Raw genomic sequence first — 144,179 nt, forward strand, 5'->3', positions numbered from 1 at the left:
ATAAAAAGGCATCGAAATAGCAGGGTTTAAGAGACAATGAAAGTTATGGAAAGTAAACTATGTAAGCACTACAAGATATTGGAGAAGCTAGACTTGGACACTAAGTGGACACTAGAATCCCTACATATAGGAAATACTGAAGTTGAAAAGGGCTGTAGAAGACTTGGAAGTTAAAACTGTGGATCTTGAAAAACAAGACCTGACGTTAAATACTGATGGAAACACTGGAAGACTTAGATTTTAATGACCCTGATATTAGAGAGATTAGAAAAAATAGACATTGGAGATGTTGCAGGCCAAAGACTGGAAGACATGGGTGTTGTAATATGAGAAAGATCTGGCAATTGCAAATGTTGTGAAGCTATGGAGTTTAGCAGACCTGCATTAGAGACAATGAAGAATGGAAAGGCCTAATCTGAGATATTTGAAGGCCATGCTTAGAGATACTGGCAATACTGAAAGACTTGCATACTAGGTCCTAGATCAGAAGACAGATATATCACAAGACTGCTCTTTATGACTTCCACTAAAAAGGAAAACACAGGGGAAGGACATTTTAGGATGGCAAAGAGGCCACATGGAAGTTCAAGTAAAAACAAGTAGTTGGAATAGGTTAAAATCTATCTTCACAGAACTTCAATGAACTGGTCTTCTGGGCTTTTATGAGTTGACAGGATGGACATGGGGAATTATCAAATGGTAAGTAATATCTAGGCTAGGGGAATTACTTGGCTCTAGATCAGGATTCTGCAAATATGTTCTGTAAAGGATCAGATTATAAATATTTTAGGTTTTGCAGGCTATATGATCTCTGTTGCAACAATTCAACTCTGCTATCATAATGCAACCATAGATAACAAGCAAATGAGTGGGGATGGCTGTGCTGCAGAAAACTTTATTTAAAAAAAATAATAGTTGGGTTGAATTTGGCCCAAAGGCTTTAGCTTGCCAAGCCCTGCTCTAGATGCTAAATCTAGGGTATAGTAAACTTAAGTACATCCTAAGCTAGAATTCACATGCAAGAGAACAGATAGAGAACTTTGAAGGCCAATGGTTAATAAAAATACCATGTGATATGATGATACTCAGGAGATGCTGTCACCAAGAATCTAAGAATGGAGATCTGGTATCTAGGCAATTGTTTTAGGTGCCTGAGTCTTAAATTCAGAGACAAAGTTAAATAAGTTGCATTCAGGGAACCACCAAGAGAGACAAGGATCAGAAAATTTTCAAAATTTATTAGACTAGAAGATTAAGAAGAAAATTAGAGATTAAACCTACACCTATAGATTGGGAGTATATAGAAAGTTGGACAAGAAAGAGATTATAGATTTGTAGACTTATCCCAGTCACCCTTGGCTTTAGATAATACATGGAAATTTCTGCTCTTACCCTCCGGAGTTTAAGTAACAAGCTTAAGGGTTCAGTTGAGCTACAGGCTGAAGGACCTTATTGCCTACATAAGGATGAGGAGGACAAGAGCTGTCTCATGTATTACATGAGGGGTAACACAGGCAGACAAAACTGGTACGGTATACTAGGATTGTCCCATGACTTAAAGATCAAGCAGTGGAACATATAGACAATAGTCAATCATTAACAATTATAAACAAGAAAGGATGTAGATCAGAACCACAATAAGGAATCACGCAGCAGGGTGCTAAATAGCAAAGGTTACTATATGTATATACTACAGTACCAAATACTACAAGTTAAAGCATTTAAAGAGTTAGGATGTGAGGCCACTGCAGTAATACTGGTAGGTGGCAGGAGGGGCTTGATTTAAGTCAGTGACAGTTCTATCACTCAGCACTCAACAACAGTCATGATAAATGCTTGGCATTCTAGATACCACTACTTTAAAATTCTTGAATGCTATCACCAAATTATGGAATCTGAAGAAATTGAAAAAACAGTTATGAGAATCCTCTCTAGCTAATAAGATTACTTCAATTTACATAATGTTCTCAAAGAAATTAAAATTGAGCTAAAAACTTGGTGGTCAAGCAAAATAGATTCTATATAGTTCTATCTTTACAGAGTGACTTTTAATTACCTTTAAAGTGGAACAATTATTTTCTAGAGACCATGAATAAATCCATGTCAAAAAAAGTCATTACAAAATAAATAAATATTGTTCAACTGTAATCACATTATAAATACAACATAAAGAATCACTGCAGGCCAAGGAATAACAGGAACAAATGAATTATTTTTTTAGGAGTTCCTCATTGGCAAATAAGAAAAAATGTTAAAATTCATTTCTTAATCCTTCTCTTAAAACCATTATGCATACTTAGTTTGAGGGAATGTGAAATTAAGATTTTGCCAAGACAGGAATAAATTATCATAATATAGTTACACAATGTTTATTTAGGTTGTAATAATAATAATAATAGCAATGATTTATTGAGTGCTTACTATGTGCCAGGCACTGTACTAAGCATCACATATAATCTCACATCCATCATATAGTACAGGTATTTTGCACCCCGTTTTACAGATTTGAAAATGAAGTGTGTGATGGTTAGTAAACATGTCCACAGTCACATGGCTAATTGGAAAGGCAAGATTTGAAAGCAGGTCTGCCTGATTCCAAAGCTTAGGATCCATGCTCACTTCTCACACTCCAATAATTATACTAACAGGACTAAGCACCACTCACCCAAAGAGAGAAAATTCTCAACCAAGAGCATACAAGAACTTAAAGTCAAGGCCCTCACTCCAAGACCTGTGTCCTTTTCATTGATACACATCATACTACTCCCCAGTGGTTGAAAGCCAATTCTAGAGGTTTGCAATTATGGGCTAATTAGCAATGCAAAATGCAGTGCAATATCTCAAATACATTAGATTCCTGTTTAATTTCTCGATATTTGCTATTCACACTACTGAAATGTATTATTTATTCTTTCATCTATTGTATTTGATTTTTATGGTTCCTCAAAATACATACATTCTGTTCACAGCATGTATTTGTTTCTAACACACTGGTATCAAAGACTATTGAAAGATAGTAATACTATGGAAAGTTCAGTGATCATATTATAAACATTGCTCACACAAGCTATACACACTACATACATTATTAAAACCCTTTATTAGCATTCAAGTGGCAGCAGCTGCGTGATCCAAATGTGTAATTTATAGAGCTTTCTCTGCATTTTGAGCTTAGATTTTAAACCAAAGGATCTTTTTGACTGTAATGCCAATTTTTTAATATATTAACATTTTACCATCCTGGGCTACCCTTTCTACTCATCACCTTCCCCTTTTTTTGGTTCTTTTTGTCACTGTGATCAAATATACCTATAAAGAAGGATCTTTCCATGCACTTCTTAATGTTGAACTTAAGAACTTACCCAAACCATTTGAAAACCGAAAGGTTTTCTCCACACAGAACTATGCATAAAACCTACTAAAAAAAAATTTCTGCTTTTCAATTTGGGGAACTTTTTTATAGACAGTACCTTGTTACAGAGAACATGATGACCCAGAACTCATTATGTAGCCCAGACTGGCCTTGAACTCACAATCCTCCAGAGTGCTCAGTCTCCTGAGTGCTAGGATTATAGGCATGTACCACTGTATCTAGCTTGGGGTACTATTCTTAGCTTAAAGACTAATAATACCTGCTTACATGCCAATGTTATTATTAAATTCTATTTCTACCATTTGACATCTACCAAATTTCACATCTTCCTTTGTGTTCTACTGACTTGTTAAACTCAACAACATTAAAATGTTATGTCATTTACCCTCATCACCCATACTTCTTAGATTATTTTAACTGGATATTGTCTTAAACAAGAATTAGGTTTATCCCAATATTTTATTTCAAATGACTTATGCCCTAGATAAATGTTTTCTTCTGTCAAACCAAAGTCTAGGCATTCCTCAGACAACAAAATCATAGAATGGTCAATTTCCCATTTTATTATTTTATATTAACAGTTCTGGGCAGAGGAAGTAGCCCAAGTGTTAGAGTACTTGCCTAGCAAGCATAAGATACTGAGTTCAAACCTCAGTACTGCAAAAATATTTCCTAGTTGATGCAATTTAATTTAAATTTGATTCTTCTAATTCTGATCAAATTAAGAGAAACAACACCCAAGCCAGTAATCTCAATGAATGAGAATCTTATCAGAAAAGTTCATTCTTTAAAGGCATATGGAACCACTGATAATACTGATAAAAATGATCAGAGACTTAAAAAATACTTACCTTTACACATGAATAAGCAAATTAACCATTGAACTTTAAAATATTAACCATATGGATTTCTCACTAGGTTTATGGAAATAGATATGTTAAAAATTTTACTTGTTAAACACTATATCTATGCATTACTTTCCCTAAACCCTATAATACAGATGGGGGGAATGGAAACAGCAATTGTAACAAAAAAAGAAACTCATGGGAGGTTCTTTCTTTTCAGAAAGTTGATGCTATGCTTGTTTTGTATTTTATGGCATCTATGTTTAACTTTCTTTTCTAGAAGGGACTAAAATGTGGTAAAACTTGAATCACAAGCACAATTTTTAAAACAAAGACATAATGTACTATTACTACTTGTCTTGGTCTCTATGAAAGGGGCTTACATAATCCCCAAATCAATGAGGTTGTTGCACCATTCTCTCAAGGTAACAATATCAGAAGCCAAATGATGCTATCCTTTTATTTAGGTAAGGAAAGAGGGAAGTGACTTGAATAAGACTATCTACTGAGCTAGTGGAAGAACAAGCATTTCAAATCAAGGTTTCCCAGTTCTTGGGACCCCTACCATTTGTCTTCTATTTTCTATCTTAATTTCATTTAGCCTTAGAGTAGTGGTTTGGGATCTTGAGTAACTTTGAAAATACACAGATGCTGGCCCTATGGGTGATTCAGCAAGTCTGGGGACAGGTACCAGAAATCCCTTATTTTTCAAAACTCCCCATCATGACTCTGATGTACACTCAGTGTTGAGATCAGCTATGGCTTAGAGCAAGAGCATAAGCTCACCTGACACTGTGTGTGGTGTCACTAGACTCACATCACCGTACAACAGGTTTTCAATCCTCATTTGCCTCCTTTGAGATTGAGTATCTGTCATTTTAGCCATAGCTACACAAGCCAGTCTTGTTAGCCTTTTTTCTCTTTTTTAGTTCAAACTCAGATATAAGCAGCTATCATTCAGACCTCCAGACTACAGAGAATTTACTGAATCTTAATGTCAATTCAAGTTGGTTTCTTGTATGTTTCCTGTAAGACCAAACTCATTTTACTCTGGGGTCATTTTTGGACACTGTTCCTCAAAGGCATCATTTATTTTACCACTGTACAAAAATTTCATTATTCCAGCTTGCCATTATGCTTTTTTCAAGCTATATAAAGTCTCTTTTGGCAACTTCATGACAGAGTTATCTTTCTTCTTCTCTCTATTCAGATTTTTTGGTGCATGATTATTAGATGCAATTATGGTGCCAGTGTTGCAATGCTTGCCCAAGTAGGAGTTAAGACAAAAGAAACAGCAATATTATTCAGACTTCCCATCTCTCTATTCCTCACAATAACTGTCTGAGTTCAAAATTGACATCAGGTGAGAATGTGGACAAGTAGCCAAGAAAACAGGCAGGTCCATCTTATTCTTAGAATAAGGTGGGGCTTCCTATCTCCAGCTATGTGTTTTTTCCCTTTGTTAAATCGGCATGTAAAATTCCAAACATGCAAAATTCAAACATTAATATTTGTAAACCAATTGAGTCAAATAAAGTAAATAAATGGAATTATGGAGGGAATAAAAAACTCAACCTGGAAATGAATTCTCCACCACTTTCAAGGAATAAGAAGCATCAACATCCCCTTTCTGGAGGATATTCCATTGTTCAAATCACTGAAAGGCCAGATATGAGAACACAGAGGAACCACAGAAAAGAGCCCTAATAGATCTTTCTCCTCAATTAGGTACCAACAAAACTTCAAGAATTCATCACAAATGTACTGCCTTTCAGGACTAGAAAACATAGAGTTGCTACAAAACAAATTAATTTATATCACATTAGTCCCTTCTGGTAAGATAGTAAGTTAGGCTTAATCAAAATTAAAATAAATTATAAGATTGGGAGGATAAAAATCAAGTCAAATCAATTACAGTAGTCCCCTCCCTAGGTTCTAGTGTTGAGTTTCTGAAACTGTCAAAGTATCCATGTTGGAAGAATTTAAGGCCTTGTAGGGAAAAACAGGGCAGAAAAGGGAATAGTGTGAAAGCCTAAGACAACTGACTTGTTCACTGAAATAAAACACAAAAGTGAATCTCAAAGATATTTTACAGCTTTTGCATTAGCAACAGAGGTTATTGGGCAATTAATTTCTGTTTCTCTCTGACCTCAAGGTGAAGATGACAATGCACCAATGAAAATGGTGGTCATGATAATGGTGATAGGGAAAGAACAGAGAAAATTGGATTGTGTCTACAGAGAAGTAAGCTCAGTCTTCTGCTCCACTTTCATCTCCCAGCACATGGATGACCACATGATCAGAACCATCAGTGTGTGGATTCCAAGATTCAACTATTTGTGTACGATTCTGTTTGCAGAACAGGTTTGAATGGTCCAGTGGATGGTCTCAGTTCCTCTCCTCTGTTAAGTAAGCAGAGAGAAAAGACTTATTGACCTTTATTTGAAGTGTTCTAATTAGTTCTTGATACCATTTTGTGTAATCATCTAAGCTTTGCCTAAAGATCAATATATATTCCATTGAAGGATCTCTTTTGAATCATCAGAACAATATGATTCTCAGAGTGGGAACTTCAACATTCTTTGGGTTCTGGATATTAACGTATGGTGGCCTCTTATCAGCATTTGATGTGACCACATCTCTGAAATATTTTTAACTGTCTTTTCAAGGTGAGAGTAACAGTTCAGCAATGTCACTTAATTCAATCTTTTCAAACCCTCCACTACCCAAATGTTCTAAAGATGTTACAGTTTCAATTTCTCACAGAAAGAAGACTTTCAGAATCAGTTACAACCCCATTCCAAAGTTTCTGTCAGGTTCTATTAAAAGTTGATTTTTTAATCTCTTTCACGTATTCTTCTACTATTGTTAAGCTGTTAAAAATGGAGAAATTTTGCCAGGCTACTTTCATGGAACTGAGTATAGCACATCATGAACATTCTTTTAGTATTCCCAGATGTGATGAGGGGTTGAAAACATGGACTTGTATTGGGAGGGGGGATGAGATGAACACAGGACCATCATTTACTATAGCACTTTTATCAGTGGGAGCAGTGTCCAGAATTGGCAGTACTTTGAAATCAAGACTGTTATTGTTTAAGTATCAGTCAACCTCAGGAACAAAACACTTCAAAAATAAGTTCAAAAGAGTTTCTTAGTGAATCATATTTTATGGTTTTCCTCCACGTAGACATAAAAATGTTTCTGGCATTCTAGGAAGGAAAGGATTTCAGAATTTATGAACTAACCTGGGATTAATAAGGAAGTCTCCAGAATCACTGGAACAAAGCAGAACTTTGACCTTGCCTTTTCTAGTATTGAAGCCTCTGGTCTTTTCTCATCCTTTGCAATAGAGGTGCAAATTGGCCTGTGCTTCCAGAGCAGGACTATTTCATTAGCATTGAAAACCTGTTCAAGCAATTAGCCATTTCCTCAATCAGCCTCTTCCCTTATTCAAGACACTGCAGCAGCTTCATGATCTGCTTCCTCTGCCAGCCACTTCTTTTCACACAGGCCATAATGCTTCTTAAGCCTATCCATCCTCCCATTACTTGCAATGAATGTTAAAAATTTTGGTCCAGACAGAAAGTTAAGCTTGTATTTTTATGACGTTCACTAGTGAATTATACATATGTAAAGGCTCCTATTCAGCCTTCTGTTTTAAAAACTACAAATACAATTCTATTTCCATTTTCTCTATTTTGGCATTTTGAGTTATGTATGATTTTCCCAGTGATTCTAGTGTATCCCTCAATGCACTACCCATAACAGCTTTCTCATGTTTTTGTGTACAAACTGGAGATTCATAAATGCCAAAAAATGCCCTGTAGAGTTCTTGCTTTCACCAAGCATTTCAAAACTCCCATTCTCTTTGTTCTTTACATTACCTTCCTTGCTCTCTTCACTCTTCTTGCATTTCTATCATTAATCTTCTTATTTTGCTTGAAGGCCATTATTACTGTAACTTATACAAATTTACAATGAGCGTACATTTTATATCACTGAGAAGTATACATTATGAATTTGTAATACTTAATAAGCAAATGATAAGATTCACAAGACAAATAAAAGGACTAAACAGTTTTGATATGACAACACATGTGTGTGATCAATGGCTACAGATTTTGTCACATGACAGAGTCATCAAGACAACAAGAGGGTGACTTTAACTTGCACATTTTTGCAAAGCTCCCAAAGGTGCAAACTAGGTAAACTCAAATGCTAAATAAGAAAGACTTGCAGTTGTGAAGGGACGACAGAACTGAGGAATCAAGGTCAGGCCATCAGGTTGAGGTAAGAATCACATATGCCACCATCTAGGAAAAAGCAGACAGAAAAATAGGAAATGAAGTCAGAAGAGAGCTAGTCTGTATAAGTAGCTCACAAGGGTAATGAGGAGGACAGACCCTTGGAGTAATAACACATGCCAAATTGACTTTACAAAGGTTTACCAACTTGTATGCTCACTACCAAAGGATGAGAGTGCTTTTTTCCTGTGTGCTCGCCAGTGTGACATATTATAATCTTTGTGATTTGTGCTAATCAGAAGGGGAGTAACCAGATATTTTATTTTTGTTTTGATTTTCATTTCTTTAATCATCTTTACATATGGTAATCTGTTCTTGTTACACTGAGTACTGCCTAAGTGATCTAGCTGAATTTCTACCCTGCCTTTATCTTGTTTATCTTTGAAGACAAGGTGCCTGAAGGCAAGAAGTCCCTCTTCAGATGGTCAAACCTAAAATGTTTGGATCTAAGAGGGCTGCAGAGTAAAACCCAGACAATCTCTAAGTTCATTACAATCTCATCTGCATGGTAAATAACATACACACACACACCCCAGCACCAAGACAGTAGACAACTGTCATGATGATGAGTGGAAAGAACCATAAAAGAAGTGAAAAGGGCTAGCACTGGAATTCCTTGGAAAATCTCCACCCATTCCCAGGAGAGTCAAGAATAATCCTCCTGCTTATTTGCTTCTCCCTCCCCCTCATTTCTTTTATCCTAACCTCCATTTGTTCACAAGCTCATTTGTGTACTCCATCTCCCTCCTTCTTCTATTCTTTGGCCAAGAATAAACCTTCCTTCACTGCTCAGTGGGTACTCAGTCTCATCCATTTGCTCTATGATTCCAAGAGGAAAAAAGGACACAGTTTTGAGTCAAAAAATTAGTAGCATTTCTATTCATATCCTTTACCCACTCTGTAAGTTCTGTGTTACTGATGTGTAGGTACTGTTTGCATTTAGTGTACTGTAATTCTACATGGCAAATATTTTCTCTAAGCTTCTCATTTACTTTTTAATTGTATTTCTGTTGTCTTTTATCATAAAAATATTTTAAATACTTATATAGTCAAATATTTCATTTCTTGTTTGAAAAGCTTTTCTTTCACTAAAATAATAAAAATATGGTCACTTATTTTCTGTTAGTATTTTTTATAACATTATCGCAGGCAAATAGGTAGGCATGACCAGGAATGGGAAATGCCCTGGGTTCCAAGATTCTATTCTTAATACCCCCAGATGGCCCACACCTTTGTCCAATGATTAAAATAATGGAGCCCACTCCCCACATCAAGGTTAAAGGAGAATGGGCAAAGAGAATCAAGTGGAAAAGGTAAAGAGGATCAGATGTGCAGGCAGGTATATGCCCTCCCACACCCAGGCAGCCTCTGCTCAATGACCAAACCATTTGGGGAGGGCCACAAGAGGAAGTCCCTCAGTTTTGTAACCACCTAGTAACCTTACCCTATTAAATAGGACCCTGAGCCCACCCTTACCTGAACTGCCCACCTCATGTCTTGACATGTACTTTTGCTTTCATAATAAATTATTCCTTATATCTTCCAACACTATGGTTCTTTTGCTGCACCTGGGGCAGCATCTTAATCTTAAACATTGTACCCAAGAATCAAGAAAATTCTATAACACTCCCACCACCAGTAACAATAATTTTCTGGTAGTAGTTCAAAGAGTTGAGGAAAGTATGGACTACTCAAAATTGGTGTTGGAATAAATAACTATCCATTCACAACTACCTAGGTCTCTGCTAATGGACTTCTTTGTCTACAAGAGAGCCAAGGGGGTTCTAATAGCATCAGAGCCTTAAGGTGGCCACATCAGAAGATCAAGATGATCCTAGCAGATCTTTCAGGTTCTTTGAGGGTTAGTGTGGCTTGGGTAAGGAAGTGTTTCCAAATGAATAATTGCCATACATTTTATTGGCTTAAATTTGGCTCTTTACTATCCAAACTCAAGTGAGTAACAGTATCAAGATTTCAGGTCTCTGATCTTTTGATAAAGGCCTCAGAAATAGTCAATAGATAGTCATGGTTTGGGGAGAGCTAGACACATCTGAATATGAGTTAGCTATCACACATCATTAGGTAGGGTTGGGGGTGTGACTCAAGTTGTAGAGTGTCAGTTTAGCAAGTGCAAGGCCCTGAGTTCAAACCCTAATACTGAAAGAAAAAAACCCAACACACATCATTACTGTTGACTCTATTGAGCACAGTTTTGAGACTGTAGTAATTATAAGCAAATGCCTATTGTTTGGGAGATCTGAAACAAATATATATATATATATATATTATGTTATCAATAATTTATTTTATGGAAAAAATATCAATTGTTAAATCCATGTGGTTAGTAGATGGGCATTTACTACAATAGTCTATTTCCTTGTAGATTTGAAAATTCTTATAAAAATGTGTGTGCTATAATAATTTCATGTTTCTGGGCTATATTCTTGTGCCAGTGGCATCTCAGGTTAAATGCAAGATGAAGGATTACAATTAAAGAACTGATCATTTGAGGGAAATCACTTTAAATGAAATATTTTCTTGACTGTTAGTAGTTAGATGACTAATGTTAACATACTTTGAAGCTTGAATTTCAATATTAATTTAAAAGTAAGAAGCTGGGGGCTGGTGAGATAGTTGAGTATTACTCACCTAGCATATACAATGCTCTGGGTTCCACTCCCAGCACCACAAAAATAAGTAAATAATAAAAATAAAAGTAAGAGAATCAATTTCCAATCCTTCTCTTTCTCTACTAATTTAAAAGATTTATAGCAATCTTACCAGAAACCAGATTATTTGAACATAGGGAGAGTTCAGCTTCATAACACTAATAGCAACTGTTTTCTGTGGCATACAACAGATGGAAATTTATAAAAAGAACAGTCTTAGGAGTGTAAAAGTTGATAATTCTGGTTAGGGAGAACGATTACTATATGTTAAACTAAATCATTGGCTAAGACTCCATTCAATTAGTTTGCAAATGATAGAGTACACCGCTACTCACAAGATTCACTTTGGGTCAGTTTCATCTTAGGTTCTCTGTCCTTGCTAAGGCTATGTCAACATGGCAAGATACTGGAGCTAAAGACTAAGACCCTAAATTTCTTGTTACTTTTCTGTTCTGCAAGTTATAAGGAGACTCAAAGTTGTTAGGGTGCTAATAAATAATGGTAAATCATATGCATTTGTTCTCAAGACAGATTCCAAAGCACATTGATCCACAGGAGAGAGCATCACACCATTCATTTTTCAGATCTTTGTGACTCCAGGAATCCTTGCTGTCCTCTGGAAGGATAAATAAAGGCTGACTGGTTGATCTCTCCAATCAAGACTTGGAGCTTTACTATTCAAGCACTCAGGAGAGTAGGTTTCTTTCTCTCACCGTTCCTTCCTTCCTTCTTTCCTTCCTTCCTTCTTTTCTGCCTTCCTTCTTTCCTTCCCTCCCCTCCCCTTTCTCCCTCCCTCTTTCCTTCCTTCCTTCCATTTTTTTTTGGTTTTAGGGCTTAATCTCAGGCCCTAACAAGCTGGGTTAATTGTAGCTTCTACTATGAAAAGACATTTATCTTAAGGGCTTTGCTTTTATACTGCTACTCAACTCTTATCTTCCCCTTTCAAAAACCTTAAAAGTAGTAGGCTTAAAAAGGATAGGTCTTCATAAATCATTTAACATTTTAAGTATAATACCCAGAAATGGTAACAGGAGTGAGGTTTCTATAAGGAATCTTACTCTTTTCGAAACTTATGAAGTGCCCACAGTGCATCTGCTAACATGAAAAAGAAGCCATTCAACTGACTTTTGAGACTTCTGATATTAGAAAAAATGGACAATACCTGTAACATAACAATGAGCAAAATCATATCAAAAACAGAACACCAAGGGTAACTAACAGGTTCTAATACAAAGTATGAGTCTGAGTCTCTCCAATCTGCATCTCCTTTGTGCTTCATATATTCTTTTCAAAACTGTAACAAGTAAATTAGTATTGATCCAATTGTTCTATTAAGTTTGCGCAAATATTAACCACTGTAAACAGATTTCAACCTTAATCCTGCTCAGAATCATACATATTCTTTGTTAGTTTACTTACAGATTTTTATGATAAGTCTTTTATATTTTTACTTCATAAGTGTCCAGTACACGTAGGGACATATTTTATTGGAGATGTCTATGTAGAAAACTCAATTGTAAATCATAAAAATACATGACTATTCATATCCCAGTTTTCATTCTTCCAAACGAGTAATAGAAATTCACATATTAACTTTTCAGATGGGTTAAATTCCTATTTATGTCCAGAACAACTTGCATGTATGATATTTATTATCAAATTGTTTGTTCTTGCTATTTTAATATTTGATAATAAAGACCGCTATGAAATATCTTCCCTTTCCTACTACGGTTCAATGGGCATTAACCCAATAGACATAGTTAACTTTTTAATAACAGTGACCTGGTTTTTGCATTTAATTTTCATGGTAAATCATTCATACATCTTAACAGAACTAAGTGTTTTTTTAAATCTCCGAAATTTTTCCCCTTTAAAAAAAGCAAAGATTCCATGTAGCAACAGTGCCCTCTGCTGGCCAAAATGTGGAACTGTCAGGACCAATAAGAAATGCAAAAGTCCTAAAAAAATGACCACAATATCTCCTCTTGGTCAACTTCTTCCCCTTTTATTTAGAATGTTGACTTAATAGCCTCTCAAGGGAAGCAAACTCTTTCTATCATTCCAATGATTTGGCAGGTATTCAAAAAAATTTCCTTTCTTTCCTTTTGGGGGACCCACCACACCTAAAGCATCCAAATATTTTTTTTTCTTTTTTTTTTCAAAGAAAAGGCACATAGACTTCCTGATACCCTCCTACATTTCCTCTTCTTCACTACTTCATTTTAAAGTTACTGCAAAAAGACAAAAGGAATAGGAAACCCATAGTGGCCTGAAATACCACCAGGCCATCTCCTAATATGTCACTTATCACCTCCCTTAACCACAAAAATAGCAAACAACCACAAAACTTGCATAAAATGGCTACAGAAGATAATAAAGACTGAAAGCCCGTTTTTATTGCCAGCACCTAGCATAGGGTCTGGTTAGCTCCTGATGGGGCAGAAGTACTGTAAACTAGCAAGTGTGATCCTCATTAATGGTGTTTATATCTTTACAAATTAAGACTGAATTAGAGCATCACCAAATGCTCCTGGTGTAAGGCCCCCCACCATGGGCAGAAGCACCCTTCTTTAGTAAAACAGAAAAGCAGAGCTTTGCAACGTGGGGTCTTTGCACATGTTCTCACCTTTAGGCTTCTCCAAATGCATTGTCTATTGTTGCCTGCCAGCCCTCAAGAAAACAAAACACTCCTTGAGGCACAAGGTCCAGGGAGCAAAATGCACCAGGAAACCCCAAAACTCCTTACAAAGAAAGGCCAAATGGCATGTGCTTGAGGTCCTAGAGGGGTCAACTTCAGAGTTGTTTCCCAGAGTATGGGATTAGGGTGTGACAAGCAACACCAAGTCATTCAAGTGTAGGGCCAGACCCTGTCTACAACATTTTAAAATTTTGTTCCTCCTGGAATTCATGGCTTTAGCTTTGAAATGTACAGGTATTGCATGAAAATCTATCTCAAGTACTGACTAGCTTGCTGCCGAGACAAGTGCTTCGCCCCATTTGCCCTAATTCCAGCCCCAGTGCTTTGAATGAGGGCCTAGGTGAGAGGCACAATTTTGTAGCTAGTGATGAGGAGCCAGTGCATGGGCCATTTCGGGATGGAGAGGCCAAGAGGCAGGCTCCGGCTGGCTGGGAGCCTATGGGGCTGCGTTGATCTGTGGAGGCGCCAAGGGAAAACACAATGATTAAAGCCGAATATCTGAAAGATGTGGATTTACGGGGATTAGGATGCTTTGGCCGGAATTTTCTTTCTTAACAGCCAGTGCATGATCTGCTCCCCTCGGGGAAGGATGCCTTTCATCTTTATAGTGTGCCCATTCTGATGCAGTTCTTTTCACTGCTGCCTTTATCAACAGGCCTCTTCTAGAAAGAACTGCCTCGATCCAATGAATGACAGCTCCAGCGTCTGCCCGCTAGCCTGTGGCTCACTAACCATTTGCACTGAGAGGGGCGGGCTCGACCCCGACAAGGATGGGAGAACTCTGTGCTGCCATTTCCGACTTAGTCACAGTGTGCCAGGATATTTCTTCAATTACACTACCACCGCCCCACTCTGTTCCTGAAAGAAGAAGCCAGAAACACACCCCAATGCTAAAAGAGATTAAACTCAGTAGCACCCGCCACCCCTCCACCCCGGGGGAACCACAGCAAAGTCTATTTTTCAATAGAGTAACAGTCTCAGATCAACGATACAGAAACTTCCTCAAATCTTAAAGCTGGAAGGAGTATCAAATTAGGGCAGGATTTATATTCACTGCCTTTCCTTAGCTCACCAAGTGAATTAAAATTAGCATTCAGTACTAGCAGTGAATCTTAACAGGTACACAAACACAGAAACCCTGGGAAAGCAGCCCTACTAGTCAGTGCCTTGAGCACAAGAGGTACAAAAAGGTTTTAGGGAAGGATGGTTTTCCAAATGTTTTAAGCAAGCCCAGTCCCAGCCAACACCAGCAGAGTTGGGGGGTGCAGGTAAGGCTGGGGTGGATTTGCTCTGCCCACTCAATCTCCTTATAAGACTTTGAATTTCTCTAAAGTTGTTTGCAACAGAAAAATAAATAGATAAATAAAATGAAAAGAGTAAATGTGTGTGCACAGGCTACTTCAGGATTCTTACAAAGCATTTCATAACACTGAGCTGGGCAGCTCAGAAAATGGGAATGAAGCAGCAACTTGGTCGACTTAATGTGTTCAAGTGCACTGAAAGTGCTGGGGTGCAGCTCCATAGAAGAGCTCTCACCTAGCATGTGGGAGGCCCTGAGTTCCATCACCAGCATTGGGGACAAAACAAAACCTGCACTGAGAGCAGCCAGGTCTTGCAGGGAAGATGCTTATTGCCTCCAGATCCTAAAGACATAGTTTGCTTCAAGAGTCCTGTCTTCAGACCTTTCATTATTTTTAAGGCTTTAATAAACGAGGACTGGGCAAAGCCTATAAGCACAAGAACAAATGTCAGATTTAGCAAATAAAATTCAGGTCACCCAGTAAAAATTGAATCTCAGATAAAAAGCAAATGCTTTTTTAAATACAGTATTCCTCCCTTATCTTCACATTTGCTTTCCACAGCTTCAGTTGCCTCCCAAAAAACTACAGACCCAAAGTACTAAATGGAAAATTCCAGAAATAAACAATCACAAATTTTAAATATTGCATCATTGGGAACAGCATGGTGAAATCTCATGCCTTCCTGCTTTATCCCACCCAGGACATGTAGGAATCATCCCTCAGTCAAGTCACTTAGTTACCACATTCTCCCAGTATCACCGTGCTTGTGTTCAGGTTAGCTTTATTTTATTTATTGATGGCCCCAGAGCATCAAAGAAAAGCCACAAAGTGCTTCCTTCAAGTGAAAAGGGCAAAGCTTTAAACTCAAAAAAGAAAAGAAAAACTGTACACTGAGGTTGCTAATATCTATAATAAGAAAAAGTCTATACATAGAAATTGTGAAGGCAAGAGAAATTCATGCTACATTTGCAGGAAATGGATGGAACTGAAAGTCAACATGTTAAGTAAAACACCACGTTTTCTCTCATATGTGGAATCCTGTCAGGATGTGGAGGGAGGGGGAGTCATGAAAGTAAAAGGGGACAATTAGGGAGCACAAAAAAAAGAGGATTTAAGAAAGTTTAATCCTACCTTCTTGGGAGGTGGAGATGGGCAGGATCCTGGTTCGAAGAAAGCCCTGGCAAAAATTGTGCAAGACCCCATCTCAACTCATAAAAGCTGGATGTGGTGGCCCACACCTGTCATCCCAGCTACTCAGGAAGTATAAATAGGAGGATTGCAGTCCAGGTCAGCTTGGGCATAAATAAGAAACTATCTTAAAAATAACTAAAAACAAAAAGGGCAGGAGGCATAGCTCAAATGGTACAATGGTTGCCTACCAAGAGCAAGGCCCTGAGTTCAAGCTCCAGTACTGCTAAAAAAAAGAAAGAAATGAAAGAATAATAAAGGGGGTAAATATTATCAAAGTATATTTTATGCCATGTATGGAAATGTTATAATGAAGCCCCTTACTTTGTACAATTGAAAAAATGTAAAAAAGAAATCCATGCTAATTTTGCTGTCACACCTCCAACTGAAAAGTTATAACCACAATGCATGACAAAAGCTTAGGTAAGATGGAAAAGTCATTAGATGTATGTATGTAAGTATAGGAAAAATAGTATATATAAGGTTCAGTACTATTCATGTTTCAGGCATCCAATGGGGGATCTTGAGGATAAGGAAAAACTACTGCATAAAGATGTCTTATATACCATTTGGATTACACCTATACTAAAAGTATTTCCTTATTGAACTGAAATTCAAATTAAACTAGGTGCTCTGTATTTTCTGACAACTCTATGAATAAGTGTAAAGATTACTTGAAATTTTGTCTATAGTCTTAAACTAAGGAATATAGAAGTAGGCAAAAATACATGGATTTTTAGTCACTTAAAACATAAATACCTATATGTAAAATATAAGTACACTGACATATTTATTATGAAAGTTGTAAATGTACACACACAATAATAATTGAGGAGACTGATAATCTGAGAGCTAAGATTCGTAATTCCTTAACATTTATCAAGAGCTCTGTAAAATATTGTCTTCCAGACAAATCAGGACTATGCATTGTTTTGGTATGATCTTTGAGCTAAGAATAGATCTTACATTTAAAAATTTTACATTTTAAATGGTTCAAAAATTCAAAAGAATATTTGTGACGAATGAAAGTTTCATAAATTTCAAAATTAGTGTACATAAATAAAAGTTTATAACTCGGCCATGCACTCATTTTTGTATTGTCTTGGCCTGTTTTGGTTCTGCAGAGGCAAAGGTGAATAGGTTCAACAGAGACTGTGTAACCTACAAAGTTGAAAATATTTACTATCTGGCCTTTCATAGAAGCAGTTTGTAAACCTGATATTGATTAAGTCATTACCTATAAAGTGGTGTTACAAATAATCTTTAAGTCTATTAGCTGTAACTCTGATTGGGCTAAACACTTTCCTTATCTGCAGAAAGTGTTTGCTTAGCTGTCCTTTAGTCATAGTCAAAATGACATGCTTTCATAGATGGAAAATTTTGGTAAACTGAAGACTGATGGTGTTCAAATGAGATCTGTTTTTTAACATTACAAGATGTCTCTGCTTTTCATGACTTCTACTTTTCCTTTTGCCCCTTGGTAGACTGCCTCACAAACCAGAGTATCAATGTGATTTTTACATCCTTAACCCACTCAGTATTTTATCAAGTGGCTCATCTGCCATCCAGTGGTGAAAGATGAAAGCGTATCATTTTATGTATTCTGTCAAACCTGACTAGCTAGCAATAAACTGTAGGACCTTGACCAGTGATCATAATAATATTAATTCCCTAAAATTTGAATAGCACTTTGAAATTTATAAATCACTTCCCAAAGTATCGTCCTTCACTATAATAATGTGATGTAAGCAGATCTTCTTTCCTATTTTTCAAATGAAGAAACTGAGTCTGAGTCTTGGCTTATTCAAAGTTTGGCTCTAACCCAACTGCCATGATCTGTTCACTGAATCTAATCCCTGTGAGTTTAGGTTCTCTTCATTTCTTCTTTTTTTTTTATTGGCAGTACTGTGGCTTGAACTCAAGGCCTTAACCTTGAGCCACTCCACCAGTCTTTTTTTGTAATGGGTATTTTAGAGACAGGGTCTCACAAACTATTTGCCAGGGCTGGCTTCAAACCACAATCTTCCTGATCTCTGCTTCCTGAGTAGCTAGGATTATAGGCATGAGCCACCGGCACCCGGCCAAATCTTTTTTTTTTTAATTACTATCTACAATAACAATTTTTCCAATGCACTATGATTTCCTACTGTTAGGTCTATCAAAAAAGTGTTTGAACAGAGCTTTGAGGGTAAGACACACAGGTCTGACAAAAAGATCCATGTTAATTGCTTGGTGTCTCAGAAACTTCTGGGGCTTATTGTGATTCTGCAAAGGGACCTCTGAGTAGGCTGTGCTAAAGCCTATTTGGTAAAGAAGATTTGTGAACTCTCCCAGTACTTACTAAGGTGACTCTGTCTTGGAACAGTAGCCTGTGTGATGTCCAAGAACCAGATTAAGCGAACCATAAGTGAGGACAATGCACAGAGGGATGTGTTTATGATGACACCCTTCTGCTGGCTTTGCAAAATACAGTTGTGCTTGAATGTCTCCAAAAATGCACAGGGGATCAACTCTTTCCAGAGCGTTGCAGATCATTATTCCCAGGCTAGTCCTGTTTGTTATGAATAAGGTTGCAGATAGCTACACTTTCACATTAAAATTTCAATTTGAAGTAGGGGTGTGAAAATCAAGGCAATGGGCTCATAGGAATAAAATGTCTTTATTGCTTAGATTTTATGCCTAGTCTTAGGTTTAAGCACAGGTGAACCCTACTATTTACAAATTCTGTTGGTGCAGTTTGCATCACGGATGGAGGACATCTCTGAATCTCTACCTTGAATGTAACCCTGGACCCATTTTATTGATTGCTCAAATCATCTTGTCTGTCAACATTCTAGCTGAGTCTTTTCTAGCTGTTGAGGTTTGCCTATTCATGTGGCTATTGTGTGGCTCAAGTGTACCTCAACAATTGTGCAGAGAGTAGTATATTTATAATTTTAATAGCTCCTGCTTTTCTCGGGCATGTCAGGTCATCCTAGCGATGTCCCTACAAGTTCACAGCACAGGAATTTCATAAAGTTGCTATAATTTATATAAAGACTATTACTGCTACTACTAATACTACTACTACTACTAACAACTGACACAGCATTCCATCTTGTTAGGCACTGTTCTAGGTGTTTCGTATATATAAACTAAGCTAATCTTCACTGATCCTTCCTGTAGGGTGCAATATTGTTGCCATCTTCATTTGACATATAGGCCAAGACTTGCTCAAGTTCACACTAGTGTGTGGTGGGACAATATATGAACCCATGTAATCTGATTCCAGAGCCCTTGATTCAATTACTATTCACTTGATCCCAAAGTACGGACATAAGAAGAGAAGACACACCACTTCCCACTACCTGCTCAATAAAGTCCAGTGATCCATCTTGGCACTCAGGACCTTCTGTGATTTGGGTATATCTTAGATTTTCCTCAGCCTGTGACACTGCTGGTCCTCAACAATTTAACAATTGTGCTGGAGTCCATTCTAGTCACTTCAAAACATTCACCAGTAACAGACCAGTCCTTTATTCATGCTCTTCCTTCTGTTTTACCTACTCCTTCATTCCCTTCCCTGTTAAACTTCTACTCATCCTGTAAGAATTTGATCTCTAGTAAATCCTTACCTGAGACCCCAGGTGGAAATAAACACACAGTCCTGAACTCTCCCTCATAGCACTTTGTCTGAATTTCTCTTAGGACCCTTAGCACTTTTATCTAGCATTGGAATTATTTATGTACATTATGGTCACATTCATTAGACTGTAAACTCACTAAGGAAATCCTTGTCAATCTCTGCTTCAATCATGACTGCTTTCTTAGTTTCCCCAAAGACAATAACCCTGATGCTCCCACATCACCTTGTCTTACCTCAGTTATTTACAATGCATAACCTTATAACAGAGTATGGTTAGTAGTCTGCAATCTGACTTCCCCTACGTAAACTCCCCGAGGACAGAAAATGTTGCTAATGTGATTGTTGAATGAGTTAAACAAATAAATGAAGTCTTTCCTTAATGACCCCAACTACAAGTAATATGTCCCTTCTCTGAACTCCAATAGCAATATGTTCATACTTGCAACACTTTTTTAAAATCAGACCTTATAGTTATCTGTAGACAGATCTTACCTCCCTTGGTAAGACTATTAGTACCTTAAGAAAGGTTGGAACTATGCCTTGGGCAGTTCCATGGTCTCCTCACCTACCAGAGTTCCTGATCCAGTAAATGGGCTCAATAAATATTTTCTGAATAAGAAATTCATCCCAACATATGCACTCCCTTGATGATGGGCTCATGGGTATTCCCAAAGAATAAATGAAAGAAGGCTGAGCTGGGTGAGAATCAGCCATCCAGGCTGAGGGGAGCTATGTGTTAAAGATGGGCTTTGAGCTGCAGGGCCTGTAATTCACACCTATACAGACAAGTAGCCATCATTATCACAGTCAGTAGTGATATTAGAGGTAGTTCATTATTCTTTGTTTGCCATTGTAGACATTACAACAAACATCAACAACTTCTATGAAAAGAGGACAGTGATAAAAACCTATAAAAATTATATTTTTGAAAGATACATTAGCTTTATATGGAAGCTTTATATGGAAGAAAAATAAACTGTGTTCATTTGCCAGTGCAGTTGTTTCCCAATCCCAGTATTCCTTTCACATCACATGTTTTAACTATTAAGCATAACTGTTTAGTTATTTTGGCACCTGGTTAAATAAGAAAAGCAATGAATTAAAATGCTTATAAAAGAATGATAGGTTTTTAAAGATCACAAAATATATTGGTCTAAAATCAACAAGTTATTCTGATGTCATCAATTGATAAGTAAAACAAAAAATTTCTTGGAAAGAAGTGATCTTCAAAACCAAGTTCTTTATAGAATCACACAAATGCAATATTTGTGAGAAGAAAGAAAAAAGATTTTCTGAATATCTACATGTGTCAAAAAGAGGCTGCACAATTAATAAGTATCTGGAACTTGATCCTACCACTTCTGTGTCCTGCCTTTATTCTGCCTGTTTTATTAAAATTTAAGTTTCATATATATCACTTACTGGAATTCCTCATCAGAACTATTCAACCTTATCCTTACTTATCCCAAATAGTGTTTAAATGTTTTCGGGGCCACTTGATTGAATTTCAAAGACTCATTCAATACATCTTCATCCAAGTGGCCCATATTTCTACCTTTCAGCTACGGCACTGTTGATGCTTATCATATATTTCACTTAAGTTTATAATTTAAGTCTGTTAAATTAAACAGATTATAGTCTTTGAATTTTTTTCATCTCCCCCAAATACAGTTTCAATAGCCTGATGATAGAAAAGCAATTGTGACAATCCAAAAGAGCTAGGTTCCAATCAATGAATAGCTCACTTGGCAGCCTGCTGCAAAGTGGCCATCAGAAAATATGGAGCTCAATTCTTCTCTTGTTCTCAGTGATTAATTGGCCCTGTCATTCATATTTTCAGAAACACTTTTCCTCAGCAGTGGTGACAGTCCCTTACAAGCAATCATAGGTTTGACACTGAGTATGCAGCCAGCATGTACACAGGGAGTCTCTACAAACATTCATAGACAGTTTCAGATTAGAGAAAACTTGTGAAAGTTTATGAAAATATTTAAGTAATATAGCATTCACTATCAGTTTTTAAAACACTAAGCACTTGTCAAAATGGCACAGTTAAATTCTTTTAGATTAAATGAAAATAAAGGAACAATAATTAAGCATATAATTATCCATAAAAATGTTTTTAAGATTTGTAAGTAGAGTTACTTGCTATAAAATATCATGTTGATTTGAAAAGCTTTTAACTAAGTTGAAAATAAAGCAATGACATTGTGAATGCATATTTCCTTATGCTAGCCAAGCACATGGGCTAGGGGAAAGCCCCAGCTGACCTAGTGACCCAGCTCACCATAGCACCTGCTGGGCTAGCTGTGCATCTAACCAACATCCCCTACTCTTGCTGCACCTGTTATTCTTTTTCATTTTGTCTCCACACATGTGAGAGGTGTGAGAAGTCCTATTATTCCCTGCTCCCTGTCTCCATTTCATAAAGTTCCTATGATGGAGATGCCTAAAGAAAATGATTCATGGGATTAAAAACAGTGAAAGGAAGCTGTGGAGGTGATCTGGCTTTCTAATTAAAATTCTACTGAATCATGTCAGGGTTGAATCACTCTACACTTGACCTAACTACAAAGCATGTCACTCTCATTTACCATAGGCACAACTACCTCTAAACACAAGAGGTTGCCCATTTTATTCTTTTCAAGGTTTCATTCAAATGTGGTACAGGTTATGACTATACTATGGCAATGGACTTTCAGAAAATCTGCTGTAAGTTAGAAAAGGAGATATTATCTTTTTAAACTTCACCCTACATAAAAAAAAATCAAAATCATGGTTCATATAATGTCTACTGTTGAATTAATGTTACCATCCTCTTACAACTGTTCTTAAAAAGAAAAGTCAGGTTGCTCATTCTCCATTCATTGTATTTAGCAGGGAGAGGCTACATAAGCCCTTCAAAGAATTCTACTTTTCTTCAAGCATTTAAATGTATATGTATCAATAATGTATAACTAGTTACTAATCTAACATCTAAAATGGATGTGCTTGTCCTTTTGATTAGTCCCTTATTTATCATTATTTGTTTATATTTCAATATAAATTCTCTGTCCTCCCATTTAAGGACAATCCAATCCTCTACAATATGTGTTCTGTGGCCAGTGTAAGACTCAAAGGCAAATGGGAGAAGATGTCTTTTCTATCCCTCCATCTATATCTAGCATATATTTCTGAAAATGCCAGGGAAATGGAGATACACTGAAAGTATCTGATAGAAAACTAATCAAGCTTTGGCAATTAGCTTCTAGACTAAATCCTGTTAGTTTCAGAGAGATCCAAAAAGAGGGCACCTCAGTAAGCATGTGCCTTCACAACAACATTAATGAATTCATTCATCTATTCATTTTTACATGTTTCCCCAGCTACAAATGTGGGCACCTCATAGCAAGGTGTGGGAAATACATAGAATAACTTATGAAATTCTCACAACAAGAAGTGGATAACATTGTGATTGCTATTTTACAAATAGGGATAAGAGAAGTAATTTAATCAAGGTCTCATACCTAGTAAGTGGTAGAGAAACTACCAAAATAACTCAGACAACATAGAAACCCTTCATATAATCTTTAATTCAGCAAAGTAGCATTTGATCAAACATCTTAGGCAAAGGGTAAGTCTCAGTGCACTGTGGACCCACAGATTATTTCCTAGAGCTTTTCCTAACTCTCCACTACTTTGACAAAATAATGCCACCACTGCAGATGACCATTAATGATCACAGTAACTCAGCACTTCTTTTCCTGGGACCTCCAGAGTCAGGAAATAATTTACCAGGATCCCAAGATAAAAATTCAGAGGAGTCTGTAAAGCCTAGAGTTTGGGTTATTATCAAAGTCTATCCTAAACTCATTATTAGGACTCCAATCTTAGTCATCCATAGAGTTTGGTAAGTACCTATAGCTTAGAACACCAAGAAAACTATCAGGAGAGAAAAGGAGCAGCTTCCCTCCTTGCTGATGGCCCATGCTAGGACCCAGCTTCAAGCAACTGAAAGCTAATGAGCACGTGGGGAAAGAGGACTCCAGAATTTGAGAGTGAGGCTAGAAAATACAACCTATGCATTGATGACCACTTGCTCCATTTTAGAAATCTGATCAGTTCCAAGCAAATTACACTATGTTCCCTTCCTTAGTTCCCCTATGGGTCCAAAAAAATCAGTCCACTTAAAATAGGCAATAACAAAAGTCTGGTGGAAGGCTAACTCCTTGAGCCTTATTTTCCTTTCTGAAAACAGACCAAATAATAATGAGGAACTCCCTGTGAGGCCTGAAAGAATGAAGTAAACTGATCTTCAGATAGTCAAACAAGAAGTGACAACTAAGATGGAATTACTTCATGTTACTGTCTCCTGTTGACTTATTCAGAAGCTGTCCAACTTAGGGCTACATGTATCTCTGACAATGATGTAATACAATGCCATTTCTTTATTATTTCATCACCTTTGGCCTTATGGTAAAAAGAGCCTAAAAAATGTCACCACGAGGGAGGCAGAATATAGGCACCAAAATACAATGCAAATAAGAGGAATGAATTTTAGTATTTTATAGCATAGTAAGGTGACTATAGCTTACAACAATTCATTATATTTTACAAATAACTAGAAGATTTCAGAGGTTCCTAACACAAGAAAGTGATAAATGTTTAAGAATATGTAATTGATATCACTGGAGGATTCCAAGATGGTGACTAGAGGGAGGAAGCAGAAAGCATGCTTCCTAAAATAAACCCTTGGAGAGACACTGGAGATACACCTGGCAGGAAAAACCACCAAGAAGAGGCAAAACTCCGACACCTCCACACCTCCAGCCCACACAATTATCCCCCCACCATGTTAAATGGAGAAACAAGGAGGGCTCCTGTGCCACCAGATGCCAACTCCTATCCTGCTTGGGAGACACCAGGTGAGCAAATAAGTGGCATGTGGTACTCCCTGGGACAAATCAGCATAACCCCCTGGACAGACTGACCCCCACCCAGGGAAAAAAGGGAAAAAAAAACCTGAATAATAAACAAGCAGCTGAAAAAAAAAGACACATGTAACAAAGAGGGCAGGATGCCCTGAGCTCCAGAGAGAGGGGGGGAGAGGCACTCCCTCAAGCGAAGTGTAAATAAACAAGCTGGCTGGAGAAGGCATGAGTTGCCGCCCCCACCCAGCAACCTTGGAGTGGGGAAAGCTTTTAACAGTGGCTGTTGTGAGGAAAGCTTCACCAGAGAGTGGGAGAGGGGCACACTCCCACGTGAACTGTAAATAAATAAGCTGGCTGGAGAAGGCAGGAGTGGCGCCACCTCCCCCAATGCACTTGGAGAGGGGAAGGCATCCAACAGCAGCTAAAGTGTGGCACACTTCACCAGAGAATGGGGGAGGGGCACATCCCCATGTGAACTCTAAATAAAAGAGGACTGCAATTGCAATAGGAGGATAGGGCTATACACTGGAGAAAACAAAAAGGGCATGCATCCAGGAGAACTCTAAATAAACAAAGCCTGCAGGGCTAGGTGAGTGTAAAGCTCATTCCTGAGATCTGCAATAAATAAAGCCTGCAGCAGCAGCTGACTGACAGTAGGTGGCAGGTGAGCTGCAGCCTCAGATAGACATTAACAAAGCTGTCTCCAGACTCCATTTTTTTTCCTTTGATGAGACTGAAACTGTATTGTGTTTGAACTTGGGATATTTTTTTCCCCTTTGATGAGACTACGACAGAACTACTACTCAGACACCAACACTGGGACTGGATGCTGAAGGACTAACACCAAATCTAGTAAGAATGAAAATTTACTGTATTTGAACTTGGGAAATTTTATTTATTTATTTTTTTATTTTTTTTATCCTCTCTCTGTCTTTCTAACACCTGTTTAGCTCACTGTTGATTAGTACACTATCTCTCCCTGTTTATTTCTTCTGCTCTGTTTTTTGTTTTGTTTTGTTTTGTTTTTTCCCCTTTTTCTTTACCATCTTTGCGTTCCCTCTCCATCACCCTTCCATTCTAGATATCATCATCATTACTATTATAAACTAGACAATGCTGAATTACACACAGTAAAGGAACAGTAACAGAATCAAGGGCAATGATGGGAACAGGGGAAAAGAGGGAAACCATTTCCCCCCAATAATAAATTGGTACAGGAACCAGAGGGAAATGAAGAAAACAGATGCCCAGATCCAGACTCCAACAAAATGAAGATAAACTATGCCAAAGAACCCAATGATGCCCATAAGAACAAACTGAAAGAAGAAATCCAGCAAGTAATCAAAGAGAATTTTATAGACATGATACTGGATATGGTCAACCAAAATGTACAGGAGACACTCAAGAAATTCCAACAAAAATAGAGAATTTGAGAAAGCACAGAACAAATAAAAGAAACTAAAGAAGCACTATATAAACACCAAAGTGAAACAAAGAACACGATAAATAAAAAGATAAATGAAATCAGGACAAAAACAGACAATATTTAAGAGGAAGAGACTCAGAATGTGGAAAACCTCTGAAAAAAGAACGAAACAGAAATGCAAAACAAAATGGAAGGCCAATCCAGCAGAATAGAACAAGCAGAAGACAAAATCTCAGAACTTGAAGATGAAATGGTAATTAAAGGAAAAACTGAAGAACTATTAGTTAAACAACTCGAGACCTGTGAAAAGAAAGTGCAAGAACTCACCGACTCCATCAAAAGATCAAACCTGAGAATCATGGGCATTGAAGAAGGAGAAGAGGTGCAAGCAAAAGGAATGTGTAATATATTCAACAAAATAATAGCAGAAAATTTCCCAAATCTAAAGAAAACTATGCCCATACAGGTACAGGAAGCCTCCAGAACACCAAACAGAACTGACCAAAACAGAACTACCCCACAAGATATTATCATTAAAACAACAAGTACAGAGACTAGAAAAAGAATATTGAAGGCTGTAAGAGAGAAAAAACAAATAACTTACAAAGGTAAACCCATCAAAATCACAGCAGACTTCTCAACAGAAACATTAAAAGCAAGAAGAGCTTGGGGTGAGGTCTTCCGGGCACTGAATGAAAATAACTTCAACCCTAGGATACTCTACCTAGCAAAACTATCATTAAAAATAGATGGAGCAATAAAAGTTTTCCACAGTAAGCAGAAACTAAAACAATATGTGACCACAAAGACACCACTGCAAAAGATTCTTCAAGGGATTCTGCACACAGAAAGTGAAAGCCAACATAACCATGAAAGGGCAGGTAGCACCAAACTACAGGAAAAGAAAAAGGAAGAAAGTAGAGAGTAACATCAATTTAGCTACACACAATCAAAACCTCAAACAACTAAGACAACTAAATGACAGAAATCACCACATACCTATCAGTACTAACACTTAATGTTAATGGACTTAACTCCCCCATCAAAAGGCACTGTTTGACAAACAGGATTAAAAAGGAACATCCAACAATTTGTTGCTTACAGGAGACCAATCTCACCAATAGAAATAAGCATAGGCTTAAGATGAAACGTTAGAAGAAGATTTACCAAGCCAAAGACCCCTGAAAACAGGCAGGAGTAGCAATACTTATCTCGGACAAAGTAGACTTCAAACCTACATTCATCAAATGAGATAAAGAAGGATAGTCCATACTAATAAAAGGGGAAATCGACCAAAAGGAAATAACAATTATCAACCCATATGCACCCAATGTCAATGCACCCAGTTTCATCAAACATACCCTGAAGGACCTAAAAGCATATATTAACTCCAACACAGTGGTTGTGGGAGACTTTAACACCCCATTATCATCAATAAATAGGTTATCCAAACAAAAAATCAATAAAAAAATCCTAGATCTAAACTATACCATAGATCAAATGGACCTAGTTGATGTCTACAGAACATTTCATCCAACTTCTACACAATATACATTCTTCTCAGCAACCCACAGAACCTTCTCCAAAATAGATCATACCCTAGGGCACAAAGCAAGCCTCAGCAAATACAAGAAAATAGAAATTATACTATGCATTCCATCTGATCACAATGCATTAAAACTAGAACTCAACAATGAAAATAAAGACAAAAAACATGCAAACAGCTGGAAACTAAACAATTCATTGCTTAATGAACAATGGGTCATTGATGAAATAAAAGAGGAAATTAAAAGGTTCCTGGAAGTCAATGAAAATGAAAATACAACCTACCAGAACCTATGGGACACAGCAAAGGCAGTCCTGTGAGGAAAGTTTATAGCCATGAGTGCATATTAAAAAGACTGAAAGATCTCAAATCAATGACCTAATGCTACATCTCAAACTCCTAGAAAAACAAGAACAAGCAAAACCCAAAACAAGCAGAAGGAGAGAAATAATAATAAAAGCAAGGGATGAAATTAATGAAATAGAAACAAAAAAAAACCATACAAAGAATAAATGAAACAAAAATCTGTGCAGAGAAACTAAAGCAGATACTTTAAAGCAACTGAGGCCAACAGGAGAAGAGGACCAGGAACTAGAGAAAAGGTTAGTTCAAGAAGAATTAACTTAGAAGGTAACACACATGTACAGGAAAGCAATGCGAGTCAACTCCCTGTATAGCTATCCTTATCTCAACTAGCAAAAACCCTTGGTCCTTCCTATTATTGCTTATACTCTCTCTTCAATAAAATTAGAGATAAGGACAAAATAGTTTCTGCCGGGTAGTGAGGGGTAAGGGGGGGTAAGGCAGGGAACAGGAGGGTAAGGTATGGGGTGGGGGGAAAGGGGGAGAAATGACCCAAACATTGTATGCACATATGAATAAAATAAAAATTAAAAAAATAAATAAAATTTAAAAAAAAAGGAAAGCAAGAGAGTATCATGGTGCCTGAACAGAGCCCAGTTAATTTGACGTGTTTGTGTATCATATTAAGATAACAAGCAACCAATCTTTTGGTATAGACAAAGTGGAGGACTGTGGATGTTAGGGACAGAGAATCTTTTTCCCAATAAGAAAGTCTATGGGCTTCAGTTCTTCCACCTCCTCCCTCTTGACCTTAGAACTGAGAGGATTTTGATGTGTTTCTACTAACTATGCAGAGTTGGGAATAGCAGAAATCACTGAAGACTGTTTCTTGCTTGTGGTGCAAGGAATGATAGGATGATAGGAATACATTTTGAAGGAGAGGACAAGTTTTGAATAGCTGAACTGATGAAAAGGAACACAGTAAGTAAAGACATCAGTATGCAAAAGGAGAGTGAGAGAAAAGCCGACAGAACTGAGAGGAATCAGAACAAGGGGCTCCCACACTTCCAGATCAGAAGCCTGGCAAGTATGCTAGAGAGGCTGAGCCAAAGTTCTCTTTTGGAGATAACTTTAATGCCCTGTCCCTAAAAAAATCATCAGCAAGACATCCAGGAAGGGGATGGGAGGATAATGTGACAAAGGTAAAGGAACTATTGCAAACAATCTCCCTTTTAGCCAGTTCCTTCCCAAAGTAGTTTGAGTGCCCCTATCTTTCTGAATCCCCCATGTAATAAGGATGATGTATGTGCACAGTGCTTTCTGAGTTCCTGTAGAAAACCCAATAATGGGGTTTTGCAAACAAGGCACTTTATAAGTCCTACTCTCAAGAAGTTTAACAATATTCATAAACACACATTTCAATGAAAAATTTGAAAAGCAAAAAATGCCTGCTACATTAATAAAAACATTAATGGGCTATAATAAGGTTTTGGTTTAATCTCTTTAGGAAGCCCTTAATAATCTGCATCAAATACACAGCTAATCTTGTTTCCTCTGAAATTCTACCTTAGCAAATTGTTCACCTAGACATGGGAAAGACACCTGAGCCTCTTCAAAATGTATTCTTCTTATTGGCAAACCAGTTGAGGCTTTCAGGTCTTATTTTATATCAAAGCCATATCACCCTGAACTCACAGTGGTTTTTTCTCAGATTAAACAGTCTTCTATTGATGGTCATTTCAATTAACTGTTATAATAGACTGAGTATTTTCTTTATTCATCATGTACAACTGTTGTTTTGAAATACATATACTTTGCAGAATGGCTAAATCAAGTTAATTAATGTAGCCATAATCTCACATACCTATCACTTTTCTTGGTAAGAACAATTGAAAATGTACTCTCTTAACAACTTTTAAATATACACTATATCATTATCAAATTTAGTTACCAAGTTGTAAAACAGATCCTAAAAACTTAACTGGAACTTTGTACCTTTTGAGCAATATCACTCTATTCCCCTTACCCTTCAGCCTCTGCCTTCATCCCATACACTTTGCTCAATCAGCATCCTTAACCTCTGTCTCCAGTCCTGCTCTAGGCTGTTACTCATTCTCTCCAAGCCAAGTTACTAGGCAGCTGGAAGTCTCTGATCTGTGCCAGAGACGAGACCATAGTTGCTAATGATTTATCCCATCTGCAGCTACAGTGTGAAGCTAGTGAACAAACTCAGGAGCAAAACAACTAAAATGATTCAAGTACACACCAACTACTTCATCTCCTGCATTCTTACACGAAACAGCAAGGCTCCTTCCCTTTTTGCAGCTGAGATATGCAAGCAAGTGCCCTGTATCATCTTAGACAGGAATGAAACAGCCTTCTCATGGATGGTAACTCCTAAAAAGCTGCATCCCCTTTCTTTCTGCCAAAAATGAGAAACAAGACTTCAGCAGTCTTCAATATTTTCAGCTCTGCCTAGTCAGTGGCAACACTTCAACATTCTATCAACTCCATGGAGGTACAAAGAGAATGATGCTCCTAGACTTTCCTGTAGAAAAAGGCTTCTCTGTCCCAAACATCAATAATCCTTTACTTTGTCTATTGATCCAAATGCAAGGTACAATATTTGGTTGTCAGCTTTACAATATGGTGAGTGAATACTACCAGATTCACTGGGCTCTGTGCAAGCTCCATGATAAAAATTCTCTTGCTTCTTTTGTGCAAATATTTAAATATTTTGTAATTGTCTCATAGACTTGGGCAGTTGTCTTTTACTCTTCTTTAAAAATTCACTCACAGCTCATACTGAGTAATGTCCAGTTGGACAAGCAAAATGCATTAATTCTGGGTAAATAAGGATTTTGTCATCATGGTGAAATTAAAGCAGAATAAAGAGAAAAGCACCCTTCTTTTTGTAGAAGCTGATAAGATTGCAGCTTTCATCTTTAAGCCATGATCTCAAGTGTACCAGAGCTGTCTCTGTTTCCTCTATAATCTATTTGTCCCTTTCTTACAAACAACTTGTCAAAATGATCTTTCACCTTCTACTGTAAGGACCAAGAACTGTCCTTTCAGATATTCACTGAAGGCTTTGTCAGCTCAAAGTCACACTAACTGCTTTCCATGTGAGTATTTTGGAGGGCTAAGTAGTTGTGCAGGAATTTTTTGCCTACATGCATATAAACAAATATCAGGATACAGATCCACTGCCTGAATGCACCCTCTGACTATGTAGGATTGGGAGAGTTCATCTATTTCTTTGCTTGGAAAAGAAGCCCATGTTTCAATAGGGGTGGAAATAGTACAGAAAAAGAAGGTTAAGAAGTTATCTATTTGGGTCTACCAAGTGGGATACAGGAAGAAGAAAAGTTTTTCTTTCTTGTGTTTTAGTACCCTGGATTTAAAATACAATTGAAGAGCACATCTCAAATGACTGAATTAATTATTCTCAATTTGTCGACAGGAAATGCATTGGCTTCCTCTCTCACAGAAATCCCACAAATACACCCTATACTAATCAAGCTAAGTGCCCTACATAGTAAAAATAAATATTGTATAATTGTTGGTTTTTCAACATATTCAACACAGATCCTTTTAATAAGCTCTGCTAAATAATTTAAATCATAATATGATATACTCAAAATTTTCCAATATATTTTATAAAGCACAGCTCCCAAAAAAAGCTTTCTTTATGTAAAATGCAACCTATAGATTCAGCTTACTTACTACAAAACAGATTGGAGTTCCCTACTGAAATAAGTGTATAGTGAGGTTAAATTAAGTTGATTCCCTGGGCCTGATCAGAGCTGAAGAACAGAGAGGGACACACTGAGCATTTTGTCAGCAATGCAGAAGGGACAATGTAAAATACAGTAAATGGTTGATTACAATCTCCCATCAGGAACAGAGAACATCGCCAAGATTATTTAGAAATCATCTTACCAATGGCATCTTTGGCTTCATTTGAAATGTTATTTTCACCTCTCTATTGCATTTTATGGCAAAACTCTGCAGCTGTTTAAATAAGACCACTAGGATGTACCAGGGAAGGCATCTATAGGCATTCTTGGATACTTTAAAGACATTTAGTATTTCCTGACTTTCTCAATGTGTGTTTTTTCCCTTTACATCCAGGAAAATGAGCTCCTTCACTGTCTGAGGCAAAATTTCCTTTTCTTAGATAACTCTGAACACAATTCCTTTGGGACAATAAGAAAACTTCAAGGACAGTGTGAAGCAATGGCACTCTTGGCCATTCCTTTATCAACCCTGGTGCCCCAAAGTGCTTGTGACTATATCCCAGGGGTTCACATATCTTTCCAGGTTGCACTCTTTCTCTCTTCCCAGACTTCTTAACTCTGTCTGCACTGCTGTCCTTTCTATCTAGGTACCTGGATTCAGACCTTCTGAGACCAGTCAGATGCCCTTCTAGGGCTTTTGAGATTTCAGAGGAAATTATTTTCTAGCTCTTGAATCTTTTGCAATACTTGTTCTGCAGTCATGGGCCAGAGAAGCCTCACTCTCAAACCCAATGAGGCCTGCAGGACCCCAGGAAGGTGATTGTCACCCAGACTACACACTGTGGAAAGGGAATCAATAATCTTCTACATCTATTTCAACCTTTACAGATTTCAAAGTACTTCCACAGGAATTTCAATTTGATCATAACCTCATTTGGGGTTAAAGAGGGCAAACATTACGCCACTAACATTTTATAAATGATAAAATAGAGACACAGAAGACATCCCAGGTTATGCCATGACCAGATGGAGAGTAAATATGAAGTACTGCCGAGTAATACTACTACTCCCTTTACTAATTTTGTAGCTATTATTCCTAACTATGGCAAACAACAGCGATAGAGGCTTATGAATACTATTTATGAATAGGCAGCAAGAATTTGGTGTAAACATTAGAAAGACAATGCTTCGAATTTAATTTTGCAGCTTCAGTTAATTATTCAAAGAAAATAACTTTGTTCTGAACAGCATCAGCTACATCATTTGTGGGGCCTAATGCAATATGCAAATGTGGATATCTTTTATCAAAACTTATTAAGAATTTCAAGACAGTGACAGCAGAATGCTAAGCCAAACATGGAGCCCATCTCAACCCAAGGCCTCATATGAAAGCACAGGTCATAAGCCCATAAAGTTGGCCCCGCTTATGAATCTTCAAGAGAGCCCTAAGTTTCAGTGCAATGGTTAATTGTAGGCACAAGGTGGAAATGTGTCATCAGTTTTCTTACTCATCTCACTTCATGAAAAGTTTAGTTTTGTCACCTCTTATAAATCTCTTATACTAGAATCAGAGTTGTGTCACCATCCTGGATGACAAATCTGGCTTTTACTTCATTGATTCTTGAGATAATAAAAAGACCCCCCTCCATAGAATTCTGATACATTTTGCTGACACTCTCAAATACTACACAAAACAAAACTAGGAAAAGCAGCTCAAATCTCTATTCCTTCCCCTCTTACGCTTTTTTGTGAAGAAAAGATACATTGATGATGCTAAAACTAAATTAAGTCATAACAAGAAAAAACGCTCCCTCTGTCAGCCTAGTTAATGAAGAACAAACGCAGCTCCTGAAGACATAGTCTCACACAAGACTGTGATAAGTGGTTCTCACCACAGAGATGCTAGACATTTTCAATCTAGAGAGAACCAGTCTGTCTCCAGCCATGGCTTCACCCATTCCCACTTTTCCTGAGCCTTCCCAATTCCAAGCCAGGAAACCAATAACAGAATGCTAAGAAAACATCAAACAATGAAATGTACAACGTAATCTTACTTAAGAGGTCTATGATGACATTTTAAATAAGGACATGTTTTGTTTTTCCTAATTGCAAAACAGAGAAAAGGTACTTTCACTGATGTCTGCTGATGTCAAACTCTTATGCTAGGCAGGCGCTCTACCGCTTGAGCCATACCTCCAGCCCACCAAAGTCCTATGCTGATAGGTCTCGGAGTTTGGCTTTCTGTTCTGCATGATCCTTTTATCTTGATAAATGACTTACTGTATTTAATTAACTCTAAGATCCATATTTTTTCATGTTTTCATATTTCTGAAATTGGTGTGCACCTTATAATCAACAGCATTTTTCAGTCAGTGTGGGCCAGAAAACAGCTGAATGGGAGTTATTACTTTCTGCACATGCTCAAACTCGATCATGGCTATCGATATATCATGATATACAATAAAAATATATGTCTAAGGACTGTAAAATAGATATAGTGGGGGTACTTGTTGGAGGGGTAGGGTGAATGAAGGAGATGAAGGTAGGAAAATGTGGTTCATGAACTTGGTATACATATACAAGATAGAACAATGAAACCTCTTGCAAGTGCTTTAAGTGAGTCAGGGAAGGAGTCGGGGGGCTGGGGAGATGGTGGGGTGATCTAAACAATGTACAATGTAAGCCTATTTGGAAGTTTGAGGAACCTCACATACAACCACCAAGAAGCCTTTCAAAGTTTATACTTGGAAAATTTCTAGGTATTAATAAAAGATGTTTTTCCAATATCCTTAATGGAATGTTGGGCTTTTTTTTTTCATTTTTTCCTGCTTGCAACTAGAAATTCCCCAACATAGATACTAGAAACACTATAAAAATGTACTGGTTACATTAGAATACCAATATAATGGACTAGATTAGTGAACAAAATAATTTTTCTACAGTCATGGTTTTAGAGGAAGTTAGACTTTTCCAATTGATTCTCTAGACCAGCATTATTATATGGTACACATAATGTGAGCCACACATGCCATTTTACATTTTCATGTTGCTACATTTTAAAAATCAGATGAAATTAATTTTAATTTCATTTATCATTTAGCTCAATATATAAGAAATATTATCATTACAACAAGTAACCAATACATTTATTTTATGCATTTTTGTACTAGCTATGTTTCAAATGCTCAATACCCAGATGTGACTTGGGGTTTCCATACTGGACAATGTAGGTGTAGTCAATATATGTATTTGTCAACAAAAACAAACTAATCTCTTCCAGAAAGTTTTGCTGAAACACCATCAGTCATTGAAGAATTTGTCCAAAATTCAAAAGTGGCAGTTACTCCTACTATAACCTTATAATTGTGATCTGCAATAATTTATTCCAACAATGACAACAATAGATCACTCTGAAGAAAACTTGCTGGAGACAGTCTAACATAGTAGTCTTCACACTAGGCTACTGACACACAAGTCCTTTGCAAGGAATACATGAGTAGGGATAGTATCAGGGAATCCATGTTCAGATTCTCAACTTTCATGTGTATTCTCTCTTAAAGTTGATCTGCTTAAGCACATTCCCCCCCCCACACACACACATACACAGTTTAAATTAAGCTTTATTTTTCAGACATTATCAATACTAATCATTAAAATGTATTTTCAACTGGGAAGAAAAGCACCTCCTAAGTAATAGCAATATATATTACTTATGCTGATTCTTCTAATTATAACTGGATTGTTTTCCAGCACTAAAAATGTTTACATTGGTAAAACTTCTGCATAGAAGTGTGTGATTTCCTTAGATAGGGTACATCATTCAATTAAACTAGTTAAACCTTTTTTCTCAGATTGTATCTTGAAACATGTTTTCCAATTAAAATCAATTTTCATTTCATGTTATAAATAGCTTATGTTTTCTACCTTGTTTGTATTACCAAAAATAAAATAATACGCTAGCTGTAAGACCAATTATTTTAGCAATATATACCTTGTATACCAGAAACAAAATATTAACTTCTTAATTTGCTTTAAAGTGGATAAAAATATCATTATTATTTTAACCTTACATTTACTTTGTTAATTATCTATTTAACAAGAGGTAGTCTTTAATTGATTTCTCTGTGGTTTCAATAAAATGAAAGCATGACACTTCTAAAAGTAAATCTGATTTGGCTAATTATTTTGACATGAACATTGTCTTTGCTAATTCAGTTATATTATGAATATTTTCTATGAAATTGTTGACTCAAATATGCAGCTTCAAGTTTTTATACTTAAAGGATATAATAAATTAAAAGCATTTTATCAGATTATAATATTGGCAAAATCAAACTTAGTATTTTGCTATTTCCAACCTTTTGTTGTAAGTATAATAGGTTAAATAATGCCTCAAGATGAAAGTACAACAGATCTAATAGTCATTTGATCAATATTGGCAAATACATTCTGGTACATTACTGGAAATTGTAAAAGTAAGTTGCTCAATAACAAGTAAATCAGATGGTTTCTTTGCTTTCAAGGAATTAAAGATAGACTTAACCATCTATTTAAAATTTTTAAATTTTACTTAAAAGTCATTTTAAAATTTTTTGACAGGCTGGAGGTGTGGCTCAAGTGGCAGAGTGCCTGCCTAGCAAAAGCAAGACCTTGAGTTCAAACCCCAGTACATTCAAAAAAATTATTTTTTTTGAGACAGTCTCATATGTAGCTCAGACTAGCCTCAGACTCATCCTCTTGTCTCAGCCTCTTGAGTGCTAGGATTAACAGGTGTGTACCACTGTACTTGGCTAAAACTTGATGGTAGGTCACTGTGTTTTTTGACCTATGACTTGGACACGCATTCCATTCTTTTCTACTTATGGAAACAAAGTTACCTGAGTTCTTATACCTAAAATATGGAAAACAAGAAGAAAGCTTATACTGTATTAAGTCTCCTTAGAAATCACTAATATTCTCAGAGTCATGAACCAATTTGGGGAAAAATAAAGTCATATTCACTTAAGAGATGTATTTCCAACCAATGCTTCCTTTCATTTTTATGAATTGCTTACCAAAATGTGCAATGTTTTACACTATTTGGATGAAATGTATACTACTAGTAATTTAATAGCAAAATTTTTAATAAAGTCAGAAGTTATTTCAATCTCTAATACTTTCTGAAGAGATATACCAGGTGATAATAAAAAGCCTTTAAATGTTAAAAATTTATTACATTAGAAAAAATTATGGCAAGGAAGTTGAACAGAAGGGTTATTTCAAAGAAACAGAAAAATTATGTAAAATTTCTGACTGCTAAAGAATATCTTGTTCATTGTTTTTCTTCTACATCAATAATGCAGAGTATCAAGTTAGTATGATAGTTTTATTTCATTAAATAATGCAAAATGTGATGAAATCATTTGATTTAAAAATGTATATATTTGCAACATGTTGGAATTATAACTTTAAAATGTTTAAGCTCCTAATAAATTTCAGAGTTTAACTTCAATACAAGTGTGTGGTGGGGTGCATTTTTTAAAAATTATTTTAGGTGGCAAATAATTAGAAAATGTGAAAAACACTACGAGAAAACACACTCTCAGTGAAGTCCAGAGATAAACTGGGGAAGGATGAAATCTGAAAAGTTTCATTTTATTTTATTACTATTTCTTATTTGAAAATATAGCAGAAACCACTAATATGTGATGTAGTCTACCTTACTAACCAGGATGGTCAAGTTTGGGGGATAGTCCAGAGCAAAGGACAAATACTGTACTTACTCATCATGGGCACTATGTAGCCAATGCACAGTGGACATAAGGCCCTCTCTCTCTTCCATTCAGCTCTCAATCTTCTAGCTCTTCCTCTAAAAGGAAAAGAATGCCAATGACAGTGATAACAACAATAGCAGCAGGAGACATTTTTTGGGTCTTTCCATTTGTCAGGGACAACAATAAACCGTTATCATCTCTAAGAATTTCAGAAATGACCTTGTTTGTAAACACAATCTATTCTTTATTAATATATTAATAAATGAGTCTTTATTGATACATTTACAAATAAAGTTAACTAATATATCTCTATGATACGACCATGCAGTTTGAGGTAAAAAACAAAACCTACATAGCTAAAAAGTTTGGCTACAGCAAAACCACAAATAGCAGCAGTTACACCAACATGTAATACGGTAAGTCCTTCAGTTCATTGAATCTTCAAACAACTCTAAAAGATAAGTGCTAAGATTACCATAATGTTACAGGAGAGAAAGCAAGAAAATAACACCAAATCATTAAGCTAGCAAGTGATAGACCTGAGATGTTGTTTTGTATTTAACTTTGACAGCTATGCATTTAAATATTAAACTGTGTGTTCATGGGTGTGTTTATCTGTCTATATATTTTTCTGTATTTGGTTATGCACATGTTTTTATTTCTGTGCTTCCATATGATCTCATTCTCTGATTTGGGGAATGTGGAAGTATGTGCATATTTGTGTGTATACATACATGCACAATCAATATCTGTTAGAAAACTTTCTGGTAATTTCCACATCTACATTTATACAGCATAGTCAACTGAGAGGGATTAAAATGTTCATTCTTGAACAGTCTTTAAAAACTGTGTGGACTGGAGGTGTGGCTCAAGTGATAAGAGCACCTACCTAGCAAGTTCAAAGCCCTGAGTTCCTAATGCCAAAAGAAAAGTGTTTATGTGACAGAAAAGCCCAGAACAGGACAGATTCACTGCTGAATTCTAACAGACCTTTAAGGAAGAATTAACACCAATGCTCCTCAAAAATACTTCAAAAATAGAAAAAGACAGAACACTACCAAACTTATTCCATGAAGTCAGTTTTATGCCGATACCGAAACTGGGTAAGGATGAGGAAGAAAGAAGAAAGAAGAAAAAGAAGAAGAAGAAGAAGGAAGAAGGAAGGAGGAAGGAGGAAGGAGAAAGGAGGAAGGAGGAAGGAGAAGAAGAAAATTACAAATCAATTTTCTTGCTGAACACAGATGTAAACATTCTCAATAAAATACTTGTAAACTGAATTCAACAACACATTTAAAAGATCATCCACCACAGTCAAGTTGGTTTCATTCCAAGAATGCAAGGATGATTCAACAAATGAAAATCAATAAACATAATGCAGCACATACATAGAATAAAGAACAAAAACACATGATCATCTCAATAGATGCCGAGAAAGCCTTTGACAAAATTAAATGTTTTTTCATGATAAAAAAAAAAAAGTCCTGCAGAAACTAGGAATGGAAGGAACATACCTTAACATAACAAAAGCTACATACTATAAGCCTATAGCCAACACCATCCTAAATGGGGGAAACTGAAGGTATTTCCTCTAAAGTCAGGAATGAGACAAGGGTGTCCACTCTCCCCACTCATATTCAATACAGTGTTAGAATTCTTAGCCAGAGCAATAAGGCAACAGAAAGAAATAAACAGGATACAAATAAGAAAGGATGAAGTCAAATTATCCCTATTCATAGATGACATGATTCTATATTTAAAAGATGGTAAAGACTCCACAAGAAGACTCTCAGATCTGACAAATACTTTTGCAAAATAGCAAGATACAAAGTCAACATAAAAATTAGTAGCTTTTCTATATACTAACAATGAACATGCTGAGAAAGAAATCAGGAAAACAATCCCATTCACCATACTCTCAAAAAATTAAATACATAGGAATAAATGTAACTAAGGAGGTGAAAGACCTTTATAATTAAAACTACAAAATACTGAAGAAAGAAATTGAAGAAGACACTAGAAGATTGAAAACCCTCCTATCTTCAGGAATTGGCAGAATTAATATTATGAAAATGGCTGTATTACTTAAAGCAATCTACAGGTTCAATGCAATCCTCATCAAAATTCCATTTCATACAAGTAGAAAAATCAATCCTAATCTTTATTTGAAAGCACAAAAGACCACAAATAACCAAAGCAATACTGGGCAAAAAGAGCAATGCTGGAGTATCACACCACATGATTTCAAATTATACTACAGAGTCATAGCTATATAAATAGCATGGTACTGAGACAAAAACAGACACACAGATCAATGGAATAGAATGAATAACCCAGAAATAGGCCCATCATGGAGATACAGCCATCTGATTTTTGACAAAGGTACCAAAAACCTACATTGGAGAATAGACAGTTTCTTCATCAAATGGTGTTTGGAAAACTAGATATCCATATGTAAAAGACTGAAATTAGATTCTTATCTATCCGTCTGTAGAAAATTAATTCAAAATGGATCAAAGATCTTAATATAAGACTTGAAACTACTAAAGGAAAACATAGTGAAAACCCTTCAAGATATAAGCATAGGTAATGCTTCTCTGAATTAGGATCCCAATAGCTCAGAAAACAAGAGGAAGAATTGGCAAATTGGACTGTATCAAATTAATAAGCTTCTGCACAGCAAAGGAAGCAATTACCAGAATCAAGGGACATCTAAAGAATGGGAGAAAATCTTTGCCAGCTGTTCACTGGATAAAGGATTAATATCCAGAATATACAAAGAGCTCCAAAATTTGAACACTAAAAGAACAAACCCTCCAATTACAAAATGAGCAAGTGAAAAGACAGTTCTCAAAAGAAAAAGTACAAATGGCTATTTAACAGTTGAAGAAATGTTCATCATCCTTAGCCATAAAGGAAATGCACATCAAAATGATGAGAGCCCACCTTACCCCAGTCAAAATGGCAATCATCAAGAAAACAAACAATAACAAATGCTGCTGAGAATGCAAGTAAAAGGGACCTTTATATGCTTTTATTGAGAATGTAAATTACTGCAGCCACTGTGGAAATCAGTGTGGAGGTTCCTCACTTTTCCTCACAAAATAAAAATAGAACTACCATGATTGTGCTATACCAATCCTGGGTACATATCTGAAGGAATGTAAACCAATATGCAATGGTCATACCTGTACACCCATGTACAGCAGCACTATTCACAATAGCCAAAGTATGGAATCAGCCCTGGTACCCACAAACCAATGAATGGATAAAGAAAATATGATTTACATACACAATAAAGTATTATTCAGCCATAAAGAAAGAAATTATGTCATTTGCAGGAAAATAAATGGAACTAAAGACCATGATATTAAGTGAAATAACACAGACTGAGAAAGACAAATATTACATGTTTGCTCTCATGAAGAATCCAAACCTTTAAAAATGACATAAGTTTAAAATGGGGATTGTTTGGTGGTGGAAACCAGTGGAAGTAGGGAGAGTAAAAGGAGAGGGTGGGGGTGAATATGATCAAAGTACTGTATACACATGTATGAAAAGAAAATAATGAAACCTGTTAGGATTTTTTTTAAGTGGGGGAAGGAATGAGAAAGAGTAATGGAGGTGGTGAATTTGATCAAAGTTCAATATATGCATGTACAGAAATATCATAATAAAACCCCTTTGTACAATTACTATATGTTAATAAAAGGATATATACATATATTCCAGAAATTGAAAAAAATTGAAGAGGAAGAAAAAAGTCTTTGTATGACCCTTTATATGAAATTGGATGTTTGTGTTTTCATATGTATATCTGCATGTGTCTCTGTGCATATAAGTCTTTGTTCCTGTTTCTAGCAAGATTAAGTCATGTATGCATCTATACACCTATGTTGGCACATGTATATCTATGTGTTCATTCATCTATTTGAGGTGCATTCAGAACTTGCGCATCATTGTGTGCATATGTTAACATGTGAGGGTGGATGCCTGCTGGTGTGCATTTGGGTGTCTGTGGATATGTGCATGTGTATGTTTTTTAATGTGTTCAGGTGTGTATTACATAAAGGATGTGTATATGGTGTATATGTCTTTTATATGCTTAGGATGTGGTCTGCCTTGGTATTTCTGTGTGAGAATACATGGCATCTAAGTGTACATCTGCATGCATATTCTTGTTTCTTCATATGCAAGTGCAATTGTAGAGCTCTGTGTGTGTTGCGTCACTGTTTAAATGGGCAAATACATATAAAGGCCTATAGGATTGTATCTTCACTCCTGTAATTATTTCTGTGTAAGTCCATGTATTTAAGGCAGAATCTGTGTCTGTGTGGACATGTTTGATCCTCATGTTTAATGCCTGCCAATGTTCATCATCTATGTGAGCCTGTGCATGCTTATGTATCTGTGTGTACACAATATATGTATGTGTGACTGGGTGTGGGTCTATGTGTCTTTACTTTTATGTTCTTGCCTGTAATTCTCTTCATCTGTGTTTGGAAGCTACCATATTCACATGTGTATGTTTCAGTGTTTATCTATTTGTTCATCCACCTATGTTTGCATGTTTACAGCTGTATGACCAACTGCATATATATGGAGGCATGTGTGTATGTCTGACTACAAATCTGTCTACATGCAAATTAATGTGAGTCTTTCCATGTGTCCACATGTAGATGTTTTTCTCACTGGGCATGTGAGGACCCACTATGCATGGGAATTGTAGGTACCTGTGGTACATGTATTGTGTTCCTTGGGTTTTTGTGCATGCCTCTGTGGTATGTACATACATACATGTATGTTTGCATGTATGTATTTGACTGGGCATAAAAGTGTTTTACTGGGTGTATATCTGGGAATGCATACTGAGGGCACACATTTCTACATCTGTGAGCACAGGCATGCATGCTTCTGTGTGTATCTGTGTTTGTGCAGGGAACCAATGTGTATTTTTACATCCATGTGTTGTCTGAATGTTTATAAAGCTGTATAAACATTTTTGCATCTGTGCAAGATTCTGTATCCATCTCAGTGTGAGCATACATAGCTATGAATGTATGTACTTCTTCATCTTTGTGCCCATCCCTGTGTCTCTGTGACTCTATGTTTCTGGACACCCATGTATCTTAGCATGGTCCTCTTGCTTATCTGAGTGAATTCCTGTGAGAATATAGATATGTTTGTCCATGTATATCTTTGTCTTGGTCTTTTGGTATGTGTCTATATGTCCATATGTGTACTTGTATGCTCCTGTGAATGTGTATGCATTTTGCTTAATGTTTCTGTCTCCATACATATATCTTCCCAAATGTACACTATGTGTGCAGAGAATTTTTCATGAGTCAATTTCTATTTTGGCTATGTGCATGCATATGTCATGTACAAGTGCATATATGTGTGCACATCTGTGTGTATATCTCCATAGTGCACTCACATCACATGCATGTGCACTATCTTGTGTATTTCTGTACATGTTTACATGTTTTAATGAAGAACATGAGCACTTACATTGCATATGTGGGCAGTAATGTTTATGCATGTGCATTTTAACCATAGCTATGTCTTTAGATATCTATGTGGATCTTTGAGCATATAAATGCCAGTGTACATAAAAGAAGCAAAACAAAGTGCATTGGGAATTCAGTGTAACAGACTGTTTTGCCTCATGAAGAAACTCTGAATGTTCTTGAGTGGGCATACATATCATGGTGCTTTTCTAGGCATTAAAGGTCTCTGAGTATTGTGAAACCAGTCTGAGTATTATGAAGTATAGTTGTAAAATGTGGGGCAAGTCTATGGATATATGCATTGTGGATGACATCTTCCTGTGTATAGTTCTTCTCTGCATCATGGTGTCTAGCTATGAAGTTATAAAGACCACAGGGCTGGTCTGCATGTTCTGGGTAAGACTGTTTCATGGGTTGATTTCAAAGATTCTACATCAAATGTCTGTGAGATAGGGCCAATCTTTTCACTTTAGTGTGTGTGTGTGTGTGTGTGTGTGTGTGTGTGTGCGTGTGTGTGTGTGTGTGTACATGCTTTATGGGATATATATGGAGTTTATTAGGGGTGAAGTCCCTCAGGTGTGGGTTCTATCAGCCCATAGTATGACATTTCTAGAGTCTGTGGTCCAATTCTGTGCATCATGGGCTAAGTCTATAAGACAAAAGTGATTCTAGAAGTGCATGGGGTATGTCTTAGTGTTTTAAAGAGAGTTTGGGTGATTAGGTACAAATCTGGGGAATGTCAGAGCCTGTGCTTGTGCTATGGGACCATTCTGTGCTCAAGTATGATTTGCATTAAGATGCAATTCTGGGCCAGGCACCCATGGCTCACGCCTGTAATCCTAGCTACTCAGGAGGCAGGGAGCAGAAGAATCATGGTTTGAAGCCAGACCAGGCAAAAACCATTCACAAAACTACAGCTGGTGGAGTGGCTCAAGATGAAGGCCCCGAGTTCAAGCCTAGTCTCACAAAAAAAAAAAAAAAACATTCAATTCTGTGCATTGTGGAGTATGCCATTGTGTAATTGAGTGTGTCTTGAGTTGTGGGTTTTTGTGTTGGGTGATGGTTTGTTTTGTGGGTAAGTTTGTGTGGTAAGGTACATCTGACCATCATAGGGTATGTCTCTCAGCGTTTTGGGGCTTGTGTATTATTTTCTTGTACACTTTTGTGTATTGTTATTTATTGATGTTGTGATGATATTCTGTGTGTTGTAGGACTCTGAGTGTTGTAGGGCATATTAGTGCATTGTGGGGATAATCTAATATGGGTGAATCTGTATGTTGTCTCTGTATATTGTATCAGATTTGATTCTAGGGGTTTTAAAGTAAGTGTGCATTTAGGGAAAAGTCTGAAAATGTAGCAATTCTGGCACTTCAGGGCATGTCTGCGAATTTCCAAGGTATTTATTTGAAAATTGTAAGATCCATCTTTTCATTGGAGAGTTTGCCAAGGTGTTATTGGGGTAAGTGTGTACACTGCAGCTTGTATCTAAGGGGTGAGTCAAAGATTCCTTGTGGGTGAGATTAGATTATAAAAGGCATGGCTAGTGAGGAGCATTATCTGTACAATGTGGGGTAGACAAATGGGTCAAGTCTGTGGGGGAGACACATGTTTTCTCTATGAAGTACTGATATTGAAGAGTGATTTGTGCATTCTGGGGTGAATCTGCATCAGAATGCAATTTTGTATTTGTGGGAAAATCTTTGTCATAGGTTACATCTATTCCTTGTAGGCTGTATCTATGTATTGTGTAGCTAGTTTGTGCATTTCAGACTTGCCTTAGTGCTGTGTGGCAAGACAATTTAGGATAAAGACAGATGTTGCAAAGTGAGTCATAGAGAGTTGTTTACATTGTATAACTTACATGTGGGTTAAATGCCATGTCTTGGTATTGGGGAGGAGGTTGGGCATCAAGGGGCAAGTCTTTTTACTGTTGGTTTGTAGGTTTTGTGAAGCATTTTTCTAGTTCTTTGGAGGCAAGATTGCCTTTTGAGGCAAATCTATGTGTTAAGATAATATTAGATGCGTTCTGGGTCAAGTCTTGACTTTCTGTGAATTTTAGCATTGTGAGGTAGAGTTGTGCCTTGTGATGGGATTCTATGGGGCTGTGCTGGGATTTTTATGTCATAAAGCACGTGTAACATAGTAAGTTGGTTTAGGAATTGAGTGGTTAGTGTGAAAGTAATTAGAAAGTCCCAGCATTGCAGGACTCATATGGGTATTTTGGAGTGTTTATTGGTGTTGTGGTGAATGTCTGTGTTTAGGGTTATATCTGGTAGTTCTAGTACACTATGAAGCAATTCCTTGCTTTGGGGGAAGTCCCTGCATTATAAAATAACACTATGAATAGGGGTGAAAATCTATGCATTACAAGATAAATGCGGAAGTTAAGTTAATTCCATGCATTGTGGGAAAGTCCATTTTGTGCGGCATATCTTGGAACTACTGGACAAGACTATAGTGGGGGAAGGGAGGCAAATCTATGTGTTCGAGAATGTAACTGCATGTAGTGTGTCCATTCATTATAAAGTGTGTGTTTTGAGAAATGTCTGTAAGTTGCTATGCAATCTTATCTGTTTCCAAGGAGTATCTTATGAGGCATATTTGTGCATTGTAAGACATAGAAAGAAGTTGTAAGAGATATTGTATATTTTGGGTTGTGTGTTTGATGCAATTTGGAGTGCTGTGAGGTGTTTCTAGACATTGTAGGGAGAGCTACATTGTAGGGAGGTTATGCTGTGTTTGTCCTGGGGTGAGTTTATATATTTTGAACTCAGTACAAAAATATGGGAATTGTATGGTAAGCATAAATGAGGGGGTGACTCTGTTTAATAGGGTAGATCTGTGACCTGTTGATTGTGACTGTAAATTGTGAAGTGATTTTGTGAAGTCAGCTTATATTCTATAGAATGTGTGTATACTGTGGGTATGTCAAGTGTTATGGAGCATGGGTATGTTTGTAAGTCAGGTTAGGTATTTCAGGTTAAGTGTGCGTGATAGCAGGCAAATGCAGATGCAATGTGGCAAGTCTAGGTGCTGTGGGGGTACATCTGTGTGCTTTTTATTTGACTGTTTTATCTTGAGTTTCTTTTCATTGTGAGACAAGTGTTGGTGTTGTGGAAATTCTGTGAATTGTGCAGGATGCCCCTGTATTGTAGAACATGTCTATGAGATGTTGGTGATGTTTGTGTATTTTAGGTTGTGTTTGTATGTAGTAATCAGTGCTATTGAGTGAGTCTGAGTGTGGGTATTGTATGAGAAGTCAGGGTGTCATGAGCATATCTCTGTGTTATGTGACTTGTGTGTGTTATCCATTCTCTCTGTGTTCTACAAGGTAAGCCTTGGTTTAATGAAGGTAAGGAGTTGTTTTGTATGGCATGTCTGGTGGAGGGTATGTCTGTCAGGGGTATATCTGAGTGCTGCTAAATTAGTCTGTGTGATTCAGGTAAGTATAGGTTCATGGACTGAGTCTATATATCATGGGGAAAGTTGAATATTTTGCAACAGTCTTCAAATAGTGGAGCATATCTGGACAGTGAAGGATTTGTTTGTGTGGTTCAGCATTTGTGTGAGCTATGAGTCAAATTTGGGTATTGTAGAGGTCCAAAACTATTTTGTTGGGTCAACATATGTATTATGGAGAGAGCCTGTGTCTTGGGGACACATTCATCCATGGTGGAAAGTGCCTGTTTTTTTTTAGGAGTGATAAGAATTTCTCTGTGTGAGTTTCTGTAATATGAAGTGGATATGGGTGTCTATCTGCACATTGTAATAGTCTTCAAATTGTTTTCAATCCTTTCTGTGTGTTGTGAGGCAAGCCTTTGTGTTAAAGTATCAAGAAGTTGTTTTGTCTGGCAAATTTCTGTGTTTCAGAGACAGTATGCTGGATATGGGGCATTCTCATGAGTCATGGGGTTGGTTTGCCTTGCAAAGTATGTGTGGTTGTTATGACACAAGGTATGTCTGGGGCCAATATGGATTTCATGGGATTAGTTAGAAAACCTCTGGGTTTTAGAGGTGAGTCTGAGTGCTATGGGGCAAGTCTGGATGTCATGGGGATAAATGTGAGTATCATTGTATGAGACTGACCATTATAGAGGGAATGTACATGTTGTATGTATGTATGTATGTGCAGCTTCTGGAGTTATCTGTATGTTGTCCATGATTTCTGTGAGATTAGAAGAAAATACTTGTGTTACAAAAGCAAGACCTTTGGGAAGCTGCTCTGTATGTGGGAAGAGTATACTATAGAACATGTAATTATGCTGATGCCAATCTGAATCGTCTAGGCCTTGTGAGATGGAAAAGCCTAGATGATCTGTGGTAAGTCAGGATGCTGTGCACTGAAACATGGCCAATATTCATGTATGTTAAGAGCATTCAGTGTTGTCCAGCACTTCAGACCTGTGCTGTAAAACAAGTTTTGGCATTGTAGGTGCAAGAAGTTATTTTCTGGAGATAGTCTGGTGTTATAGGGTAGATCTGTCTGTGGTGGGGTAAGTCCAGTTGTTATATAAAAAATCTGTCTGCATTATTTTTAAATTACAATTAATTTTTAAATTAATTGTGGGATTATTTCATAGATATGGAAGTATGTCTATTTATTATGGGTATTATGTTTGTGTCATTGGCCAAGCCTTTACAGAGTGAGTCTGGATATTGTGGGGTGAGAGAGGGGGGTATTATGAGCCACACCAGTGCATTGTAGAGTTTTCTGTATTGTGTCCAGTTTCTATGTGCAATTCTTGATGTTTTGAAGGCAGAAAGATGGGATTTTTTGTGTGCAGCTTGTAGATTGTGAGGAATATTTCAGTTGTGGGCCATTACTATATATTATGCAGCAAGTATGAGTTGCTAGACAAGTCTGGCTATTGGGATAGTTTTGAATAATATATGGTGTTTCTAGTTTTGTGGACATGTCTGGCTGTTGCAGAGTAGGTCTGGATCTCATGAGCATCTTAGGGTGAGCCTCTGAGTCAGTGTGCTGCAGTGAGACTGTTATAATGTGACTTTAGGTATTGTAAGGCATGTCTATGCATCATGGAGTTTTCTAAGTATTTTGCTAAGAATTTCTATGTGCTCAAGCTACATCCTATTGATGTGGAATCAAAAATCTATTTTTAAAGGACTTATCTATGTTGTCTGGAGATTATGCGTATTATGGGGCATGTTCATGTATTTTGTGGAAGGTTTGGGTGCCATGGGGCAAGTTCAGTTCTCTTGGGGAGATTGTGTTTGGCTAGTGGCATGTATGTTATAGCACACTGTGAAGTATATATGTAGTTCTAGTAAGTGTATTGTCCACAATTTATAGATACTTGGAGGTAAGTGTTGGTATTATGGAAAAAGATGTTTTCTGAGATCAGTCATTATTTTGTAGGAATAATTTGAAGGTATTTTGTATATTGCTCCTGTTTGTGTGTTCTATGACTAGTTTGGGTGATGGTGGGTCATGCTGGGTACAGCAGAATTTATCTCTGTGTTTCAGATGAGTCTAGATGTTACAGGGGCAAGGTCCATTGATGTGGGGTATGTCTGCACCTTTTTGATTTTGTGTATTCTTCAGCATTTCTTCTGATGCTAGTCTAGGTTATAGAGCCAATCTGTGTGTTGATGGTGCAGGCTGTGCATTTCCATGTATTGTGAGACTTATCTGTGCGGGTTTTACCCATGTATTGTGGAACACAAACATTGACTGACAGGCTAGACTGATGTTTGGGGTGCAAGTCTGTAAAATGTGGAGATTTTCTCAGTCCAGGGCAAGTCTTGGTGTTGTGCAATAAGCCTCTGTGCTGCAGAGCACATCTGTGGCATTGTGCATTTCTCTGTGTGAGCCATCCTTTTGTGGGATGTGAAGGAAGTTGTGGTAGGAAGAAGTTAGTTAGTCTGTTTGTGATAGGGAAAGACTATTGATTATAGGGTATTGCTATGTGTTATGGGGTAAGTCTCACAGTTGTGAGTCAAGTTTGAGTGATATGAGGTGTAAGTGTGGATGTAGTAGAGCAAGTCTATGTGTATAAGGCATATATGTGCACTGTGAGATATTTAATATATATTGTTAAACCACTATGTATGTAATGGGGAGAATCTGTGGATTGTGGGACAGATCTTGGTTCCTTATGTTGTTAATCATTCACTTTTTTCTGGTACTGATATTGAACTAAGGGCTTCCCACTTGTTATGTAAGTGCTCTCCCACTTGAGGCACCTCAAGTCCTGGTTTCTTGTGTTGTGGAGCTAGTTTGTTCATTACAGCCATTGTAACTAGTTTGTTCATTATATAAGTTTATGTGGCATGATAGAATTCTGTATTTTGGATTCTGTATGTTATGGATTGTTTCTTGGGATTTTGAAGTAAGTTCTTTGTGTTGTGGAGCCAATATGGTGTTCTGGATAAGCATATGTACTATGGTGCATATATGTATATGATAGGGAACATTTAGTTGAGCTAGGACAAGTTTATACATGGATGGATTTCTGTATTATGTCAATATTTTGTACACTGTAGTGTGTGTCTAGGAGTTGTGTGATGAATCTAGATGTTATGCAGATACTGTTACAGATGCTTCTAGGTGGTATGGGCTAATTGTAGTCAATACTGTTGTTGTAAGGAAAAAGTGGTAAGAGTATGAGTTCTGATGTGATTCTCGGGTCTATTGGGAGGATACTCTAAATGTGGTGGGTTGTTTCTAGTTGTTTTAGGTGGTTTCTTACCATTATGGTCCAGTTCCGTCTGTAGTAACAACAGTAACAGTGAGATCAGCTAATATCAGTAACACTAATTCTTTACCAAGTACTTTCCTACATTTTGTAGGCATTAATTCATCTATTCCTTCTAATATCTGTTTGACATAGGGGCCATCATTATTCTTAATTTACAGATGACAAAAGTAAGGCACGGCAGTCAAGAAACCTTTCCAAGAACACATCAGTAATGATGCACATGGGTTTGGAACCCAGGCAGTTGAAGGTCTTAATATAACCTTTCCACTGCAGAGTCTAGATGTTGTAAGCCAAGCTTTGTGCTATGTAGGTTGAATCTAGGTGAACTGAGGCTAACCTTTGCCCTTTGGACACTGTGTCGTGGGTTCTTGCATTGTGAGCCTGGCTTTGCTTTGTGTGAGTCTGAGAATTTAAATGCAAGTTTGAACATTGTGGGATGAGTTCCTGTGTATGTTTTCATGTGTTTCTGTACATTTAGGAAGGGTCTGTGTTTAGGAGGGTACCTGCATGATGGTACTTATCTAGGTAACTCTAATACCTAAGTTATGAATCTAGGCATTAGAGATACTTAGATAATCTGTATGATGTGGAGGATGTGGTCGTATGTGTGGTAGTGTTTCAAGGTAACTCAGATTTATGGGCAATTTAGGAGATGTGGGACATATAGTTCTTGAAGGGTGAAGCCACGAGATAAGAGTAAGTAAATTGTGGGAAGGGGGCTCTACATTATAATGTGATGCTATAAATTTAGGAGGAGGATTGTGATTAGTAGGGGAATCTACATGCTAGGGAATAAAAATCTGTAAGTAGTGGGATGTGTTTTTATGGTACAAGGCATACCTATGAGTTAAGAGTGTGTTGCGGGTCTTTGCCTTGTGGAGTGAGGCCGAGTGTTGTGTGTCAAGTTTGTATGTTATGAGATGGGTTTGTGTATTATGGGGAGAGCCTGTGCATTGTCGGAAAAAATTTCTTAACTTCAATGTAATTCTCTATGTTGTGAATGGTATCTGGTTTAAGGTTCTGTCCATATTCTGTAAGGTGTATGGGTTTTATAGTGGCATATGTGTGTGCTGTAAAGTGTTTCTAGGTCTTCTGGAACTACTCTATGTATTATATGGTGAATAAGTGTTGTCAGATAATTGTAAGTATTTGTGGTAGGCCCTTTTTACTTTAGTTTTAATTGTGGTAGTAGAAGGGGGTAATTGTAATATAAATTAACAATTTAAATATTTCCTATGTTGCAGACATTGTATAAGCACTTAATATATCTTTTTCTTTTCTTGTCTTGTCTTTTTTTGGTGGTACTGGAGTTTGAACTCAGGGATTCACACTTGCTAGGCAGCTGCTCTACCACTTTAGCCACTATACCAGCCCTTTTTGTGTTGTGCATTTTTGAGATAAGGTATCACTTTTTGCCTGGACTGGCCTGAAAACACGATCCTCCTTATCTCTGCAGCTCTGGTAGCTAGGATTATAGGTGTGAGCTACCAGCACCGAGCAGCACTTGATATATCATAATTCATTCATCAGTTATAAGAAACATTTTTTGAGTGCTGAGAATCAAACCCAAGGTGTTGTGCATGCTAGGCAAGTGCTCTACCACTGTGCTACATTCCCAATCCTTGGATTTGCTGAGACAGGGACTCATTATGTAGCTTAGCCTGACCTTAAACTCCCTATGTAGTCCAAGCTGGCCTCAAACACAAGACCCTCCTGTCTATGCCTCTCAAGTGCTAAGATTATAGGAGTACATCACCACACCTATTATAATACACCTGAAAAGTTGGTATTACTGATATCTTTGCTTCACAGATAAGCAAACTAAACAAACAAACAAAGAAATATACTTACCCATGGTGATACAGTTAACAAGGTATAGGATCTGGATTCAAACCCTCTGGGTTCAGAGGCCTTCCTCTTAAACATTACACAGGCTGTACCTGTATTATAGGCCAGTTGTAGTTCAATAGTAAAGCAAAGCATATCTGTTCACTAGGATAGAAATCTTTGTAAAGTAGGGGTGATATCTATATTATATGTCTACACAGTGGAAAATTGTTATATGCATTGTAGACTTTGCATTGTAGAGTAAATCTGTGTTATGATGCAATTCTGTGCATTGTGGAAAAAATCTATGTGTTACTGGCATGCCTATGGATTTTAATGCATGTCTATGTGTTGTGGGTATGACTGAGTATGTTATGAAGTTAGTCTGTGTCCTGAGAGGATTGTCTGTGCATTTAGGGTGAGTGTCAGTGTTCAGAAGTTTGTGTGAGTCATGAGGCAAGTGTGTATATTAATGAGAGAATTTGTGTGTTTTGGTGGAGTTTTTGCATAATTGGGCATAGGCAGCTGTGTGAGCAGTGAAAGCAGTCTGTGTGCTTTGTGGTAAATCTGACTCATCTGACAAATGGTTCCATGTGTTTTAGAGCACACTGGGGCACATTTTAACACCGTGCAACACTACAAGAACTGTGGGGTTTGTGAAATGAAGCTGTATGGGAAATGTGTGCCATGAAATAAATCTGAGCATTGTGGGGGTGGAGTGTTGTGCTGTAGTATGTGTTTCATGTTGTAGTTCGCATCTGTGTTGTGGGATGAATGAAGGTACTGTGAATCACATCTGTGAAAGTACACCAAAGGGGGTTCTGAATATTGCAGATAAAGATGAGTATGTCTGTTGTGAAACATATCTGTCTGTTATAGTGCCAATTTTCATGCTGTGATACCATGCTGTGCACTGTGATATGTCTATTTATCACAGAGTGTATCTGAGGAATTTCTGGTGTGTTTTAGTAATATAGGACCATAGTATGTATAATAACTGTGAATTTGGAGAGAGATCAAATGTGATAGGGCAAATGAGTGCCTTTAGGGAAGGGTTTGCATTATATAGTTAATATGTTTGTTGTGAGGTGAATTGGTGCATTGAAGGGTAAGTTTATGTGTTGTCATACAATCCTACACATCAAGGCATGATTTACATGCTGCTGAGTGTACTGTGCATATCTGTGTGGTGGGGTGAGTTTGTCTGAGTGCTGTGGGGAGTGTCTCTGTACTATGGGTTTAGTCTGTATTTCATGGGGTAAGTACACATGATCTGGGGAATGTCTGTGTAGTGTGAGATAAGTCTGTGACCTGTTGAGCTGCCTGGATTCTGTGGTACTTATCCGTGTGTCATGGTGTGAGTCTGTCTGTTTGTGAGGTTTCTGTGTTATAGGGTAAGACTTCAAGCTGTGTCATGAGTGTGTTCTGGGGGGAAAGTTTGTTCTGTGGACAGATTCTGTGTGTTCTAGAGGGACTCTATGTGCTATGGACAGAGATCATGTTCTGTGTGAGAGTTTCTATAATGTGGGGAGAGTGTGTGTGCTGTGTGGCAAGACTATATGATAAGTGGAGTCTGTGTGCACAGGAAGTGTATAAGCTAAGGGTTTACTCTGTGGGGCATAGATGGGATAATCATGTATCATTAAGAAAGTCTGTGTGTTGTAGGGAAGTCTGTGTTCCATGAGGAGAATCTGTGCATTGTGGAGTGTCTATGAGCAGTATCTGCATGCTATGGGGAGCATCTGTGTTGTGCAGGGTGAATCTGTGTTGTACGAGTTGAGCCTGCATGCTCTGTTTGTCCTGGGAAAGGTCTGTGTGATGAGGAAATGGTGGTGCTGGAATTGTCTGTGTATCATAGGTAGAGTTTATGGTGGGGAAAGGTTCTGTCAAGTGGGGCAGGTCAGTGTCCTTTACATGAGCTTCTGTGCTGAGAAGAATCTGTGTGCTTCAGGAAGAGTCTGGTGATGTGGGAAGTGTCCCCATGCCATGGGGCAGATCTTTTTTGCTGTAGTGCTTACTGATGTGGGTTGGGGTGTGTCTGTGTGCTGCAGGGCAAGGTTATGTGCTATGGGAAGAGGCTGCACGTTGTAGGGTAAATGTGTGTTTGTGTTATTTGACCAGTGTGGGCAATTGAAAATGAGTCGTACACTGCAGGAACAGGTCTGCTTCCATGCAAGTCTCCCTTAACATCTACAAATAGCAACATAACACTTTTTAATGGTTACTGTGTATCACTCTTCTAAAGATGCTATCATCCTCATTTTACATCTGGGGAAAGTGAGGCACAGAGAGTTTTTTTTTAAAGTAATTGTCCATGATCATACAACCAGCAAGTGGTGGAGGTTTGAAACCAGGCAGTCTGTTCCTTGTGCCCACATTATAAGGATCCCCTGAGGTCCTGAGGGAATCTGGGGTCTCAAACATTGGAAAGACTTCCAAGTTACTGGTGAAAACACTGAGCACAGTTAATTTGAGAGGAAGAGAAAGGTCGAAAGGCTCAGAGCCTTCAGAGAATTAAAAAATGCAATGCTCTGTTTGCAATAATGACAGTAATTTAGCACAGAAAAACTGACGTCATGTCTGCAGAACAACTACTTCAGCCATTGCGGGCCCCCAAGACCCCTCCCCTGGCCCCACAGCCGCATTGTTACTGCAGAAGAGCCAATGCACATGCTCTGGTGATCTCCTGTTGCCTAGGAAACCAGATTCCAGTCATAAACAAATCAGAGACTAATACCGGCAAGTTGGAAAATGACTGGAGCTGTATCTATGAGCCAAGAGTCCCTCGCAATAACAGCAGACAAGGCAGCCTCCCACTCTCCCCCTTTTTCCTTCCAGAATCAGTAAAGGGTAAAGGCTAGAGTCAGAAGTCCAAAGAAAAAGGGGTTCAACAGAAGGTACCAGGTGATTTTTTAGTTCTTAAATATTTCTGTGAGCAATATTTAACTCACCTCTTACTTAAAGACTCCATGTTTTGTGTCTTGAACCTTCCACCTGCAATGAAAATATGTGGACCATTGGGATATTTCCCTATCTTGAAGAGATGTGAACAGAGGTAGCATGGGTTATGACTCACCCTCCATCCCTTAAATCCCTAGCTCATACTACTGCCAGCAGCAGGCTGACAAATATTATTGTTTCTGTTCCTCTTACATTTTCCTCTTATGCCATTCTAGAAAATTCCAGGAACTGAATCCAGACAGCTTTAACTCTCTGAGTACCTGAGGAGTAGAAAAAGAAGAACTTTAGGATTAGCACTAACCCCTGGGGTATTTCTTTTTAAACACACAATTAGGATGTCAGGTAAGTCCATGAGGACTAGCACATCTGGAACAGTGTTTTTATATAGTTGGATTCCTCAATTTTAATTTGTAAAAAGTATGACAAAATAATATTCTTAAATATTTAAAAAGTCTTGTTTCAAAAACCACTGTCCTAGGTTGCATGTGCTCAGGATTCTGGAAATGCAGATGCACCAACATTTTGCTTTAGCAATCTGACAGATGTTGCAAGAAGGTAGGAGTACTATTGTGGAATGTAACCATCTTGTGTAGAAAGAAAATGGCTGACCTGTTAAAAGCTACACCCTATCTAATGGGAGAATAGCTGCTGACATTTCAAATCAGTGGAAGAAGGTTGGATTATTCAATGAGTAATGCTGAAACAATTGGCGACCTATTTGGAAAAAACACAAAATTAGATCCTACTTTATACCTTATATCAAAATGAATGCTAGATGGATTAGTGAATTATAAAAATGAAGGAATTAAGTTACCAGGGAAAATACAGGTGAATACGTATATAGGTAAATACTTCAAAGGACGGAAACAAAAAACTAAAACAATCAACAATTGACAAATGTAGATATCTAAAATTATAAGGCTTCGAAATGCCAAAAATATCACCACCCACAATAAATGATAAAAACCAATAGGCAAACAATGTTTTTCACCACATACGATAAATAAATTAAGTGATATGCCTTGGGACAGGGGGAGACACCTTAAGCTAGTTCATACCATTTGATCCAGGAATTCCACATCTACGAATTTCTCCTAGAAGAAAAACCAGAAAAGCATACAGAGATTTGTATGGAAATAATCCTTCAATCATGTATAATAGCAAAAAATGTATATATACATAATCAATAATTGGCCATTCAGTGAGATTCCCATGCAATTAAAAATTATGCATCCAAAAAGCACATTCTTGTAAGATATTTTAAAATATGAGGAATTTTCCCCCAATATGTATAATGAATAAAGCAGAGTAAAAAGTGTGTATATATGATTTTCATTTTTGTATAAAATATACATTTCTATGCTATATATTTGCATATATTCAGAAAAGAGATTGATGGTTATATGCTAATACTAATTATGTGTGAGTTTAGGGTTATGGTTAATTTTTCTAGTCATCTTTAAATTTTTCCAAATTTTCTAAAAATGTATTTATTTTTACAACAAAGGAGAAAACAGCATTTTTTAAGAAGATATTCTACTAAGCATATAAAAACACTGCAGTGCAGAGAAGAAGGTCTAGGAACAAAGACAATAAAAAGCAAAGATTAAATGCCAATGTAAGCCAGAGAAAGATTATGCAAGATAACTCATCTACCACAGCATGATCGCAGCATTATTTGCATGTTAGTATGTATAGAATTTCCTGTACAAGATGGAGTCCTGGAAATTTTTCTTCACTACACCAGAGAATGGTCACATGTCCCTGGATGCGTCAGTCACTCTGTTTGCCGCAGTGCTCTGCTGACGCCCCCTCCCTCTGCCTTCAACATATTCTCTTCCTTTCCCCTGAAAAACATGCTACCAGCAGACATGTTCAACTTGGGAAATGACCCATCTTGTGCACTTTCTAATAAGCTTTTATCATTCTTAGTTTTCCTCTCTGATTTCTGTTTTGTCATCTAAATCAAAAAACAATTTGTCTTTTTTTTCTCCTTCCTTCCTGCTCAAGTGTCAAAACAATCTGAATTCCAAAGGAATTTTTAAAACACCACTTTACTCTTTTTTGTTTTCCTGCAGAAACTGCCTACAGAAGCACACACGATTTCGAGCATGTTTCAGAAACAAACATAAAAGCTGTATCCATAGGAATCTCTGCCACATTCTCACATCCCTTCCAAATAAGAACCACCAATAACATTGTCTTTACAAAATGATGTCCAAACACACAAGTGAATTTTTCATGAAAGCACAGTCGTAATATTTGTCATTTCTTTTTATATTTTTGCATCCTAGCACCAAATTTTAATCTTTCCCATTCAGTAAACGTTCATCCTCTCACATGAAACCATTGATTTAATGTTATTACAGCTGCCCTCTTCCTCAGGCATTTCTGCACACCATTTCCTTAATTAAAAAAATAGTGGAGCACAGTATCCTTTCCTCCATTGCAAAACAGTATTTTTCTTACGCTGTACACTCACTGAGAAAAGAAACCAGATAAGAGAATATCTTGAATAGTAACTGCCTCTTCATTATGTCTAATGCAAACATCATGAAGCTGATATCATTTTAGTAACATCTTCATTACATCTTGTTTTGGGAAGGTTATTATCAGAATCACAAGGAGGAAGGTTCTGTATTTCTCTCTAGCAATTTATACACCATTTAAGAGCAAGCCCTAAAGTAGAAAAGTGACCGCGCATTATTTACAATTTAATCCATTTTCCTAGCGCCACTGACTAGAGAAATTCCTCCACAGTACTGTAATGTACTATTCCATCAAAACATGTCACTTGCTTTAAAAGCAGAGCCTCGACAACTATTTTACGGAAGCATTCTCAGCTACTTACCAGTTGCGTGCTCTCTGCCTCTTCACTGCTCTGAGACTGTCGCACTGAAGGAGTGGGAGGAGAAAGCAGCAGACCAACAGCCACTTGAAAATGAGCTGTGCTCTGAAGAAGGGATTAGCCCGGGGGAAGGAAATGAAATACCTGGAGATTAACCTCAAAAATCCTCCCAAACCATAAAAATCATACTAAACAACATATTCTAAAATGCGCATGCTCATCAAAGGGTAGCGTTTAATGGTTAAACCTCTAATTCAAAAGATTCTTAAATTGCCTTCATTTCCAGTGGAACCCCTACAAGACCATGGGCTTTTGGCTCTCCCGTCTCCTAGCAACATTCTCATTAATGTACTTTTTTTCTGCAGTAGACCTACTAGGCATCAAAGAACACTAGCAACGTCGAGTATAGGATGAGGAACATTACCATTTTTTTTCAATATATATTTTCCCTGGGGAAGTAGTAAGGAAAGTCAAAAATTCAATAGCAAACTAGTCAGAGGAAATTTTTTATTTCAAATGACATTCCACAGTGAAAAGCAGAGAGTGTTCTTGTCCTCTCTGGTAGTGTACTGGTGGCAGTAAACCCCTGCTGTGATGTGAAGGTGCTTAATACCCTTCAACTGTTCACTTAAAAGGATAAATTTATGTTATGCATATCTTACTATAGTAAAAAAGAGAATAACTTATTCACCCTACAAGTATGTGTTGAGTTCCATGACATTGAAAACACTGTGCTGGGACAGACATTAGAAAAGTAAATAAAACACAGTCCACCCCCATTCTAAAAGTTCATAATCTAACAATTCACACACGTTGCAAAGTAGAGGTACTTTATTTTTTTCTTTCATTAACTTTGGGTAGCATTTATAACTAAAAAATTGTGATATGAATGGCCAGTAGTTGAAGGAAGTAAGGAAATACATATTTAATTTTTTAAATGTAAATATATATTTATTTGTACATCTCAATTAATAATGTGCACTTACCTTTAATGTAGCTTTTATGTTTTTACTTTTATTTTCACAAGTTCACTCCAGAATGATTGTCTTAGTACAACATTATATAAACTTTTTAAATTAATTTAAATTTTACAAGATAGGAAATACCTGACAACACCTTATACTAAAAGAAAGAAAGAAAAAAATCAATTCCATTTCCTGTGCATTTATCATAGGAGCTTTTCTAAGTACCAGATGATGAATTACGTATTGTTACCACCATTGCATTGATGAAGAAATACCAGAAGCTCAGTAGCAGAACAAGGACATCAACCTTCCTTACTTAAAGCACATGCTTTTCGTCACTACATCACCAAATATCAACATTCTTCAGAATCACCTAGAGTGCTAATTTTTTAAAGAGGATTATAGGAACCTATTCCCGAGTATTCTTTTATCAGTAGTCTTGAAGGCCAGATATCTGCATTTTAAACAAACACCATCATTTAGTTCTGACCAAAAAACTTGATTATTGGTAATGCTACCTGAGAAGAAAATTCTAAAACCATGTACCATGAGTCAGGAGTGGTAGTACATACCTGTAGTCCCACACCTATGTGGGAGGCAGACATTGAGAGCATTGCAGTTCAAGGCCAGCATTAAAAAAAAATGTTAGCAAGACCATTTTTTTAATAGTAGTTTTTAGTTGAATTTTCCTGATAGCTAAAAATATTGAGCATTTTTTCATCTTTTTTTTGGTCATTTGTGTTTCTTCTTCTTCATCATGTGTGTGTGTGTGTGCACATCACACTCATGTGCACCCTGCAGACTGAACCCAGCATAAACTTCATACATGCTAGGTAAGTACTTTAGCACAGAGCTGCATCCCCAGCCCTATATTTCTTCTTTTGAGAAGTGTCTATTAGTCTTTTGACCATCTTTTATTAGATTACTTGTTTTTATATTTGAGTTTTATATTTTGAGTTTTTATATTTTATAAATATATGTGTATATTCTGTCAGATGAATAGCTGGAAAAGGTTTTTTTCCATTTTGTAGGCTATATCTTCACCCTGTTAATTATTTCTTTTGCTGTACAGAAGGTTTTTATTTTGATGCAATCCCATATATCAAGTTTTGCTATTACTTCCTGAACTGTTAGTGTACTAATCAGGAAACCTGTGTCTATGCCTATTCCTTGAAGTGTTTCTCCTATGTTTTCCCCTAGTATTTTCAAAGTTTCAGATCTTACACTAAGGTCTTTCATCCATTTTTAGTTTATTTTTCTGTAGAGTAAGAGATAAGAATCTAATTTTATTCTTCTATGTACGGATATCTAGTTTCCCAACACCCCTATTGAAGAGGCTGTTTTTTCATCTAATGTGTGTTTTGGTCATTTTGGTTGAGAATCAGCTGGCCATACATGTATGAGTTTAGTTCTGGGTCCTCTATTCTGTATATTGGTCTATGTGTCTGTTTTTATGCCATACCAAGCTGTTTTATTATTAGGGTATTATGATATATTTTTTATGGTTTATTCATTTATTTATATGTGTATACACTGTTTGGGCCATCTCTCCCCCTACCTCTCACCCCCCTCCTCCTCCACCCCCACCCTCTTCGCTATTGCAGTACCTCTAGTATTGCTCTTTTTGCTCAAGAGTGCTTTGGTTATTTGGAGTATTTTGTGCTGCCATATGAATTTTAGGATTTTTTTTTCTAGTTCTGTAAAGAATGCCAAAACCATCTTGAACAAAAACAGCAATACTGGAGACATCACAATATCACAGAGCCATTACAGAGTTCTAGTAACAAAACAGCTTGGTATTGGCATAAAAACAGACACATAAGCCAGATATGGTAGCACATACCTATAATTCTAACACTTGAGAGGGTGAGAAAGGAAACTCACAAGGTATAGGCCAAGCTGGGCTACATACCAAAACATTGCCCCTGAAAAACAAAACAAAGAAATCAAAAACAAAAACAGACTAGAACACCAAAGAAACAGAAGACTCAGAGATAAATCCATGCATTTTTAGTGAACTGATTCTCAACAAAAATGTCAAGAACATTGTAGAAAAAGACAGACTCTTCAAGAAATGGACTTGGAAAACTGAATATCCACATGTATAATACTGAAACTCTACTCCTATCTCACTCTGTACAAAAATAAGCTAAATTTAGATCAAATACCTTAATGTTATACATGAAACTGAGAAATACTAGAGGAAAACAAAGGAAAAAATGCTTCAAGTTATTGGTATAGGCAGCAATTTCCTAGATAAGATTCCAAAGCACAGGAAACGAAAGCAGTATTCAGAGCAAACTAAAACGCTTCTGCATGGCAAAGGAAACTATCACAGAGTAAAAAGAAAATGTATGGAATGGGTGAAAATCTTTGGCAGCTATTCATCTGACAGAGGATTCATACACAGAATTAATAAAGAACTCAAAAACCTTAATGACAAAAGAGTAGTTCAATGCAAGTGATTTGATTAGACAGTTCTCAAAAGAGGAAATGTAAATGGCCAATAAACACATGAAAAAACAGTTAATGTGTTTAGCCATAACCAAGATGTCAATCAAAACCACAATGAGATTCCATCTTACCCAAGTTAGAATGGTTATTATGAAAAAAAAACCATAAAATTCTGGAGAAGTGGAGAAAAAGGAACAGTTCATAAAAATTGTTGCATTAGTACAGTTTCTATGGAAATAGAAATACTGTATGATGCTTCCATATCAGTCCTGGGTGTATATCCAAAGGAAATGAAGTCAGCATACAATAGAGATATCTGCACACCCATGTTTATTGTGGCACTATTCACAATAGCTAAAATACTGAATCAGCATAAGTGTCCATCAACAGATAAATAGATAAAGAAAATGTGGTGTATACATACAGAATGAAGTATTAATCAGCCATAAAAAATGAAATTCTGTCTTCTGTGAGAAAATGGATGGAACTTGAGGACATCATGTTAAACAAGTCAGGCACAAGCCAGGCACCAGTGGTGCACGTCTGTAATCCTAATTACCCAGAAGGCAGACATCGGGAGGGTCATGGTTCAAAGCCAGCCCAGGCAAATAGTTAGAGCGACCTTATCTCAAAAATGCCCAACACTAAAATAGGGCTGGTGGAGTGACTCAAGTGGCAGAGCATAGTGTAGCAAGTATAAGGTCCTGAGTTCAAACCCCAGTACTGCCAATATATAGATAAATAAATAAATAAAGTCAGACACAGAAAGACTAATATTGCATGCTTTATCTCACATGTAGAAATTTTGAGAAGGAAGGCCCAAAATTCAAAGAGGGAATATTAGGGAGTGGGAAGGGTATCAAGGGGACTGAGCAAAAGGTAGAATAAGGGAGCATGAGCATGATCAATGTGTGACATATTCATAAATGGAAATATCTATCACAATAAATCTCATTAATTTATATAAGCAATAAACATTAATAACTGTAATAAAAATGTGGCACATATACACAATGTAATATTATTCAGCCATAAAGAAGAATGAAACCCTACAATGTGCAATAAAATGCATGTAAGTGAAGAATACAGAACACTATGTTAAATGAAATGTGCCCAGACATTGAAGGATAAGTACCACGTTTTCTCTCATATATGGAAGCTAAAACAAATTAAACTGAATGTAGAATAGTGATTAATATAAATTGGGAAGGGTGTGGGGCAAGGGGGAGGGTGAATAAAGAGAGGTTGGGTTTGATCAGGGCATGCTGCATGCACACATGGAAATATAATGCTGAACCTCATTAATATATATTAATAAAAGACAAAAATGAAATGTTAAAATAAATCTTAATGATATGGTAACCTTGGGAAGGAGGGAGGAAGGGAATAGTTCATTTTTATCCTGTGGGACTAGGGATGTGGGACTAGGGACTCTTGATTCAACCTGCCTTCACGGCCACCTATTGGAAACTTCCATTTCACTCAGGAGCCAACAATGAAGGGACTCCTAATGAGCTTTGAAAAGAGTAAGCATTTGAACTTGTGATATTTGTCTTTCTCAGTTTGGTTTATTTGGTTTAACATAATGGTCTCTAGCTCCATCCATTTTTCTGCAAATGGTATAATTTCATTCTTCTTTATAGCTGAATAATACTCCATTGTATATATAGTACCATGTTTTCATTAGCTGATAGGTATCTAGGATGATTCCATATTTTCATTATGTGAATAATGCTGCCATAAACATGGGCATTTTGCCCTTAAAAATGAATGACAGGAATATAAAAGAAGTTCTGTTTGGGGAAGGGAAACAACAGGAGGGGACAGGCAAAAGGAGAGGGTGAAGGGTTGGTGAATATGGTCAAAGTACACATGTATGAAAATAGATCAATGAAACTTGTTGAAATTGTTTTAAGAAGGGGAGAAGCAGAACAAGGAGGAGTACTAGAGGAGATAAATTTGATCAGGGTACACTGTATGCATGCATGGAAATATCACTATAAAACCCCTTTGTACAACTATGCTAATAAAAATGTTCAAAAAAGAATATTGACTTCAGAGATATCAATGCACCAAATATATAAATATCGGAATTAACACATCCTACCCCAAATCATTGGTTACTAGTAGTAGTTGCTAGGATAACAACCCCTTATTCTGAAAATTGATAAGTACAGGGAAATAATCAAACATTTACCTTATCTCTCCTGTACTGATTATATGCAAACATAATCAAGTAACTGATGAGGAGAAGATCTTTTAAGAAAAATTACAGCTAATAAATGCAGAAGGAATGAGAGAGTTCAAAAAAAGAAATCACCATTTTACAACCCCTCAGGAAAACAACAATAATCTATACAACAATCTTCAGTAGCTGCTAGAACCATTTAATGAATGATTAGTGAAGAATTTCATTTTAAACAACAAAAAATAGCTTTCCAGGCCCAACTTCCCCAGTGTCTTTTCAAATGTCAGTATAATTGTGACATTATCTCTGAGAAAGGATAGCAGAAAAAGGTAAAATTACAGATCTATCTTGTGTTCTAAAGCACTACCTCTTCCAAAGAAAATATAAATATTTTCACTGGAGAGTTCTGGTAATTATAGTTATACCAAAGGAGTGACTCTATTCTTGGCCTATACCAACTTATTCCTGGATTAAAATGCAACACATTTTAAATGAAATATTTGAAACTGAGTTAACTGTCTAGGAAGGGTCTTTAAAAATAGTCATCTGGGACTCTGAACTGGTAAGATTATCTATGGTATTGTTTGTATGGTACCTCTAGGCCTCTGACTCTTGGATCCCCATTTGGGGATCCAGAACAGCACTGCTGACCACAGCAAGCACAATAACAGATTCAACACCAGAGCACTGCTCCCTACTTCTACAGCAATATAAGATACTCAAGATCTAGTTCATGGGAAAAACAGTAAACAGTCTCTAGAGAAGAAACTTCAGAGTAAGTCCAATCAACAAAACTGAGTTAACATCACGTTCCAGTGAGATTGCATCCTGAATTGTTGATGTTCCCATACTTAGTGTTGCTAGAAAAAAATAGCTCTAGTTCAAATCAGATGATTAAAAAAAGGAGTTTAGGTGTATATAGCCTAATGCTTAGGAAATCTGAGACTATAATGCATTTACACACTTTACATAAAAAAGAGTCCACTGAACATTCCAAGTCATTCGCAACAATCAGAACATAGCCTCTGAGTGGCATTGTACCAGTGCCAATAGAGCATAAATAAAATCACAGAGGTTCACCTAGGAAGTTCAACTTTCTGCCAAGGATTTGGAGGAAAATCTAATTTCCATGTGAATTCAAAGTCTTTCATTATGAGGAGTAAAGAAGCCAGGTGCAGTGATGCATGCTTGTAATCTGAGCACTTAGGGAGGCTGAGGCAGGCAATTTGAAATCTGGAGGTCAGCCTGCACTATATAGCCAAGCTCCAGGCCATCTTGAGCTACATAGTGAGACCCTGCCATGGAAAGGCAAAATAATAAATAAACTAAGGAGAAAAGAAGGCTCATAATTGGGACATATCCTGAACCCAACTAGAAGCATTAATAGCTAAAAATTAGGGAGAGAGCACAAATGAACAAAAGAGTAATGAAATATGACCAGCCTGAGATATTTACATCTTTAGTCTGTCCTTTTCCAAATTAAACATCTAAATTTCATAACCTATTCCTCATACGATGTGTTTCAGTTTTCCTCCACTCTGAATATCCTCTTCTGAAATTTCCTATTGTGTCTTTCAAAGAACAGTTGTGTTAGTCAGTTTTCTGTCACTTTAACAAAGTACCTGAGAAAATCAACTTAAAGGAGGAAAGATTTATTTTAGCTCATGGTTTCATAGGTTTCAGTCCATGGTTGGCTGGCTACATTGCTTTGGACTAGAGGCAATAGAGAATATCATTGCAGCAGGAACATGGTAGATAGAGCCAAGCAATCACTTCATGGCAGAGAGGAGAAAGAGTGTGTGACAGGATAAGATACATCCTTCAAAAAGTCACACCCCTGATAACCTACTTCCCCCATCCAAGCCCCACCTTCTACAGTTTCACAATAATCTCTTCAAATATTGAATCCAACAATGGGTTAAACTATTAATGAAGGCAAAGCCCTCATGACCAAATCACTTCTCAAAAGCCCCATTTCTTGAACACTGCTTGCATTAGGGACCAAACCTTCAATACATGAGCACTTCATATCCAAACCATAACAATGGTGCTAAAAATTCTTCAAAATAGTCCAAGTTTCTGCTGAAGAACACAAAAGTGACTAGTGTTGTTACTTCTGATGATGAAAAATTGTTGTGGACACTATACAGGAATCCCTGGTGGTAGTGAAGGAAAGCCAGGCATTGCACGAGGTGTTGAGATACAAAACCAAGTAAGATAGACTAGTTTCATGCCTTCAAAGAGCTTATGAATTCAATGGAGGAGACAGACCAATAACAAAAAGTAAAACAAATAGTATCAATGGATGTAACTGGAGATCATTATAAGTGAATTAAGCCAGACTCACGAAGACAAATACCATGTTTTCTCTTGTATGCAGAATCTAGATTTTAAAAAAGACATGAAGCTGGATATGGTGGTGCATGCCTATAATCTCAGGTACTCTGGAGAATCACAAGTTTGAGACCAGCCAGGGAAAAGTTAGGAAGACTTGATCTCATAAACAAAATAAAAACAAGAAGGTTGGGGGTATTGCTCAAGAGGTACAACACTTACCCACCATGTGCAAGGCTCTGAGTTCAATCCCCAGTACCAGGAATAAAAAAATATGAAAGAAGAAGAGGGACTATATTTGGGAAGAGGAAGGTTTGGAACCAGTGGGAGGTGGTAAGGGAGACAAGAAAGGGTAATTGGGGGATGTATGAATATGATGAAAATATACCATGTACATGTATAAAATGTCACAATAAAACTAATTAAAATGTTATTTCATAAAAGAGAGAAGAATTTCCTGGGGTGAAGGAACAATGAATACACAGGTCCTGAGTCTAAATGAAGTTGACATGTCCAGTGACCAAAAGACAGAAAGTAGTGGATGTTAAGGCCAAAGAAGGTGAACAAGGGCCAGATCATGCAAGTCCCTGTTGACAATGGAAATGACGTTGGATATCTAATTGTAATGCAAAGCTACTGCAGGATCTTTAGCAAGGGAATGACATGACATGACTTATGTGTTTAAATTACACCTTTAGCTTCTGTGTTGAGAATGGACTGTAATCTGACAAGTGTGGAAACAGGGAAAGCTGTAAAAACATAGGAGCCTAAGCAAAAGGTGTTGATGACTTGATTCAGGGAGAAACAGAATAGGTCAAGAAAAGGGTTTAAATTCAGGACATAATTTAGAGGGAGAATCAACAGGGTATTATTGCTACCTAGAATAACTGTTAGTTTATGGATGTAAACAACTAGATGGATGGTAGTGTCCAGTAATTGATGAGGAAACAGGAGGAGGAAGAGATTTGGGGGAGAAAATTATGAACCAGAAGTTTTGTTTGGAAATATTGAATTTGAGATTCTATTGGAGATGTTGTATCAGAGGTTAAATACAGTTTTATAGGAGAGGACTAACCTAGAGATAGAAACTGGAAGTGATAAATGATATTTACAGCAGTGAGAGTAGTTGAGGATATCATGGAGTTGAGTGCATAATATTATGCAAGTCAGTGTGCTGCATTGAATAGTAATATCTTTATCTATAAAATGGAGATGATACTCATTAATGTTTATGTCATATTGAGTTGTTGCAAGGTTGTAGCCTAAAATTGTTTAAACTATTTTCAATAGTTGTGCTAAATTGCTGGTTTGTGTTTAACTCAAACTTCAAGATCTTTTCACCTTTCACTCTTCCTTTCAAACAGATGTCCTCCTCCATTTGTACTAGTGAAATAGATTTCTTTCATTAAAATGCATCTCTTCCCTCTCCAACCTCAATCTTAGGACAGATCTTCCATGCCCCCTTCCAACAAGCTGCATGCTGCCAAGAATGCACACTATTATGCCTCTTGTCTATGACTTCCCTACTCAGACTACAGAATGGACCAGATTTCAAAGAAACAACTGGACTACAGTAAGCTCGGTTATTGCTCAGCAAAGAGCTTCGATGATCGATGAGCTGGGTAAAAATCTAAACAATTTGAGACAACAATGCTTATTTAATCCTCTCATAGCAACTCAGCTAAACGCAGGAATTAATCAGCATTATCCTCCAATACAACATAAGGGGTAAGGATCACAGAAGAAAAGTAAGGCTATCAGTGACTAAAAGAGGGTGAAAGCCAGACTACAGAGACTTAAAGAGTAGGGAAATAAGGAAATAGACAATAAGGCTAAGGAGAAAATAGTGATTAGATTCGGCCATATGAAGTTTGATTCATTGACAGGATTTTAGTCAAAGAAAGAAGTTTTAGGAATAATGCAGAACACTAGTGAACCAAGGCAAAGGATTCTGTTGGTATAAGGAGTGAGGTAAGAGCTCAATTAAAAGAATTAGAATTTATAGTCAAAAGCAGTATTGTCAGAAATCTAGCAGTACTGAATATGGGTACGTTACCCTCTCTGGAGGCCAGACTGGTCCCAGGTTCTGAAGTGGAGCTGATCCTATTTGTGGAAGGATATAGCCCAATTGGAGAGATTAGGAGAATGGAAAATGCATAATTAATCTTATGACAGAAAATCAGCCCTAAAGAGGACCCTTTATTAGAAATAAGGGAAACATTTTTTGTGGTACTGAGGATCAAACCCAGGGCCTTGAGTTGATGATTTACTATGAGTGTAGGTATTATCATTTATTTCATATATAGGTGTACTTTTTACATATTTAATATACATTTGAGATATATAATCATATCTAATAGCTAACATTTGTCTGGGGCCAGACTATGCCTGATAAGCACCAATTATTTTATTAAACCATCACAATAACCTTATGAAAAAAGGTAGAATTTATTACTTTCATTTTACAGATGAGGAAATTGACATTCAGAGAGCAAGGAAATTGCTCAAAATTAGTAAATAAGTAAAGGTTCAAGATTGAGATACAGGTATTTTGACCAAAGAATTCCTTTTCTTTACATTGCACTGCTTCCACTATTTGCTGTTTCACTTTTATTTGTTTGTTTGTTTGTTTGTTTGGGTGTTTTTGTTCTTTGGTGCTAGGGATTGAATCCAGGGCCTTGCACATGCTCTACCATGTGCTACACACCCAGCTCTGGACTCTCTATTTGCTTCTTGTGAAGTATGTATCCTGAGTTAGAGTCTGCCTTCTATTACTGAACCACAGCCTCCCTGAGGACAAAGGTCTGTATCATTCTTCTCTGAATTTGCAAGCCCAGCAACATTCCTAATCAACCCCCTGGACCTGCTCCTCATACTCTCAGTCAGTATTAGTAGTTCTACCTCAGAATATTAAGAAGACAAAGGGCAGACAACTGGACAGTACATAGTCAAACCTTTCCTTCTAGCCACATGGCAAAGGACATAAAACATACTTAAATGAACAAAATTCCCAAGTTCTTACTTTCTAATTTTTGTGGTTTTAGTGAAATGCCAACCTCATTTACACATGACATATTCAGATAGGTGAAAATTAACAGGACAACTAACAGGCTTAATTAGTAACATTTACCATTAAAGAAGTACAAATTGCTTCTGGAAGTAATTATATTTTATCACTAAAAGTTCTCGAGACAATAAATTCTCAGAAACATTTTATAGCACCCACAAAATTCAATGGATCATCATCCAGATAAAATGATGAAAACAGAACACATCAAGATAATGAATATTTGCCATTGTTTAGATAGGAAATGTCCCCACAAAAGGCTAATGTGGTAGAGAGACTGTGTGACGCCCTGAGTTCAAACCCCACCCGCAAAAAAAAAAAAGAAAAAAAACTATTGTATTGAAGGCTTGGGTTTGCAGCGCAATTAAAAGGTGATTAGATCAATGGATTTTTCCATTGATGAATTCATAACTGAGTGGGCCATTCATAAGTTGAGTTGAAACTCAATGGTAGATTGCTTGCCTAGCATGCATGAGGTCCTGTACTCCATCTCAAGCACTCCAAAAAATATGCATATGCATTAAATATGCATACACATACATAAAATACAATAATTAGATGAGCATTTGCTAAGAAATTAAATACTATAATTTTTGGTGTGTCTAAGCTGGTCATTAAGAGAGTGGGATTGCTGTTTTTCTCTTTCATTTGTTTTTAGTTAACTTAAAAACCTCAATTCCAGCCAGATGATATGAACAGGACTGTATGACTTCAAGTGCAATTTGATGCACATGTTTTTTTGTACAGAATATTAGTGCAGACTAGACAATTTTCAAGTGTACAGCTTTTTTGTGGTACTGGGGTTTGAACTCAGGGCCTCGAGCTTGCTAGTCAAGCAGTCTATCACTTGAGGCACACTCCCAACCTCAGCTTTCTTTAAAGTTGTCTTATGTTTGGACTCGCTTTTTTGTTTGAATGCTAGAAGAAATTTCTGCATCTCAAAAGACTATCTTTAAAGTCATGTAGTAAATTTTCGTTGGAGATATATTTTATGTAAAATAATTCAATGTATTAAAAGGAAATTGAAATCTACACAATGTAACATTTAATTTGTGTTACTCTTGGTCTCTGCCTGACTGGCATTGGCTTTCTGACCTTCTAACAGAAATACAAGCTTCCCTTCAGGTCCTCAACTTAGAAAAAGGCTTCCCAAATGCATACTAAATCAGAGTAGAACAGAAACCAAATGGAATCAATTACTAATTATATCAATCATAATATGGTAAAATTATGAGGGACTATTCACATTAAATGTTTTTATTTGAACACTGGAATACAATAATTTTACTAACATTTAACATTTTACAGATATGAACAGTACATTTTGGGTCAGTTGCAATGGCTCATGACTGTAATCCCAGCTACTAAGAAGGTAGAGATTGGGAGGATCATGATTAGAGGCCAGTCCAGGCAAAAAGTTAGCAAGATCATATCTCAATCAATAAGCCAAGGGGGGAGCAAACTGTGATCCCAGCTGCACAGAAGCTTTAAGTAGAAGGATCACAGTCTGAGGCCAGCCCCCTACAAAAACATGAGACAATTCCTAAAAAACAGCTAAAGTTTTTAAAAAAGGACTGGCAGTGTGGCTAAAGTGGTAGTGCACTTTACTAAGCACTGAGTACTACCAAAAAAAGTGCCACAAAACTACAGTTTAGGTTTCTTGTATAAGACCATAACATTTCCTTATTTACCTAAATCTATCTTTAACAGGTCTCCACCCTGTGGTCTTCCTCCACAGCCTTCTACCTGGGATCCTTACCTCAGCCTTTCCATACAATTCCTGGAAAATTACATTATGTCAAAGACCTTTGGAGGAGCAAGGAGAGGGGAACCCACAATCATTGCCAGGGGCATTGTGCCACATGGCTCCAGAAGGCACCACTATCCCACCAGCACTAACCTTTGTGCAAATTAAAGAAAGGTGCCCCATCTGGACTGATGGACTGGAAAAAGATACTTCTTTGGGTTAACAAATTAGCAAAGTACCCCCTCCTGTGGGACACATTACAAATGAGAATTCTCAGTGGGCTTACATAGCTCTGTGAACTCATGGTATAGCAAAGAGAATGCAGGCTGAATTTCAAACCCTGCTGACCACTCTTACCCACCATGTCCCTTTGTATTGCACAAAAATTGTACATATGCAGCAGTCCTAAGCTGAGTGTAGTGGTCCTCATATATAATTCCAGCACTTGGGAGGCTGAGGCCAGAGGATCATAAGTTCCAGGCCACCTGAATTACATAGTGACACTGTCTCAAAAGCACGTAAAAGGAGGGATAAAGGGTCCAAGAGACAAAGAGAAAATGAATGTTTACTGAAATAGCCCTTCTCATACCCTGAAATATAATTCTAGCATAGGTTAAAAAATTGACCTATCTTAACAAATGTTATAGAAAGTGACAAATGAACTTTAAATTTCAATTTTCAACATCTCTCTTAAACACTTAGAAAATATCATTCCCTCAAAACTCCACTGTTCACACTTTTATCTTTCCCTACTTTTTTCTTACCCATTTTTACTTCTCAGCAATTAGTAGCAGCTCAATAACATTTTCTGCAAATGATATTATGAATTGTTAAGGAAAGTTATGAAATGTTAAGAAATGTTAATTATGAAATAAAACCAGTATTGAAGAGATTAAGTGAAAATTAATAGTTGCAAAAGCTATTAAAGAAAGGAACATAAAGAATACTTGTGGTAGCCATGAAATCTCTTCTTTTCTGTGAACTACAAGCAATATGTTCCACTGACTTAGCTTGTATTCTCTGCACGCTGTGCTATATCTGCATTGAAGCCATGTTTTTCATGAGCTGCTTTTGGGCAGTAACTGAAACAGACAAGGATATTATTGAAGGTCCATTCTGAGAGATACAGGACTCCTCCAATGGCCATCTTTGGCCTCTTTGCCTTGCCAAACTTCTTAAGAACCAAAATGAATCTGAGATTCTATTTAATCTTTCCTTCTCTCTCTCCTTTATAGTGATCAGTATGTATCATGATCTTTCAGGTCTACCTGACTCCTCTGACAACCCACACTTTTTCTCTTATAAGAACTCTCCCTAATAACTCTCTTGCATGTCTAATCCCATTTTGGCACCTGCCTCTTGGAGACATGAGCTAGCACAAATTTTTGCAAGAGTGGCTGAAGAAAACAGGTAGTAAGATAAGAACTTTGGACTGGCTCACTCATTACCCAAAGGGAGAAAACGACACCATCCTTTTCTCTGGCATAAGGCAGTGGCTCAGTTGCTAAGGATTTCCCCAGTGCTAACCTGGGAAATATCCCAGGGAGGGTAATGTTGCTATAGGTATGATTACTCAAGCATTTGTGAGACATAGCTGTGATAATCCCTATAGAAACAAAAGTGTTGACTGGTTATTGATGTTATTTTGACACCCTCAAGAGGGATAATGAGAGACTGTAGACCTCTAACAAGCAGTTAATGGCTAAGTGTGAGAACAAGTAAGTGGCAGTTCACAAGAGACCCTTGTCTCCTGTAGTGAAGAGCAAACACAACTAAAGACCTGTTAAAGTTGCAGAGTCATAGATACTTGAATGTTCAGTCAAGGCAAGATCAGCCATGTGAAGTTAGGACCTTTGTGGGGGAAACCTAGGACACTGAACTATGCACTGGGAGCACTGAAATGGAAGTCCCAGAAGCTGTTGGCTCTGTAGCCATCCCCTAACTTCAAATACTCTGGGAATGCAGAGGTGGCCCACCCTTCTCTAGTAATGGAAGCATTTGTGCTATGCTTAGAATATGCTGAAGAGGCACTTCTCTTGCAAGAAAACAGATGCCTCACTAAAGAGTTGCCTTCACTTTCTCTCCTGAATACCAGACCAATAACTAAGGCTGAATCCCAACTTATACCTGATAAGTGGAAAAAGCGACTATTCACTACACTTTGCAAAAAATCAGCCTGCCTGTATTAGCAGAATCCAAAGGATCCATGAGAATATAACTGGGATTTGGGTAGAAACTGTTTGTCACGGGACATAGAATATAAGACCACTAATCAAGAATTCACTGGCCATGAACTGGGACATAGATGAAGTGGTACAACACCTACTGTCAACTATGAGTCCCGTAATTCAAACCTGAGTACCACCAAAACAAAAAAGAAAGAAACCTGGAAAAAAACTTTATTTGGACTGATCATGTGGCTCAATGAGAGTGCTTCATGAGGCCCTAGGTATGCTCCCCAGAACTGCAGAAATGAAACAAACAACAACAAAAAAAAAACAAATTCTTTGACTAGTAACTGATCTTAAGACACAAGATTTAACACTTTAGCAGGTACAAATACTACTGGGGATATCTTAGAAATCTGACAAAAGCAACCACCAATATTTAATAAGGAAGAAAAATTGAGTTTTTCTAGTAGATAGTGGAGGAAGGAATAAAGGGACTCTGGGAGGGAGCAGGAAGGTGGGAATGATAAAGAGAGGAGCTCAGCAAATCCTCTTCCAAAAGGCGACAATAAAGTGGACTACTGTCAAAAGAACTGTATTGGGATTCTGTCAATTGACAAGAGGTATACCACAGGTCCGAAAGCATTTATATAAGAAAAAGTACTGAACTTTGGTGAGAACAGAGTCTTTGGAGTTGATGTCTTACTCCCTCCTATTGCCATCAAAATAATTCTACAGGGCAAGCTGTGAAAACCAGCATCTCTGCTGCCAGAGAGTACAGACTTGATTTGGAGTGGACTGAGAAAAGGCCCACGCCCAGAAACAATCTCAAAAATAACAGTTCTTGGTGTCAAACAATCATGGAAGACCAACATCACAGCTACTTTAGACTACAACATGTATAGGGCTAGCAACACACCAGCCGAAATTAAACAGGGAAACAAGACAGTCATAGTGGGCCTTGAAAAGTTATCAGATATATCTGATGTTCTAGAAGGCTGTGCACATGTGCACGGATTCTTGCACTCATAAGACAGTGGAGATGATCCCAGAGATCTACTGGTAAGTCTGATTACATATAAGAAATATGATTACATATTAGAAATATGCAGAGAAAACAGGAAAAAAATCTACCAGAAAGTAAAATCTGGATAAACTCATAACCTATCTGAAATTTCAAAGAAATCCCCATAGATCCATTTGCACAGATGTAAGTTTTGCTAGCTAAAGCTGTTTAAGCAAAATCTCTGAATACTCACTGGCATGGCACAATGCTTATTAATCCAGACATAGCTTCTAGGTAGACATGTTTAAAAATAAAATAAAAGAAGCCGAGGGGTGGGGTGCACAGTCAACCAATGTAGGGTGGGAGAACAAGGATGGCAGCAGCTGAGGAAGAACCAAAGCCCAAAAAGCTGAAGGTACAGACTCTGTTAGGGCTGAATGAAAACATCCTCTTTGGGATGGGAACTCCTCTTCTTGACATCTCTGCTACAGTGGACAAAGATTTCCTTGATAAGTATTCTCTGAAACCAAATGACTAAATCTTGGCTGAAGTTACAATAAGCAGAAGGAACAGTTTGATGAACTAGTAAAAAAAAATTCAAAGTTCAGTATCATGCTGGAGACTCTACCCAGAATTCTATTAAAGTGCCTCACTGGATGATTCTGCAGCCACACAAAGTAGTAAAAAGTTTTGGATGCATTCATTGGGGTAGACAAAGTTGAGGGGATCCTGAAGAGTAAAGCTGCTGAAGCCCATGTGGATGCTCATTATTATGAGCAGAGTAAGCAACCAACAGGAGCTTGTGCTGCATGCATTACTTGTGCAACAGGTCCCTTATAGCTAATCTTGGTGCTGTTAATAATTTTTTTTCTTTTATTTTATCATTTTTGCATTTACTTACATGTGTACACATTGTTTGTGCCACCTCCCCCTCCTCCCTCCTTTCCCCTCTCCCTCCCGCCTTCCTTCCAGGCAGAACCTCTTCCTTCTTCTTCTCCAATTTTGTTGAAGAGAAAAAATAAGAGATAATAAGAAAGAGTTTGAGATAAAGATAGCTATACAGAGAGATTCCTAGCACTGCTTCCATGCACATGTGTATTGCAACCCACATTGGTTCATCTCTACCAGACCTCTTCATTACTTCCTGGTCACCTTCCCATAGTGACCTCTGCCAATTTAAGATTACTTTATTCACTTATCTACAGTGAGCCCTTCAACCACATTCAAGTTTTAGGTTTCCTTCCCTTTCGCTAGTCCTCCTGTACATGTTCTCCCCTTAGTGTGTGACCCATGTCCAATAATATTATCGCATTTGTTTTGGGTTTATAATCCACATATGAGGGAGAATATGCAATTTTTGGCCTCCTGAGCCTGGCTAACTTCGCTTAAGATGATGTTCTCTAATTCCATCCATTTACTTACTAATGACAAAATTTCATTCTTCTTAGTGGTGGAATAAAATTCCATTGTGTATAAGTACCACATTTTGTTGATCCATATGTCGGTAGTAGGGCATCTTGGCTGTTTCCATAACTTAGCTATTATGAATAGCGCTGCAATAAACATGGGTGTGCAGGTGCCTTTGTAATCATTTGAATCACATTCCTTTGGGTATATCCCTAGGGGTGGTATTGTTGGATCATATGACAGATCTATGTTTAGTTTTTTAAGGGGTCTCCATATTGTGTTCCAAAGTGTTTGTACTAGCTTACATTCTCACCAGCAGTGTATGAGGGTTCCTTATTCTCCGCATCTTCACCAACATTTGTTGTTGGTATTCTAACAGGAGCGAGGTGGAATCTTAGTGTAGTGTTGATTTGCATTTCCTTTATGGCCAGGAATGGTGAGCATTTTTTCATGTATTTTTGGCTATTTGGATTTCTTCCTTTGAAAGAGTTTAGTTCAGTTTCCCACTTCTTTATTGGGTTATTAATTTGGGGGTAGTTTTACCTTTATGAACACCCTGTATATTCTGGTTATGAATCCCTGCCTGATGTATAGCTAGCAACAATTTTTCCCACTCTGTGGGTGGTCCCTTCAATTTAGAGACCATTTTTTTGTAGTTGTGCAGAAGCTTTTTAATTTCATATAGTTCCATTTGTCCATCCTTTCTCTTACTTGCTGGGCCACTTGAGTTCTACTGAGGAAGTCTTACTTATACTTATTGTTTCCACGGTATTCCCTGCTCTTTCTTGTAATAACTATATGGTTTCAGGTCTGATAAAAGGTCCTTAATCCACTTTCAGTTGATATTAGTACAGGGTGACAGGCGTGGAACAGCTTTCAGTTTTCTGCAGGCAGACAGCCACTTTTCCCAGCAACATTTGTTGAAGAAGCAATCTTTTCTCCATTATATGTCTTTGGAGCCTTTGTCAAAAATAAGGTGGGCATAGCTGTGTGGATTCATATCTGGGTCCTCTATTCTGTTCCACTGGTCTTCACATCTGTTTTTGTGCCAGTACCATGCTGTTTTTATTGCTATGGCTCTGTAGTATAGTTTGAAGTCGGGTATTGTCATACCTCCAGCATTGCTCTTTTAGCTCACTATTGCCTTGGCTATTTGTGGTCTTTTGTGTTTCCAAGTGAACGTTAGGGTAGATTTTTCAATCTCTGTCATGAATGTCATTGGGATTTTGATAGGAATTGTAATGAACATGTAGATTGCTTTTGATAGTATAGCTATTTTTACTGTGTTGATTCTGCCAATTAATGAGTATGGGAGACCTTTCCAACTTGTGTAGTCTTCCTAAATCTCTTTGTTCAGTGGTTGGTAGTTCTCCTTATAAAGTCATTTACATCCTTCTTAAAGTTTACTCTTAGGTATTTGATTTTTTTGAGGCTATTGTAAATGGAATTGTTTTCCTATATTCTTTCTCAATTTGTGCACTGTTGGTGTATAGAAAGGCTACTGATTTTTGTAAGTTGATTTTGTATCCTGCCACCTTGCTGAAGCTGTTTATGGTGTCTAGGAGTTTTTGGGTGGAGTTCTTTGGGTCTTTAAGGTATAGGATCATATCATCTGCAAATAGGGATATTTTTACATTTTCTTTAGCTATTTGTATTCCTTTCATTTCTTCTTCTTGCCTTGTTGTTCTGGCTAGGAATTCCAGTACTATGTTGAATAGGAGTGGGGATAGTGGGCACCCTTGTCTCATTCCTGATTATATGGGAAATGGTTTCAGTTTTTCACCATTAAGTATGATGTTGGCTGTAAGTTTGTCATATATAGCCTTTACAATGTTGAGGTACTTTCCTTCTATTCTTAGTTTTCTTAGAGCTTTTATCATGAAATGGTGTTGGCTCTTATCAAAGGCTTTTTCTGCATCTATTGAGATGATCAAGTGGTTTTTGTCTTCACTTCTATTAATGTACTGTATTACATTTATAGATTTGCGTATGTTGAACCACCCCTGCATTCCTAGAATGAAGCCGACTTGGTCGTAGTGAATGATCTTTCTGATATGTTGTTGGATTCAGGTTGCCATTATGTTATTGAGGATTTTTGCATACATGTTTATTTAGGAGATTGGCCGATAGTTTTCCTTTTTGGATGTGTCCTTGTTGGGTTTGGGGATGAGTGTAATGCTGGCTTCATAGAATGAGTTAGGCAGTGTTCCTTCCCTTTCTATTTTGTGGAAAAGTTTAAGGAGTGCTGGTATTAGTTCTTCTTTGAAAGTGTGATAGAATTCAGCAGAGAATCCATCAGGTCCTGGACTTTTCTTTTTTGGGAGACTATTTATTGCTGCTTCAATTTCATTACATGTTATAGATCAGTTTAGGTGGTTACTATCCTCTTGGTTCAGTTTTGAATGGTCATAAGTATCTAGAAATTTGTCAATTTCTTCAAGATTTTCCAATTTATTAGAATATAGGTTCTCAAAGTAGTCTCTGATGATTCCCTGGATTTCCTTGGTGTTTATTGTTATTGTCCCCTTTTGCATTTCTGATTTTACTGATTGGGACTTTTCCCTCCAAATTTAGTCAGATTTGCCAGGGGTCTGTCAATCTTGTTTACTTTTCAAAGAACCAGCTTTTTTTTGTTGTTGTTGTTTCTTTGTGTGGTTTTTTAATGTTGTTGTTGTTCCTATTTCATTAATTTCAGACCTTATTTTTATTATTTCTCTCCTGCTTGTTTTGGGTTTTGCTTGTTCTTATTTTTCTAGGAGTTTGAAATGTAGCATTAGGTCATTGATTTGAGATCTTTCTGTCCTTTTAACACATGCACTCATGGCTATAAACTTTCCTCTTAGGACTGCCTTTGCTGTGTCCCATAGGTTCTGGTAGGTCATGTTTTCATTTTCATTAACTTCCAGGAACCTTCTGATTTCCTCTTTTATTTCTACGATGACCAACTGATCATTGAGCAATGTGTGGTTCAGCCTCCAATTGTTTGCATGTTTTCTACTGTTGTTTTGGTTGTTGAGTTCTAGTTTTAATGCATTGTGATCAGATAGAATGCATGGGATTATTTCTATTTTCTTATATTTGCTGAGACTTGCTTTGTGCCTTAAGATATGATCAATTTTGGAGAAAGTTCCATGGGCTGCTGAGAAGAATGTATATTGTGCAGAAGTTGGATGAAATATTTTGTAGACATCAGCTAGGTCCATTTCATCTATGGTGTGATTTAGTCCTAAATTTCTTTATTGATTTTTTTGTTTGGATGACCTATCTATTAATGATAGGGGGTATTAAAGTCTCCCACTACCACTGTGTTGGAGTCTATATATGCTTTTAGGTCCTTCAGAGTATGTTTGATGAAATTGGGTGCATATACATTGATAATTGTTATTTCCTTTTGGTGTATTTCCCCTTTTATTAGTATGCAGTGTCCTTCTTTATCTTGTTTGATCAATGTAAGTTTGCAGTCTACTTTGTCCGAGATAAGTATTGCTACTTCTGCCTGTTTACAGGGACCATTTGCTTGGTAAGTCTTCTTCCAGCCTTTCACCCTAAGTCAGTGTTTGTTTCTGTCCATGAGATGGCTCTCCTGTAAACAACAGATTTTTGGATCTTCCTTTTTAATCCAGTTTACCAAATGGTGTCTTTTGATAGGGGAGTTGAGTACATTGACATTCAGCGTTTATATTGATAGATATGTGATGATTGCTGTCATTTAGTTGTTTTTGTTGTTTAAGGCTTTTATTATGTGCGGCTGACTCAATGTTACTCTCTGATTCCTTGTCTTTTCTTCTCCTGTGGTTTGATACTGCCTGTCCTCTCATGGTTTTGTTTGCTTTTATTTTCTGTGTGCAGAATTCCTTGGAGAATCTTTTGTAGTGGTGGTTTGGTGGTCATATGTTCTTTTACTCTCTGCTTATCAATGGAAGATAAGGTTTTGGAATCACAAAGCTCCGGCTATCTGCTTCTGTACCCTAGTTGCCATCTTCATTTTCTTTCTTTTGAAAAATCAGAGAAAAGGAGGATGGAACAGTTCCTGCCTGGGGAGAGTGTGGGACGCTAATACCAGTAGAAGGAGGGATGAGGTGGGGAATGGGTGTAAGAGGGTGAATACATTGTAAACACAGTGTACACATGAATGTAAACAGAAAAAAGATATCTGTTGAAACTATTCCAGGAATGGGAATGGGAAGTGGGATAAAGGAGAATGGTGGAGAGGGTGAATTCAAGTGTGCTATATATGATACATTGTAAGAATTTTGTGAATGCCACAATATTCTGCCACCCAGTACAAAAGTAAAATTTAAAAAAAGAAAAAAAATGAACAGCTAACAAAGAACCATGTATGCATATATGGAATTATCACAATTAAACCACCTTCTTAAATATGCTAATAAATCATTGTTTTCAAAATAAAAATTAAAAAAAAGAATGAATCCTAGTCTGTAATTATGTCATGAAGTTTAGAAAAATATCTGTGCCCTAGAAAACTAAGAGAAATTCCAGCATAAGTCAGTCATATGTATTTTATGTTAAAGTGAATCCTAAGTAGAACCTATGATTAACTGTGAACCTTAAAAATTAAGACAGAAAAGTTATGTCAACATTTTTATGAATCTCCCAACACATCGTTTAAAATACATGGATTCCATAGTAAAAGGAGTTGTCACCTTTAAATCAATACTATTTTGTCAGTGAGTAACTTCAGCAAGGTGGCCACAGGTTTCACTATCCCTTACAAAAAGTCCAACTAGCCACCATCGACAGATAAGCATACCTGGTGAAAATCAAAATGTTTGTAAAGTATATTGAGACACCAATAACAGCTACAAAAATGAAAACAAATAAACAAACAAAAACCCCACAAGCACACTAGATGATCTCACTTTACCATGTTCCCTAACATATATATGAAAAAATGTTTACTATTACTAACCATTGTGGAAATGCAAAACAAACCAACAATAAATAATGATATGCAATGGCTACTACCAAAGAAAATGTTCTTTTATGATTAAAAAAAACTATTCATCCACTAAAAAGAAGGAAACTTTGTCATTGTTAACAAGATGTATGAAGCTGGAAGCCATTATACTAAGTGAAATAAGCCAGGCACAGAAAAGACAAATACAATATCATCTCACTTACATGTGGAACCTGAAACAACTGAACTTATAAGCAAAGTAGAGATAACTGTATTTAAAGCATATCATATTCTCTGTTTACCAGAGCGGAGGCTGGGGGAACAAGAGGATATTTGTCAAAGGGTACAAAATTTCACTTAGATAAGAGGAATAAGGTTTTTTGAGATCTACTGAATAGTAGGGATTAGAGTCAATAATGAGTTAAACGTTTCAAAGTTGCCAAGAGGAAATTTCAACTATTCTTACCACAAAAGTAATATTTTGTTAACTATTACAAGGAACAGTAAAGATGCTGCATAATACAACAGGATTTTATGCTTCTTTTCTAAGATAATGAATATAAATAATCTGATGTTCAAATGCAGTTAATTTGATCATTAAATAGACATCTCAATTTTTAAGTACTTTCTTTTTATTATTTACACCACGTGTTAATGACCAATAAGAATTTTGGATATAGCCTAGGTGACAAAGCTTGCCTAGATGATAATTAATTATGAATAATCAGATTATGGAATTAATATTTGCATTGGAACAAAGTTGTTCCCTTTGCAAGGATTCATTTTATTTTAAAAACTGGGATTCGATAACCATTTGATTCCCTAATATTACTAGCAATTATAATAATGACAGCTAAATGTTGTGAAATTCTTTTTTTATTTTTATTTTATTCATATGTGCATACAATGTTTGAGTCATTTATCCCCCCTTCCCCCAGCTCCCTCCCTTCCCTCCCCACTCCCTCCCTTACCCCCCCTTACCCCTCGCTACCTGGCAGAAACTATTTTGCCCTTATCTCTAATTTTGTTGAAGAGAGAGTATAAGCAATAATAGGAAGGACCAAGGGTTTTTGCTAGTTGAGATAAGGATAGCTATACAGGGAGTTGACTCACATTGATTTCCTGTGCATGAGAAATACTTATTATACTACATTTGATCTTAGCCAAAAGGCCAAGCAGAGATAAAATGCTTATTACAGTTAAAAAAAAAAAACCTCATGCTAAATGTTCCATATGTATGATCATACTTACTCTTCACTTTAACTATGTGAGGCAAACATGTTTGCCTGTCCCCATTTTGCAAAAGGAAAAATTGAAGTTAAATATTTCATGCAAGATCATATACATCTACAGTGCAACTTGATCCCAACTGTCTAACGCTAAGATTTAAACGCCAAACTAGCCGACTTAGTGCCTTTTATGAACGGACAATGTGCTTTTGCTGCAGAAGAGACTGAAATGACCCTGCACGTCTCTTCAAGAACCCTGATTTTGGTAAGCTATAAGACACCCTGAATCAGTATTTCTGACTCAGAGCAGGATGTAGTATTTTAATTGCAGGAAATGGTTTTCACTTTCCTGTTCTCATAAAATAAAAATGAGTATTCAAAATAAAAAACCAGATTAAGTTGAACATATTATTTTTGACTTGGGATGACAGGAAAACTTATGGAATAAGCTACATTTGATGTAGGTTTTCAAGAATGGAAATGACACCAGCAGAGAACCATGAGCTGAAAAATGACAGAAAGGGAACAACTACAAATAAGATATGGAAATAAGAGTACAGAAAACACTCATCCAACAGACACTTATATTCAGAGCATACTATATACCAGTCACTTCTCTAGGCCTGAAACACAGCTGCAAACAAAATCTCCAAACATCTCACCTCTTGCAGTTGTACATTCTAACCAAAGGAGATGTTCACAAAAAAATTAAGAAACAAAAACTAGTATAAATACAGAAACTAGAAATAAATGAAGATAAATAAAGTATTGCTACCTACAGAGATGAACGAAGCACTATTTACATTAGGTGGTTACAGAAAGCCTCTCTGAAGGCACTGATAAGGTAAAAGTTTTCTTCTTCTTGCATCTAGTGAAACACTATTTTATGTGGTTGGTCTTGGAAATTATTAAGCATACAGTAAATGAGATAGATCCGTGACCTTGGGGATTCTCTAAAACAAATGTGTGATGCTTGGGAGGGGTGCTGATGAAACCCGTGAAGTGTCTTTAAAGAGCTACTTTTATGCTGGCCATATGAGCCAAGTACATAAGATCACAATGACACCACAACTCATAGCTAAAGGCTGGGTTTCCTGTCTGCACAGGAAGTCACACTCCACACTCAATTGCCTCTCTCCTGGCTTCTAACCGTCAACTTGTTCTTGTGATAATGCCTTTGCCTCACTCTTCAACTGTACTAGACCTCTTTTGCTTGCTTTTGATCTGCGCTTTCCTTGTGCGCTTCTCCCTACCATAGTCAAATACCTTATCTAGGCTGTGAGCATCAGATTTGATACATTGCCACATGCTGACCTGGTGGGGAGCATTTTCAACAGGCCTGTCTCAGCCATGCAGGAAACTCAGAGAATAATAATAGTTTAGCTAGTGACATTGGCTTGCGGAGGATTTACTGTGTACCACTCTTCTCAAACAGCCCATAACAGAGATGTTTTTGTTATTCCATTTTATAGGTGAGAAAATAAGTCTCAGAGGAATCTGTTCAAAGATCACAGAAATTGTTAGATGACAGAAATTGACTTGAGACACAAATGAGTCTGAATTCAAAACTTGAGCTCTGTGTAATATAAGAATGATTTTTATTTGAGATGAATCAAAGTGTACACACAAAGTTAACAACCCATTGGGTGCTGGGTGTTGGGTGTCTTAAAAACTCAGCACACAGCCAAAAGACTTGCCAGTTGCCTTTTGTTATTCAATCAAATATAAAATCAGCTTTCTATATATATGTATGTATGAATATGGAACATTGAAACCTGCTGAAGTTATTTTAAGAAGGGGAGTGGGGTAAGAAGGAGAACAATGGAGAGGATGAGTCAAACAGGGGTATAATATACATATATAGGGAAATGTCACCACAAAACCCCCTGTATAACTACCATATACTAGTAAAAATATTTTAAAAAAGAAAATGTAACTATTGGTATTCTTAAAAAAATCAACAGTAAAATCACATATCTATGTGCAAGTGTGCATGTATGCACAGACACACACACACACACACACACACACACATACATCTACCAGCTGATAGATGTTGAAGTTCAAATCTGTAACATGATAGTTAGGAGGAGACACCTCTGGTAGGGGATTAAGTTTTAAGGGAAGAGCCTTAGGAATAGCCTTAGTGTCCTTAAAAAAGAGACCTGGAGAGCTAGCTCTGCTACCCCTTCTTCCACGTGAGGACACAGTGAGAAATGGCCATCAATGAAACAAGAAATGGGCACTCAACAGACATTGAATCTACCTGCACTTTGATGTTACAAGTGATGAATTTCTGTTATCTATAAACTATCCAATCTATCCTGTTGTTTGATAGTGGTCCAATTAGACTAACAGACACATACACACACACACACACACACACACACACACACACTTTCTTTATTGTGAATACCAAACATACAACTCTGGTGCTTTAAAAGGAGACATTTTCCAGAAATCAAGAGAAAACTAATAGTTTCTCCTTTTGATTGACACTGACCTTTAAACAGTTGATTTCAAATTATGCTACAGAGAGATAATAACAAACACAGTATGGTATTGGCACAAAAACAAACACGTAAACTAATGGAACAGAATAGAAGATCTAGAAATAATCTCACATAGCTGCAGTCATCTGATTTTTAACAAAGGAGCCAAAAACATATGTTGAGGGAAAAGACAGCCTCTTCAACAAATGGTGCTGGAAAAATTTAATACTGTGTGTAAAAGACTGAAAATGGGCTCTTATCTGTTACCCAGTACAGAAGTCAATTCAAATAGATCAAAAACCTTAACATAATAGCTGACACTGAAATTACTACAGGAAAGTGTAGGGAAACCACTTAAAGATACAGGCATATAAGCAGTGGCTTTCAGACGAGGACTCCAATAGCTAAAGAAACAGAAACAGGAATTGACAAATGGAATTGCATTAAATTAAAAAGGTTTTTGCAGGCCAGGCTTGCTGCTCATGCCTGTAATCTCAGCAACTAGGGAGGTAGAGACAGGACAATCTCAGTTCAAGGCCAAAAAGTTATCAAAATGTTAGAAATATCCCATCTCAACCAAATAAGTCTGGTATGGTGGTACATGCCTCTTATCCCAGATATGAGGGAGTTATAGGTAGGGGGATCATAGTCCACTGCCAGCCCTAGGCAAACAGCAAGACCTTATTTGAAAAATAACCTAAATCACAAAGGGATTGAAGAGTGGCTCAGGTAGCAGAGTGCCTGTCTAACAAGGGCAAAGCCCTGAATTCAAACCCCAGTACTGCCAAAAAAATAAATAAAGCTTCTGCACATCACAAAAAACAATTAACAGAATGAAAAGACAGTTTACAGAATGAGAGAAAATCTTTGTCAACTATTCATCAGACAAGAGATTAATATTGAGAATATAAAAAGAGCTGAAATTTGAACATCAAAAGAACAAATAATGCAATTAACTAGTAGGCAAACAAGTTGAACAGACAGCTCTCCAAAAATGTCCAAGTGGCCAAAAAATACATGAAGAAATGTCAGCATCTTTAGCCATATAGGAAATGCAAATCAAAACTGGGCTGAGATTCCACCTCACCCCAGTCGGCATGACCATTACCAAGAAAACAAACAACAAATGCTGACCTCATACACTGTTGGCGGGAATGTAAATCAGTGAAGCCACTATGGAAATCAGTACGGAATTTCTCCAAAAATATTATAATTAGAATCACCATGTGATGTATATCCTGCTATACCACTCCTGGGAATATATCCAAAGGAATATGAGTCAGCATACCATTCACATACCTGCCCAACCATTCGCGGCACTATTCATAATAGCCAAACTACTGAATCAGCCCAGGTGCCCATCAACAGATGAATGGATAAAGAAAATGTGGTATATATACCCAGTGCAGCATTATTTAGCCATAAAGAACAATGAAACTGTCATTTGCAGGAAAGTGGACGGAAGTGGAAATCACCATGTGAAACAAAGCAAGTCAGACTCCAAAAGACAAATATTGCATATTTTCCCTCATATGCTATATCTAGATCTAAAAAAAAATGACACAAACCAGTCACGGTGGCTCACACCTGTAGCCCCAGCTACTTGAAAGGTAGTGATCAAGAGGATCACAATTTGAGGCTAGACTGCACAAAAAGTTAGCAAGACCTCATCTCAATCAGTAAACTGGGCATGGTGGTGCATATCTGTCATCTCAGCTATGAAGGAGCTATAAACAGGAGGATTGTGGTTCAGGCTGGCCTAGGAAAAAACCCTTGACCCTATCCAGAAAGTAACTAAAACAAAAAGGGTTGGGTGTATGGCTCCAGTGGCAGAGCACTGGCCTAGCATGCCTGAGGCCTTGAGTTCAAACCCCACTGTCATTTTAAAAGATAAAATCCTAGACAGGTTTGGAAGCACATACTTGTTGTCCCATCATTCTGCAGTCTGAGGCAGAAAGATCACAAGTTCAAGGTCAGCCTAGGCTGCCCAGAGAGACCCTGTCTCAAAAAAAATAAAGAAGACATGAATGTAAAATGTGGACTGGAATGGGGGAGGGTGAAAGGAGAGGGTGATGGGGGGCGAATATTATCAAACATTGAAAATACTGAAACCTTATTTATTTTAGAAAATAAAAAGAAGTGACGATAAGAAAGATGAACAGAGTGAGTTAATGTGGTCAAAGTACATTATACATGTGTATGGAAATATCACAAAGAAACCCTTTTGTACACTTAATATATGCTAATAAATAACAAAAATAAATAAAGATATTATGAAAAACAGAACTACCATATGATCCAGCACTCAAATGCAAACTCTAATTCAACTTGTTTATTTTTGCTTTTATTCACTGTGCTTCTGATGCAATATCCAAAAAATCAACGCCTACACAAATGTCTTCAAGTTCTTCCTCTATGTTTCTTTACTAGGAACTAGGTGTCATGACTCAAACAGTAGAACAACTACTTAGCAAGCACAAGGCCCTGAGTTCAAACCAGTAAGGCCAAAAAAAAATGAGAGAGAGAATATATTTACTAATTCCATAATTCTAGGAGCTTCATAATTCCAGGTCTTGTATTTAAATTTTTAGTTCGCTTGAGTTGATTTTTGGGTATGGTTTGTCATAAAGATCTTATTTAATTTTTTGCATAGATACCTGTTTTCTCAACATGATTTATTGAAGAGACTATCCATTCCTCATTATACCATCTTGTTGCCTTTTTCAAAGTTTAGATGACCGTATGTGCATGGGTGTATTTCTTGGATTTATATTCTATTTCATTGATCTGTGTGTCTGGTTTTCAGCAAGAGCTACATTGCTTTGATTACTAGTTTTGAAATATAGTGTGAAATCAGGAAGTGTTTTACTTCCAGAATTGTCCTTCTTTCTCAAGATTTCTTTAGCTAGTCAGGTCCTTTGTGGTTTCACACAAAATTTAATATTGCGTTTTCTATTTCTGCGAACAATCCCATTGGAATTTTGATAGAGATTACACTACATTGACTGTTTTGCTTTGGATAGCATGCACTTTTAAATAGTATTAATTTCCCAATCCAAGAGCATGGAACACTTTTATATTTATTTATGTCTTTTTAAATTTTTTATCCATGTTTTATACCTTTCAGTGAATGTAAATCTTCACTTTTTTGATTAAATATACTCCTAAGCATTATTTTTGATGCTATTGTAAGATCATTGTTTTTCTTTTTTGAGCATTTTCTGCTATTATGTAAAACTGCAACTGATTTTAGCATGTGGATTTAATCACCTATTACTTTACTAAATTAGTTTAATTCTAGCAATGTTTTTTTTTCATTTCTAAGCTTTAGAGTTTCCTACATATAAGATCATGTCATATTCAAACAGAGACAACTGCACTTTTTTCTTTCTGACGCGTATGCCTTTTATTTCTTTGCACTGTATAATTGCTCTACCAAGTATATCCAGTACTACATTGATGGGCAAACATCCCTTGATCCTGGTCTTGGGACAAAAGCTTTCAACTTTTCACAATTGAGAATAATATATATGGGTATATGTTGTATGACATTTATTGTGTTGAGGTATATTCTTTCTATATCTAATTTCTTTTAATTTTTATTTTATTCATATGTGCATACAATATTAGGGTCATTTCTTCCCCCTTTCCCCTCGCCCCCTCCCTTCCCCCCCTCCCTCCCTTACCCCCTTTACCCCTCACTACCAGGCAGAAACTATTCTGCCCTTATCTCTAATTTTGTTGAAGAGAGGGTATGAGCAATAATAGGAAGGACCAAGGGTTTTTGCTAGTTGAGATATGGATAGTTATACAGGGAGTTGACATGCATTGATTTCCTGTACATGTGTGTTACCTTCTAAGTTAATTCTTCTCGAACTAACCTTTTCTCTAGTTCCTGGTCCCCTTCTCCTATTGGAGAAGTATCTGCTTTAAAGTATCTGCTTTAGTTTCTCTGCATTGAGGGCAACAAATGCTGTCTAGTTTTTTGGGTGTCTTACCTATCCTCATACCTCCCTTGTGTGCTCTCGCTTTTATCATCTGATCAAAGTCCAATCCCCTTGATGTGTTTGCCCTTGATCTAATGTCCGTATATGAGGGAGAACATACAATTTTTGGTCTTTTGGGCCAGGCTAACCTCACTCAGAATGATGTTCTCCAATTCCATCCATTTACTAGCCTCCAAATTATTTCCCAGAGTGGTTGTACTAGTTTACATTCCCACCAACAGTGTAAGAGGGTTCCTTTTTCCCCGCATCCTCGCCAACACCTGTTGGTGGTGGTGTTGCTAATGATGGCTATTCCATTAGGGGTGAGGTGGAATCTTAGTGTGGTTTTAATTTGCATTTCCTTTATTTCTACAGATGGTGAGCATTTTTTCATGTGTTTTTTGGCCATTTGAATTTCTTCTTTTGAGAAAGTTCTATTTAGTTCACTTGCCCATTTCTTTATTGGTTCATTAATTTTGGGAGAATTTAGTTTTTTTAGTTCCCTATATATTCTGGTAATCAGTCCTTTGTCTTTAGCTAGTCAGGTCCTTTGTGGTTTCACACAAAATTTAATATTGTGTTTTCTATTTCTGTGAACAATGCCATTGGAATTTTGATAGAGATTATACTACATTGACTGTTTTGCTTTGGATAGCATTAACTTTTAAACAGTATTAGTTTCCCAATCCATGAGCATGGAATACTTTTATATTTATTTATGTCTTTTTGTATTTTTTATCCATGTTTTATACCTTTCAGTGTGTAGATTTTCACTTCTTTCATTAAATATACTCCTAAGCATTATTTTTTATGCTATTGTGAGTTCACTGTCTTTCTTTTCTGAGCATTTGCTGCTATTATGTAAAACTGCAACTGATTTTAGCATGTGGATTTAGTCACCTATTACTTGACTAAATTAGTTTAATGCTAGCAATATTTTTTTCCTTTCTAATCTTTAGAGTTTGCTACATATAAGATCATGTCATATTCAAACAGAGACAAATGTACTTTTTTCTTTCTGACATGTATGCCTTTTATTTCTTTGCATTGTATAATTGCTCTACCAAGTATATCCAGTACTACATTGATGGGAAAACATCCCTTGATCCTGGTCTTGGGACAAAAGCTTTCAACTTGTCACCATTGTGTATAATATATATGGGCATGTGTTATATGACATTTATTGTGTTGAGGTATATTCTTTCTATATCTAATTTGCTGAAAGTTTTTTTCATGAAAAGCTGTTGAATTTTTTCTCTGCAAATTAGGAACACAAATAAATTTCCTTAACCTGATAAAACACACCTAAAATAAATGCACAACTAATAAACTTATTGGTGAATGAATAATATTCTTCTAAGATGAAGAACAATTAAAGGATGTCTGTTGTCACCACTCACTAATCATAAACCACTCGTATTCAACACTTTGTCTAGCAAAGGCAAGAAAAAAGACTAATGTCTAGAGATTTTGAAAAGATAAAATAGAATAATCTTTATTCACAGATGAATAAAGATGTAAAAAATCTCAAAGAATACTCCAAAATGCCACTGGAACTCATAATTGAGTTTATTGAAGGTACAAGGTGCAAAAAAATGTAAAATAGCTTTATTTCTGAGGCTAAAATAGAAGCAAATTACAGCTATTTATAACAGCTTCAAAATCTAAACACATAAGGAATAAATCTTGTAAAACTCTGTAGGATTTGTATACGGAAACTAAAACTGGGATTAAAAAAATCAGACAACCTTAAATTGATGGATAGACATAACATGTTCATGAGCTTAAAGAATTAACATTATTTGGATTTCAATTCTCCTCAAAATTATATACAGATTAAATGTAATTCTTATCAAAATCTCACTAATTTTTTTGTAGAAACTGCCAAACTCATTCCAAAATTTATTTGGTAAAGCAAAGGAATTTTAATAGGCAAAACAACTATGAAATGAACAACAAATTTAGAGAAATCAAACTACCACATTTCAAAACTTATATCAAGCTGCACACATGAAGACAGTGTGTAATGGTTGCATAAATATAGAGAAATAGACATATAAATAAATCAATGCAACAGAACAGAGTGCAGAAGCAAAGTCACACAATTATAGTCAACAGTATATTCAATATATTGAACCTTTGCTTAACAAAGGTTCAAAAGCATTGGAGAATGGGTCGTATTTTTAGGAAGTGGTACAGAATCTATTGGATATAAATACGGAAATAAAGAATCTCAGTATTCACACTCTGTGTCATATATAAATTCCCTAAAATTAAGCACATACCTAAATATAAAACCTGAAACTATGAATACTTCAAAAAAACATGGGTGGGGACCAGGCATGGTGGCTTGAAACTGCAATCCATGCTGCTTGGGAGGCAGAGATAGGGAGAATCACAGTTCAAGAGCAGCCCAGGCAAAAAACTAGCAAGACCTCATAGCAACTAACAAGCTAGGCATGATGGTCCCTGCCTGTCATTCAGCTACATGGAAGGCCACAGGTAGGATGATAACAGTCCAGGCAAATCCTAGGCAAAAGACACCCTATCTGAAAATTAGCTAAAACAAAAAAGGGCTGGAGGCATTGCCTCAAGTGGTAGACTGCCTGCCTAGCAAGTACAAGGCTCTGAATTCAAACTCTAGTACCAGATTAAAAAAAAAAAAGAGGAGAAAAACACAGGAGGGTATTTTGTGGTCTCGGATTAAATAGAGATTTCTTACATGTCACACACCTAAAAAGAAAATTGATATATATAATTTAATCGAATTTAAGTCTCCTTTTCTTCAAAAGACACTCTAAATAGAATCAAAAGATAAGATATAAACTGAGATTGTAAGACACAGATTTTTTAGTATCTGATAAATACCTTTTGTTCAGAACATATTAACTCTCACAAGGACTCAAAAAGAGTGAATAAAATAATCTTAAACCAGCACAGGCCACTATAGGAAAGGGACCAGGAAGCAGCAAAAGGTCTGGTAGAACCAATGTGGGTTGCAATACACAAGTGCATGGAAGCAATGCTAGGAATCTCTCTGTATAGCTATCTTTATCTCAAACTAGCAAAAGTGTTATGTCTTTCTTATTGTCTCTTTTCTCTTCAACAAAATTGGAGAACAAGAGGGCAGAACAGGTTCTACCTGGAAGGAGGGGGTGGTGGTGAGGAGGCACAAACAATGCAAACACATGTAAGTAAATGTAAAAACAATAAATAAAAGGAGAAAAACCCCTCAATAATAAGAAAATAACACAATTTTAAATGGGCAAAATATTTGAAAAAAAACACTTCAACAAAGAAGATATGGCAGTCTCCCATTCACTGTGTTGGAGTTTATATATGCTTTTAGGTCCTTTAGAGTATGTTTGATGAAACTGGGTGCATTGACATTGGGTGCATATAGGTTGATAATTGTTATTTCCTTTGGTGTATTTCCCCTTTTATTAGTATGGAGTGTCCTTCTTTATCTCATCTGATTGATGTAAGTTTGAAGTCTAATTTGTCTGAGATAAGTATTGCTACTCCTGCCTGGTTTCAGGGGCCATGGGCTTGGTAAATCTTCTTCCAGCCTTTCACCCTCAGCCAGTGCTTATTTCTTTCAATGAGATGGGTCTCCTGTAAACAAAAGATTATTAAATCTTCCTTTTTAATCCAGTTTGCCAAGTGGTGTGTTTTGATGGGGGAGTTGAGTCCATTGACATTCAGTGCTAATACTGATAGGTAGGTGGTGATTCCTGCCATTTAGTTGTTTTTGTTGATTAAGGGTTTGATTGTATGCAGCTGAATCAATGTTACTCTCTGATTCCTTGTCTTTTCTTCTCCTGTGATTTGATATTGCCTATCCTCTCATGGTTTTGTTTGCTTTCATTTTCAGCGTGCAGAATTCCTTGGAGAATCTTTTGTAGTGGTGGCTTGGTGGTCATACATTGTTTTAGTTTCTGCTTATCTTGGAAGATTTTTATTGCTCCCTCTATTTTGAATGATAGTTTTGCTGAGTAGAGTATCCTAGGGTTGAAGTTATTTTCATTCAGTGCCTAAAATATCTCACTCCATGCCCTTCTTGCTTTTAAGGTTTCTGTTGAGAAATCTATGATTTTGATGGGTTTACCTTTATATGTTGTTTTCTCTCTCTTACAGTCTTCAATATTCTTTCTCTGTTCTCTGTGCTTGTGGTTTAAATGATAATATGCCATGGGGAGGTTCTATTTTGGTCAAGTCTGCTTCGTGTTGTGAAGGCTTCCTCTACCTGAATGGCAAAACTTTCTCAAGACTTGGGAAATTTCCTGTTATTATTTTATTAAATATGTTACATATCCCCTTGGCTTGCACCTCTTTTCCTTCTTCAATGCCCATGATTCTCAGGTTTGCTCTTTTGAAGGAGTTGCTGAGTTCTGCATATTCCTTTCAAAGCTTTTGAGTTGTTTGACTAAGATTTCTTCCATTTTTTTCTTTAATTTCTACTTTATCTTCAAGCTCTGAGATTCTGTCTTCCACTTGTTCTAGTCTGCTGGAGTGGTTGTCCACTGTGTTTTTTATTTGACTATAGGGACTTTTTATTTCCAAGATTTCTGTTGGATTCTTTCTTCTGATGTTTTCCATATCTTTGTTCAACTCCTCTTTTATAATTTGTATTGTCCATTTTAATTCATGTATCTCTCCTTTTATAGTGTCCTTCCTTTCACTTTGATGTTTGTTGAAGTCACTTCTGAATTCCATTATTTGTTTCTGTGTCTTCTCATGTTCTTTATTTTTGGTGTCTTGAAATTTCTTGAGTGCATTTTGTACTTCTGCTTAACCATGTTTAGTATCTTCTCCATGAATTTCTCAGGGATTTCTTCCAAGATTTCCTCTTTGAGCATTTTTTGTGGGCATCAGTAGGCTTCTTAGTGACATTTATCATTGCTTTTTTGGGGCAAGGAACTGGGTATCCATTTTCTTCATTTCCCATTGAATCTTGTATTGAATTATTGTTTTGAGAAGAGTGGTTTCCATTCCTTCTTCTTCTTCCCATTACTCTACTTGGTGCTGTGAAACTATGTTTTTAGCGGCTAGTTGGTGTATTTGATTGCCTGGTTTCTTTCCCTAATTTAATTTTCATGTTGTGAGTGACTTCGTTGTTAGCTAGTTTGATGTGGTCTTTCTGTCCCTGGCCTGGAGTTTTAATTCAGCAATAATAAATTCACAGATTCAATGCCAGACCAGTTGTTTACATATAAAAAACCCTTGATGATTATATCTATAAAAAGTTGGAGTTGGGGGAGGTAAGGATTATTAGGATAGAAAGAGAAATTTGGGTAATTGGTAACTAAAAAGGTGGGGTGGGAAAGAGGGTAGGTGGGTGGCTGGGGAAAGAGGTATAAGGGCTTCTGGGCTTTGTTGCCTTGTGTGTGTTTGGGTGTATTTCTGTTGTTGTAGTGGAGGGTGTTTGTGTCAGGGATTGCAGGGGGCTAAAGGTTTTATACAGTTGAAAAAGTAGGCTAGTCATCAGGTGGTGAGTGTGTAGTAGAGAGGGGTAATATGGTGACAGGTTGGGGGAGGATAGGAGGAGGAAGTGAAGACAGGGGAAAGAGTGGATGAGAAGGGGCAGAATGAGTAGTTGGGAGAGAGAACAATGGATTGTAGTACAGGAGAAGGAGGGAAAGTGCAGATGGTAAGAATAGGGATAAGAGAATAGTGATGATGAAGTTAGTAATACAGGAAAAATAAAGAAAAAGAAACACAATAAAACACACCAGGTTCAGGAACCACATAAAGTTTAGTCTATTGGTAAAAGTTCTGGAGTTGTTCCTTAGGTGTCCAATCTGTTATTGGCACACAAGTGGAAGCTCTGATGTGGTCTCACCAGGTGATTGGCTTGTGAGTAGTATTTGGTCCTTCTGTCCACAAGTTTAATTGGAATTGTGAGGTGAGGTAAGACTGCCAGCTCGTGCAAGGTGGTCAGAGCTATTGCTTTCACCAGGTGGCAGCTGTATTGCCCTTCAGCTGCAGTTCTGTTTGGTCAGCTCCTCCCCCAGCAAGGTGGCGCAATTCAGTCTTGAATGCTGCCCTCTGACCCAGAGATCAGCTACAGGATCCATCCCTTACCCTGCTTTGGGAGGTTGGCCTGTCACATCACCCTCACTCTCAGCCTCTGCTCTTTTTCTGATCTCTGCTGAGTGCTGGCAGCTCCTCTGGGAGGTTGGTTTGTCACCCCACACTCTCTCTCAGCCTTTATGGCTCTCCTGATCTCTTCTGGATGCTGGTGGCTCCTCTGGGAGGTTGGCTTGCAAACCTGCTCTATCTTTCAGCTTTGCTGCTTTATGCATGCATCACAGTGATTTTGGCACTGAGAGTTTGGCTCTTTGTCCCACACCCATTCTCCAGGGCAGGTTCAGTGTTACACCCCCACATCCACTGTCAGTGTTAGATTACAGTTAGCTGTTTTTGTTTTTCAGTTTTGCTGCAGGGGTGGTTCAGGCTGCTTAGGGGCTGGACTGGATTATTTTCCCAGGGGGGATGGGTAGGGGAGTCATGCATGGTGTGTGATGTTCATCTGTTCCTTCTGCAGTTTCACACAGGCAGCTTTAGAGCCAGCTGGTGGAGAGAAATGGCCTTGCATTTTTCAGTGTGGTGCAGCATAGAGAAGATTTCCATGAGTTAGGGGTTCAGGATGTTGCAGAGTTTGATTCTGATTGATGTTCTGTCTTCTGCTTATTAGGAGAAGAATAAAAAGAGAGAGAAAGAGAAGCAGCCAGGGTTTTTTTCTCAGGGCAGGGTGCCAGACACACCTTGCTGGCCATGCCAGGTGGGATTCTCATGGCTGATAGATGCAAGTAAAGGCTGATGTAAGGGTCAGTCATTGAATTTTATTTTTGATGGTGGTTATTATTTTGACTAGGAGCAATCAGAATTACCCAAAGGTAGCTCCAACGTCTCAAGTAGGTTTCTGGTGTCATGGAGCTGAGAAGTTCTGACTTCTACCTTAGCCACCATTTTGGATCTCTCCCTGTTAATTGTTATAAAAAGGGGAAACAACATCTTGATATGGAGAAAAACTGGATGTTGACAGAAAAAGCAAGAGCTTGCTACATTGCTGAGAGAATTCATCATCACCAAAGCAGCCCTATAAGAAATATTTAAGGGGTCCTATACTATAAACAAAAGGATAGCTACCATCATTAAAACACATGAATATACAACATTCACTTAGAAGAACAGACACATTAAATAGAAAATAAAGAGAATTAATTAGCATGTCAGAAAACTACCAAATCACAAAAATAAAGAGGTGTAAGCAAAAAATGTACAAAGCAAGCAGAATACAATTCCAGTATGACAGGAAGAAGTTCATATTTGTAATAACCTTTTATATAAATGTATTACATACACCAATCAAAAGGCACAAACTACCTGAAAAGTTGAAAGGAAAGACCTTGCAATATGCTGTTACAAGAAACTCAAATCACTGTTAAAGGTGCACATAGACTAAAAATGAAGATTGGAAAGATATATATCACACAAATGGCAATAAAAATGAGAAGGGATAACTATACTTATATCAGACAAAGCAGATTTTAAGTTGAAAATGGTAATAAGACACATACTAGATTATTGTATATTTATAGGAGGATCAGTTCAACAAGAAGAGATAATAATTATAAACATATATATCTAACACATGACCACCCAAATGCATAAAGCTGATATTAAATCCAGATGGAGGGATAAACCCTTACTACAGTTAACAGTGGACAGATCATCCAGACAGAAAATCAACAAAGAAACATGTTAGTTAAACAAATGGACATAACTGGTACTTAGAAAGTATTTCATCCAACAACAGCAGAAAACACATTCTTGTCATCAGCTCATGGAGCATTCTCCAAGATACAGCATGCATTAAGTTACAAATCAAGTCTCAATAATTTTTTTCAAAAGTTGAAATCATATCATGTATTTTCTCAGACCACAATGGATTAAAATTACAAATCAATAACATGAAAAATGGAAAGTATGAAAACACATGGAATAACACACTCTTAAATGATCAATGGGTAATGGAAGAAATTAATTAAGAAATCAAAAAAATTCTAGAAGTTAATGAAAATCATAACACAGTATTCCAAAATCTGTAATACAGCAAAAGCAGTACTGAAAAGGAAGATTATAGCAAAAAATGCATACATACAAAATTGAAAGATCTCACATGAACATCTTAACAATGCACCTCAAAGATTTTAAAAGTCCATAGAAAGTTTCTCCATGCCACCTTACACTGAGAAAACAGGAGGGCTCCCCCTGCCGCCAGACATTGGTTCCAAACCTGCTTGGGAGACATTCTGAAGACCAAACAGGTGAGCACCAAGTGTCACATGGTATTCCCCCAGCCACCCTTAAGATAAACCAGCATAGCCCCCTGGGCAGACCGACCTCCCCCAACCTGGCAAAAAAAAATATACTGAACAATAAACAAGGAACTGAAAACTAACACACAACAGAAGGGGCAGGATGCTGAAAGCACACCAGAGAAGGAGGGAAGAGCAAGGAGCTGATCTCCACGTGAACTTTCAGAAAACAAAGACTGGAAAGGCGGGAGGGCTGACAGCAGGCCAGTGATAAGACGCTGCCTGAAATAGGGCAGATAGCAATCCACAAAGCTCATCTTCTGAGCCAGTGAGCAACATCCAAAGTCAAATAACACTGCAAACTTGAAAAACAATAAGCAAACCATCATAACATGCTGACAGCAAGGGGCCGGCTGACAGACCACTGACCTTACTTGAGAGAAAAGGGGTAAGACAAAGAAACAAGCCCCAAATAAATGCAGAGCAAAAATGCATCTCTAAAACAGGACAGCCGGTGAGCTACAGAGCTGATCTCTGGAATGTGAGGACAACATACAAACTTAAACAGCCACACCTCACTGAGGAAGGAGCTGACTAAGCAGCTGCCGCTGAAAGACAAAAAAAAAAAACACTACCCAGCCACCTGGCAAGATTACGACAGAGCTTCTGCTTACATACCAACATGAAGACTGGATGCTGGAGGAGTAACACCAGAACTTAAACTAAGACTGATATTCTATTCTTCCTGAACCTGGAGATTTGTGTGTGTGTGTTTGTTTGTTTTGTTTCTTGTTTCTTTGTGTTTGTTTGTTCATCTCTCCCTGTTGATTACTTTGGGTTTTTTGTTTTGTTTTGTTTTGTTAGTTTTAATATTGTGGTTAGCTAATACTAAATTACAACCAGACCAAGGACAGAAACAGCACACACACACTAAGCTAAAAACCCAGTGCAGCCAAAAACTAAAATTGAACCAAGGGAAATAAAACAGGTGACTGAAACCACCAAGTAGCCTATCAAGAACATAGTTGCACAGTACCAACTGGAGCACTAGGAAGAAGAAAAAGGGATGGAAACCATTCTCCCCCAAAAAATAATTTAATACAAGATTCAGAGGGAAATGAAGAAAATGGATACCCAGTTCTGGGCTCCAAAAAACAAAGATAAATGACAGCAAGAAACCCAATGATCCAATGATGCCCACAAGAACGTTCTCAAAGAAGAAATCCTGCAAGTAATCACTGAGAATTTCATGGAGATGTGTTACTAGACATGGTTAATTAAAACATATACGAGGCATTCAAGAAATTTCAAGACACCAAAAACAAAGAATACAAGAAGACACAGAAACAAATAAGCAAACTCATAGGAGCCCTAAATAAACACCAAAGTGAAACAGATAAATCTATAAATAGAGGTAAATGAATTAAATACAAAAGTTGACAATATTACAGAGCAAGTGACCCATGATATAGAAAACCTCAGAAAAAAGAATGAAACAGAAACACGAAACACAATGGAAGACCACTCCAGCAGACTAGAACAAATGGAAGACAGAATCTCAGAACTTGAAGATAAAATCGAAATTAAAGGAAAAACTGAAGAACTGTTAGTCAAACAACTCAAGACCTGCAAAAAGAATATGCAATAACTAACTGACTCCATCAAAAGACCAAACCTTAGAATCATGGGCTTTGAAGAAGGAGAAGAGCTGCAAGCAAAAGGGATTCATAATACATTAAACAAAATAATAACAGAAAATTTCCCAAATCTAGAGAAAGCTATGCCCATTCAGGTACAGGAAGCCTCCAGGACACCAAACAGACTTGACCAAAATAGAACTACCCCACAACATTATCATTAAAACAACAAGCACAGAGAATACAGAAAGAATAGTGAAGGCTGAAAGAGAGAAAAAACAAATAACGTACAAAGGTAAACCCATCAAAATTACAGCAGATTTCTCAACAGAAAACATAAAAGCAAGAAGGGCATAGAGTGAGGTATTCCAGGAACTGAATGAAATTAACTTGAACCCTAGGATGCTCTACCCAGCAAAACTATCACTCAAAATAGATGGAGAAATAAAAGTCTTCCACAATAAGAAGACACTAAAACAATATATGATGACCAAGCCACCAATAGAAAAGGTTCTTCAAGGAATTCTGTACACAGAAAATGAAAGCAAACAAAAACCATGAGAAGACAGGCAGTATCAAACTACAAGAAAAGACAAGGCATCAGAGAGTAACAATGATTCAGCTGCACACAATGAAATCCTTAACCCATAAAAACAACTAAATGACAGGAATCACCACATACCTATCAATATTAACACAGAATGTTGATGGACTAAACTCCCTCATCAAAAGACACCATTTGGCAAACTGGATTAAAAAGGAATATCCAACAATCTGTTGTTTACAGGAGACCCATCTCATGGACAGAAACAAACACTGGCTTAGGGTGAAAGACTAGAAGAAGACTTACCAAGTGAATGGTCCCTGAAAACAGGCAGGAAGAGCAATACTTATGTTGGACAAAGTAGACTTCAAACTTACATTGATCAAACAAGATAAAGAAGTACACGTTATACTAATAAAAGGAGAAATACACCAAAAGGAAATAATAATCAATCTATATGCACCCAATGTCAGTGCACCAATTTTCATCAAACATACTCTGAAGGACCTAAAAGCATATATAAACTTGAACACAGTGGTAGTGGGAGATGTTAATACCCCCATCACCAATAGATAAGTCATCCAAACAAAAAAATCAATAAAGAAATTCTAGAACTAAATCACACTATAGATCACATGAACCTAGCTGATGTCTACAAAACATTTCATACAACTTCTGCACAATATATTTTCTTCTCAGCAGCCCATGGAACTTTCTCCAAAATTGATCATATCTTAGGGCACAAAGCAAGTCTCACCAAATCTAAGAAAACAGAAATAATCCCATGCATTCTATCTGATCACAATGCACTAAAAGTAGAACTCCACAACAAAAAACCACAGCAGAAAATATGACTCCTAAAGCAAAATCTTGGAGAGACGCTGGAGATACACCTTACAGGAAAAACCACCACACCCCCAGCCCGCGCTTAACATTCCCACTCCACATTAAACAGAGAAACCAGGAGGGATCCCTCGCTGCCAGACGCCAGCACCTAGACTGCTTGGGAAGACGCAGACCACAAGGTGAGCTAAGCGGCACGTGGTACTCCCACAGACAATGCTGGGCCAGATCAGCATAGCCCCCTGGACAGACCGACCCCCACCCAGGGAAAAAAGAGAAACTGAATAATAAACAACAACAAAAAAGACACTTAGCAAAGAGGGCAGGGCGCCGTGAGTGACGAAGAGGGGGGAGGGGCAATCCCCTACAGAACTGTACATAAACAAGACGGCTGGAGAAGGCAGGAGCAGTGGCACCACCCAGCAACCAGGAGCAGGAAAGCTTGCAAAACTGGTGGTGGGAGGAAAACTCCACAGGAGAGCGGGGAAGGCACACTTCCCAAATGAACTGTAAATAAACACGCTGGCTGGAGAAAGCCGGGTCAGTGTCACCTCCCCCAGTGTGCTTGCAAAAGGGAAAGCTTGTAGCAGTGGAGGTTGCACCCAGGAAAACTCTAAGTAAACAAAGCCTGAGAGGCCAGGTGAGTATTAAGCTCACTCCTGAGATCTGCATAAATAAAGCATCAAGCAACAGCTGGCTGACAGCAGTGGGCAGGTGAGCTGCAGCCTCAGATAGACATTCACAGAACTGTCTCCAGACTCTCTTTTTTTTTCTCTCTTCCTTTGATGAGACAACAACCGAACTACACCTGCATGCTGACAAACTTACTGAAACTGTATTGCATTTGAACTTGGGACACTTCATGGTGTTTTGGTTTTTTTTGTTTTCTTGGTTTTTTCCCCTTTGATGAGACAACAGAACTACTGAGACACCATCTCCAGGATTGGAGGCTGAGGGACTAACACCAAAATTATTAAGACTGAAACTTTATTGCATTTGAACTTGGAGATTTTTTTTTTCAATCCTCTCTCTGCCTCTCTAATGCCTGTTTAACTTACTGTTGATTAGTACACTATCTCTCCCTGTTTATATCTTTGAAACTTTTTTTGCTTGTTTGTTTGTTTTACTTGTTTGTTTATTTGTTTTTCCCTTTTTCTTTACCTTCTTTGCTTTCCATCTCCTCTCACCCTTCCATTCTAAATATCACCATTGTTATTATTATGAGCTAGAAAATACTTAATTGCACACAGTACAGGGACAATAACAGTACCAAGGACAATGATGGGAAAACAGAAAAACAGGGAAACCAGTTTCCCCACAGCAAAAAATTAGTACAGGAACCAGAGGGAAATGAAGAAAACAGATACTCAGATCCAGATGCCAAAAAAATGAAGGTAAACTATGCCAAAGAACCCAATGAAGCCCACAAAAATAATCTAAAAGAAGAAATACTACAGGTAATCAATGAGAATTTTATACAGCTGATACTGGATATGGTCAACCAAAATGTACACGAAACACTCAAGAAATTCCAAGACAATAAAAATAAAGAATTTGAGAAAGAACAAGAAGAAATAAAAGAAACCTTAGAAGCACTGCATAAACACCAAAGTGAAACAAAGAACACAATTAATAAAGAGATAAATGAACTGAGAACGAAAATAGACATTAAAAAGGAAGCGATTCAGGACATGGAAAACATCAGAAAAAAGAATGAAACAGAATTGCAAAACAAAATGGAAGGCTAATCCAGCAGAATAGAACAAACAGAAGACAGAATCTCAGAACTCGAAGATGAAATGGTAATTAAAGGAAAACCAAAGAACTATTAGTTAAACAACTCAAAACCTGTGAAAAGAAAATGCAAGAACTCACTGACTCCATCAAAAGATCAAACCTGAGAATCATGGGCATTGAAGAAGGAGAAGAAGGGCAAGCAAAGGGAATGAGTAATATATTCAACAAAATAATAACAGAAAATCTTCCAAAAATAGAGAAATCGATCCCCATACAGATGCAAGAGGCCTCCAGAACACCAAACAGAACAAACCAAAATAGAAATACCCCACAGCATATTATCATTAAAACAACAAGTACAGAGACCCGAGAAAAAATATTGAAGGCTGTAAGAGAGAAAAAACAAATAACATATAAAGGTAAACCCAACAAAATCACAGCAGACTTCTCAACAGAAACATTAAAAGCAAGAAGAGCTTGGGGTGAGAACTTCTGGGCACTGAATGAAAATAACTTCAACCCTGGGATACTCTACTCAGCAAAGCTATCATTCAAAATAGATGAAGCAATAAAAGTCTTCCATGATAAGCAGAAACTAAAACAATATGTGACCACAAAGCCACCACTACAAAAGATTCTTCAAGGGATTCTGCACACAGAAAGTGAAACCCAACATAACCATGAAAGGGCAAGAAAAAAAAAGCAAGAAAGTAGAGAGTAACCTCAATTTAGGTACACACAATCAAACCTTCCAACAACTAAGACAACTAAATGACAGGAATCACCACATACCTATCAGTACTAACACTTAATGTTAATGGACTTAATTCCCCCATCAAAAGGCACCTTTTGACTAACTGGATGTAAAAGGAAGATCCAACAATTTGTTGCTTACAGGAGACCCATCTCACCGACAGAAATAAGCATAGGCTTAGGATGAAAGGCTAGAAGAAGATTTACCAAGCCAATGGCCACCCAAAACAGGCAGGAGTAGCAATACTTATCTCTGACAAACTAGACTTCAAACCTACATTGATCAAACGAGATAAAGAAGGACATTTCATACTAATAAAAGGGGAAATAGACCAAAAGGAAATAACAATTATCAACCTATATGCACCTAATGTCAACACACTCATTTTCATCAAACATACCCTGAAGGACCTTTAAGGTTACTCCAGAGACACCTGCACACCCATGTTTATTGCAGCACTATTCACAATAGCCAACTTAAGGAAACAGCCAAGATGCCCCACTACTGATGAATGGATTAAGAAAATGTGGTATTTATACACAATGGAATTTTATGCAGTCATGAAGAAAAACAAAATGTTATCATTCGCTGGTAAATGGATGGAATTGGAGAACATCATTCTGAGTGAGTTTAGCCTGGCCCAAAAGACCAAAAATCTTATGTTCTCCCTCATATGCGGACATTAGATCAAGGGCAAACACAACAAGGGGATTGGACTTTGATCTCATGATAAAGTGAGAGCACACAAGGGAGGTATGAGGATAGGTAAGACACCTAAAAAACTAGATAGCATTTCTTGCCCTCAATGCAGAGAAAGTAAAGCAGATACTTTAAAGCAACTGAGGCCAATAGGAAAAGGGGACCAGGAACTAGAGAAAAGGTTAGTTCAAGAAGAATTAACTTAGAAGGTAACACACATGCACAGGAAATCAATGTGAGTCAACTCCTTGTATAGCTATCTTTATCTCAACTAGTAAAAACCCTTGGTCCTTCCTATTATTGCTTATACTCTCTCTTCAACAAAATTAGAGATAAGGGCAAAATAGTTTCTGCCGGGTAACGAGGGGTAAAGGGGTGTAAGGGAGGGAGCAGGGGGGGTAAGAGTGGGGGAGGGGGGAAGGGGGGAGAAATGACCCAAACATTGTATGCACATATGAATAAAACAAAAATTTTTTTAAAAATAAAAAAAAGGTAGATAAAAAAATACAAAGAATCAACAAAACAAAAAGCTGGTACTTTGAAAAAAAAAAACAAGATTGACAGACTCCTGGCATATCTGACTAAAATGAGGAGAGAAAAAACACAAATCAATAAAATCAGAAATGCAAAAGGGGAGATAATAAAAAACATAAGGGAAATCTGGGGAATCATCAGAAACTACTTTGAGAACCTATATGCTAATAAATTGGTAAATCTTGAAGAAATGGACAAATTTCTAGATACTTATGACCATCCAAAATTGAATCAAGAAGATATTAATCACCTGAATAGATCTATAACACAAAATGAAATTGAAGCAACAAAAAGAGTCTCCCAAAAAAGAAAAGTTCAGGATCTGATGGATTATGCACTCAATTCTATAGGACATTTAAAGGAGAACTAATACCAATTCTCTTTAAACTTTTCCATGAAGTACAAAGGGAAGGAACACTGCCTAACTCATTTTATAAGCCACTATTACACCCATCCCAAAATTAGACAAAGACACCTCCAAAAAAGGAGAACTATAAGCCCATCTCCTTAATGAACATCAATGGAAAAATCCTCAACAAAATAATGGCAAACAAAATCCAACAACACATAAGAAAGATCATTCACCACGACCAAGTCAGCTTCATGCCAAGGATGCAGGGATCGTTCAACATACACAAATCTATAAATGTAATAAAGCACATTAATAGAAGCAAAGACAAAAACCACCTAATCATCTCAATAAATGCAGGAAAAGCTTTTGATAAGATCCAAAACCAGTTCATGATAAAAGCTGTATGAAAGCTAGGAATAGAAGGAAAGTACCTCAACAATGTAAAGGCTATATATGACAAACCTATAGCCAACATCATACTTAATGGAGAAAAACTGAAACCATTTCCCATATAATCAGGAATGAGACAAGGGTGCCCACTATCCCCACTCCTATTCAACATAGTCCTGGAATTCCTAGCCAGAACAACAAGGCAAGAAGAAGAAATAAAAGGAATACAAATAGGTAAAGAAACTGTAAAAATATCCCTATTTGCAGATGATATGATCCTATATCTTAAAGACTCAAAAAAAATCTACCTAAAAACTCCTAGACACCATAAACACCTACAAAGTGGCAGGATACAAAATCAACTTACAAAATCATTAGCTTTTCTATACACCAATAACGAACAAACTGAGAAAGAATATATGGAAACAATTTCATTTACAATAGCCTCAAAAAAAATCAAATCCCTAGGAGTAAACTTAACGAAGTTTGTGAATGACCTCTACAAGGAGAACTACAAGCCCCTGAAGAAAGAGTTCGAGGAAGACTATAGAAGGGGGAAAGATCTCCCATGCTCATAGATTGGTAGAATCAACATAGTAAAAATGGCTATACCACCAAAAGCAATCTACATGTTTAATGCAATTTCCATCAAAATCCCAATGACATTCATCACATTGATTCAAAAATCTACCCTAAAGCTCATTTGGCAACACAAGAGATTGTGAATTGCCAAGGCAGTATTGAGCAAAAAGAGCAATGCTGGAGGTATCATAATACCTGACTTCAAACTATATTACAAAGCAATAGCAATAAAAACAGCATGGTACTGGCACAAAAACAGACATGAAGACCAGTGGAACAGAACAGAGGACCCAGATATGAATCCATACAGCAATGCATAGCTTATTGTTGACAAAGGTGCCAAAAACATCCAATGGAGAAAAGACAGCTTCTTCAACAAATGTTGCTGGGAAAAGTGGTTATCTGCCTGCAAAGAACAGAAGCTAGATCCATGTTTATCACCCTGCACTAGTATCAACTCAAAGTGGATCAAGGACCTTAATGTCAGACCCGAAACTCTGAAGTTAGTAAAGGAAAGAGCTGGGAATACTCTGGAAGCAATAGATATAGGCAAGGACTTCCTCAATAGAGCCCCAGCAGTTCAGCAACTAAGAAAGGATGGACAAATGGGACTTCATAAAATTAAAAAGCTTCTGCACAACAAAAGAAATGGTCTCTAAACTGAAGAGACCACCCACAGAGTGGGAGAAAATATTTGTCATCTATACATCAGACAAAGGACTAATAACCAAAATATACAGAGAACTCAAAAAATAAATTCTTCCAAAATCAATGAACCAATAAAGAAATGGGCAACTGAACTAAACAGAACTTTCTCAAAAGAAGAAATTCAAATGGTCGAAAAACACATGGAAAAATGCTCACCATCTCTGGCCATAAAAGGAAATGCAAATCAAAACCACACTAATATTCCACCTCACCCTTGTTAGAATAGCTATCATCAAAAACACCACCAACATGATACCTCCAGCGAGGATGTGGGGAAAAAGGAACCCTCGTATACTGCTGGTGGGAATGCAAGCTATTGCAACCACTCTGGAAAAAAATATGGAGGCTTCTTAAAAATCTAAACATAGATCTGCTATATGATCCAACAATCCCACTCCTGGGGATATACCCAAAGGAATGTGACACAAGTTACTGCAGAGGCACCTGCACACCCATGTTTATTGCAGCACTATTCACAATAGCCAAGTTATGGAAACAGCCAAGATGCCCCACTACTGACGAATGGATCAAGAAAATGTGTTATTTATGTACAATGGAGTTTTATTAAGCCATGAAGAAAAATGAAATCTTATCATTCTCAAGTGAATGGATGAAACTGGAGAACACATCCTGAGCGAGGTTAGCCAGGCTCAGAAGACCAAAAATCGTATGTTCTCCCTTATATGCGGACTTTAGATCTAGGGCAAATGCAGCAGTGTTGTTGGACTTGGGTCACATGCTAAGGGGACAGCACATATGGGAGGAATGGCGATAGGTAGGAAACTCAAAACTTGAAAGTGTTTGATGATTCCACTGCAGAGGAGCTAATACAGTAACCTTAAAACCACAGAGGTCTGTTTGGGAAGGTGACTGGGAAGTAGTGAAGAGGTCAGGTAGAGATGAATCAATTCGGGCTGTAACACACTTGTGCATGGAAGCAATGTTAGGAATCTCTCTGTATAGCTGTCCTTATCTCAACTAGCAAAAACGCTTTGTCTTTCTTATTATTGCTTATATCTTCTCTTCAACAAAATTGGAGAAAAGGGCAGTACATGTTCTGCCTAGAAGCAAGGGGCGTGGGGGGAGAGGAACAGGCCCAAACAATGTATGCACATATGAATAAATGAATTTTGAAAAAAGATTTTAAAAGGCAAGATCAAACCAAACCCAAAGATAGTAAAAGGGAAGAAATAATAAAGATTAGAGCATATGTTAATAAAATCAAAACAAAAATTTTACAAAAGATCAAAAAGAAGTTGGTTTTTTGAAGGAATAAGCAAAATTGATAAACTTTTAGCTATACTGACTAAGAAAAAAGAGGGAAGTCAAATACATAAAATCAGAGATGAAAAAGCAAACAATACAACTGATACCACAGATATACAAAAGATCATAAGAAACTATAAACAATTACATGCTAAAAAACTGGAAAACCTAGAAGAAATAGACAAATTCCCAAATACATACAACCTAACAAAATTGAACCAAGAAGAAACAGAAAATCTAAACACACCAATAATACATAATGAGACTGAAGCAGTAGTTAAAATTTTCCCATCTAAATGAAGTCCAGGACTTGATAACTCTACAGGTGAAGTTCCAAAACATTTAGGGAAGGACTATTCCTAATTCTTTTTAATCTATCCTAGGATAGATAATTAGAATTATCTATCCTAATTCTTCATTATCTATCAAAAACTGAAATGGAAGGAGCTTTGCCAAACTATTTTTATGAAGCCAGAATTACCTTTATACCAAAACCAAGCAATGATATATCAAAAAAAGAAAACCAGAGACCCAAATCCCTGATGAATATAGGTGCAAAAATTCTCAGTGAAATACTAGCAAACCCAATTCAATAGCATATCACAAAGATTAGACACCATGAGTAGATGGAATTCATCCCAGGGATGCAAGCATGTTTCAATATATGCAGATCAAATAAACATAATACCACACATTAACAAAATGAAAGACAAAAACAATATGATTATTTCAATAGATGCAAATACATACATTTGACAAAGGACTGACATCCAGAATATACTCCCGCCACTCTCAGTCATTGGGCAAATGCTGGTTCACATTTAGAAAGAAAATCTTGGGTTAAAATTAAAGGAAATAATTCAGTCTTAAAATTACTAAAGAATTAAACAGACACTTCTCAAAAGAAGACATATAGATGGCCAACAAATATATGAAAAGTGCTCAGTTTCACTAATAATCAGAGAAATGCAAATCAAAATCATAATGAGACATCATCTTACCTCAGTTACAATGGTTATCATCAAAAAAAGAAAAGAAAAAAATAAAGAACAAATACTGGGAAGGATGTAGAAAAAAGGGGATTCTTTAGTACAGCCATTATGGAAAACAGTACAGATATTATTGAAATAACTAAAAACACAACTACCATGCAATCCAACAATTCCGCTACTAAGTGTATACTCAAAGTAGATTATAACCAAAGAATATTTGTACTCCCATGCTTACAGCAGCACTATTTACAGTAGTCAAAATACAGAAGTAACCCAAATGACCTCCAGTGGATATATGGATAAAGAAAATGTGGTATAGGAGGAAAGATAAGAAAGAGTAATACAAGGGATGAACTTGATCAAAGTATATTATGTGCATATATGGAAATATCACAATGAAACCCTTTTGCAAAATTAATATACACTAATAAAAAAGAAAGATAACTAGAAATAAGGAAAAGTAGCATATTTACCCAATGGAATACTACTCAGCCATAAAATAACTAAATCCTATCACTGCATCAACATGAGTGGAACTAGAGATGATTTTATTGAGTGAAGCAAGGCAAACACAAAAAGACAAATATCACATCTCTCACTCACTTATGGAAACCAGTAAGACAACTTTGTAGAAATACAAAATGGAATAGTGGCCACTAGTCTAAGGGGGAGGCAGGGAGACTGGAAGACTCAGAAGGGTGCTGGAGGCAGACTGGAGGTAGAAGAAGAATGGATGGACATGATCAATGCACAGTGTATGTGTCCATGTAAATATCATAGTGAATCCCATTAATTAATATAATTAATATGTGTTAATTATAATAAAAACTGGTTCATGATCTTTCATGACCTTCTCTAGAGCTATATCATAAATCATCAACTTCATCTCTAAACTACAGAGACATCAGACTTTTTTCATTTTCTATAGCTCCAAATTAGCCATTACTCTTCTTTGATCACTCTACACCATACCTGGCTACTCCTGCCTCATCCTTTAATTTTAACCCAAGATTTTCTTTCTAAATGTGAACCAGCATTTTGCCCAATGACTGAGAGTGGCGGGAGTATGTTCTCCAACCAAAATGTAATTAAATTAGAAATCAACAACAGAAGGAAAATAGGGAACTCACTAAGTATTTGGAAATTAAGTAGTTCACTAATAAACAACCCATGGGTTCAATGTCAAGTAATAAATCATTACAAGGAACATAAGACATACTATGAACTGGATAAGAACAAAAAAATAAAGCAAAATGTATAGAATGTTGTAAAGTGCTTATAGGGAAATTTATAGGTTCAAATAGCTCTATTAGAAAAGGAAAACAATCTCAAACTACTACCTTAACCTCCACCTTACAAAATAAGAAAAACAGCAAACTAAACACAAAGAATGCAGAAATAAGACAACAATAAAGATGAAAACAGAGAACAATGAGATCTAAACCAAAAAAAAAAAAAGAAAAATCAATGAAATCAAAATTGGTTCTTTGAAATGATGTGCAATCATTCACAATCTTTTGCAAAACTAACCAAGAAAAAAAAGATGACATTAATTAACAAAATTAGGAATGAAATGGAGACATCTTGGGCTAGGGATGTAGCTCACTGTTAGAGCACTTGCCTAGTATGCATGAGGCCCTGGGTTCCATCCTCAGCAGTGAAAAAGAAGACATCATCACTGAAGTTACAAAAATTAAAAGAATTATCAAAAAACAAATAAGAAAAAAATGAAATGGAAAAATTCCTAGAAAGATGCAAAGTTCTAGAATTGACTGAAGAATGAATAAAAAAATCAAAATTGACCTATAAGCAAAGAGATTGAATTAGTAATTTAAAATACTACAGAGAAAAGTCCAGACCCAGATTAGTTCAGTGGGGAATTTTACCAAACATTTAAAGATGAATTAGCAATTCTGCACAAAACCTTCCAAAAATAGAATAGAGAACTTTCTAATACATTCCATGAGGCCAGTATTAATCTGATACCAAAACCAGAAGCATAACAAAAATAATATAGACCTATATAATTTATAAATATAGATGCAAAAATCCTCAACTTAATACTCTCAAACTGAGTCTAGCAGCATATAAAAAGGACTTTACAATGCACCAATCGCATTTGTTCTGGAAATGCAGTGTTGGTTCGAAATACAAAAATAAGATAATGTAATACACCTTGCAGAAAAGAAAAACCCACATTACTTTAGTAGACACAGGAAAAACTTTTAACAAAATTCAATACTCTTTCATGATTAAAAAACACATGGTATAAACACATGTCCAAGCTCAAGACATGAGCACTGAGCTACAAAACAATACTGAGAGAAATTACAGATTTAAACAAATGGAGAAATTTTCTATGTTTACAAATTGAAGATTCAATATTGTTAAATGGAAATTCTCCCCAAATTGATAGATAGATTCAATGCAGTCTCTATCAAAATTTCAGCAGGCTTTTACTTTAATTCTTTGCTGAAACTGTCAAAGTGACTCCCAAATTTAAGTGAAAATGCAACAAATCCACGATACACAAGACAATATTGGAAAAAAATTGGAAGGCTCACACTTCCTAATTTAAAATTTTACTGTAAAGTCACAGTTAGGAAGTAGAAAAATAACTTGGCTAGTATTGATGATAGCTATCCATTGTCAGTGGCCAGAGCAGAACTGTCAAGATGGGTACATGAATGGAATGGCCACATTGGCAAAGACTGCAGCTGCAAATGGGCCCAGCAGCATGAACTCCCACTTACCAAGGCTAAATTGGCTATTGTCTCTAAATGTACACACTGTTACCAGCAGAGACTAACTCTATGCTCCTGGTATTGTACAACTCCTCAGAGACCTACGGGCTTATTAGTTCAAGGTGACTATAAGTAGGCCCCGTCATCCTGAATGGGCCAACAATTCATACTGAGAGGGACAGATATATATTCTGGCAATGGATTTTCCTTCCTCCCTAGCAAAACCTTAGCTAACAGCACTATCCTGGGCTTTAAAGAATGCATAGGTATGAAATCTCACACACTATAGCAAGTAACCAGAAAGCCCAAATCATAGTGAAGGATGCAGGGGGCGGGGATGGACCTATAACCACAAGACCTACTAGTTTACCATATACCATACCATTCAGAAGCAGTCAGCCTCAGAGTGCTGAAATGGCTTTCTAATGACACAACTAGCATTTGTTTGGATGCAGCACTTTGAAAGGACCAACTGGAAAGGGTAGGGTTATAAGTCATTCACTAGTTTGCATACAGTGAAATTGACCAATGACCTCTCTGCTCTGAATCCATCACTACATTGAGGACAGGGTTACACTTCCAATGATGGACTGCAGCAGGCATCTTAAGGCACACCCATTCCTGGAAGATGCAGGTTTCCTTGAACTATTAAAGAAAAACTTGTGAAAGGCTTAGAAAACAACCTAAGCCTCTTACACGCAGAGAGTTAATGTAGATCCACTGCACTGAATCAGAATGACAAAAATCTTAGAGTGTTCATAATTTGGCCAGCTTTAGGAATGCCCAGAAATCAATTTCCCTCCCATCCACAAAAACCACGACCACTATCCTCACACACATATAAATGATTTAAATGCCTCAAAAATGACATGAAAATTATGTAGTGGTGATTCTCTAGTATCTAAAATTATAATAGTGCTCTTTTTCTAAAATTATAAGATTATACAAATGGTATGTGATACAGTAAAATAATAATAGGCCAGAAAAACAGATCTCAGCTTGATTACTAAGCAACTGTGTAAGCTTGGGCAGGATCTTTTTGCTGTCTATGTCTCATTCTTCTCATGTGGAAAACAACTGAGTTAGATTATGTTATCCTTAAACCCCCTCTTAGCACTATATGATCCTGTGGACAGTTCATAAACTGAGTTCAACCAATGGAATTACAAGACACATACCCTTAAATGACCACAAGGTGTCAGAATGTGTTCATCTAACACAGAGTTCTCAACTGATAATTTTTATTTTGCATTAGACTAAAAGATTAATTTTTATTTTTCACATATTTCAAGAATCTTTATAACAGGCCTATCAAGAAAGTAAGGCAAGTATTACCACCTACCTTTATCCTAGAGACAATAGGGATCCAGCCATATAGCTTGCCTACTTGACAATTAACCCTCACCTTCTCCCAGACACTAGGCTTATTTTCTTCACTGTCTTCACTTGTTCTCCAAAGCCAAATTTTATCTATCACTCAAAGGCTAGCTCAACTTTTTCACAATACCAATAATAACAATTGAAATATCACACTATGTCCCATTGCATTAGTCAGCTTTCCCTTGATATAATATATACCTGAGATAATCAACTTACAGAGAAAGGCTTATTTTAGCTCACAATTTGGAGGTTTTGGCCCATGATCAATTGGCCCCATTGCTTTTTGGCCTGCGGCAAGGCAGCACATCATGACAGCAATGTGTGATGGAACAAAGTCATTCACCTCATGGCCAAGATGTGAAAAAGGAGAAAATAGAAGGAGTTTGGGACCTGCTATCCCCTTCAAGGGAATTTCCCAATGGCCAAAAGACCTCCCAGTAGGTCACATTTCTTAAAGGTTCCACATACTCCCAATAGCACCAAGCTTGGAACCAAGCCTTTAATACATGGGCCTTAGGGAGCACTAATTAATGTGTACAATTAACACACTCATAAAAATAAAATTTTAAAATAATAATCTTTAGAAATAAGCCTATCAGGAAATATGTAAGACTTGCTTTAATGCAACTGTACTACCTTATTGGAGGATATGAAAGATGACAGGGATAAATAAAGGGATATACCATGCTCTAAAGAAGCTAGTTCTCTGCAAATTTAATCTTCATCCAATGTCATTTCTCCCTGAAATTTGAAAATACCAGTCTAAGCATTCACTGAGAAAAATAAATAGATAAGAATAGCTTTGATTTTTCAGTCTTCAGAAAATATTAAGAAAAAATAAAGACACACAGGTCCTTCAAAAATATTAAAACATTTTAAATTTTAGCCACTGTAGCAGTGAAGCAGCAGCATAGAACTAGATGGATAGATCTATGGATCAGAATACAATCCAAAAGCAAATGCTGATATATAGAAATTCAGTATGTAATAAAGTTTCAATTTAAAATAAGTGATGAAAATGATCAGTACACAGTAATTGGAGAATCAACTTTACTTGGAAAAATAAAATTACCTGGAATCCCAACTGCACACCATAGTAAATTCTAGAAGTAAAAATTGTTTTTAAAGGAAAGCTTCCATAATAATGAGGAAGAATAAATATCTTCCTTTTATGTGCCTCAGTTTCCTTTCCCATAAAGAAGAAATAATATTACCTACATCACCACGGGGGTCACTGTGAATATTTAAAAGTCTGATAAATGACCTAATAAGTACTGAATACATTTTAGTAATATTTAACAGTATAATAGAATCTCAATAAATCTTTAGTAACAAATGACTTTTTTGCTAGACTGGGAAAATACAGGATTTGGAGAACAACTCACTTGCTCCAAATCACTCAGTATGTAATGGATCCACAATTTATAAGTAAGGCAAATTAGAAACTGAGTCTCCTGAGTTTCCACTCAGTCCTTTTTTTGCTGTAGAATCTCAATTTTTTTAAGATTAGGAGATGATTGTAACACTGACATGTTTCATTGAATTCCACATGATTTTAGAATGTGTCCATTTACAAATTCCTTACTGGTAAACTGCTACTTTAAATTCAGTAATGTTTTAAAATCAATTTATATTAATTTGGCATAAAAGCATTTATATATAATTAAAAACTGCATATGTTCATGTTCCTTAGATTTTTTTATTGAATTCACAGTACATGCTGGTATAACTCCTAGCACATAGTCAGCACAATCATCAGATAAAACTGCAGCCTGACAAGGAACAACCACTTCTGAGTCGACAATCCTATGGTACCTCTCAAAGGATTATTATGCATAGAGAAGTTAGCTGAGAACCATTTGGGGGAAGGGGCTAAAGCTTACAGGCCAAAGATGTTCCATTTGTTGTATCAGCACAGCAGTGGCTCTAATTACCAAAAGATACATTATTCACAGGATATGCAAGTCTTTAATTTCACTTTGTAAGAGGAGTGTTTCACTTCTGGAAGGGACATAACATGGCTTCTTGTGCTTCGTGTAGAATCAAAGAAAGAGGTTTTGGTGGCCACAGAAGAAGAAAGGCACTGGCTGGGAATTTGCAAGTGGTAAAAGGACAAAGCAAGAGAGGGCCAAGGAGTCCAGGGAAAGAAATAATGTTATGCATGATGTGCATTTCATAAGGATTTCTGACTTTGGAATCCTCCAGAACTAGGAGGCTCTTTCTAGAAGCCTTTGAAGTTCAGGGTTCTGGTTCTGTCTGATTTTTATCACATATCAGTTTACTGACTTTTGTGGTGCCACTTAATTTCCATACCTACTTTTCTCATCTGTGAAACAGGCAAATAACAATTGTTGCCTCCATTTCACAGGTTGTTTGGGAGACTTCTATAGACCTAGAGTGTTACACAAACAGAAAGTATTGCTGTGATTCAAGGTACCTGCCCAGCCTGGGTTACAGAAACAGGAAATAGAGCTATACCTGTCCTCACCTTATCATGGCCCAACTTTTTGGCAAGTAAAAACGTAGGAATGTCTACATGATAGAGGCTCAGAAAATTCATTCAAAAATTGACTCTGACCTTCCACCATCCCAACTTATGATTACTTCTGAGGTTCACAAGCAGGTAGACTATAGCCAGAAAAAAAAAACTGCACCTTAGGAATTTGAGAGGAAAAGGTAGGCTGTAATTCCCTGAGTTCATAAATAGAAAGAAATTTCATGCCTACCTTTGCCAAGCAGAAGTCAAAAGACTCCCATTCACCCAGCTTGTCTATACCCAAATATTCCCATAATTTATAATTCCATTTCCAGCCCTTCTCCTTTAGCCTTATTTTTACCTAGAAGACTTTCTTGTCATAAATCATCCTAGCACAGATATTATTCCGAGACATTGGGAAATTTTCTGATAAAGATTTTTCAAAAAACTACAATAAAAGAAACTGCAAAAATTCCTGACACCAAGTTTGAAATTTTATTTGTGAAATGTGTACAGGCTCGGCTCTTGGATGAGACAGGCACAGACTACGTCCTGGTGCAATCTATGTGCACTTGTTACACTATTGGAACTTCTCTGCTTCCCTTGCTCAAAATTATGATCATCTTCTCAGTAGAATGAGACGCTCAATGATGCCTCCAACAACTCTCTGCCATGAGCAAAACCATAACTGCCTTATAAAGCAGACACTAGAGGTCAGCAGAGTCTAGTCCACCTGTCTACTCCTGGGAAGCCTTATGGACCTTTGACTTTCATACTGCAAATGTCAAGCCCCTTATAGCAACCCGCCCTCTCTTGTAAGGATCTGCAAGATAATTGAGAGAAGGTTTCTCCTAGAAATGGAGAGTGAACCATAATCTTTTCAGTATAGGTATAGCGAGGAGGAACAAAGCAAGGGCCCTTTGTGATTATGCAGTAAACATAAACAACATAACAGGCTTTAGGAGACATTATTTTCAAATGAATAGGCTCCTCTCAGAATTGGTCAGAAGCAGGTGATGATATAATATACAAATACACACAAAGCATATATATGATATGTATCACACTTAAATAAGAAGACTGCAATTAAGGAAATCCATTTAAAACTATAATTGATAATTTTTAAGTAAATATACCCTTAGAACCAAATGCAGATGGCAGGCCCACTATACAGCTGACCCATGGGCATGAAGAAGAAATAAACAGGAGGTGCATTACATGCTATTAATTATTTTCACTGCTACAGTTGTTTGCTATACAATATAGGTCGAGAGGTTAGCCTGAAGCTTCTCCTAATATATTAGTAAATAAATTTGAACAGATTTTAATTTGCTAATGGAAAGGTCTGGGCCAGTTGCAAATAAGAGTGAGGCTACTTTGTCTCCCTCATTAGCATGCAACCAGGCCTATCCTTCCCATTCACACAAAATGTTACATTTCCATAAAGTGTAGTGCAATTTGTCAGAAAAAAACTCTGTAAACTATATTAGAATAAAGATAAATTCGTATCATGTGGTCATCCTCCTCATAGAATCTTTATGATAATTGCTTGTCTAACACCTGCCTCCAAATAATACTGCCTGCCAAATAATACCACTCAGAATCTTCATAGTATGTAAAAATGACAGAGAATAAAGCAGCTATCCCTCTTAACGTATTTGTATGCATCTATACTTAGAGCTATAGCCTTTATTACTATTCACTAGTGTGTCTGAGGTTTTGTTTTGTCTTGTTTTTTTGTACAGGAGACTGTGACTCTCCCTGCTTGGCAATTTTAAATACTTAGTTTACATTATGGATTTATGTTTTTTGAAAGCTGACATTAAAATAACAAAACAAATCATTTTGCTATGTGATGAAAGCCTTAGATTGAGGTAAAATGATTGTTTCAAGTTATGTAATGTTGATAATTTAATCTAAGCATAGTTCATATTTTTCAGAGCCTCCTGCCCCCACCCTCAAAATCATTTATTTTACACATTGAAAATAATCACTACAATTTGTAGAAGTAAACTCTACAAATAAGGAAAAGCCAGTATTCAAATTTAGAGCTCTGAAAATGAATTTTATGTCTTTATTCTTCCTCTCCACTGGACCCCTCAAGGAGTGGACCTACCCCTGCCTTGCCTCATCAGTTGCAGGGTGCCCCCTCCCCCACAGAGCTTGGTAGGTCCTCTCAGCTACCAGGGCAAAGAACTGGACTGGCCGGTTTCTCACCCTGACTTTGTAGGTTCCGGACTACAGCCCCTTAAAGCCCCTTAAAGTGGAACTGGAGCTGTGGGAGAAGGCTACCTGCCAGGATGGTGGTTTTGTAAGAATGGGATCCAAAATGCACAGTCAAGGTCAAAATCTGTTAAAGTCATTAACAGGAAACACAAATCTGGTGAGAAAATATGCGATTTATAACACCAGATCATTTAAAAGTTAAATTCACAGAAAAGTTTTATGACTTTTCTCAGGCTTTCACTCTCATATTTGTACTGATGACTTAAATCTACGTTTCCAGTCCTGAACTTGCAAATAAGTAAACAGCACTGATTTAGTGTTCTGTGGTTTTAGAAAACACTTTGCATTTTCTTATTGGAGTGTACATTCATCATAGATCTGTGACTTTGGCAGGGCTCAGAGAGGTACAATGAGTTGCTTGAGTCACACAGTAGGGACTTGGGTACTAGCCAAGTGAGTTCAAATTCCAAGCTCTTTCTGTACCTCATTGTGTTTTCTCCCAAAATTAAGTATCTAAGAGTTCTGCCACACTCCACATCCACTCCTATGGGAAAAGCCTAAGCAAGTTTAAGTTGACATTCTGAAATCCCTCATAGTATTTTCCCCTACACCTCCTTCCCCACCCTTGGCAGCATACAATACTTGTGTGGTCTCAGCCCCAAAACAACTCCTCTCCCCTACCCCCTCCAACCCTGAACCCTCTCCATAGTAGTGGCAAATATATTCTCTCAGCAAATGGCTAGCTTCTTTGGTAGGCGAGTAGGCATTATTTACAGAAGCGGGTGGGGATAGGAAAGAATAGGTAAGTAACAGACTCCCTCACCTCTCTGTATGTCTAGCACATAGCACAGCACTCTTCAGCATGGCATGACATGAAGCTCAAGTGAATTCAACTGAATTTTTAATGTGGGTGGCACAGCAAAACGAAATATTCCCCACTAGGTGATCCCAAAATACCAAACCTTTATCTCCCCTTCTAATACAAGAGAAATCACAATTTAGGTGCCTGTCTAGATTCACCCAAAGGGCTGGGGGACTTCTCACCCACATCAATCAGTAGAGTTTTGGTGTTCTACTAAAGAACAAGCCAACAAAGAATAAAATAATGATTGCACTACTTAATAATTGCAACAGAGACAGAAAAAATTAAACAGGTCCAGGTAACAAAACGCTATTCTACTCAACAAGCATAGGGCCCATTCATCACTGAGTATTCATCTATTCACCTGTTATTCTATGTAAAAATAGAAGACCTTATTTTTAATAATCTCAACCAATACATTTCTGAAACACTGTCATCTTCATATTGAAAAATTACAATCCCTTTTAAAAAGAAATAATTGTAAGCGATAATAGCAGAGAATACCACTATTTGGAGTACTGGAATCTCCTTAATGGTAGTCCCTTCTCTATCAAATACTTCCTCACACAATTTCACATTAAAATAACACAAGGAAATACCTCCCTGGCCAATGTGTACTGATAACTCTCCTCCCCAAGCTACTGCCTGTGAATGTATAATATAGATTCTATATTAACTTCAATATTTGCATCTTTTGGCAATACTTTTCTATTGTATTCAGTACAGTATTTAGATACCCAGGCATAAGAAATGGCAGGAAGAAGTGTATATGTTAATCCTCACTAATTTCCAACACTTTGACTTTCTTTTGTGATGCAAAAAGAAAAGCCCCTATTTGGAAACTGGGAGGAATGGAGTAGCATCCAAGGACAGATCCCTATTAATTACAACAAATGCCTGGAGGATTATTCAAACATAGGCTAAAGTCAGATGCTTTTAATTCTAAATATCTTCCCCTTTTTGTGATTGGGAATGGAACCCTCCCAAAAAAACCAAACAAACACTAGCGCCTTACATTTTCAGGCGTCACTTGTACAGATTGTTTTAAAACACTGTCTGCTAAAAGCATTTTTCCTACGAATGCAGCCAGTTATTTTGAGCTTTGCTGGTGTTTCTATTATGCAGGTGAAATATTGAAATAAAGCTAGGACAGACACTGAATTCAGAGCATAGCTGAGTACTTCACTTTATAGCTCACAAAAAGCAAACTTAGCCTTGACTAAGGAAAGCTTGGATAGGAAAGCTTGCAAAGAAAGAAGTAGGCAAGCCTTTAAACCCAATACCTAAGATAAATATGAGATTATTCCCCTTCTTAGATGGTTGTCTCAATTCTCCACTTTAAATACAAAGATAAAAACAATATCATCAGTTAATAGCTTACACTTGTAAAGTTTTAAATCTCCATCCCACTTTTTTGCTTTTACGAAAATATAAATTCATTTTCTCCCATCAATTATTTCCCTTGAACGAGCTATAAAAAGTTTGGGAACCTAAGAAAACTTGCAGTTTGGAAAGACAAAGTAAAATATCAAATGATAATTGGACTTCTTCGTTGGCAATTTACATTATTAAAAACCTAAAAGAAAGGCTGGTGGAGTGGCTTCAGTGATAAAGCGCCTACTTAGAAAGCATGAGGCCCTGAGTTCAACCCTCAGTACCACTAAAATAAATAAGTAAATAAATAAACAAGAAGAAAAGAAAAATCTAAAAGAATTGTTCTCACATTCTACAAAGTTAATGGTAATCAAAACTTAAAGCAAATGGATTATGCCAGTATGTGTTTGCCTGAATATACAATTAAATAATGTATAAGAACATTTAGAGCAGATTGAAATTAAAGATACTTAATGAGACTACATTCCAGCTACTTTTACTGGGAGGAAAGAATAAAGCTTAGAAGGATTCATTACTGAAAATATCCTTGTGCCCACTTTCAATTTTATTGCTGTCATTTAAATATGGTACCTGTGTATTTGTCAACTGTCTTTTGTAATCAATCAAAAAAGGAAATGCATAGATATTTTGTGGCATGGAACACCTAGGCAAATTGAATGCTGCTTCTGTTTTACTATAGAATGTCAGGAATTTTATAGTTCCCAGAACACTAACTGTTATCTCACTCTTGTCCTTTCTGATGACCAGTATTCTCAAAGTGAGAATTATCTGCTTATGTTATGACTACCTCCATGCCGTCTATAAATATATTTAACTTTTAGCCAACTTAATGGAATAACTCCTTCTAAAGGGAAGACTGAATTGTCTGCTCTCTCTTCCTTGAGACTACTTCAAATTAGGCAAATTATGGTTGTATTATTTTATCATAAAAGTACACATATAAAATATAAGCTTCATTGTCAACTAAAACCATAAAATTATAGCCAGTATATTCACTCTTTTTTATCCCTATCACTTCTCTTAAAAGAAAAAATGAAATCTGAATAGGCCATTGTCTGTTGTGGCATGAGTTGAAGCAGCATATTCATGTACATGATGGTATAGATAAAGGTACAGCACACCTTTACAGACTGGCCATGAGGGGCACAGTTGTCTCCTTAGAGATTAATGGAATAAATTAAAACTATTTCAAATAATTAGAATCATAATTGCATCAACAATAGCTATCATTTGTTGAGAAAGGTTAAAGTTTACAGGTGCTTATGAAGTATAAAGTACCAAGCACTACATATATACTATCTCATTTTAGCCTTTCACTAAGACGTGAGATAAATATTACTATTACTATTATTATTATTTTACAGATGGACTTACATAGTTCATGCCTCATCTGGTAGACTTTTCTCAGTAGTGTTGAGCCTCAATCATAGCAAAAATAAGTGGCATGTTAACTGCAAATATGTGAGGTGATGGCTGTTTTAATTATCATGATTGTGGTAATTATTTCAAAAAGTGTAGTATCTCAAAATATCACATTGTACACCTTAAAGATATGCATTTTTTTCAATTATACTTCAATAAAACCAGAAAAAGAAAATAAATCATATTGATCTTATAGCACTAAAGGCTCCCAATACACCAGTGTACTAACTTCAACAAACTTAGAACAAATGCCCTGTTCAAAAATATGGGCATGGGTCTCCCACCCTCTCTAGACATACACGGGTAATGTAAGGTGTCATATAACTGATCAGTCTTAGCCTTCTGAGTTATATCCATGTATCAATATAGTCATATGGTAGAAAGAATGTTAAAGTACAAGAGATCTGGTCTGGTCTCTCTGACTTGAAACATCAGTAGCAGCCCCCTCATCCATAAAATAGCAAATCTTGAAGGGCCCTCCTAATTCAGGAAGACCAAAAGTCTATAGCAGAGATTCAAGTCATTCATCTCTAGATCCCTAAAGCCTAGTTGATGGTTGGGGACACACAGGTGGATGATGAATAAGTGAACAAGGTGATTTGCTTTGCATTTGCTTCATGAGACATGTGGCTTTGGCATCAATACCAAAGTGACTCAAAACTTGCTTTATGAAATTGCCAGGGACAAAGGAATCCTTTGAGGTCACCTTATGCTAGTTAAGGTTAGACCTCATGAAGGACTCACACAGGCACAGCTACTTTGTGAGGAAGTCATCTCTTCACTGACTTAAGAACTCTAGAATTCTCTGAAGTCATGGGGGTAGACAGGAAGCACTCAACAACAGCCTCGACTAGGTCAAAGGGAGCCCTATTTTACAGTGACAAATTCATAGATCCACAGATTTGAATAGGCTGTACAATAGAAAGTGATCTAAAAATGGTCAAAAGTTATCTATGACTTCAGTAACCCTAAGTGGAATTACAGATAACAGAAATGAGTCTCTGGAAAATACTGAAGAACCAAGATATTGTTGTCCCATATCTTCAGCCAAATATCAACTAGAAATCTCAGGGTAGAGTTCTACTTTTATAATATCTAGAGTAGAACTTTCTGTTTTACTCAAATAAGAAAAAATGCGTTAGTTTCTGAAAAACAATGCAGAATGATTCAACTTATCCACCCATCTCTGAAAAATACCCATAGACCTACAATTCAAGGGGACTTTTGATTTAAGCTCTACATGCATGGGCACGAAAAATAGAGCATGCTACCGAATGCCGACCTCACTGAATAGGAGGGTAGAGTCAAGAGTTTCTTCCTGGTTGTGACATACAGTCTCCCTCCACTGTCCATCCCATTTCAACAAAGTGATGATGTCCCTTCTCCGAGGAGCAGTGTAAAAACTGCTAACCCATCTTCTGGACCAGGAAGATTTTATGAGACTAGGATCTTACAAGAAAAATCACTAAAATGTGCCTGGGAAAACTGCTCTGGGAATTCTGGTCAAATGAAGCAGCACCTGCAGCACTACAGAAGGTGAGTTTCAAATACAGAATACTCAATTTCCTAAGATTGCTGGCCTAGAATGAGGCAAGAAAAGGACCAGTCCCTTGACCTCAGACCACCTATCTTTTCTTTCTACTCCCACGCAAGCTTCACACTTACATAAGGATTCTCGTGTGCTCACATGCGGAGACCCCAGCCTGCATGTTCAAGCTCCATCTACATAGCTCACTGACCATTTCTCGGGTTTAGGGGTGAACATGACAGTGTGATGGCTGACCCTTGAGAGAAAACATCCAGTAACGAGGCTCATGGAGGTGCTGGAAACAAGCTTGGGGCTGATTGGAGGGCAATTCCTGTGACCTTTAAACTTGCAGTGGAGTATAGAAGAGGCATAGGCTCTAGGTGTGCTCATTTCCTTGGTCCCTCAGACTCTCCATGTCCCATAAGGAGAAATAGAGGCAAAGGAAGGCCAGAAGCCCCTTTTTCAAGGATCTCAGGGCAGTACAAACTGGAGCAATGGATGGGGGCTGTCATCATACACACTGAGATTATTCTTCAGTATCCAGTGTACTGAGTCTAACTCCTAGACAATAGCTTAGGTAGTATGGAGCAGTAAGGAACACTGAAGAGACTAAAGACAATATACTTACCTGAACCACAGAAGGGATGTGGAGTAATGTTGACTGCATGCAGGCAGGAAACAGTTTTTAATGCCCACAGTGTCTTTATTGTTGACTCACTGGTTTTCTGTCAGTTCTGTACTATATGCTCTCAACTTCCTTTCACAAACTGCTCTCAGAAAAGAATTCTGGGTATGGCACAAGGCTAAGCCCACAATTACCATTATGAGCCAGGGCTTCTATTCTGATACATGAGAAAATTGAAATGTTTCCACACAAATGTTCATAGTATCACTATTTACAATAGCTAAAAGGTAGAAACAACCCAAGTATCTATTAATAATGGTTGAATAATCCAAATGTGGTATATCCATACAATGGAATATTAGTTAACCATTAAAAGGAATTAAATACTTATCCATGCTACAACATGGATTAACTGTGAAAACATTATGTTAAGTGAAAGAAACCAGATAGAAAACAGTACATACTGTATGACTGTATTTTATATGAAATATTCAAATACAGAATACATAAAGATACAAAGCAGATTTGGGGATGGATAAAGAAGAGATTAGGAATGACTTTAATTAGCATGTGTTTCTCATTTAGGGTAATGAAAATTTTCTGCAACTACATAGTGGTAATATTTGCACAACACTATGAGCAAGACATACTAAATGCCACTGAATTGCTCTTCTTAAAATAGGTAAAATTGTACATTTTATACTCACTTTGCTACAGGAAAAAAAAATACTTGTTTGTACAAAAGTACTGATTACTGATGACAGCCTATGGACTTTAAATTTTGTTATCTTTTGAAAGCAGCTAATATTTGCTGAATTTCACACACTATCAATTACCTTATATCTTCATTAATGGTCACAATGTTCTGCATATTAGGCAGCATTATCTCTATTTTAAAGATCAGAAACCTGAGAAGTAAACTGCTTTACCTAAGGTCACACAACTAGTGGGAGCACAAGGATTCAAATTTAGATCTGACTATCTCTCAAGCTGGTACTTCTGAGTATGTAAAGAACAAGGCCATGTGATAGAATACGGGGCATCTGTCAGCAGTTCACAGATGTTTGGAGAGCAGAGTCCTTCCTGCACCAGAAAATCAGTCCACTCAGACATTCTCCAACTAAAACAGTGGTCTTCAAGCCTCTGCAACCTCTACCCTTATCATAAATAAAAATTAGAGTATGAAATTCTAATAGGTGTTTATTTGATTATATGCATTAAATTTTAGTTAGCATATATTAATTGAACAAAGGTATTTCATTGTGATATTTCCATACATATGTGCATTAAATTTTATGCTTAGACTACTAGCAAATCATATATTAACTTTTCCCAAAGATTTCTTTCTTTTTTGTTAGAATTAAAATAAATATAATAATTTAATATTTCTCTTCTACTTCCTAGATGGATCATCTTATATGCACATTTTCTGAAGTGAAGTACCGTACAAGAAGACTGCTGCTCTGAAGAAAAGCAAGCCCAGGCTCTATCCATATATTAACTGACTTGATTGAAGAACCACTACTGATGACTTCTTTGACACAAGGCATCATACTGGACTCCACAGGTGAAGCATAGAAAAACCAAACATCCTCTCTGCTGTCAAGTTATTCACAGTCTAGTAAAGCAGCCAGTCACTTACCTGAATATCTCCTATCCGAGGCAGACTTGATGGACTAAGTAAAATGACACAGACACATGTAAATCCAAAAGCCCTTTAACAATTTATTGCTAAATAATTTGAAAAACACAGTATGTCAATTTCAGTTTAGGCACCAAAAATTATATGGACTGAGACAAATCAAATGTTAAAACAATTATTTCTCCAAAAATTGTTTGGGGTACAACAAGACAGAATGGGTTATGCATATGTAAGTATGTGCACATGTGCATAATATATAAATAAGGTATACTCCAAGTTTGAGGAAACAAATGATCTGATGCATGAATGAGAAGATTTTACTTTAAAAAAAGGATAGTTAACAATAATATCATTTATCCTCTGGAGTTTTTGATCATAAACTTAGGTACTTCATTTGAGATGTGTTTTTTATCTTTCTCATGTCCCTGGTACCTATTCTGTCTGTGAAAAAATAATGATTAGGCAATCACTAATTTGTTTTAAGTAAATGAAGCATAACTATGTCCCATTTACCACCTTACCATAAAGATAATTTATAAGTACTTGGAAATTTAGTAGATTTAAAAGGGAAAAAATTCCAAATAAAATACTTTCTCTGCTCTGGCTTAAAAATAAACTCGAATATGATTTATGAAATGTCCTTATTTCTGCAAGGTATTGTGATTTCTGAAATAATGAAGTGTAGTACTTGAAAATCACATTTAATTTACTCAGAGGGAAGCAAGCTAATGCTGTGCAAGGTTGCTGGGGAAACAGAAAAGCTTCTTTAGGTCAGTGTTGTAGCAGAGAGGTAAGCTGATATTTCACAATTTATTCATGGTCATAGCTTTAAACTCTTTGCTGATTTTTAGCAACATATTCCTAATTTTGCATTAAATATTCACATACCCTTTTAATTTGAACTGAGTTTTGGTAGCTGATGGAGATTTGTAAAGCAAAAAAAAATTTTTTTAAGAATTTAAGCTGTTCTTTTTCACAATCCCTGTACATTTTAAGTTATTTTCCTAAAGCCCAATTCAATAAAAAATTACATCCAGTTTTTGGCACCAGGGAAGCTCATTTGGGCAATGGAAGCCCATTTATCATTAAACTTTTAGATGAAATAAAATAAGGACCCATGCTTACAATGACTCTAATTATTCAGATAATTCACAAAAGCTCTGATTTATGCTAAATACTTAGCTTTAATTAGCCAGCAGCTACATAAAGAAAGGAGGGATCTTAAGATGAGTGTTGGAAAAAGGACATATGTGGCAGGCACTGTTAGTTGCTCTCCCAACATCCATTCCCCTCCCCCTTTCTCCTATTTAAGCAGAACCACCTTCTGCTATAGAAGCTGGATATGACAGATACCTACTTTTTAATCCTCTCTTGCAGCTAAGAAGGGACTATATGACTATCCCCTATCTCACCAAGGGAAGCTGAGGGAAGTTGGTTGGGGAACCTTTGACTCTATAATAAAAATATCAGAAGGAAATATCTCCCCTGTCCTTTCCTTTCACATGTTTATTATTTTTTTTCTGTATATGATACCTGGAGCTGCTGCAACCACCTTGCAACCAAGAGGGGAAACAGTCAACATTCTGAGGATAACAAAAGAGAAAGAAGACGGAAGATAACATAGCTCTGATGGTACTACTGAGCCACTGAATTAAGTATTCTCAAATCACCCTACATCTAGATGTGGGATAATGAAATGTCCTTATTATTTCAGCCCTTTTATATTGGGCATTCTGTTACTTGCAGTCAAATGACTACAGTTACCAAAATTGTGATTTTTGTCCTGTATATTTTCCAAAGTCCTCAGGTTGATTTTTATGAGCTCCAACAATAAATCAGAATGTCAGGGGTAGGAAAAAGTTTTAGAAATGATCAAGCATAATGATTTTAAAGTTGGTGCAAGAATGATCTGTGGGATTCATTTTCCCAGACTACATATACTTTCCCATTTTCACAAAGGTAGGTAATCACTGGTGTAATGAGATACTTTACTGAGATTATGTCATCCATGAGGTGTATTAGGGAAGACAGAGACAGAAAGAGACAGTCAATGAATCATAACCATCAGATCTAGTTCCATGGCCTCATTGTACAGATGAGGAAACTGAAGCCCTAATGAGTTTTTCAAGTCACTCAAAGATGTCCACAATGGATGACAAGGTGCAAAGGGGGTTTTAAAGTAGGGGAAGAATACATCATACTGAAAGGACAGACAGAGCCAACTGACCTGATACACATTGAATCTGGACTCATTATTTAATGCTCAGCTGAGAACATCTGTACACAGGAAGTAGAAAGTCCTAATTGATCCTTTTTTATCTGCTTATCAACTTCAAACTTACACATACACATACCATTCGAGGCCCTCCAGACCTGGTCCCTCTCAGAAACTTTTCACTGAATTTCTCTATACTCTCCACCATTCCCAATGTGTGATATCCTCACATGGTATCACATTAGTATCGTTACAATGTTCATTTGATGGCAACACCACCCAAAAAATTAGTGCTGTAACCTGTCTTCTACATGCACAACAAAGTACTTTGCTCAAAACTTGAAGTTAAATTTAAAAACAAAAATAAAATAGAAGGGATATCAAGTGAAAGTGGAAACAAATGATGTTGTTATCAAACTATCTAATAATGTAGCATGAAGCACTTCATGTTTCTGTGAATTTTAAGGGAATCAAAAATGGCTCAGAGCTAACTGTATTCTTCTTGTCTATATTCTATTTCAGTCAAAACCTGGAGACAAATTATAGGAGGAAATAATATGAAAAGCATAGGAAAGCAATTACATTGCTGATACATAAAAGTCTTAACATCAGAGTTGAAAATTCTTAGAGATTACCTCACTCACTACCCCATCTTACAGATAAGGATATTGAGGTCCAGGAAGGCAATGTAATTAACTCTTCATCCAGTGATCTTTAGGGGTTTTTTTGTTTTGTTTTGTTTTGTTTTTGCCAAACGTAGGATTTAGGTTCACAATTATAACCAATCACTATTAATTATGTAGAAATCTTAAACCGAATCAATGACATTGAAATCAAATAATTTTTAGCTGCTTACCAATCTGAAAACTTGTCATTGTTCCAACTATCTAAACCCATTTTTCCTTGGACAAATGCACTCCATCCAGGAGTCTTGATGTTTTTTCTCATTTACTTTTTTCCAACTTTCCGATCAACTCCTGTGAACACAGATGGCACCAACATAAAAATAAGACATCATACCAATATCATAACAAGGTAGAAGAAACTTCCTAGGTCCCCAGAGAACACAAAATGCCATTATTCTGGTTTTAGTCTCAAGTGAGACAAATTTAAATCATCCAAATAAAAGCAGTATGGCTTTCCAGAAAATTTATTGTACTAAGGGTCAAGAAACTGGCTCTAATTCTGGCTTCTGGTTCTAGCCCTACTTCTGGATTATTAGCAACCTTAACTAACAGTTTTCCTTTTGCAAAATGAGAGGGTTTGGTCTAAGCTGATGTTTTTTAAAGTGTGCTCTGCACACAAGGGAGGGGTGAGGATAGGTAAGACACTAAAAAACTAGATAGCATTTGTTGCCCTTAACGCAGAGAAACTAAAGCAAATACCTTAAAAGCAACTGAGGCCAATAGGAAAAGGGGACCAGGAACTAGAGAAAAGGTTAGATCAAAAAGAATTAACCTAGAAGGTAACACACACGCACAGGAAATCAATGTGAGTCAATGCCCTGTATAGCTATCCTTATCTCAACCAGCAAAAACTCTTGTTCCTTCCTATTATTGCTTATACTCTCTCTACAACTAAATTAGAAATAAGGGCAAAATAGTTTCTGCTGGGTATTGAGGGGGTGGGGGGGAGAGTGAGGGGGTGGAGTGGGTGGTAAGGGAGAGGGTGGGGGCAGGAGGGAGAAATGACCCAAGCCTTGTATGCACATATGAATAATAAAAGAAAAAAAAATAAATAAAAATAAAGTGTGCTCTACAAATGTATTAGGGAAGATGGTTTGTCCACTTCTATTAGAATATTCTAAGTTTGTGCTTTCACTTCTATGATAAATTATTTAAAACTTCCCTAAGGTATATTATTAAAACCAAATAATAACATAGTATCTTTGTATCCACTATGTGCTTGTCTTTACAGTTGAATGGACACCAACTAGAGTGTTGTAATTGTTAGAAGCCAGACCAAAAAGAAAAAAACCCACAAAGATGGGCATATTAAGATAAAAGATGTGTTCTTTTTAAACAAAGACTCTGTATACAATGTAGTTGTCCTTCTTTGTCTAGAAAAAAGGGATGTACAAAAGGAATCATAATACATGTTCTAAGTATAAGAAGTTTATACCTAGTTTTATGTGTATTATTTAAAATACATATACATTTTGTGCTATACATTTTATTATTATATTAACCATTGTATTATTTTATAGCCTAATTTTAATAGCATTCTAAATCTAATTTGATACTGAAGATCAGTGAAATTTTCAAAAATGGTCTGTACGTTACTCAGTTGAGAAAAACAGACTTACATGATCTCTTAGCACCTTGTGGCTGTGACATTCCAAGAGTCTAATGGAAGAACTGACTTAGAGATCCTATTTACAGAGCCCAAGTAAACTGAACTAGAGAATTAAGCAATATGCAATGAACATCCCCCCTTTTTAATATGTCATCCAAAAATGTAGACTAGATGAATGGTTTCCTAAATTTTCCACCTAGAGACAACAACCAAAAGTACAAACAAAACTGGGGAAATAACATAGGTTATGATATATAACTGGGCCAGTATCTTGGGATTGGTTAAAATTTCTTTAGAAGTCATCTTAGTGTCATTTTTCATGAAGGACAAATGGCTTGACAATCTGTACCTGGCACACAAAGCATTAGAGGAGGAGAGAAGGAGACAGAAGGTTTTAGGGAAAACCTCCCATTTCAAAATCTGTAATACCCTCTCACAAAGTTTGCATTAAATAATTACTAAATGGAAAAAACTAAATATTAGAAACCATGGAAGAAATATTTTTGTTTGTGAATTATGCAGTCATTCATATGGGTTAACGTGTGTCTCGCCTTTTTCCTCCTCATTCGTCACACACAGACCCCCTGCCTGGCTACATCCCTGACGAGTAATATTTTTTATAACATTCTTATAAGTGATTGCTTTCAGCATCTTATAGTCTTATCTCAGCTTGTGCAGCTTCTCATTAATATTCTGTACATATGGAAGAGTTTTCTATATCATTGTCTATTAACAAGGAGAATAATCACTCATTCAGTTATCAAGCAGTCAGCAAAGACCTGGTCTTGCACCCTTAGTGCAAAGAATCATGGGATATCAAAAAGGTTAAATGTGGTTGACATTATGATAGTTACATTTTTTATACAATTAGAGTTCTATAACCAAGTTGATCAAAGATAAGTAAAGAAGTATTAAAGTCTTTTAGGGCTAAGAGACATTATTAGTAACTCTTTACCTCTTAGTACAATGACAAAAACCATATTTCAACTGATACATACCAATGAGCATTCTTTTATAGCAAACAGGAAAAGGTCATAAGTTTACATATAAATGAGTATTATTACAAAATACCTTTTAAAAGCAAGTGAGTTAAATGATATTAAGAAAATTCAAAATTGAAATGGGGCTAGGTAAAAGGAGAGAGACATAAAACAGCTAACTGATTGAACCACTGTCAAGAACTGAAGGTTCAGAGTAACTCAAAACACAACACTCCTTGATGCACCTTTGTGCTTATAGTTCAGCCATTCAGTTTACAATTGCAGAATCTCTAGACAGCTGGTGGAAATATATGTGTGTGTGTGTATTTAAATATAACATAGATATTATATATATATATATATATATATATATATAATGAATACATGTATTCAGTTTTAGCAATACTAGAGGGAGGAGGGCAACCAGACCTAGGTTTGTATGCCTCTAAACAGTTGATAGGATCTATCCTTGATATAGTTAAAAGTCATATTTCAGAGCAGGATGGCAGCAACTTAGTTGTCAAAGCCCTCCTCTCTGGCCACTGAGCCTATCCAGCTGAAGTGACCCAGGAAATGAAGTGGCCATGGGAAATGGACAGAAAGGAACAAATCCAAGAGTGACAGCAAATAAGAAACAACTGGATCTGCACATGACTGGGTATGGGGATAAACAGAGGTTGTATTACAGAGTGGGGGAAAGATGCAAGTTCTCTTTCTACTCTTCCTACTTAAATTATCTTGAGCAACTCTTTTAATATGTCAGCAAATGGTTTCCTCATATATAAAACTGGGATAACTATATCAACTCTGGGGTAGGAATCAGATGAAGTCATGGAAATGAAAATACTTTTGAAAATTCACAATGTCAAATGATAAAAAGGAGAATTATATATCCTCTCGAGTTAAGTTGATAAGAGGAATAGGCGTGGATATGGAGGATGTGATGAGTTAGAGGTTTCTGGCAGGAAGAGTGTTCTCTCTCACCTATACTCTTATTCAGAACTGGAATTCAACATTTGGTTAAAAGATGGAGAAGGGTCTTCCATGTAGGAACACTCTTCTTTAGTTTCCTTAAAGTTGAAAGACTTATTATTTGGTAGAGAAGGAGACAATGACTGGTGACATTGCCAGCTATCCCTGAAACTATGCTATGTGCACAAAAGCTTTCTTTGCCCCAAACTTGAACAAGGTTACACTTCCTGTCTCCCAGTCATCTTGTTTCAGGGACTTTGGAGGTTCTCTCTGGGTTCCTTCAATGATACCAAAGTGGAGCACAGTGTTGTATCTCAGGCACAGCTTCCTCAACAGTGACAGCAAGGGCAAAGTGAGACAGGGCTGGGAAATATCTAGGTCCCAGGTCCGAATGAATTTTTTAAAAAGTGGCCTACCTCCACAAAACTTGTCATATGGAAAGAAGATGCAGCAGAAATATTCCATTATCAATTTCTCAAAGCAATCAGCTTGCTAAAACTTCCTCTCCTCTACCAAGGAAATTAATAGATTTCAGACTTGGTCCACAAATAACAGCCTGCGAATAAAAACATGCAACAGAAAATTCTAAGTAATAGATCCTAAACTCAAGCCAACCAACTATAAGGCAAATCAAAAGAAACTCTTTCTAGAAAGACTGTTATCTGCATCCAGAAGAAACTAAAAGCAGACTAGGAGGGAAAGACATCTGTGTAAACATGGATGACATAATTATGTACTGAAATATGAAAGGAGATGTATTAAAGTGTTCTCAGAAGAATTTTGGGTGAATTCATGGAGATCTTGAACATCAGCTAAGAGTAGAGGAAAAGTGCCATGAGCTCCATTACAGTCCATTACAGTCAATTGGTACCTTCTGTGACATGAAGTTCATGTATCAGAAGGATCTGAAAGGGCTAGGCTGCAGTTCAGTGCTAGAGTGCTTGTCTAGCATGTGAAGGGCCTGGACTCCATCTCCTACACTGTAAATAAAAAAAGACACAAAGAAATGAGAAAGACAAATCCATAGAAAGAGATGCACTGAAAGAGAAAATGAGGCACCAAGACATGAGGCACCAGGAAATATGTGACTGCTACTCCTAACTTATAAACTAATTTACTTGGTAATCTTAAGAAATTATGTTCTTTGGATCTCTTTCTCTTTCTCTGTATTTAACTGTGTTTAAGAAGATTGGTAAGGATAATGAGAGTAGGTCTAGGTGATTTGGATGAATTCTTTCTGTTCTGTCTCATTTTTTTCTCTGAAACACAATTACAATAGATTCCACTGAGTAAATCAAGTTTTTTTAAAAAGTATTTAAAGATCTGTTATGCTTTTCAAAGGTACTAGTGCAACTTATGCTTTTAACTAGTATGCATAAATCGAAACGATATATAAGTATTGACAAGGATGAAGAACAACCCAAACATTCATCCTTTGCAGGTAGAAATTCATAGGGCACAACTACTTTCCAAAACACTCTGGCAGTTTCTTACAAAGCTAACCCTAATGTTACCACATGACCTAGAAATCCCACTGATCTTCATAGGAGAAAAACTGCCCGCCCACCCCAGTTTCAGGGGGGCCTACACAGAGTTTTTCTTCCATACTCTGCTTAGTACAAGCACACAGTACTCATATTGCCTTATTAAGGGGTTTGGCAGTGATGTGAACATTCACTCCATTTGACAATTCCAGGTAGGGCAAAGTCAATCACAAGTTTGATGTTCTGTGAAAATACTTTTAATGAATAAATGTGAAATAAAGGCATTCTCAAGCAAAGAAAAAGCAAGAGTCTATTTTCCCCAAAATACTTACCATTAAAGGACAGCTCTAGGAATATGTATAAACAAAGAAATTGTGACAGAAAGGAAAGCACATCAGAATGGGTAAATATAGGGGTAAAGATAAAAGGGAGAGCACATAAGGGAGGGGTGAGGATAGGTAAGACACCTAAAAAAACTAGCTAGCATTTGTTGTCCTCAACGCAGAGAAATTAAAGCAGATACCTTAAAAGCAACTGAGGCCAATAGGAGAAGGGGACCAGGAACTAGAGAAAAGGTGAGATCAAAAAGAATTAACCTTAGAAGGTAACACACATGCACAGGAAATCAATGTGAGTCAACTCCCTGTATAGCTATCCTTATCTCAACTAGCAAAAACCCTTGTTCCTTCCTATTATTGCTTATACTCTCTCTTCAACAAAATTAGAGATAAGGGCAAAATAGTCTCTGCCCGGTATCGAGGGGGACGGAGAGGGGGCGGAGTGGGTGGTAAGGGAGGGAGTGGGGGCGGGGGGAGAAATGACCCAAGCGTTGTATGCACATATGAATAATAAAACAACAAAAATTTAAAAAAATAAGATACACAATCTTATTTTCTTATGAGTTTTTTAAATTATATTTTTCTCCTTTAGCTTGTTGATTCAGTTGGTTACATAGACTGATTTTTAAATAATGAACAAAACATTTTTTGGCAGTACTAGGGTTTGAACTCAGAGCCTCACACTTGCTAGGCAAGCACTCTACCACTTGAGTAGCATCCCAATCCTTTTGTTTCTAGTTTGTTTTTCAGATAGGGTCTTATGCTTTTGTCTGGAAAGGCCTTTAACTGTGATCTTCTTACCTCTGCCTTCCATGTAGCTGGGATTATAAGCATGTGACACCCTATCTAGCTTTATTTTTGAGATAAAGTCTCTAACTTCTCTAACTTTTGCCCCAGCTGGCCTCAAACTCCTATCCTCCTATCTCTGCCTCCCAAGTAGCTAGGATTACAGGCATTAACTACCACAATTGGCCTCAAAACCTTTTACATCTGGGGTAAATCCCACTTGGTCATGATGTATAATCATTTTTATACATTGGTAGATACAATTTGATAATATATAGTGGAAGATTTTTGAACCTAAGTTCATAGTCTTGTTTTGTACTATTCCTTGCATATATTTGACTTGTTTTAGTATCAACATAACAATGACCTACAAAAGTGAGTGAAATAGAAAATATAACACATCAAAAGTTTTAGGATGCAGCTGAAGCAGTAACTGAAAGAGCAATTTATATAACTAAATGCTCATTATAGAAAGAAGGTCTTAAGTCAGTAATTTAATTTCTTATGTCATGCCAAAAGAAAAACAAATTAAATCCAGAGCAATTAGAAAGACTGAAATTATAAAGAACAAACATGAATGAAATTGAAAACAGTAAGACAACTAATGAGAAGAACTAGTTATTTTAAAAATAAGTAGAATTGATAAGCCTCTAATAAGACTGACAAAGAATAGAGAAAACACAACCCACCCTTATCAGGAATAAATAAGAGATATCATTACAGATCTTGCAGCCAGAATAGTAAGAAAAACAAAAGAATGCAAATGACTTTAAACTAATTAGAAAATTTATACAGAATGGTCTAATTCCTTAAGAATAGTGTCCAGAAGGACTGGACACTATAGCTCAGTTGTAGAGCACTAACTCAACATGTACAACCCCTGGCTCTGATTCCCAGCACCACACACACACACACACAAATCCACAATCAAGATCTCAAAATGAAACAATCTGAATATTCCCATAATCCATTAAAGAAATTAAATTCATAAGCTAAAACCTACTCAAAAAGAATTTTTAAAGTTCACCACAGTAAGAATGGTTAGTATTAGAAAGAGAAAAAAATAACACTAATTGGCAAGGATGTGGAAGAAAGAGGATTCTTACACAGTGTTGGTTGGAATGTAAATTATTATGGCTGTTATGGAAAACAGTATGGAGGTTCCACAAAAAAATTAAAGATAAAACCACCATATGATCTGACAATTCCTTTGGGTAATATCCAAAGGAAATGACACTAGTGTGTTGAGGAGACATCTGTATTCCCATGCTCACTGCAGCTCTAATCACAGTAGTCAATAAATGGAATCAATGTAAGTGCCCATCAACTGATAAATGGGTAAAAAAAATGTGATACACATGCACAATGGAATATTATTCACCCATAAAACAATGAAATCCTGCCATTTGTGATAATATGGATGGAGCTGGAAATTACTGTGTTAAATGAAATGAGCCAGGCACAAAAAGAAAAGTACCATGTGATTTCATAAGAAATGCAAAGACTATGATCTTACACAAATAGAGAGTAGAATAGTGATTACCAGAGGCTGGAGACAGTAGGGAGGAAGGAAAGATAGGAAAAAGACGATCAACAGGTACTAAGTTATAGTTAGATAGGAGCAAGAAGCTCTGGTGTGCTGCTGTATAGTGTGGCATCTATATATAATGACACTGTACTGTATATTTCAAAAAGCTAGAAGAAAGCATTTCCAATATCGTTACCATAAAGAACACTTACTAGGCAAGCACTGTACAGTACTTTTGAGTTTAGTTTGTCTATCAGACAGGGTCTTAAACTAGCTTTGCCCAGGTCAGACTCACACCACAATCATCCTACCTCTCCCTCCCACATAGCTGGGACCACAGCCATGGTTGCTTGTTTTGGGGATAGGGTCCCGCTTACTTTTGCTTGGAATGGCCTCTAACTGCCATCCTACTGTCTCTGTCTCCTGAGTAGCTGGGACTTAACTGCATTTTTATATAGTAACAGTAAATGTTTTTAATTAAAAGTGAAAAAATTCATTTAAGTAGCATCAAAATATGAAATAGCTAAGAATAAATTTAAGAAAAACTGCATAAGATCTCTATACTGAAAATTACAAGAATACGATAAATGACAATATACAGAGACAGACCACAGTCATGAATTAGAAGAGTCAGTATCTTTATGATGTAAATTTTCTGCAAATTGGTCTATAGATTTAATGTAATTCCAATAAAATCTTCAGAAACTGTTTTATATAAATGGACAAATAAAAAAATTATATGGAATTTCTAAGGGCCTATAACAGCCAAAATAATATTGTGTGGGAAAAATAGAACAAAGATAGAGAGCTTACATTATCTGATAATCAAGATAGTGTGATAGTAGCTTCAGGATTGATAAATAAGTTAATGGGATAAAATGCAGGGTCCACAAACATACTGGTTTTCAATTGATTTCCCACAAAGGAGACAAGGTATTCAGCATGTAAGTATGGTCTATTCAGGCACCAGTGACTCATGCTTGTAATCCTAGCTATTCAGGAGACAGAGATCAAGAGGATCAAGGTTCAAGGCCAGCCCTGGGCAAATAGTTTTTACAAGACCCTGTCTCAAAAATGCCCAACACAAAACAGGACTGGCAGAGTGGCTCACGTGGTAGAACACCAACCTAGCAAGCATGAGGTCCTGAGTTCAAACACCAGTACTATGAAAAAAAATGACACTAGAGAAGTTTGATATCCAGATGGAAAAACCATAAAGTCTAACCTTCACCTCACAGCTACACAAAAAGCCAACTCAAAATTATCATAGAACTAAATTTAAAAGTGCATCTTATAAATCTCCATAGAACTAAATTCAAAAGTACAAATTTTAAATCTTAAAGACAACACAGGTGGTTGCTTATATAGGGCGTAGAAAACACAAAATGGACTTTGTCAAAATTTATGTCTTCTGCTATTAAAAATGCTGTTATGAAAAATGAAGTTAAGCCACAAACTAGGAGAAAATATTTTCAACACATATATATGACCATTCTTTATGGCTGAATAATACTCCATTGTCTATATATACACCACATTTTCTTAAAATATTCATCAGTTTGTGGGACATCTGGGCTTTTTCCAAGACTTGACTATTGTAAATAGTGCTGCAATAAACATGAGTGTGCAAGTGGCTCTATTATATCCTGGTGCACATTCCTTTGGGTATATTGCCAGGAGTGCATCATGCTAAAATGAAGTAAGTCAGGCTCAAAAGGCCAAAGGTGACATGTTTTCCCTCATACGTGGAATCTAGACCTATAATAAAAATGTACACCTAAATATATATATGGTCTTATGTACATACACACATATGTGTATATATACACATACATATATGTGTGTGTATATATAGAGAGAGAACATATGTATATATATATATATATATATATATATATATACATACATATGTGTGTGTGTAGAGAGAGAGAGAGAAAGAGAGAGAGAGAGAGAACATGATTGTATTGGTAGGGCTGTCTGAAGGGACTACAAATAGGGAAGGGAAAGAGAATGATATAGAGTGAAAACACAATATATGCATGTTTGAAATATCAAGGCAAAACCCCCTTGGACTATCAATATACACCAAAAATAAAATAAGTCTTTCCCTGGGGTGGGTAGCAGTGGGAGAGGGGGTGGGCACAAGGAAAGGGTGAATAAGGATAAATATGGTGGACGTGTCTTGTATTCATATAGGAAAATGAAATTGTTCTGAGAAGGGGGAGAAGGGAGAACGATAGAAAGGGAAAATCTAACTAAGATATATTGTAAGCACATATGTAAATATCACAATGTATCCCCCTGTACAAATATTATATGCTGTGAATTTTATAGTATAAATACTATTTATAGTATAAATAATTTTGTAATACTTTATAACTATATCAAATGTTTGTCTACTAACTCCCTATCCACTTGGTTCTGTGAATTTAAGCCTATAAAAAGATGGACAAGAAGATATAACTATTATATAGCAAAACAATAAAAATAAAAAACACTTATGACTTGAAAATAAGAGACATTCCATTAAGATGGGAGACCTAAATAAATGGAGAGACATACCATGTTTGTGGATTGAAAGGCTCAGGTTAGTAAAGATATCAACTCTTTCCAAATTAATATATAGTTTTATTGCAATTCCTATAAAAATTACAACAAGCTTTTTGGCAATATAGATAACATTATCTTAAAACTTGTATGGAAAGACATAGGTTTTAAAATAACTAAATCTTGAATGATAAAAGAATTATGAAAGAGGAAGCACTCTACCTGATATTAAGATTTACTGTACATCCACCGTAATTAGGGTAGTATGATATTGATAAAGGGATAAATACAATCTTCAGTAAAACAAAATAAAGAACTCAAAAACAGACCCGCACAAATATACCTAACTGATTTTTGAGAAAAGTGTAATAGGAAGGATAGTCTTTTCAGGAAATTGACATCCGTAGGCAACAACAACGACAAACGATCATTAACACAAACCTTATACCTTATAAAAGACTTAATTCAAACTAGACAATGGACTTAAATGTAAAACTATGAAACTTCTAGAAAAACAAATAGAAGAAAATCTTCACTGTCTGGGGCTAGGAAAAGCACTCTTAAACTTGACACCAAAAGCATGGTCCATAAAAGGCAAAATTAGTAAATTAGACTTCATTGAAATTAAAAGCTGATCTATGAAAGTCCAAGTAAAAAAAGCAAAGATATGCTACAGAGTGAGAGAAATATTGTAAACCATACATCCAACAAAGGAGTACATATTTAGACTATATAAAGAACTCTTAAGGCTGGATGTGGTGGTTCAAACCTGTTATACTAGCTACTTGGGAGGAGGAGACTAGGAGTATTGAGGCTCTAGGCCAGCCTGAGCAATATGTGACACCCCATCTCATCCAGTGACTAGGCACAGTGGCATATGCCTATCATCCCAGCAACTTGGGGAAGAACAAATAGGAGGATCACATTCCAGGCCAACCCAGGCATAAAGCAAGACCCTACTTCAAAAATAACCAAAGCAAAAAGGGCTGATGTAGTAGAGTGCATATTTAGCAAGTGCAAGACCCTAAGTTTAATCCCCAGTCCTGTCAGAGAGAAAAGAACTCTCAAAACTCAGCAATTAAAAAAAAATCCAATTAGAAAATAGACAAAAAAGCGTGAAGAGACATTTCACTACAGAGTATATACAGATGGCAAATGAGCATGTGAAAAGTTGTTCCACATCAGTAGCCATGAAGGAAATACAAATTAAAAGCACAATGAGATATCACTATACACCTATAAGAATGATCAAAATAAGAACTAGTGACTACAGCCAGGAGTGGTGGCTCACACCTGGCATCCTAGATAATTGGGAGGTGGAAGTCCAGAGCATCATGACTCAAGGCCAACCCAGGGAAAAAAGTTCCTAAGACCCCATTTCAATCAATAAAAGCCAGGCATGGTAGCACACACCTGTCATCCCAGGCACGCAGGAGGCTGAGTCAAGGATCATGGTTGAGGCTGACCCAGGTATAAATGCTAGACAGCATTCAAAAAATAACTAAAGCAAAAAAGGCTGGGGGCATTGTTTGAGTGGTAGAGCACCTGCCTAGCAAATTTAAGGTCCTGAGTTCAAACCCCAGTACCACCAAAAAAAAATATGACCACATCAAATATTTGCAGGAATGCAGTGAAACTCTATCACTTATCTATTGCTTGTGTGAATTTGAAATGGCACAGGTAATCTGGAAAAGAATACAGCAGTTTGTTATAAAATTAAACATGCAATTACTGAACTACCCAGAAACTGAATTCCTGTGATAAGTATTCAGAAATTTGAAAACTTACACTTACACAAAAACTAGTACACAAATATTCATAGCAGCTTTATTTTTACTAGGTTAAAACTGAAAAGAACTTACAAATCCTTTAATAGACAAATAGTTAAGACTGTGGTACATTCACGTCATAGAATACTACTCAGCAAGAAAAATAATGAAAGTTTGGTATACACAACCTGGATGGGTCTCCAGAGAATTATGCTGAGTGAAAAATTCCAAACCTAACAGGATACGTTCTAAATAGAAGAACAAAATCTGTTGAAATTGTTCTAAGAAGGAGGGGAGAAGACAAGAGGGAGAATGATGGAGGGTGTAACTCTAAGAAATATTGTAAGCACATATGTAAATATCATGATGTATCCCCTGTACAACTACTGTATGCTAATAAAAAATTTTAGAAAGGATGTATTCTATATGATTCTACTATGTAACATTTTTTGAAATGATAAAATTATTGAAATGAAAAGTAGTGGTTCTTATAGTTATGGGGGGGCGGTGCGGAAGGGACTGATTAAGACTATACATGGCCAACATGAGGGACCTTTGCAGTGATGTAAACATTCTGCATATTGAATGAAACAGTGGTGATATCCTGGTTTTGATTTTTCTTTTTTTGTTGTGTAGTTTGGTAAGGTGTCATAATTAGGGAAACATTGGGTACAGTGTATGTGGACTCTTTCTGTATTGTTTCTTGTAACTACACATGAATCTATACTAATCTAACCAAGGTATATTTTACACATATATGGAAATGTCGCAATGAAACTTCTGTACAACTAATATATACTAATAAAAACATTTTTTAAGTCCTTAACTCAAGCCAGGGATCCTGATTTTCAAATAGGAAAGGGGAGATCCTAGAGGCTCCACAAAGGCTAGCTTGATATAGATCCTCTGATAAATTCTGAAGTAAACTGTAAAACAGACAGCTGAATTTAATAATGCATGTAACCTGTAGGCATCCCCATGACTTTCATAATGAAGTGTGTGTGTGCGTGTGAATGAGTGTGCGTGTGTGGGTACATGTACTTACTTTATACAGTGTGAGAATAATCAATCAGTGATGCTATAGACCAGTGATTCTCAAGTTTTGCAGATTGGAAGCATTTGAGAAATCTTTCCAAAAATACTGATGCCTATCACCCACTGCCAGATATTCTGATTTAACTGATATGGAGTACAACTTGGCATTGGGTTTTGTTAAAGTGCCTCAGGTAATTCTACTTTGCAGCTACATCTGGAAACCCCATATATAGACTTAAGAGCCTTGGATTTCTTTTTTTTAAAAATATGTATCATGTGGAACTTCTTTTTTATTATTATTATTCATTTATTCACATTTGCATATATTGTTTGGGTCATTTCTCCCCTCTCATTTCTCCCCTCTGCCCCCCTCCCCCACACTCTCCCCTCCTCCCGCCGTCAGTTCCAGGCAGGTCCTGTTCTGCATTTGTCACTAATTTTGTTGAAGAAAAGACACAAGCATAATAAGGAAGAGAAAGTGTTTTTGCTAGTTGAGTTAAGGAGAGCTATACAGAAATATTCCTAGCATTGCTTTTTCATGTACACGTGTTATGACCCATGTTGATTCATCCTTAACTGATCTTTACATTGGTTACTGATCCCCCCTTTGTCCATCCTTTCTCTTAGTTGCTGAGCTGCTGGGGTTGTACTGAGGAAGTCCTTGCCTATACCCATTACTTCCAGAGTGTTTCCTGCTCTTTCCTGTACTAACTTCATATTTTGGGTCTGATATTAAGGTCCTTGATCCATTTTGAGTTGATACTAGCACAGGGTGATAAACATGGATATAGTTTCAGTTTCTTGCAGATGGATAGCCACTTTTCCCAGCAACATTTGTTGAAGAGGCTGTCTTTTATCCATTGTATATTTTGGCACCTTTGTCAAAAATGAGGTGGGTATGGTTGTGTGGATTCATATCCAGGTCATCTATTCTGTTCCACTGGTCTTCGTGTCTGTTTTTGTGCTAGTACCATGCTGTTTTTAAAGAGCCTTGGATTTCAACCAAACACTAAACAAGTTCTCATGGTGACATTAGGTAAAATGAATATGCATACTGGATGGTAGCATGTGACCAACTATATTTATTACAAATTCAATCTCAACCCAGACAGCGGTCTGTAGAGGTATACTGATTGATCCTCTTTGGGGTTAGGCTTTATGCAACAGCTTATGAACAATTTATATGAATTGTTTTCAATGTACATCTTAAAACTTTGACACTTCAGGGAGCCAAAGATAGTAGGTCCTGGAATTCCTGCTTCAGCATCCACCAGAACACTTCAGGTTTTCTTTCTTTTGGTTTCCCTTCTGTGTAAAAATTATAGGTTCCTCTCCCACTCATCTATAAAATATAACCAGGAACCACCAATATAGGCACAGCATTGGAGTCTTGCAAATTAAAATTGCAAGTAAAGCAAAATCAAAGTGAGATGATATTTGTCATTATAACAGAATCAAGACTCTACACAGTTTAAAATGATGCCTAAAATGATATGAAATGTAACAACAAAAAAAAAGTTACACTATGTTAATGGCACTGATTTATTTACCCTCCCGCGAAATTTACATGTTGAAGTCATCACCCCCACGAACTTAGAATGTAACTATATTTAGAGATAAGGTATGAAATATTCATGTTGGGTGCTAAGCCATTATAAATATTATCCTTATAAAAGGAGGAAATTCAGACACAGATATGCACTCACAACAACCAATGGATGACCATCAGAAGACAGTGAGAAAGCAGCCTCCTACAAGCCAATGAGAGGCCTCAGAAGATACCAACCCTGTCAACACCTTGGTCTTGGACTTTTAGCCTCCAGAAAACATAAATTTCTGTTTCTAAGCCACCCAGTCTGGGGTATTTTGTTACTTCAGCCCTCACAGAATTCAAAATTATCAAATGCATATTTACAAGATGGTGGACAGACCTAACAATGATTGTTCCTGTTATAGACATAGGGTTTTAGTCAAGTTAACATGCAATATAAAGTAAACAAAACTGTAATTGCAAGTAGACAAAAATGTGGCTGATTTAAGCAAAACTAAAATTATTGAAAAGATCATCAGGTAGGTCTCCTAATCATCAGAAAATATAGGTTCACAAAATAGCCAGAAATAATAAAGGGGTTTGGTGGAAGCTACAGCATTAGCCAAGATCATACTACAATCTAACTCAATTGATATATATAATTTTTAGTATCAGTTAAAAATAAATTTAGTTTACAAAAGCCAAAATCACACCATAAACTCTATATACAGTATAGATACTGCTGCTGCTACATGAATGCTGGCTATCACAGTGAAAACATGGTCATCCAGTTTACTGAGGATACCATTAAATGCCTAACTGCTCATACAAGAAGTTTAGTGGCTGCCATTTGGTGTCCTTGGCTTCTGTTATAGGAGGTAGAATCTTAGAAATGGAATGTTAATGAAGAGCTTCTAAAATTAAAAAGGTGAACGCTAGGTGCAGTAACCCATGCCTGTAATCCCAACCCAGGAGGTATAGATTAGGAGGATCCTGGTTTGAAGCAAGCCCAGGCAAAAAGTTAGTGAGAACACATCTTAACAAAATAAGCCAGACACGGTGGCACATACCAGTGATCCCAGCTAGATGGGAAACATACATAGGAGGAGCATGGTCTGAGGCCTGCCTCAGGCAAAAACATAAGACCCTACCTGAAAATAACTACAGCCAAAAAAGGGGCTGAGGGCCATGGCTCAAGTGGTAGAGCACCTGCCTAGCAAGCTTGAGGCCCTGAGTTCAAACCCTAGTACCACCAAAAATAAATAAATAAAATATAAAAGGTATTACATTTATTGTCTGGGGTTCAAATCATGAAAGATGATAATCCCACTTTATTCCTGATGGTCAGATCACACCTATAGTCCTAGATTTATTTATCATATCCAGTGGATAACAATAGCATTGTAAAACAAAGAGAACATACAGAGGAAAGTGGTACTGACATATAAAGAAAATTACTTTGATAACTCAGAAAAGGGAAATACTTAGAAGAGCTGGGCATGGTGACAGATGCCTATAATCCCAGCAGTCAGGGAGGCTGAGGAAGAAAGATCACAAGTTTGAGACCAGCATGGGCTGCATAGTGAGACTCTGTCTCAAAAAACCAACTAAAAGGAAATAAAATACTTAGAGGAATTAGTAGAACTGTTTTCAAATATTCCAAGGTCAACCATAAAGGGGAAATATTCTATTATTTTTATGACTACAGAAGACAAAAGCTAACACCAAATTTTAGTGAAATGGATTTCAGCTTTAAATAAAGGGAAATCTTTAATGATGCACACTGTTCTACACTGGATAACCCCGGTTTGAAAAGCTGGGAAGGACCCAGGTAGTGAACCTCGTATTACAGAGGTTCTTTCTTTAGGTTGGTTGTTGAATCACATCTTAAATTCTCTTATGAAGCCCCTTTCAGAACAGAATCCATGTTTGATTCTTCATAGTATCCTCATCGTGCCCAAACCTACACTCTGCTCCAGAAATACACAGAGAACAACACACTAAGGAGGGGTCCTCAAGGCAGTAAGCCACAAAAAGCCACAAAGTTAGAGTAAAACTCTAACTTTGGATACCACGTAGAGTTCTTAAGAGAGCTACAATCAGAGGAATGAATTCTGTGCACAAGCTGATGACATTTTAGGGAAGGCCCAAGTAGACATAGAGAAGGTGATTGAACTTCCTCCACAACAGTGATACAGGGTCTGAGTGTGGCAGCTTTAGCCTATGTAGAACAGCAGGGTCAGCGTCCCTTTACTTGAGGGACTGAGCAGTGTCTTAGAAAAGAACTCTTGCACTATAAAGGGAGCTGGGGTGCTTAAATTTGATTCAAGTCTAGAAGATCATTTTGGAAGAGGAGAGGATAACATTATTCCAAAAATATCACTGCTTATCGCTCAGGTTGTCTGAGTCCTAGCCACCACAGACCTGGGGCGAGGATGAGAAATATGCTCAATTCTTTGGAACACAGAAGAAGTAATGCAATTTACAACTTTAGTGGTCTCAATGATTGTGTGTGCGCTTGTGTCTGTGTATATGTATCTGTGTGTGTGTGTGTGTGTGTGTGTTGGCCTGGTAAAGCTCTAAGACCATTTCAACTATAGGAATCACTGCAGTAACTGGACCATGGCCAGGAAAGAAGAAAATGGCAGATGCCACAAGGCTTTTAGGAATTGTTCACAAACACACACCAAACAGTCTTTGATAATTGCTGGAGCACTGTAGAAAAAATTTGATGGGCACCGGGGCAGAACACGGTGGCACATGCTTGTTATCCCATCTGTTCAGGAAACAGAGGTAGGAGGATTGCAGTCCAAGGCAATTTTGCCTGGGCAAAAGTATAACACCCTATCTGAAAAACAAACTAAAAGCAAGAGGACTGGGGATGTGGTTCAAGTGGTAGATTACTTGCCTAGCAAACATGAGGCCCAGAGTTCAATCCACAGTACTGAAAAAAAAAGGAGGGGGTGAGGGGGAGGATGGTACCTAAGCCAAATAGTGAATTATTCTTATCACTTTAAAAGTTTTTATTCTCAGGAATCATAGTCAGATAGATATGAAATCCTTCAGCAAATATTCTACATTTGTAAGACAAAAATATGACAAGGTTATCTATCGCCAGGAAGTAAATCATACTAAGTACATGGTCAAAGACCTCAAGGGAAAAGAGAAGAAAGCAGGAAAGTTGTCATCCATTTTAGCATCTTAGCAGCACACTGCTAAGTGATCTTTCTTCCTGGTCCCTATGAAGACAGAGAATTGTACGTGCAAGGTTTATGGAGTGGCCAGAGAGAGTGTGGTGTCACCATGGTATCAGGCCACAGGAGGCAAAGCTGACTGAATGGTGATCCAGCATAGTTAATAATGTTGCTAGGAAACTCACATCTGCCACAGTCTACCCACTCTCCTTTCTGTGCATCGTTTACTCACCATAAATGACATGGCAACATCACCTATAAAGTTGGAAGAATGCCCACCATCATAAAGCAGATGAGAAAAATCCCTGCAACCAAGGCAAAAGGAAGTCTATTGTT

The 144,179-nt window shown here is 36.9% G+C and overlaps 1 long non-coding RNA gene and 1 pseudogene across 2 annotated transcripts; one reads left to right on the plus strand and one right to left on the minus strand.

Annotated features, from left to right (window-relative positions):
• Positions 1-3,188: 3,188 nt before the first annotated feature.
• Positions 3,189-57,698, minus strand: LOC141419878 (uncharacterized). Of its 2 annotated transcripts, none has more exons than XR_012444597.1 (7): positions 57,550-57,698; positions 55,757-55,792; positions 54,891-54,958; positions 54,689-54,731; positions 37,694-37,779; positions 7,467-8,534; positions 3,189-6,620 (listed from the first exon to the last, which is right to left on the minus strand). It is a non-coding gene; the product is annotated as an uncharacterized lncRNA (long non-coding RNA). The 2 variants fall into 2 exon arrangements; XR_012444596.1 differs by having other exon boundaries at positions 8,106-8,534; positions 57,550-57,658.
• Positions 57,699-73,848: 16,150 nt separating this feature from the next.
• LOC141419841 (adenosine kinase pseudogene) lies at positions 73,849-94,626 on the plus strand (annotated as a pseudogene).
• Positions 94,627-144,179: the final 49,553 nt, after the last annotated feature.

Source organism: Castor canadensis, chromosome X (assembly GCF_047511655.1).
Source record: "Castor canadensis chromosome X, mCasCan1.hap1v2, whole genome shotgun sequence".
Taxonomy (NCBI): domain Eukaryota; kingdom Metazoa; phylum Chordata; class Mammalia; order Rodentia; family Castoridae; genus Castor; species Castor canadensis.